The sequence below is a fragment of the Antechinus flavipes genome, chromosome 5 (assembly GCF_016432865.1).
Source record: "Antechinus flavipes isolate AdamAnt ecotype Samford, QLD, Australia chromosome 5, AdamAnt_v2, whole genome shotgun sequence".
NCBI lineage: Eukaryota > Metazoa > Chordata > Mammalia > Dasyuromorphia > Dasyuridae > Antechinus > Antechinus flavipes.
In genome coordinates, this window is record NC_067402.1 from 80,776,848 (window position 1) to 80,909,657 (window position 132,810).

The window sequence follows — 132,810 nt, forward strand, 5'->3', positions numbered from 1 at the left end:
CAACATTCATCATTATTTTTTCCTGTCATCTTAGCCAATCTGACAGGTGTGTAGTGATACCTCAGAGTTGTCTTAATTTGCATTTCTCTGATCAATAGTGATTTGGAACACTCTTTCATGTGAGTGGTAATAGTTTCAATTTCGTCATCTGAAAATTGTCTGTTCATATCCTTTGACCATTTATCAATTGGAGAATGGCTTGATTTTTTATAAATTTGAGTCAGTTCTCTATATATTTTGGAAATAAGGCCTTTATCACAACCTTTAATTATAAAGATGTTTTCCCAGTTTGTTGCTTCCCTACTAATCTTGTTTGCATTCGTTCTGTTTGTACAAAGGCTTTTTAATTTTGATATAATCAAAATTTTCTATTTTGTGATCAGTAATGGTCTTTAGTTCATCTTTGGTCACAAATTTGTTTCTCCTCCACAAGTCTGAGAGATAAACTATCCTATGTTCCTCTAATTTATTTATAATCTCGTTCTTTATGCCTAAATCATGGATCCATTTTGATCTTATCTTGGTGTTAAGTGTGGGTCCATGCCTAATTTCTGCCATACTAATTTCCAGTTATCCCAGCAGTTTTTGTCAAATAATGAATTCTTATCCCAAAAGTTAGAATCTTTGGGTTTGTCAAACATTAGATTGCTCTAGTTGACTATTTTGTCTTGTGAACCTAACCTATTCCACTGATCGACTAATCTATTTCTTAGCCAATACCAAATGGTTTTGGTGACTGCTGCTTTATAATATAGTTTTAGATCAGGTACAGCCAGGCCACCTTCATGTGATTTTTTTTTCATTATTTCCCTTGAGATTCTCCATCTTTTGTTCTTCCATATGAATTTTGTTGTTATTTTTTCTAAATCATTAAAATATTTTCTTGGAAGTCTGATTGGTATACCACTAAATAAATAAATTAGTTTAGGGAGTATTGTCATCTTTATTATATTCGCTCAGCCTATCCAAGAGCACTTAATATTTTTCCAATTATTTAAATCTGACTTTATTCGTGTGGAAAGTTTTTTGTAATTTTGCTCATATAATTCCTGACTTTCCTTTAGTAGATAGATTCCCAAATATTTTATGCTGTCGACAGTTATTTTGAATGGAATTTCTCTTTGTATCTCTTGCTGTTGAATTTTGTTAGTGATGTATAAAAATGCTGAGGATTTATGGGGATTTATTTTGTATCCTGCAACTTTGCTGAAGTAATGAATTATTTCTAATAGCTTTTTAGTAGAATTTCTGGGGTTCTCTAAGTATACCATCATATCATCATCAAAGAGTGATAGTTGGTTTCCTCATTACCTACTCTAATTCCTTTAATCTCTTTCTCGGCTCTTTATTGCCAAGGCTAGTGTTTCTAATACAATATTGAATAATAATGGTGATAGTGGGCAACCTTGCTTCACTCCAGATCTTACTGGGAAAGGTTCCAATTTTTCCCCATTGCATATGATGCTTACTGACGGTTTTAATTATATGCTCCTGACCTTAAGGAAAAGTCCATTTATTCCTATCCTCTCAAGTGTTTTTATTAGGAATGGATGTTGGATTTTATCAAATGCTTTTTCTGCATCTATTGAGATGATCATATGGTTTTTGTTAGTTTGGTTATGAGTAAGAGTTCTTTCAAAGAAAACATTACAATATATGTCCTAGCACCCCAACAGTAGACTCCAAAGGTAGATAAAGGTGCCCTGAAAATGACTCAGCAAGCTCTTGCACCAGAACAACTATGTATAAATAAGCTATAGGATAAGTAGAAATGATCAATGGAGAAAAAGCACTCGAATTAAGAGAGATTGGGAAAGATTTCTTGTAGGTGAGATTCTAGCTAGGATTTAGTGGAAGCAGGAGGAACCTGGAAATAAAGATGAGGGAAAAGAGCATTCCAGACCTGGGAAAATGCCTAGAGAAAATGCCTGGAAATAGTCTGGTATAACTCAATTGAAGAGTTTAAGGTATAAAAAGATTACAAAGAAGGGCAGAGAGCAGAAAGACTGGTTATAAAGGGCTTTGAATATCAAACAGGATTTTCTATTTGAGGTTGGAAACCATAGGGAGCAGGGATGTTCATGAAGTAATTGATGTTTAAGCCCAGGTGTAGGAGTGGATTGAAACACCTGAAAACTCCCAAAGGCTTTTTATTTCCTGTACCCATCTTGGAGAAATCATTTAACATTTCTAGACCTCATCTTCTGTAAAATTGAGGTTGGGTGATTAAGGGGATGTTGACTAAATAGATTGAGTTCCCTTCCAGATCAAAAACTATAACCCCATTGATGTAATCTTAGGTGCTGCCCCAGCCCCAACATCCTGCCTCTGTGTCTGTCTCTATCTCTCTATATCTTCTTCTTTTCTTTCCCTTCCTCTCTTTCTCTCTCTTCCTCTCCCCACCTCGCTGCACTACAGCAAAAGGCCTTTTCCCATGTTTATCCTGTCTGAGATATATCTAATCACAGGGATTTTTTACATACCTATCTTATTTGAGATTATCCAAGCATATCTGAGTTTGCCCAATTTTCCTGTTTTACCCAGTTCTCCTATTCTTTCTTACTCTGCCTTCTCAATATAATTCCTCACCTTACTCTACTGGGCTGCCTCCCTTCCTTAAGGATGAAAGCCTAGAGGTTAACCCCAATAAAAGCCCATGCTTGATATGGAGATAGTTAGTATCCCAACACTACGAACCCTGTATTGTAGGACCCTGAGAAATCTACTTATCTGGTCAAACAGGAAACCAGCCACAGCTGTGTGTGGGAGTCTGCAAGGTGCCAGTTTTTCTCCAGGTCTCTAGAGTCAGGAAGAAGCCTCAAGTTATTATTGAAATTCTGGATAATAATAGACTAGTTTGAAAATGGTGAAGGAAGGAATGTACACTTAGAGATGAGAATTTGTGTTAAGAGATGTTTGAGGGAGACTGGAAAGAATAAAAGAATGCACTGAAAAGCTCAACAATACACCCTTCAGTTCAACAAAGATAACAAAACAAAAAAAAAAAAAAAAAAAAACGTAAAATGATAAAGGTTGGAGGGAAATCAGGAACATTTAATAAGCTATTAGAAAATTATATACTTTTTTAGTTTCTTCTTGGATTTTTTTTTTGGTTTGTATTCTCTTTTGCAACATGGTTAAATGGAAATCTGTTTTATATGACTGTACAAGCATAATCTACGTCAGTGTTTTTCTTCCAAAGAAGGGAAAGGAGAAAGGGAGTTTAGAACTCAAAAATTATTTTAAGCAATGAATGTTAAACATTATTTTTACATGAAATAGAGCAAAATAAAATAAAAGAAATTATTTAAAAGAAAAGAAGAGTTATAAATTGGTCTAGCCATCCTGGAAAGCTGTAATGTTCTTGTTGATCTTCTGGAGGTCTTTGAGCAGCCTTTCTTTCAGCAGACTAATCACCACAAGAATAGCCAGGTGTTAAAGTCCAAAAGTCTTTATTGTCTCCTTCACCTGGTGCTCAGCTAGCTTTCTTAGAGGCCATCAGGAATCTTGGTTTCAGTGGAGAAGCTAAGGAGACCAGGCCAAGCACCACAAGGCCAATAAAAATGGAAATGAATCTCTCTCTCTCTCCTTGGCTCCAAGAGCTTGAGCTCTCGCTTCCAATCCACTTGTCTTCTCTGGCTCTCAATGAATCTGGCTGAGGCTCCCAGTTTATATTCTCTAAACTGAGTATAAATCAATCATTATATCACTAGGAAACCATTATTTGTTGGAAGATTAAATCAATCATACTGAATTTAGGGAACTATTAATCACCATGCTAAACTAGATAACCATTGCCTCATCAATTCTACTGACTTAACACCTTGTTTCAGAGTTTTGGCCCATAACAGAAAGCAATTTAGGACTATGTTCAAAAAATCAATAAGATTATGCAGACCTTTTCACCCAATTATATTGATAGAGTACAACTTCTAGGAGAAATACAGCAGTAATCCTGAGGCCCCCAGACCTTAGGAGTGCTATTGTTCTAACAATCTGTCAACAATCTTAAAGCTAAATGGTGAGTTTCATACCAGACCATTCCTCAGTTCTACACCTAAGCTATAAAATTAGTATATCAGTGACATAAAGAACTAGATTTCTGGTCTTATCCTATAAATGTATCTTCTTGCTCCTAGCCTGTTTCAATTGATGCGACAATTATAATAAACTTTGCCCTTCAATTTGGAGATGAGTTCAAGCCTGCAAATTTTTTTTGAGATACCTCATGACACTGACCTATAACCTCAACCTTTTGGGGTCTTCTTTTGAACCTCAACAATATCGTTCCTAGAACTATCATCCAAAGAGATCAAAGTAAGAGGAAAAGGATACTGAAATATGATTGAATGAGATGAAGTGAGATCTTTCAAGACAGTTGTGAAAATTGAGTAAGGCTGATCATCTACTTCAAAGTGTGAGTAGGCCTGGAGGACTTTGAGCATTTATCCAAGGGTATATTCCTTCCTGCTATTCTCCCATGACATCATTCTCTCCCTATTTCAGTCAAATATAGGCAACTATGTATTTATTGATCAAGTTCAATTTCTTGGATAGTTCCTGCATTTAGGAGATCCTCAGCCAATGAGGATGAGGGATGAAATAGTATTGTGCTGTAAAACATCATGAAAACAATCATTTTCAGAGAAAGCTAAGAAGATTTTATAAACTGGTGTTGGGCAAAGTGAGCAGAACCAGGAGAATAATTTATACTATAATAACATTATAAAAATAAACAATTCTAAAGACTTTAGAACTTTGATCAATGCAATGACCAGCCACAATTCCTAATGATGAAGTATGTTCCCATCTATTAACTGAGAAGTTAAGGATTCAAGATGAGAATGAGAAATGCTTTTTTGGACATAACCAATGTAGGGATTTATTTTACTTCTCTGTATATATATATTTTTTACAAATGTTTGTTTATTTTTTTTCATCTGGGGAATGGGTGAAAGGTAAAAGAGAAGAAGGATAAGGAATCGCAATTTCAAAAAATGAAATGATCATAGATAACCTGGACACTTTTGACAATTCTATATTGAATTTTAAAGGAAAAAAAACCTCTCAATAATAAAGATTTCATACGTAATTTTTTCTTCTACAATATGTACATGAAAATGTTCGTTTTATTTGGCATTTGTTGAGTTCAGAGTAAAAAGAAAAAAATTTAAGGTTTACAATGATGTGGAAGTGATAAATGAAGGACTACAGAGAAAAAGTTGTAACATTAAATCAGGTGAAGAAGAATGATTGAGCTGCCATATGAAAAAAAGGTCTACGGGGAATGTGAATAAGGAGAGACTACTACAATGCATTGAGATATGTTGAGGGAGGCAACATTCAATAAAAAGTGAATGGCATCCTAAGGTCTCACTCCTCTCATGAAGTATCCTACCATCAGAAAAGTGATGATTAAAAATTAAATTCTGTTTCATACAACATATTTGAATTATGGCTCCCTCAAATTCTATTTCAGAAAGAGATTAGTAAAGAAATCATATTGAAATAGCTATAAAGGTAATCCCAAGCATAAGCATCCATACCAATACCATGATAGTTTGATGGCATCAGAGCCATACCCATAGGCTCCAAGGTAAGAACTATAAGATCGAAAAAAAGAAAGAAGATAAAAGCCTGGTCAGCATGCAAATAAAAATATTTTAAAATTATTTAGTACAACAGGATTTCTACTTGCTAACCATTTCACCTAACTCAATCTTGGAGACCCAGATGTGTGTTAACTTGCTGAGAGCACTTAAATCAAGTGACTTTGGTTTTTACTAGACATTTCCTATGCTACTGAGGCTTTGTATATATTAATTCCATAGGTCTTGGAGACAAAACCAACAAGACATGATTTGGAAAAGTCACAAGAAAGGAGAGTGAACAATATTTACACTTTCCCTAAATATTTATGATGGTTTTTCCCTTGTTTTTTTTTTTTTAAGGTTTGTGAGTCATCTCCCTACAATGTGTTCTTAACACCTTAGTAATAATATCACTTAATACTGCTAATACAGAAGTAGTAATAGACTACATAGGATTATAAGCCATTTTTTTCTCTTTATTTGTTTCATGTAAAGATTCTCTAATGGAGGTCTTTAAAAATAAAAGATGGAAAAGAATCATGAGATAAAAAGTAGGTAAGATTGGAATCTGCACCAATTAAGAGAATATCTATTTTGATGAGATCATAAAAGTATAGAAATGTATTCCCCTGCTAGACTATAAACTCCATGAGGTTAGGAGCTATCTTAATTAAACTTTATATCTAACTCAGCCCCAAACATAGTATACTCTGTTCATGGAAGACATTTAATAAGTGTTTGTTGAATCAAATTGCACAGAATGGAGTATAGTAGACAAAACACTGGAAAATGGGATATGGCCTTCCAAGGTAACTACTTTGAAGAGAATAATACTCATTTTAGATTTTTATCAGGAGTTCAAATTGTTCAAACATCAGATATCTTGTTTTATATTATAATTTGTGTCCCACAATTACCTACATAAATAGATGTGTGTGTGTGTGTGTGTGTGTGTGTGTGTGTATGTAAAAGAGTCTACTTAACTGAGAAGAAAAGTATTAGGTTATGTCTATAAGATTTCTGATAGTCATTGAAAGGTTAATTTTAAAAAACAACACACCCATTGCTTGGCAACATTTCAACAAAAGAAAACAATTGTGTTTTTTTTTTCTTTGAAAAATTGATTCAGTCTCCCAATTTCTATCAGTAGATAAATCCACAGGGTGCTAAATAACTAAGCCCTCATACTGAGAAGGTAGTTAAGAAAACTAGGCAAGAATTGTTAACACATGGAAATTAGACTCATTCATTTAACAAATATTAATTAAGTACCTCAATGCTGTGCCTTGAACAGTGTTGGGAGTTTAGAGAATACAAAAAAAAAAAAAAAGGTACAAAATTTTGTCCCTGCTCTTAAGAAAACTAGAATTTAATAGTTTAATCCTACTGCAAACTCAAGAGAAAATCCCTTTAGTTTCCAAAAACAATATTTTGCAAAGTTGTTAAAGAGAGATATTAATCACAAAAGCTGTGATAGCAAATAGATATCAGTTTATCTTGGGATTCCCATCATTGCAATATAAATGGTAGGCAGCCCTGTGATTTTTCAACCTAGCTCATCTATTCCCTACATTTAGATGATGTTAAAACTTTAACAACTATCATTACTAAGGCAGCTTTGTTACAAAGTCTACAAAAAAACTGCAATCAATTTAATGTTGGGCTACTTTACATATAAATTGGAAACAAAATAAGTACAAATGATTCTTCTAGCTATGTTGATGTACAATCAAAAACAACCCTCAAAACGTGAGAGAATCACCGGCATCTGAGAGCAGTAACTAGAAATTTATTTTGTCTATAGCATTAGGAGGGAGGGAGAAGAGACAGTGTTGAACAGAACACAGTTCCAATGGAGAGAAAAAAAGTTGCAGAAAAAGGTCCAGAAAAGGTCCAGAAAGGAGGGTGGCAGTGTGGAGAACAGTCCTTTCCCAAAATGTCCTTTCTGTGTCCCAGATAAAATTTGCAGGAAAAGGAAGGCAGATCCTTGAAGAGGGGCTACAAGTCCTTGGCATTAAAACAGAATAAAAGAGGGAGTTTCATGATGTGGCACAGACTTGCAGAGGATCCCCAAATTTGAGACTAAGAGAAAGTGGCCTCTAAGGCACAAGGTGTGGAATACAAGAAAGAACAATCACATTCTATCACCTTGTGTCAGGGCCCTGGACAACATACCAAAAGCTCCACCCTAGTTAGGGCTTTGATCTTTCACTCCTTCCACTTATTTTTCTCATACGCCTTTCTCAGGCTTACATTAGAGTTCCTTTGTCTTTTGCAGAAATGTTTACAAAAAAGCAAGAAATAACAAGATGCTTGAATTCTTAGCAAAATCTGCCTCCATTTGGCATAATCATAGAGCCACAGGCTAAAAGCAGTTTCACAGGACACTCACACAAAAAAAAAACATTTTTAGCTAAGAAAGTTCAGAAAGGAATTTGAGTCCTAGTCTTTGAAAGATGATCTGCATCCTAATCCCTGGAGCAAACTCCAGGTGAATCCTGGAAAAACTGATGTAGAGAGGTAGAAGATTTTAAAAGATAACATTGCTCCTGGCAAGAGTTATAGCAAATGGCAAAGACACTTCATTGAGAAGAGGATTCCATTTCCCATAAAACTATAGTGCATAGGGCTGTGTGACCAAGACGCAGAACCTGAGTGATGAAATGACTTTTTTAAGTTAAAGCTTTTTATTTTCAAAATATATACATGGATAATTTTCAACATTCACTCTTACAAAATCTTGTGTTCTAAATTTTTTCCCTCCTTTCTCTCTCCCTCTCCCCTAGATGGCAACTAATCCAATATATGATAAACATGTGCAATTCTCCTACACATATTTTCACAATTATGCTGCACAAGGAAAATCAGATCAAAAAGGGAAAAAATGAGAAAGAAAAATAAAAGCAGCAAACAACAATAAAAAGAGTGAAAATGCTCTGTTGTAAACCACACTCAGTTTCTACAGTCTTCTCTTTGGGTGTAGATGGCTTTCTTCATCACTAGTCCATTGGAACTGACCTGAATCATTTCATTGAAGAGAGCCACATCCATCAGAATTGATCATCATATAATCTTGTTGTTGCTGTATATGATGATCTCCTGATTCTGCTCATTTCACTTTGCATCAGTTCACATAAGTCTCTCCGGGCCTCTCTGAAATTATCCTGCTGATCATTGATGAAATGACTTTTAAGAAATGTGAATAAGTGAATGAATGAATTCAAAGCATCTAGGATACAAAACGAAAAAGCAAAATTGCCACTATCCCAAATGTCCCAAAGACATTTATATTCTAACAAGGAAAGACTCTTTCTTTCTCTCTTCTCTCTCTCTCTTTCTATTTCTCTCTCTCTCTCTCTCTCTCTCTCTCTCTCTCTCTCTCTCCCTTTTTTTTCTCTCTTTCTCTCTCTGACTTTATGTCTGTCTTTGTCTCTCTCTGTGTATATACACACACATGTTCATATATATATACATGTTTATGCATATTTATAGATGTACATGTGCAATATACATATATGTTCACAAACACACACATATATAGTCCTTTCACTTAATTAAATCCTGAAATGTGTGTATATACACATATATACATGTACCCACATGCACACAGAAGCAGCTTAGCAAGGGTGGGATGCTTTAGTCATAGAAGTCACAGATGAGTGGAGGTACACAATAATTGATTGGTTTCCCCTTTCCAGGAATGACAGTGATGAGGTTAGTGGCAGTCTGAGAGTTATGGAAATCTCCTTCTGGTTGGCAAAGGTCCTTTGTGAAAGAATTCACTAACTAAAAATACTGAATGGCAAAAGGGAAGTTTATTGTTGGATGAAAAGTCAGCTTTGCTAGGAAGATTGACTTCTGAATGGCAAAGTCCTATTAGGAAAATGGAGGCTGGCACTGAGAAGAGAATGTCTTCAGTGCTGGAAGACAGCTATATCCTACTCCAGACTTCTGCAAGGATCAGGAGTATAGAAATCTGAGGCTCAGGTTCCAGGTTGAAAAGAAAATCAATGCCCCCCAGGCCTAGATACATGGAGTTTCAAGCCACTCAGTATCAGACCCAGATCTTCCAATAGAATTTGAATGGGGATCTGGCTATCAATGGGAGGGTGATTTGCCTCAAAAAGGCCCAGCTAGAGAAATATGTTCTCTCATACACTCTATGGAGCCTGGGAGACCAGGAATCTCCCTTCTTTTACAGCTCAAAAGGGGACGCAATTTTAGAGTGATAATTTTGCAGATTAAAGGGAACACAGTTTCACTTGCCCATCAATAGTTTTGATTTGATTACAATTCTCAGAGTAAAAAGTATAATGAGGGGAGAGTGGAGAGGGAAGAGTAGAAACATAAAGATGGCTAAGGAACATGAGTATTGGCTAGAAATGAAAAGGTTCACCAACCAGAAGTCCAAGGACCTGAGCAGGGCAGTTTTCAATGGAGTTTATCCACGGCCAAGTAAAAGATCATAAACTGCCAAGAGATCAAGTTTAATCAATGTTACTGTGGACCTGGTGGGGATTGCTGGTGCTGAGCAGACTTTTTCTCCTGGATAGAGAGACTTCAGTCCTTGGAATCCAAGTAAAGAGCTTCTTATTTAGCTGATCTTAGAAGCTTCTAGTGAACTGAGTGAAGAAGCTCAAAACAGATGAGATGAATGATAATCATTTAAAATACCATCATACTGGATAAATTCATAGTTAAGTGACTTGTGTCTTATATGTGAATAAAACAGATTCCAACAAATCAAACACTATCTTCCCATTATTTCACATTATCATTTCAGAGATACAACTGACTTCTGATTGCCCTTCAGCCAGCAGGGATTCCTTTTATTTTGACTTTGTTTTTCTACTTTTCTCCATCAAATTGTTGAAGATAAATTATGAAAAATAATAAATTATGCAAATATATATTTGGACAGAGCCAGGTTGGTAAGAATCAGAAAAAAATGCAGCAAGATCAATCACCCTCAAAAAAAAAAAAAAACAAAAAACAAAACACTCCTCTAAACAGACCTTGAAAAGACTTAAGACTGATTCCTGCTCAAAAAAATCCGAGGAGGAAAAAAAAAAAAGTGATTCGTTTTTCTAGCAAAAGTCAGCATATGGAAATACACAGAGATACAGAAAGGTTTGTGAACTCTGCACTCAGGGCCTGACCATTCCAGTGTAGGGAGAGGCTGTGTACCAGATCAATAAGAAGTTCTAGATCCAGGAAAGAGGGGCCTATAACATGGGTAGTTGCCAACTGACGGCTCTGCTCCCTTACTACCCAGTTCTGAGTCATAGATCCAGGGAGGACTCAGTATAGCACCTGTATCCCTACCGTTGGCCTTCTGGTGTGAGGAGCAGTTGCAGGCCACTGACTTTGTTCCAACAAGGAGTAAGTTCAAAAGCAAGATGCAGCTCTGTGACAAAGACCCCAGGAGACAAGTAACATCCCAGTTCCAGTTTCTGGCTCTGTCTAAACCTATAGAGGGATGACCAGATTAAATATCGCAGATCAAAGGAGACCTATGGTTCTGTTGCAGTTATTATGATGAAAAGGATGATCAAGCCACATATCCAGAAAGAGAATGATTCCAAAACTTCTGCAAGCAACGACTAAAGCAAAACACAGCTGTTGTGCAAATTCAGCTAGAATTCCTAGAAGAGGAAAAGCCAGAGTTGAGGGCTTTTTTTTTTTAATTTAAAAATGATATAGGAGTGCTTGAAGTAAAAATGAAAAAACAAAAAAAAAAAAAAAAAAAAAAAAAGAAAAAGAAAAAAGAGCTAAGGAAAAAGGAATTGGAAAGAGAATTAATAGCTTGGCATAAAACCTTGCTCAAGCAATAAGTTACATAAAAATTAGAATGAACCAAATAGGAGTTAGTCAAGATTAATATTATTAACATATACTAGTTACCATTATTTAGTACTTTAAGGTTTGTAAAGCATTTTACAAAAATTTTCTTATTTGATCTTATAATAACCCTTGGGTGTAGATACTATTTATAGTCAGACTTGCCCACAATGCCCAGTTGTCACACAACTTTTTAAGGGTGTATTTGAACATAGAACATAGATCTTTCTGACTTAAGGTCCTATGCTTTTTCCACTTGAATTACCTAGACTCCTAGTGACTACATGAGATAACAAGAAATATTAAAGCAAAGTCAAAAGACTGAAAAAAATAGCAATATTCTTGGCCCCCATGTGCTAATCTTTGGTGCTACATCTACAATGCTAAATGACCACAAAAAACTATCAGTTTCTTTGAAATCTAACCTTGGGGAAATATTTGGGGCAATTATCCCCACGCAAGCTATGATATTGTATGAGGATATGAATCTGCTACAAAATATATATTTTTCATGCTAACATGAAAAAAGCAATACCACAATCCAGTTCAATCTAATCCTAATGCCATGACATGGGAATGCAGACAATAGTCTAGACTTTCAGTGGTCCTCAAACTTTTGTTCTCAATATCTTTATCCTATTAAAAATGATTGAGGATCTGTCCAAAGAGTTTTTGTTTATGTGGTTTATAGTTATAGATATTGATCACATTAAAAATAAAAACTAATTATGAATTTGTAGACTCACTGAAAGGATTTCAGAAATTCCCAGGATGCTCTGGACCAGACTTTGAGAACCACTGGAGAGAAGGAAAGTCTGAGCCACTAGCATTGTGGAATCTTGCTGTGTTCCAGGAAAGATTTCCATATCTAGTAATCTTTAATATATCTCAGATTTGTCTTTTGGCTGATTTAGTACAAAAAGTGGAATAGAATGAAGCAAAAACGTGGCAGGGGAACAGAGGAAGAAGGGGGATTAGATGTGAATGTCCATTTACTTTGACATTGTTTATTTTTAAATGGAGTTGTGAAAATCAAAAGAGAGGAAACACTGCCCTCTCACTATCACCATATTTGTAACAATATACATTATGTTGTGCCAAAATTCCCTTTTTAATGTCATGACCCAGTTTCTCCAATTGTCGTATTTAGTTATTCTGCCTCAGGTTATAACCTTTCCCTTTTACTGTTTGAGATAAAGGTTTTATATCTTTAGGTTATAGACATTCCTTCTTAATGTTTGACAAGATAAAGGTTTATCCATTTTAGACGTCATTAGAATATCAGTAACTTCCCCCACACATTAGGTTATCCCCATCTAGGTGCCTCCCCCACTATGTCATTGTTCTTGTTATCCTATAAAAAAAGCTTGCTGTCCCAATACTCGGGCTAGACTCTTTGAGATGATAGTCTCATCTAGCCCTGGGATCAAACATGGATCCATTGGTCCCAGTATTCTCTCCATTTAATAAACTATTAAATTGCTCTCTAATCTCTGTCTTGCTCAGTTTCTTCGGCATTACAATTATTGTTCTCAAATATCATTCTTCACCCTATACAATAAGAATCATTCCTTTTTTCAGATCCTACTTCTTCATATAACTTCCTAAGGCTTCTCATGTCTCCTTTAGTCCCTAGGGAAAATTAAGAATTCCAATTGGGAAATCTTTTATTTTGGCTTTCTCTTTTCACATCTGGGGTTCAGTCAGAAAAGAAGATTGGATCTGAGTTCTACTACTGCTTTTATTACTAATATCTGTCTTTGTGCCTTCTTTGCATAAGTGGTTCCCCCATGTCTGCAATATAATAACTCTTCACCTTTTCTGCTTAAAATTCCTACCTTCTTTATAAATACAGTTCAAATGCTATCTTCTGCTCTAAGCATTTATTAGTATTTTACTACTATTGGAAATGCCACTATTGAACTACAAAGATTAATATATATTATATATATGTATATATAATTATTATTATAAAAATAATTTTACTAATGTATATTTATTTACTAATTTATATATACCTTGACTACTAATAAAAGTAAATTTATTTGATTAAATTATTGAGTAAAAAAAATAGTAAAATTATTTGAGGGCAAAAACTGCTTTGTTGTTTGTTTTGTACTGTCACAAGTGAAATTTAATAAGAAGATATATGGAGGCAATTCTCTGTATAAGATACATTTATATCAGAGGCAAGCTGTCTATGAATAAATGGATCATTGGTTGCCTCCATTTATGCCAAAGACCCTGAGCAAACATATAGCTCTCCTTTTATAAGTTTTGAAGAGGACAGAACAAAGAACAGAACCCAGTAGATGACATCATTAGATTAGGATCAACGCGACTGGTTACAAAGTAGAGGTACAGGGAACAACATGATTGGAATTTTGGCTTTAAAGGGGGATAACTATAACCTTCCTTGTTTTCTTATGAGACTAAGAGGTGCTTATTATTTGAGTGAAGAAGCAAAGTTTAGAAATAATAGACTAGACCTTTTTGGATAGCAAACCTGATATCCTTGAAGGATAACTTGGTGGTCTAAAGAAACTAGTTTCCTCTTCTTTGTATTCACAGGCATCCCCCAAGATCAGTTAAATTCCTTACAGTAAGAATATATAAGTGATTAAAAGGAGAGTTGGATTTCTAAAATTAACCCATTGCTGGCCAGCTGAATTCTGAACCAAATTCAAAAACAAAATGACTTAGGAAGTTTCAGGTCAAAAACAATTAATTATAAATATTATCAATAAGGAAGTAAAAACAGGTTTTTTAATCCTTTTTGGTAGTCTGATGAAACCTATGAAACCAGCCGAGTCATCTGTATACTCAGGATAACTGTGTCCTTTTAGTCAAAAGTCTCACCCAGTCATTTAGTGCTTTGTTAACCACCAATACTAATTCCCCATACCACAGTGAGAATTTTCTAAAGGATGTACAAGACCCTGCAGTTCCAGCATCAGGAATTTATTTGGCCACATGTGTTCCCTGCCCATGTGCCTCACTATAGAGGTTTTATAAGTTTATGCCTTTCTTTCTAGATTTTGCAATAGGTTTGGAGGAAAAAAAATTTTAGCCATATTACTGCTATGGCTTTTGAATATATACCTTGGCTAAAGAAGGAAATAACTGATTGATTATTAAAGGAAAGCACATTGATGGGGAGTTATAAGATACTCTTCTAAAAAGATATCTATGCAAGAATTAGCATTAGAATTCTGAAAGGAATAGTAACTGATCCTCAAAAAGCTAAACTTACCAGTTTTATTTTGAGTTCTTTCAACAAATATGTATTAAGTACCTACTAAGTGCTAGGTTCTAAGTAAGGCTCTGTGAAGGCTACTTGAGAGAATTACATTGCATGCTCTCAAGGAAGTTACATTCTGCTACTAGAAAGGAATGATACATATGCAAATAAATACAGAACATAGTAAATGTGAAAGTGATTGGGGAGTGAGGCTATAAACTCCTAATCTTTATTTATGGAGAGATCATAACTCATCTGGCTATACAACCTTGGGATTTCTCTGATTTCTCCAACATGTCCAAAGAAATTCCTTTAACCTCATCATTCTGTAAGATCTCATCAGCCTTGGTATTCCATTTCATCCCTACTCTCTACTTCTCTTATAAAAGAGTGGGGGCATCCACCATGAAATCCAAATTTCCATTTAAGAAGAGAGCCCAGCTCAGACATCTCATTTCTCATCTGGCAGAATTACCTTGAGATTTCCCTGACAGACTTGTCAACCATCCTTTCCCGTATCAGCTACCTCATCCCTTTTTTAAAGGTCCTGTTATTTTTTGTCTCCTCCCCCACCTCCCATTAGATTTTTATATCCTAAGTACTTAGCATAGTGCCTGATATGTATTAGGTACTTAGTAAATGTTTATTGACTATTATTATTGGCTATCTGTTTGGTTTGTTCAATTGTTTCAGTCATGGTCAATTCTTCATGACCCTATTTGGAGTTTTCTTGGAAGGATATTGGAGTGGTTTGCCATTTCCTTCTCCACTTCATTTTGTAGATGAACAGCATGAAGTGTCTTGCCCAGGGTTACTCAGCTAATGAGTGCCTGAAGCCAGATTTGAACTCAAGAAGAGGAGACTTTCTAATTCCAAGCCTAGTATTCTATTCACTGATCCACCTTAATGCCTCCCCTTATTGGCTATCAGGGAAGGTTTTATGAAGGATGCAGTACTTGGTTAGGGAGGAGTCAGTTCAATATTATGTGTAAAGAACATCACAGGTGGATTGATAATAAAGGTTTTGCTGTCATCTGGCTGTTTTTCTTCTGGTTGATGTTGGAGAGGAACAAAAGTCCAGCTAATTCAAAGTTTTTGTTAGTTGTATTGTTCTAGTTAATCAAGTGGGCTCTTGTTACTTCATTTCCCTGACACACCTTACCTCTCCCTTACAATAAGAGAGAAGAGACAGGGAGAAGGAGGAAATAGGGAGTAGAAAAACTAATTTTAAAATGTGTTCCTATAAAGAGAAAATCTGATAAATTATCCTTTAAAAAAGATGAATGTGTGTTCTTATAGAAATGTATTTTAAAAAGAAGAAAAAAAGAAAAGCAATTTCCTTTATTCCCTTATAAGAAAAAATTTATTCTTTTCTAGTCTGATGCACATCTCTGCTCAAAAAAGGTTCAATTGCAACCTGTAATTCCTTTCAAGTCTTCCCTACATCAGAAAGCAAGTAAAGAAAATGGGTGACTACAGCTAAGACTGGATTCATTAAAATAGCACCTTATGGCAAAATTTAGACTTAGTCACTCTTCAGCCTATGTAAATTTAGGCTAACAGTCTTAGAAATGAGCTCAGCATTGAAAGAACTTCATCATGAGTAATACATAAATGTTAAATATGAGCAAGAGCTCCTTTCTTTATGATGGCTACTATTTAAAGAGCAACAGTAACTGAACTAAAACCTTTTGAAAAGCACATATCAAGTATGAGCCATACTTTATAATCTAAAAAGTCTGACATCCATAGAAAAAAAGCCAATACTGTATAATATATAACTTGTGTCTAAGTATTTTCTGGATGAGGAAACATCCATCTGCAGGTTGGAAAGAGCCTCTCTTTATGGAAGCAATTGTAGAAAGTGAGAAAAAGTTATCTGGGTCTTCAAAAAAACGTTAAGTTATAAGCCATGTTCATCCACGATGAGGAATAGTAACAAATAAGAGTAGTTAAGACACATCTCCTATCCCCAAGCATTTAGCACAGCTACAAATTGTCTAAGTGATTAAAAGACTGGATCTGGTCTCAGGAAGATCTGAATTAAAATCCATTCTAGACACTTGCTAGCTGGGTGACTGGGCAAATCATTTAACCTGTCTGTCTTGATTTCTTCAACTGTAAAATAAGAAGAATAGTACCTATCTCCCAGGGTAGTGTGAGGGTCAATTGTGATAATACTTTTTTTTGATAGCTTTTTATTTACAAATTATATGGATGGGTAATTTTACAGCATTGACAATTGCCAAACCTTTTGTTCCAATTTTCCCCCTCCTTCCCCCCATCCCCTCCCCTAGATGGCAGAATGATCAATACATGCTAAATATGTTAAAGTATAAATTAAATACAACATAAGTATACATGTCCAAACCATTTGTTTTGCTGTACAAAAAGAATCAGACTCTGAAATAGTATATAATTAGCCTGTAAAGGAAATCAAAAATACAGGTGGACAAAAATATAGGGATTGGGAATTGTATGTAATGGTTCTTTGTCATCTCCCAGAGTTCTTTCGCTGGATATAGCTGGTTCAGTTCATTACTGCTCCATTGGAACTGATTTGGTTCATCTCATTGCTGGAGATGGCCACGTCCATCAGAATTGATCATCATATAGTATTGTTGTTGAAGTATATAATGATCTCCTGGTCCTGCTCATTTCACTCAGCATCAGTTCATGTCTCTCAGGCCATTCTGAAATCATCTTGTTGGTCATTTCTTACCAAACAATAATATTCCATAATATTCATATACCACAATTTATTCAGCCATTCTCCAACTGATGGGCATCCACTCAGTTTCCAGTTTCTAGCACTACAGGGCTGCCACAAACATTATTGCACATACAGGTCCCTTTCCCTTTTTTAAGATCTCTTTGGGATATAAGCCCAGTAGTCAATTGTGATAATATTTGGAAAGCAATTCGCAAAGAGCCTGGCACATAGTAGGTGCTATATAAATGTTATTATAATTATTATAGTTCCTAAGCCATATTACTGCAGTTCTTCAATCATTTTCAGTTATGTCCAACTCTCTGTGATGGCTTTTCTAGGCAAAATTACTGTAGTGGTTTGTCATTTCCTTCTCTAGCTCATTGTACAGATAAGGAAATTGAGACAAACAGTATAAAATTAAACAAGGTCACATAGCTAGTTAATGTCAGAGACCAGATTTGAATTCAGGAAGATGACTGATCACAAGCTGTCCACCTGCCTCATAGTAAGAGTTTAATAAACACTTGTTGACTGACTAAATCTCCTAGGAGTAGCATCATCAAAGAGTTATCATTTAAGAGAAAAGTCACTGGATTTGAGTCAGATTTGGACCAGAATTCAAATCCTGGCTCTGTCACTTACTCTTTGAGATCTTACACAAGAATTCATTTTTTATAGGTTTTAGTTTTCTTACCTGTAAAACGAAAGATTTGGATTAGATAATCACTAAAGTCTGATTTAAAATCCAAATTTATAATCCCATAATCTAAAATCTCATTTCAGAAGGAAGTAACATTTAAAAAGTCTTTAATATCAGTTTCCTCTTTCTTCCCCTCACCTCTCTCTCTCTCTCTTTCCCCCCTCATATATATCCACACATACACGCAAACAATATGTACAGTGGATATATGTGTATACATGTAGTACCAGGCATTGTGCTAAAGATTTTTATAAATATTATCTTATTTGATCCTCACAACAATCCTGGGGGCAGATGACTATATTATTCTCATTTTACAAATGAGGAAACAGGGGCAGAGATTAAGTTACTTGTCCAGGGTCATATAGCTAGTAAGTATCAAATTGGATTTGGATGCAGATCTTTCTAATTCCAAACCTGGTGTTCTCTCATTTGCCACCAGTTGCTCTGTTTAGTTTGAACTTCAACATCATCATCATACTTACTTTTTTTTAGCTTCTTTTTGTATATAGTGTTCCTCCCATTAGATTACAAGCTACTTGAAGGTAAAGCCTGTCTTTTCTTAATTGTATCCCCAACATATAGTATAGCAACTGACATATAGTAGACAATGAATAAATGTTTACCATATTAGATCCATTGCACTATTAAGCTGCCTATATTGTTAAATATTATTAATAATAAATAATCAAATGTGATGATTATGATGGTTGGCTCTTTTCAACAATGAGGTGATTCATATCAATTCCAATAGACTTATGATGTAAAGAGTCATTCACATCCAGAGAAAGAACTATGGATAGTGAATGTGGATTAAGGCATAGTATTTTCACCATTTTTGTATGGTAGTGGTGTTTGGTTTTTTCTTTCCCCTTTTTTTCCCTTTTGATTTGATTTTTCTTGTGCAGCATGATAAATATGGAAATATGTTTAGAAGAATTCACATGTTTAACCTATAGTGGATTGCTTGTAGTTTAGGAAGGGAAGGTGGGGGAAAGGGAGGGGAAAAAAGTTTGGAGCACAAGGTTTTGCAAAGGTGAATATCTTTTCATTTATTAGAAAAATAAAAAACTATTTTAAAAATAAATTAATGATCAATTTTATAATTTTAAATTATACTAAAATTACATATTGTCTTAATATATTATCTATTCTATAAAATATAAGATATTGTTATGATAACTTTTATTTCCTTTTATTTAACTTTATGATGCATTCTTCCTGGGAACATTTGACTACCTAAAGCCTATTCCTTATTAACCTCATCTGGCTAAAACCTGACTCATGGAATGATAATATTAAGGAAAAACTGTTGATATTCACAAGAAAAGAAGGCAAGAGAAAATGAAAGACAAAATATAGCATCTACGAAAAAAATTTTAATCTTCCCAAAGTGATTTATCTACTTCCATTTTGGAAGAATTTCCCCGACACCAAACTTTTGGTGATCTTTCTAACATGTAAATCTCTTCATTTTAATTAGCCCATTGTGACTTCTTTAAAATGAAGCCTTGAAGTTTGTTTTTTCAAAGTCAGTGTCTAAACGTGTTACTTAATCTATTTACTTATTTGTTTGAACTTTGTTTACCTTTAACCAAAGGAAACATGAGATGTGACTTCTAGGGCCTCTTGGGTCATATTGTTATAGGTTAATATATATGTATTTCTTTATCTGGCATGATTTCCTCATAAAGGCTTTGTCAAAAACTCCAAACTTTGTTCAAGGTTATTTTTCTACCTTCTGAATGTGTACTTAAATATAATAAAACCTAGGCTTTTCTGTCAATAAAAAGTTATTTAAAAAAGAAAAAACCTAGGCTTTTGCCTCTATAATTTCTGTGTTGTGATGGATTTATTTGGCAAAAGCAACTTTTCACAGGCAGCTAGATGGTACAATGGATAGCTCAACCAGGCCTAGAGTCAGAAGAGCTGAGTACAGATCTGGCTTCAGATACTAGTGACTCTGAGCAAGTCAATCCTGTTTGCCTCAGTTTCCTCATTTCTGAAATGAGCTAGAGAAGGAATCATGTCTTTTCCAAGAAAACCTCAAAAGGGTCATGACTAAATCAGACATGACTGAAACCATTGAATGTATGTTCACCCACAACCTATCATAATGGAATTCAGTAGGAAATATTTCTGCCATAACAGTATAGATATTGTGTACTTACATATTTATATATGTATACATATATATAATATTATAGAGTATATATATATCCACACATATATGTACATACTATATCCACTGTCCATAGTTGTTTACATGTTTCCTCCCCAACAAGACTCCAAACTCCTTGAGACCAATAGCTGTTTTTTTTTTATGTCTTTGTGTTTAGTACTTGGCATTTAGCACAGTACCTACTACATTAGCACTTAATGTTAGCTGATAGATTTGCTGTTAAGCAAAGAGTTTCTCTCTTATTCAACTCTTAATGTTCTATTGTGTCATAATAGAAGAGATTTGAATCTCGCCTTGAGATAATTGGTATTGTTGACCAAGCTCCGACTCAATGGCTTCATAATTTAGAAAAGAGAGATGGAGAATACTTGCTGGCCTTTGGGCAATTACATTGGTAACCGTGAAGGTAATCGCGTCGGTAGCTCCATCTGCTTATTATTACTGTCTATAATCTGGGACTGACAAGGTCCTTCCACTTTGCTTCCTGAACTATGCCCTGTGATTAAAATTATAACTGGCTTCCTTCTCAGGGCAACAGGAACCTATTTCAGGAGAAAGATCATTGGACTGTGTTTGATCTTAGGGATTTGTAGCAATTAATGACCCTGGCCATTCAAGTCAAGTAGAGCCGGAGGTCAAGGATAAATTGTGGTGGGTCATAAGTGAAACATCACATGGAAAGGAGGTGACTGAGGAGTCTAAAGCTCTGACACTCATGTCTGAGCTCCTTCAATCTACTAATTCAGGCCACGACTGCCCACAGATACTGAGTGCACTTTTGTAGACAATGGAAGAACATAAGGACCTAAACTTAATATGTATCTTTTGTGCCTCTGCTTAACCATCTGTTTGATCATGTACTAAGACTCCAACTGTGCCACCACAACAGAATAAACAGATATAATTCTGATCTAGGGATATGGTACAAATTCATTTCAAAAGGAATATGAGAGCACCAAACAAAATAAACTGACTATAAACATAGAAGTACCAAGCCAGGGGGTCGTCTGTTCTAAAGTGAGTCCAACCCATGCTCTACTTTTTAAAAAATCTTTTTCAAATAACAAAAATTCATCTTTGTTTCCTCCACCTACTTTCTCCCAGTGAAAAAGAAAAAAAGCAAAACCTTTGTACCAAAAATGTATTGTCAAGCAAAAAAAATTCAAAAATATGTCCCAAATGGTACCCTGAATCCATCACTTATCGGTCAGGAGATGGGTAGCATGTTTCATCATAAGTCTTTCTGGATCTATGGCAGGAAGTTCTGTAAAAGTCTTTCAAATTTTATTGTTTTTACAATATTGTATAAATTGTTCTGGTTCTGTTTGCTTCACACTGCATCAGCACTAATGAATTTTTCATTTTAAACTATCCCACTCATTGTTTCTTCTGGAATAATAGCATTCCATCATATTCATATACAATAATTTGTTCAGCCATTCATCAATTGATGGGTCCCCTTCAATTTCCAATTTTTTACTACCAGAAAAAGAGCTGTTATAAACATATTTATACATATGGGTCCTTTTCTTATTTCTTTGAACTCTTTGAAGTATGGAACCAGTAGTGGTAATGTTGGTTCAAAGTATATGAGTGATACAGCTGCCAGTTGTCACCTCTACTGCTCTTCCTATAATATCAAGTTCTTCTGCCCAAATCTGGAACTTCCTCGTGCCCTCATGCATAGCTCTTGGCCCTCTTTCAGGTCCCAGTAAGGAAGGCTCCATCCACATAGTATGTGCCTGTTTACCCCTCATCCTTACCTTCCATACACCTTTCTCCTAAGGCCTTCTGGAACATTGTCTCATTATGCCAACCTGAGATTGGAAAAAATGATTGATATTTTCTCGGATTTTTCTATCAGAATTCAATCTGGTCCATTTTCTAGATTTTTGTGGAGAATTGCTGGAAGAAAGCCTAGGCTAATCTCCCAACTTATTACCTCAATGTAAGAGTAAGTGGGTTCCGGGAAAAATGCATAGCAATAATGGGACCTTGGAGGTGATAACCAAGGACAGAGATTCCATCATAGAGGTATAAACTTTAAGTATAAGAATATCTGGCACCATTTGGAAGAAGCACTCTATCTCCAAATATTAATGCCTTGAGATGAAGCTTCAACTGCCCAAGATTTATACCATAGGAAAAGGATTCTTCAGGTTTTTCCATGCAAGACTCCTTTTTATTCAAGAAATTTTTACACAATTCCATCTCGAATCTGAGCCAAATGTTCGTGCATTGGCAGTGCAAAGTGCACATGTATTTTTAGAACCAAAGCTGCAGTGAAATCACACAGTGAAAAACCAGCAAGACAAAAACACCCTTGATCATTATACTTTGATTCTGAATTTTTGTCATTGCCTTCAGAAACCTTACTGTTGTCAAATTTTTGTGACTTCCCTCATTCAGTTATCCCATATGGGGTTGTGACCTGTGGCTCAAGAAATGTTGTCTTAGGAGACCCCTTCAAAATCCCTGACTACATGACCAGAGTTCCACTATAAGTTAAAAATACTTTTCAGAAGTTAGTATAGTCCTCTGCTGAAATAAGGGGAAGGGGGAGGAAAGAACCTTAAATAAGACTGAAGTTAAATTTCATAGTTAAACCTAAAGTTAAGCTTCTCCATTTAAGAGCCTGGAAATCACAAAATATTCATGCCAAGTATTACCTTATAAATCTCTAGTTCAAAGCATTCATTTTGTTGTTATGAAAACTGAAGCTTAGAGAGATAGGTGATTAGCCCAGCATTATACTGTGGTTTAATCTTCTTCTCCATCCCATAGGTTATAGAAAATTAGACCTGGGAGAAACCTTAGAATTTTGCTGATCCAAGCATTTCATTTTACAAATGAAGAAGCTAGTACCTAGAAAAGTGTCATCATTGGAGCAGCTAGATGGCACAGTGGATAGCACAACCAGTCTCAAAATCAGGAGGACCCAAGTTCAAATATAGCCTCAGAAACAACATTTCCTAGCTGTGTGATTCTGGGCAAATCACTTAACCCCAATTGCCTCAGAAAAAAAAATCTATCATTTGCCCAGATTGATATTACAATAAAATAATGTAATAGTGCCAGTGTCTGAAATAGGAAAGTTGGGGCAACTAGATGGCATAGTGAATAGAATACCAGCCTTGGAGTGAGGAGTAGCTGAATTCAAATCTGCCCTCAGATACTTGACAGTTACCTATGTGACCCTGAACAAATCACTTAACCCTGATTGCCCTGTAAAAATAAATAAAATAGGAAAGCTTTCAGCAGGGGAACTCAAACTATGGCCCACGGGCCAGATACAGCAGCTGAGGACGTTTATCCCCCTCACACAGGGTTATGAAGTTTCTTTATTTAAAGGCCCACAAAACAAAGTTTTTGTTTTTACTATAATCTGGCCCTCCAACAGTCTGAGGGATAGTGAACTGGCCCCCTATTTTAAAAGTTTGAGGACCCTTGGATTGTGAGTCACTATAGTATAGTAATCAGAGTTGTGGATTTAGAGATAGAGGTAACACAAAGACTCAGGCTTTATGCTTCCAAATCTAAAACTCTTCAAAAAATGTTTTTCCTGTTTTATAATTTAAAAAATGTTATATTATGTGAACTTAGTTACTTTTTTTAAATGAATGTTCTATTTATAAAAATACTCAATGGAAAATTTTCTATTTAAAAGAAAGAGTGGGGCAGAATGAGGAACAGCTGTGTTTCGTCAGGGGAAAGAGAGGCATTTTGTAACTAATATGTAGTGAGTGCATACCTTTGAAGAAGAAAATTCCATTTTAAGAAAAGTAGTAAAAAAGAAGTTATTAGCAACCAAAAAGAAAGAAAGAAAAGTAGTAACAACTTTTAGAAGCAGTGGTATAAGTAGAATCAGAATTTCACAAGATCTCAAATTCTATTTATCATGGTTTACTGGTAAACTATTGTGTTCAAGCTGGTGCCAATTATTAGAGGGGTTTTTTCCTCAGAAAGAATCTACACAGGTCAAACAATGCTGATCTACTTGAAAATGACAGCAGCTAAGACTTGGTCTTCCCCTTTTTGTAGCTGATAGGGTTTTTTTTTGCTCTCAATCCTTTCATTCATAGAATTCTAGAACTTCAAAATTAGAAAGGATCTGGGTTATGTTCCCTAATTTTATAGAAGAGATAAGAGAAACTCAGAAAATTTCAACATTTTACCCAAAGTGACACAATCAGGAGTACCACCAGGACACCAGGATCAGGTGTCCTGACTTCCAAAGGTGTTTTCAAAGTAATGTTTTTCACTCTGAGAACCCAATTCTATTAGGGCAAAAGTATAAAAGAAGCACCTGCCCATAGCAAGATATATGACATAAAAATAAGAGTGAAATAAAGGATAATGAGAAAGAAAAGGAGGAAAAGTGAGAAGGAAAGAAAGAGGGGAGAATATAAAGAAGAAAGGAAGAGAGAAAATGGGGAGGGAGGAAGCAAGGATGAAAGAAGGAAGGAAACAAAATAAAGTATATGGAGAGAGAAAGAGAAAAAAAGTGAAAGCAGTGTTTTTGACTAGGCAAATAATCAACATTACGACAGTTTTAAAAAAAATTTTATTAATATAAATCAAATTACTTTTTACATAATGCATATTACATAATACATATACAAATGAAAATAAATTTCAATATTTCCATGAATATATCATATTGCGGATGTCACCTCTTAACAGTGTGGATTGTAAGCAATCTGCACCCTCTTGTTCATAAAATTTTTGTCCATGTCCTCCCATCAATCTTCCACAAAATATCAACCCAATTAGTTTAAGGCCTTATCCTCTAGTCATCTACCTGTTATTCTCTGCCCATCATTCATGACTGACTAACCAGTTCTTTGGTCATCTGTTTCCAGGATGGTATCCTTTCACCCTCCTTCACTGTCTTATTAGGTATTCTATTCTGATCTCCCCAGTAGGATGGTCATTAAATGATGAATATGCTTTAAAAAACAAAAAAGAAAGAATACATCTTTTCTTTGACAGCACTCTGAGAATACTTGCTTTCAAACCATTCTAAATGTCTCAAGAATGGATGCCCTGGATAAAGGCATGTGATGAGATCTCTCTTGGCATCCTGGTTAAGCTTTAAATTTCAAGACTAAAGAGCTATCAGTTCTACTAAAAGCTTGCTGCCCTCTTGTGGTTTATTTTGCCCTATTTCTCCTCACTTTCTAAAACTTGGCTTTACTCTTTATTTTCAAATATTATTTTCCCTCTCCTTGCTATAGGAAGTGGCCAATAAAGTTTATAAAAATCTTGGAATATGGTTAAAATCCATCATGGATGTCACTGTCTACATTACTCGGAAAAGGAGATACCTTACTTCAGAAGACCCATCATTTCACTTAAAAGGATTTCATTACTCTTTCATTCCTTTTGCCAGGCTGAGAATGTGTTCTTTGTTATAAGGCATCTAGTTACATTTAGGAAATAATAACTTTATGTAATAGGAAACAAACAAAGCACAAAATGAAAGCTAAAGTTTTCAGTATGTTTTTTATATTTTAGGAATGATGGAAATGTTTAGATGAGATTGATACAATGACCAGAAATTGAATAAAATATAAAACATGAAAAGGGAAAGGGATTTATACAAATGTAGACTTCCCAGAGGTCTCTTTTTCAGAAATTCAAATCTATGTTAATTATACCAATACATTTATAAGCATATTGAACAAAGTCCCTTTCAGAATTTGAGTCATCATATCATCATATGAAAGGGCTCCAGGAATGTCATTAAATATGTAGCTGAGGGGGAGAAATGACATTGCTCTGTGTATTTAACTTGCTCTCTACCTTTTGATTGCTCATCTACATAGGCAAATTGAAGGAACTTAGTGTTCAAAATTGGAGGACCCCAAGCTATATTTCTCCTTTAATAGTATTTGATTTTTCCAAACATTTATTTCCAACATTTATTTTTGTAAGACTTTGTATTCCAAATTTCTCCCTCCCTTTTGTACCTCTCCAAAATAATAAGCAATCTAACATAGGTTAAATATATGCAATCCATTTAAACATAGTTCCATATTTTTCATGTATAAGAAAAATCAGACCAAAAGGAAAAAAACTGTGAGAAAACAAACAAAAAAAGGTAAAAATGCTATGCTTCAATCCACATTGTCTCCATAATTCTCTCTCTGTATGCAGATGGTATTTTCCATCCCAAATATTAGAATTGTCTTGAATCACCACATTGTTAAGAAGAGTCAATTCCATCATAATTGATCATCACGTGATCTTTTTTTGCATTTAAATACTTTCATTAAAAGATCACTTTCTTAGTACAAGATACTTTGTTAGATTATTTCAGCCAAATTAAGTTTGCATTGATAAATTAGAAAGGAAATTCTTCAGTGAATCAGATGTTTAGGAGTAATTGAAGAGTACATCTGTAAAATGCTTTACAAATGAAGCAAAAGAAATATAAAACATACTGCGTTTCTTTGGTTTATTCTTTAAAGAAAAGGGATTTTTTTGTTTATTTTTTGGTTTTGGTTTTCCACAACATAATGTCAAAGGGAAATAGTTACAACTATTATGGAAATTAAGCTATATATTATATGTCAATTTAGATTCATTAACCTACAACTGGCCTTAAATGTTCCAACTACCACATAATTGGTCAATTAAATTGCTACTTACTTGAATCTGGATAGACCACTCACTTTAGTCTACAGGAGTTTCATAACATAGCACAATCCATATGTATTGGTTTTAAATACAAAGCTCTGTTCTAATGGATTGTCACATAATCTTGTTTTTACTGTGTACAATGTTCTTCTGGTTCTGCTCATATTGCCAAGCAGTAGTTCATGCAAGTTTTCCAGACTTTTCTAAAATCAGCCTGCTCATCATTTCTTTTAGAACAATAATATCCCATTATATTCATATACCATAACTTATTTAGCCATTACCCAACTGATGGCCATCCGTTCAATTTCTAGTTCTTTAACCCTACAAAAAGAGCTGCTACAAACATTTGTACACATGTGGGGCCTTTTCCCTCTTTTATGATCTTTTTGGGATACATATCCAGTAGTGAGACTGATAGATTAAAGGGTAGGCAGTTTTATAGCCCTTTGGGCATAATTCCAAATTGTTCTCCAGAATGGTTGAATTATAACTACACCAACATACTCTCCAACATTTATCACTTTTTTTCCTGTCATTTTAACCAGCCTGAGAAGTGTGTAGTGGTACCTCAGAGTTTTCTTATTTTGTATTTCTCTAACCAATAATGATTTAGAGCATTTTTTCATATGGCTAGAAATGGCTTTAATTTCTTCATCTAAAAATTGTTTATGTCCTCTGGCATTTATCAATTGGGGATTGATTTGTATCCTTATAAATTTGAATCAGTTCTCTATCCAATGCTATTTTATTTAAGCAAATAACTTATCTGGTTAATAAGCTAGTGTTCAGGAATGAAAATTTAGGAAATAAATTGCATCATCAATATAAACTAGGATGAGGTCTCTGACTGAGAAAACAAAGCCTCTTACCAGCTAGAATAACAGAAAGAAGAGCCTAATGGCATTAGCTATTTGGGAGGGCTCCACTTTTGTCATAAAAAGCTTAGCTCTTATCTATGAGCATCTTCTGCTCAGGAAATGGGGAGATTCAGAGCCCAAACTTGATGAGAGAAAACATTTCTTAAAATGTTGGCTAAAATAATACAGTGGTACTCTAGCCAGGGATTTGAGCTGAGCCAAAAACTAAAAGTGGTAGAAACTAAAGTGAAACCGCATAAGCAAGAATCACAATTCTTTCAGAGGACAATGTCTGAACAAAAATATTGGAGCCGTATGCAACAATAACCAACATGTAGCAGAGATTGAAAGATCAGCATGGAGTAGTCTTTTTCCAATAGAGACTATCAGCAGGAACAGTGCAACATCATCACTAGAAGATATGTGTGGCAACATTAGTCACTTATCCATCCATGGGCCGTGGCCACATCAATTCCCTTTCCATATGCCTCTCCACTTGCATTCTCTAAGACTAAACACTCTTCCTGATGATAATGACGAGTATTAGTTTAGTAACAATGTGAACTAGTTTTCTTGAAAAATTTTTATTGTGCTTATTCTTACCATCCCATTTCACCAAATGCTTTTTCTTTGAGTTAATTTTAGAGGGGCTCATGAGCTATCGTTTTAAAAATTTAGGCCCACAGAATACTTTGAATCTGAGGCAGCTATCTACTAGGGCACTCACCAGGGGTGTACTGGTGAATGTTTAAAAAGTGGCTATGATTCTGGGAAAAAATGTATATATGATGCACTTTTAAGTTTAATCTGCATTATTAATATTTTCTCCATTATTTTCTAAAGTTTAGACAGTCAACAAAATAAATAAAGCCAACAACCTATAAAACAATAAATCAAGTCATGATTTATAGTCTTTGCTGTTTTCTGAGATGTAGATGCTCACCTTGAAAACTGAAAAATCAGCTCTCACAAGCCAGCTCAAACAGATGGCTCCAGCACACACCTGAACTCACTGTACAAATTTCAGGATATAATCATTATTTTATTAATTAATATGATATTTTCATGATCATCATTCTAATATTATAGTAATAAAAATGCTACCACCTCTCTCAATTTCTATAAAAATAAAGGAGAAAAGTAATCTCTGAATCTCTAAGTGTAAATAGGGCAACAACAAAAAACTTAATTATCATCAAAATCATCTGGACTTAGGAACAAATAAATAGACAACTACACAAGCATAAGTATGTTTTATTTGTTCTCAATGAAATACATTAATTTCTCAAAAAGATCCACAATCTCATTGAAAATGCTTATTTATTCCTTCCAAAATATTTGTCTGTCCTATGTGTAATTCTCAGCCCTGTCCTCCCATAAATTTGTCACATGTGATTGATCTAATATGCTGGAGATCTTCATGTTCTCTTGACAGTTCAAAGATACCAACAGAGAATGGACCCATCCCTTACTCCTTCCATGTTTGGCCAAACCTTTCTTTTAATAATGTTTGATTTAATACCTTTTGCCTTTGCATCACATTAATTTCTTAAGATACCCCTCTTTTACTTTCTTAACCGACAGTCTTTCTCTTGTGACAAAGATTTTAAAAGAAAAAAAACACAGTTCAACAAAATCCACAAACATATTAGTCATAGACTTTTTTCAATTACACCCTATACAATAGAGTCTTTCCTTTTATGTAATCCTTTGTTTGTAATATGTCATGGCCTATTCACACCCACTACACATGTCTTTCCATTGTTCTTTGGGTGAAGCTCAGTTTAAATTCTTTATAGATTAGAATTCCCAATGACTCACTATGACTTGAACAATAACAGAGGAATATTGATATTAAGATGAATCTTTGGCTTCAGGGAGAAGGTTGGGGTTATTAGAAAGAATTTGGCAACTTCCCAATGTCGTTGCCTTCCTCCTGTTCATTTTTGGCCTTAGTTTACAGAATATTTGTAATATTTTCCATACAGATATATATGTATACATACATATACATATATATGGAGAAAGACAGATCTAAATCTATCTATACACACACACACATAGTTACATAGATCTGTATATATAGATAGATCATATCTATAATGAGAAGTTGTCCAACTACAAAACAAGAAGCCAAGCTTTTATCATCCACCTCAATAAGATTTTATCTATATGTCAACTCCTATGAAATTTTCTCTGATCCCTCATTTCTGAACTGTTATTTTCTCTCACAACTTATATAATATAGTATTTGTAGCTATGTGATCCATTTGATTTCTATTTTGTATTACAGTTATATATATGTCTCTTTCCTCTTTAAGACTAAAATTAAGGGTAAGAATCTTGTTTTATTTATCTTTGTCTCCATCAGTGCCTAGCATGGTTTTCTGCACATATATCATAGCTGATAGCATGCCTTGGACAGTGTGCCAGGGGCTTTGCCAGGGGCAAAGGAAATGTTTGCTTCCCCTTTTTTTTGTGATACTGAAATCATTATTTTCACATACTTCTAAAATAAAACCACTCCCTACTGAGGGGTAAAAGCAAAAGTAGCCCTGGGAGAAGGTGAGGAAACAGATTCACTGGCCAAAGAACATCAGGGAAGGAAGCAAGGAAACAAGCATTTATTAAGCATTTACTATGTGCCAGCCACTATGTTCAGTGCTTTACAAATACTATCTTATTTGATCTTCATAATAACCATGGGAAGTAGATGTTATTATCATCATTTTATAGTTGAAGAAACTGAGGCAGATAGGAGTTAGATGAGTTGTCCAACATAACCTCAAGTACTCAAATCTAGACCAATGTTTGATATACTGTTATCACCTGGGCTACTCTATCCCACTAACATTGTCCATTTTTAAACTGTCTTTCTTGGGTGGGTTGTATCCCTTCCCATTCCTTTCAAGGATATCACCTAGACTTTCTTGGAGATGATCCCTTTACAGGTGCCAAGATTTTTAGTTCTGGGTCTGCTAGTAAATATTTGTTAAATTTAGGGGTTCACAAAATAGCAGTCTATCTTTTCTACTTTGATATTGCTTTTCCTTTTTGCATGTGTATTAGCATTCTATCATAAATGGACTGATTTTTGTTTTAATGTCAAATAATTATTTTTCTGATATCTATTTGCATGTACACAAATTATGGACTACTGATAACTCATATGAAAACAAGTTCATTACTGCTCCCAAATCTAGTGACAAATTTAATGCAATTAGCATTAAATGTTATTTAATATTTGAGTATTATTCTATTGAATATTAGTTCTTAAAGAAGAGCCCAATATGTTAAAAAAAAAAACATAGTAGCAATAAATGTCAAGAAGATATACTCATTTGTGGGATATTTGCCCTCTATTTCAAGAAATTGTATATTTATGTGGAAATCCATGAAACCAAGAAAAATGTAAAGGCATAGAGTTTGAGTGAAGAAATAAAAGTGATTTTTTATGGAAATATATTACAATGTAAATGAAAACAAAAATACTGAAAATTAATGCTAATATTGTGTAATCATAATGATCAAATTAGGCCACAAGTTTCTTCCTACTTTTCCCTCTCTGTTGAGACTATGGAAGTAGAACATGATGTATATCATTGGGTTTTATATGTGCGCCTATTTTGCTTAATTTATTTGATTTGTTGTTGTTTTAAATTCTTGAGTATATATAAGCAGCAGTATTGATCAAGATACCCTAATAAAAGTAATGAATGAGTAGTAATAAATTCAATGAAATGTTTCAGACTTGATTGTATTTATACCCCTTAAAGAGTGAAACCTTGAATAATTCGTACTCTGAGCTATTTATTCACAGATTTTTAAATGCTTAGAGATAAAAAGTCAATTCACATTCAGGATATAAAATAAACCCACACAAATCATCAGCATTTGTATATATTACTGGCAAAGCCCATCAGCAAGAGACAGAGAAATTACATTTAAATTTACTGTAGACAAAATAAAATACTAGGGGATCTACCTGCCAAGACAAACCCAAGTAATATATGAACACAGTTACAAAAAATTTCTCCCACAAATGAAATCAAACTTCCAAAAAATTATTTTATAGAACTAGAATAACAAAATTCATCTGGAAGAACAAAAAGGATAAGAATATCGAGGGAATTAATGAAAAAAATACAAAGGATGGTAGTTTAGCAGTACCAAATCTCAAACTGTATTATTAAGCAGCAGTCATCAAAACCATTTTGGTACTGGCTAAGAAATAGAGTAGTAGATCTTTGGAATAGTTTAGATACACACAACACAATAATCAAGACCTATAGTAATTTAGTATTTGATAAACCCTCAAATTCCAGCTTCTGAAATAAGAACTCACTATTTGACAAAAAATGCTGTGAAAACTGGAAAATAATATGTCAGAAACTTGGCATAGACCTACATTTCACCCCCCCATAGCAAAATAAGGTACATGATTTGGGCATAAAGGATGATACCATAAATAAATTAGGAGAGCAAGGGATAATTTACCTAATAGATCTTTGGAGAGGAAAGGAATTTATGACCAAAGAATTAGAGAACATTATAAAAGGCAAAATGGAGAACTCTGATTACATTAAATTAAAAAGGTCTTGCAAAAAAACCCCAAAAAACCCAACAGAAACAAGATTAAAAGGGAAGGGGGAAAATCTTGACAGCTAGTGTTTCCGATACAGGTCTCATTTCTAAAGTATATAAAGAACTTTGTCAAATTTAAAAGAATATAAGTCATTCATATATACCTATTTTGTATTTAATTTATATTCTAATATATTTAACATGTGTTGATCATCATCCTGACATCTAGAGGAGGAGGTGGGGGGAAGGAGGGGAAAATTTGGAACAAAAGGTTTGGCAATTGTCAATGCTGTAAAATTACCCATGCATATAACTTGTAAATAAAAAGCTATTAATTTTTTTAAAAAGAATATGTCATTCTCCAATTGATAAATGGTCAAAGGATATGAACAATTTTTCAGATGACAAATTTAAAGCCATCTATAATTATATGAAAAAATGCTCTAAATCACTATTAGAGAAATGCAAATGAAAACAACTCTTAGATACCAACTCACAATTCTCAGACTGGCTAAAATGACAAGAAAAAAAATAATGCTAAATGTTGGAAGGAAGGTGAGAAAACTGGGACACTAATGCATTATGGGTGGAGTTGTGAAATAATCCAACTATTCTGGAGAGCAATTTGGAACTATGCCCAAAGAGCTATAAAATTGTGTATACCCTTTGACCCAACAGGGCCATTGCTGGATCAGTATCCCATGGAAATCATAAAGGAGGGAAAAGGACTCATGTGTGCAAAAATGTTTGTAGTAGCTTTTTCTGTGGTAGTAAAGAATTGGAAAATGAGTAGATGCCCATCAATGACTGAACTGGACAAGTTGTGGTATATGAAGTTAATTGAATATTACTTTTCTATAAAAAATAATGAACAAGCTGATTTTAGAAAGGCCTAAAAAGATTTACACAAACTGATGCTGAGCAAAACAAGTAGAACCAGGAATATATTGTATAATATATGATCAACTATGAAAGACTTGGTTCTTCTCGGTAGTACTTCAGTGATCCAAAGCAATCTCAATAGACTTTGAACAGAAAATGCCATCTGCATCCAGAAAAAGAACTAAGGAAGACTGCACGTAAATCAACACATGCTAAATTCATTTCTTTTTTCTATTTTTTTTCTCTCCCCCATAGTTTTTCCTGTTTGATTGAATTTTTCTCTCCCAATAGGATTCATAAAGTAATGTGTGTTAAAAAAAAATAAATTTATTAGAAAAAAAGTTAATTCACAGCTTGTATAGGAAGTACATAAAGAAACCAAACTTTATACTTTACTTTAGGAGGTATGAATTTCCTCTATCAACTAGATCAGCAACACCTCTAATTGTCTTTAAAAAGTAAATGAGCCAGCTCTGCAGACACAGTCACTGAGGGAATTAGTTATTCCTGATAGTTGAGAAGAGAGCTAGTTATTAAGGAAGAACGCTGCTTTTGAAAATTTCCCTTGTGCCTCTTGGGAGAGGAAAGGGAGAAATGAAGGGAGAAAGGAGAAGAAAGGGTATACAATAAACTGGGTGAAGACCTCTTATATAAGGATGTGACTTCTACCTTTCCTCTGATAATGGCTTGAGACTTCAAAGTAACAAGTTGAACTATAGCTAAAAGCTTCAGGTGTTCAATTATCTTAGACTATTAAACAATTTCCCTCCTATCTCTCTCCCTCATCCCTTTTCATTAGCATTTAAGTACCTAAAACAGTAATGTGTATTCTGGGATCCATATTTAGTCTCTGGATAAATTAGTCTCTCAGCCAATGGGAGAAAAGATCAGAGGGTGGAGTAGGATAGGGAGGCTTCTTAGGGTCTAAATAATCTTGTGTTTGCAATTTACACTTTGCACTCTACTGATACCTTGTCTGTTGGGAGTTGCCCTTTCTTCCAAGTTCATAATAAACCCTTTGATTTTCTTACTCTGATAGTGTCTGATTTTAATTTGGGTTCAATGTCCCACACAGTGTGGGTGCTCATTACAGGATAATTCCTGTTCATGAGGAGTAGCTCCCATACTGAATCCTTGGGCAGATGTCCTTTGGAGAGTTCTCCAGTGGTCCTTGGACTCTGCTGAAGAGCTCCCACTCTGGTTAAACTCCTGAAAAAAGACAGAGAAAGCAAAAATGGAAGGGTGAGAAGAGAAGAGATTCTCAGCCAAGAAATGGTGAGCCTACCAGAATGATTGGGGATTAGAAGGATTTAGGTGGTTACAGTCGATTTAGATTTTAAAAGCTCCTATTTCCCTTTGATATTGTGAAAATCCTAAGCACTTCTAGTCTGTAAGAATTATCTTATTTTACTTTGGTAAGACTGTATTAGTCTTTCATTAAAGAGAACAAGAAACTGTGAATTTTGGGAAAGGATAATCTAGCTGGCTTTCCTATCTAGTGTCCCAGGAAGATAGATCTTTAGAAAGAATTGGGATGAAGTATCAAAATGTATAGGTGTCCTAGGCTCAGAAGAATTACCCATCTCCTGATGGGCTGAGTGTAAATTCAAAGGAGCCTTCACAGATATCTGGCTGTCTGGCTAAGGTTTTGGCTCCAGAGCTCCTCTCCTGGCTTCCACTTCAAAGTAGAGCCAAGAAAAAGAGTTCTTATGTATATGTGTGTGCCTGTATGCTTGTGTGCCTGTTTCCTGTATTTTGTCTTCTGTGTTTCTGTCAGCCAAATTACAAAGGAAAAGATCTAGCTATTTGGAATTTAAAAGTGCTTGTTTTGTCCATAATTGGACTTAAGCAAATAGCATTTAGCTAGAGAGAGGAAAGACTACTTATGAGATTGGTAAAGTTTTAACTCACACCAAAAAGGAAAAAAAAAGTGACCTTTCTGTGTACCTAGAACTGGCCAATTTAGATCTGCAGAAATAGTTAAATCAACTGCTAAAACACTTTGGCAAGATTCTGGGGTTTTGAGAGTAATCATAAAGCTGCTTGGCACTGTCTATCTAACAGTTAACTTGAGTTAGTCTATTGTAATTTTTTTTTTAAACTGAGACAATTGGGATTAAGTGATTTGCCCAGGGTCACACAGCTAGTGTCTGAGATTAGATTTGCACTCAGGTCCTCCTGACTTCAGGGCTGGTGCTCTATCTACTGCACTACCTAGCTGCCCCAATATATTGTATTGTATTGTAGAGCTAATTTACATGACTAAAAGACTTCAGAGGGCCAGAAGTTGAGGTTTACAGAAAAGCTGCAGAAGGGGAAAACTGCCCTTTCTGGGATTTTCCAAGTTTCTCAGGTTTGTGAAAATCTATCCTGGCTAGGCGGGTATCCCTCGCTGATCTGATTCTTCTGGGGTTTGCGCTGGTACCCCAACATCTTCCACATGGCTCCCAGCATTTCTGGCATGGAGGTTGGGCTAATCACTGGACACAGACCTGCAGCAAGATATCTGGGTCCAAATTTTCTTACCCTCTCTCCTCCAGGGTCCTAAACTCTGCCAATTTCTTAAAGCCCTATAGATAGACTGGAAAGGACAGTTTTCTGCCACCTTAAATTTTGGAGCTCTGTGTGTTTTTAAATTGAAATTCTAATTCTGAAATTCCATGAAATAATTACTATTAACTAATGCATGCTAAAACTGAACTTGTTTATTCTGGTATAATATTTTAGAAATGTGTGCATTAATCTTAAAGTATTGTTACTAGAAATTTAAAATCTGTATTTGACTTGATTATAAATTTAAATTTTTGATTCTCTGGTAACTTACCTAGAGGTCACATGTTTGTATCTCCTAATTAGATGAAATATATTTAACCTACTATGTTACTTTCTAAATTGTATGTTGGGGAATTTGCAAAGATTGTATGAGCTGTGCTTTAACACATCAGCCTAGCTGGATGTGTGGTATAAATTTTGTGAAAATTGTTCCAAAGCTATTTAGAATATTAATCTTAAATTTTGTCATGCTTTCTCCCTTTAACAAAGAAGTAAAAGCAAGAAAATTTGGGATATAGGGATATGTGTAATTGCAGAACAAATTATATCTGAAAGGTATATAATAAGTCTAAAGATAAATAAGTTATTGAGGAGGTATCTCTCTAGAGGAAAACAGAGCCTGGCTTCAAAATATTTAGGTTAGGTCTTAATGAAATGATACCAGTGGGGAAAACTCAGATACAGTGGATGGGTGAAGCTTTTCCCTGGGCTCTGTTGCTTTAAGATGGGTTAGTAGAATAACACTGGAATAAGTTGCGGCTAACTATGCATTGGTAGAGACTCGATTCTGATAAAAAAAATTTACTTCTAAGGTTTTATAGGAAATAATGGGGAAGGACTGTAAATTGAGTGGCAATTCCATAAATCTGGGCATCTTCCTTTATCAGGGAAAGTGAAAATGAATCAGATTCCTAAGAAAATGTGATGTTAAAGACTATATTGCCTTGGATCAAATGTTTGCCTATTGCTTTGTTAAAAAATTAGAACTGTTCTCAGAAGTGATCTGGGACTTTCCCCATATGAGATTGGTTTATTTCATTTGGAAGGTAAAAGGAAAAGACCCTCTATTAAAATAAAGGATAAATTTTTAAGGAATTATATACTGACAGCGTCCTTATCCTTTTTAACTCTCTGGAAGCAAAGACTGCTGGCTCAGACAATACCTTTGGAGTTTGCAGTTCCAAGAAACTGGATACTTGTTTAAGCCTTGGAAAAAGCAGAGTGGGAAGGACCTTACGCAGATGCTCCAGATGACTGAACTTACAGTTTGGAGGCAGAGAACACCACACTTAAAGGACCTATGAAGGAACCTCAAGAATGGACGGTTAAGGACAATTTATAACCTCTAAAATTGACTTTGCAATATTTGGTGGAAATTTTAGAAAAAATTTAACAATATTGATGTTGTACCTGTTTTTTATATTCCCAGAAAAGTTTATAGGAACTCCTAGATTGGAGGAAGTTGAATTAACATTTTTTAGGATGAAGAATTCTGATAGGATTTTTTAATGTGAAATTAGGACATTCTATACTCTATGTGAGTTTTAATTGGTTATATTGTCATTTAAACCTGTTCTCATTGTTTAGAGAGATTCTGAGAAGAGCTTTCCCCTTATGAGATTGGTTTATTTCGTTAATATCTGAACATGTTTTGATAATAGATTGGTTTATTGAGCATCTTTAAAGTGATTTGCATAATGTTGAATTTAAAACCCATCTACTTAGATATGAAGATAAACTGTGAACTTTCTAGAATACATTTCTTACTCTTATCAATGTAAAATTATAGTCAATACTTATTTAGGATATGTGGTCCCTGAGAGTTAAATTCACCTGAAGCTTTGATTAATGAGACTTGATATTTGAGATATAATCTCTTGGGACTGCAGCTGATACTTGAGTTTTGAATTCAGGTATGATTGTCTACTGGATCATCAAACCGGTAATCCACTATCTGAAAGGAATATGCCACAAGTTACTCAAGAATGTGTTACAGATGGAGGTTAGTATCTGGGCAAGAGTTGGGAGGACAACCTTGACTTCCATTTAAGATGGGATCCTTCTGACATTTTCCCAGTGGTGTTCCTTTGAATAAGAAATCATCTGATTTTTCCTGAGTCTGGCTATAAGGTGGAATTGTTATTGCATACAATTAGCTAAGGATGCTTTGTCCTGTCACGTCACACACACACATGTATGTCTCATGTATGTATGTCCCAGGCACCAGTTTTTGATTCTAATCGTGTCCCAACTTTTTCCTCTTACAGCAAATTTCGATCATCAAGGCAAGTGTTCAGTAAAAGCTGTGAGCACATTTCAAATATGTAAGATCTTGCAATTTCCTATTTGAAAATGTGGTCATTATATCCTAAATATATATTTGGCCTAGTCATCTATCTGTTGCTAGATGCATATATCTGTGTTTCTTAGCATTTTTATTGTTGCTGACTTTCATAATAGGCATTTTTATTTGCGAAAGGTTACCTACTTTAATTACTGGGGACATAAATGGTTGAGGTGATGGCCCCCAATGGGAGTTGGGGATATAGAACCCCAATTTGTATGCTGAATGGGCTCATTGGACTCTGAGTCAAAATAATTATTAATCAGACTACAAAATCACTGGATTTATTAGCAGACCAAGCCACTCAGACTACAGAAGCAGTACTCCAGTAGAAAAAAGGCAAACTAGAGCCAGAGGGTTTGGAGACTGAGAACAAGATGGTTGAGGAAATGTATCAAGAATGGTATGAGAGATGTTCAAAGGATAATAAATAAAGAGAAGGAATTGAATGGTATTAACTGAGTAAAGACCTTTTCATAAGGATATGTCTTCAATTTATGCCCTAATTGTGACTTGAGATTTTGCAATAAAAAGTTGAACAATAGCTAAAAGCTGCAGGTATTTGTCTTATGAACAAACATTTCCTTCCTGTCTCTTCACCCCCCCCCCCTTTCATTAGCATTTAAATACCTAATACAGTAAAGTGTGTTCTGGGGGGATTTAGTCTCTGGACAAATCAGAACCCTCCAGCCAATGGGTGGGGTGGAGTGGGGGATTCTGATTAGGGTCCATATAATCCTTTGTTCCTGCAGTTTGTACTTTGCACTGCTCTACTGACACTGTCTATTGGGAGTTGTCCTTTCTCTCGAGATAGCAATAAACCCCTTTTTGCTTTTCTTACTCTGACAGTCTCTGATTTTGAGTTCACTATCCCACACATAGGGTAGGAGAGATTTCCCCTGCTCCCCTCTCATCAGTCATGGCAATTTGGCTTTTTACAGTGCAGACCAAAAGGAGACGTTGCTCCTAAGTGAGACTCAAGTCTGGGAGATACCTGTAAAATACAGAAGGAAGCCCAGGGAAATAAATGGAGCAATGTCTTCAGCAATGATAATGTTTCCAGCAGAAAGCAGCTAGGAAACAGCAATAAGACATTTGGAGTCCTAAGGTATTAGGGGGCATCCTGGCCATCGGGATTTTCTCTGTACCTCTCTAACATACGAACACATTCTTACCACTAACTCAACATTTGTGGAAGAATGCACTCTGGGTTTATGGAAAGGATGTTTTGTAGTTACTATTTCTTACTCTGCCATTTCAATAAACATCTTTTAAACTATTTCCATTATATGACTACTAAAGGTAAACTTCTGAGGGCTTGTAAATTATAGCTTTAGGAGTGGAGATCCAGAGAGTACCCTGAAATCTAGGATAGTTACTCCCCAAGGATACTGTGACGCTGAGTGAGTGGGACAATCCAGAGAATTTAACAGTTATAAGTTAGGTTGCAGAGGAAGGGAGGATATATTGAAAAATTAAAGTGATGTCAAAAGACATCAATAAAAGAGAATTTTTTTTTAGCTTGAACCACACGTCCTGAATCCAAGAAAGTCTAGTTTCATTAATATCCAGGCTAGATATGGAATACAGTGTTCTATTAGTAGCACCACATTTTAGAGAAGGACTAACAAACTACATTGTGTCCAAAGGAGAATAACCTTGTATCATGAATGATATGGATACCATATTACATGATTTATGAAAAAGAAACTAGGATGTTTAGAGAGGAGAAAACTTTAAAGATGCTTGGCAGGTATCTTCAAATATTTGAAAACATACAAAGTGCCGGACTAAAACCAATAGGTTCATGATGCAGTATAGTAAGGTAGATTTTTAACTCAAAGGAATAAAGAACTTTTATTCTAATATTTTGAGGAATATAACAATGAAATTCTTATAAAGTGAGGAACTAGTCTGGTCATCACTGAAAATGTTTAGGGAGAAGATAGAAAGCCATGGCAGGGTTGCAGAAAGCATTTTTGGATTCAGGGAAAAAAGACTAGATGATTGCAAAATTCCATTCCAAATAGAAAGATTCTTTTGCTACATTTTATCAAGAGTGGAACTAATAATGACAACTCCCATATGAATTGTCTATGGAGTCGATTGTTATCTATTTTTCTTGCTGAATTTATTCTGCATAGATCTTTAAAGAGACATATGTACTTTTTTCACAGTCCATGAAAGAAAGAAATGCTTCTAAATGTTCACTTTTTCATGTAACTTTGAAGAGTTGTTAGCCAAGATTTGTCGGATATAATAGAAAGAGCAATGGCTGAGAATCAGGATTCTACATGGCTGATCATATCAGCTTAAGTAAGTCTTCTTGGGTATGGGTAGACTTTATCTCTCAAGTGAAAAAAAATTAAACTACATAATAATGTCCTTTCTTCCAGTTTTCATATTGGAAAAAGTCTATTACTCTCAGATTTCTTCTACTTTAAATTTTCTTTAATACAAGACTGGATAAATGCTGCTAAAATGGTAACCAAAAATGAGGCAGGACTTTTTTGGGGGGAAAAAAAACATACTAGCAAAGAAAATTTCAACAGTAGAACTGCTTTTAATTTGGATAGACATAGATATTTTTGTGTGAATAAGAAATAGTCCATTAAAATTCATTTCATGGTAGATGATTTAAAAACCAGTGATAAATCTGATGATCATATTTTAGAACTATTCTGAAAAATATATATACAAAGATTCTTCATAAACAACACGCTGAGAGTGACTATAATATGTATTTCCTTTTAAGTTCAATAGATATGAAAGTGTCATTTCTTTTTCTGTTCAAAAATATTGATTTTAGTAGAAATGCTGAAGTCAATAGTAAAATGAATTATATACAAAATATATATATATACGTATATAAATTCTATTTACAGAAATATACATGCATATAGATGTATTAGCTATTAAAGTATATACCTCTTAGTAACACCTAATGCATTTTAATCATTGAATAAAAATTCTCTGGGTAATGCTCATCATTTATGAATCCCTTGTTTTTCCATTTCCCCCCCATTTCTAGAGGACATCCTGCAAAAGCAAACGCAGTTTCTTCTGTTCCTCCTTCTTGGGTGATGCCCATTTCTTCTTTAGGTACTGGATTTCAATCATCCCAGATGTTCTGGCCAGTGCCAGACCAAGGAATCTGTTTGTCTTTTCTGGATCACCCATGACTGTTGCAGCTATGAGCCTAAAATGAGAAAGCATTTATTTACAGCCAGATCAATTATAAGGAGACACACAATACTCTTATTATTATTGTTGACTGACATTACATTTCTGCCAAATTGGATTACTTTATGTTCCCCTTTGTCTCCTGTCTCCATTCACAAGTATAAGTCATATTTGGAATAGATACCCCTTATCACTTCTGTTTTTTCTTTACTTCATAGGATCACAGATTTGGCACTAAAGGGACCTTGGAGGTCAACTCTCCTGAGTCTACATATCAGGAAACTTAGGCCACAAGAAGTGGAGTATTTCAAAAGCCAGAAATCAAACAACGTTCATCTTATTCCAAATTCAGTCCAGACTTCTTTCCATTATAACTTCACATAAAACCTTGAAAAACTTACTTTTAAAAAAAATTGAGTGATAAGATTTAAAAGTAGATAATGCAAGTTCAGACATAATGTATTACTATAAAACAAAACATTTATAGAAGATGTTTCTTTCATTACTCATGCAAGAATAAAAATAGTTTCACTGATGAACTTTTGTTTCATGTGAATTTGCATTATGCAAACTGGTTTCTGTGTTCTCCAAATCAAAAGGCATGCTTGCATATTAAAAAGAAAAATAATATTAAAACAAACAAATCCACCAAACAAAGTATTTTCTGGCACAGGAGTCACTAGTTTGAAAACTTGAAAATTTCAAGAGAAGGTATACTATTTCTGCACAGCTCTGATATTCCTTTTTCTTCCTCCCAGCGCTGATAGAAAAAGGCGATCTTCTTTTCCTCTCTAATCTGTCTAGGTATGGAGAGAACACAGCAATTCCCTTCATTCTTCTAGGTCCCCAAAATATAAAGAGTAAACCAAAGATATCTAACTTGCCCAGCATTAGCCTAAACTAGAAATGAATTTGTTTACAATGAAAATGTGCTTCCAGATCTGCAGTTTTCTGTTATCATCTCCTTGGTGAAGTTTGTCCAGTTGCTAAAGCTTTCTCTCTTCTTAACTTGGCACAAATTATCTTAAAGACATGTATATTGCGTGTCCCTATACATAATGTCAAAAGGCAAAGGTAGTTTTGAATCTGCAAGTTTTTTGATGCCTTGGATACTGGAAGCTAATAAACCCTTGCTGAATTGAACTGAATAGGATAGATTAATTCTTTGCTCTGAAGGAGGAGTTATCATCTAGATTAAAGCTATCCTCAGGCACTGAAGGATTAATTCTCAACAAAGTAGAGAACAAAAATATTTATAATATTGTGATCTGATGTTTCCCTCACCTTCAAGTAGTATTTAGGAAAATATATTAGATCTGGAAATCCAAGTTCAAAAATCAGCTCTATCACTTAGCTGTATAACCTTGGACATGCTACTTTCCTTTTTGGGACTTTGATTTCCTCCTCTGCAAAATGAGGTTAATCTTTATGGACTCGAAGATCCCTTTCAGTTCCAAATCCAATCCAAATCCCATGATGCTGTGGGTGACATGAATATGATGCAAACCAAATGCTATAGCTTTCCAGCAAGGATACTTAGGTACAGCTGGGAGGATGTCAATGTTTAAAGTACAGAATGGAACTGCATAAGGTATAAGTAGTATTAGAAAAAGCACAGGGGAAGTAAAGAAGAAGACATGTATGAATAAAGCTGAACAATCCAGATTGGCCAATGTTGCCTGACTTTCATATTTCCCAGAGTGACTGTTTCCAACCTCTTTTTTTCTCAAGCCACCTTTGCCATCACCTTCACTTTCTTCCCCTTTATGCACCTACTTTATTTATAAAGGGAGTCTATTCAACATAAGCAAGCTTCTATGTAATTCCCAAGTTTCTCCTCCTTGCTGATCCCAATAGAAGAAGAGACCCTTTGCCTTGGATCCCTTTCCTTCTTTTCTAGGAGATTCTGTCTTTAACCATTTTTTCCTTTCTCACATCCCCAACCTTATATATTGATCCCTTCCCTGAGAAACATGTCCAGATCCCCCCCATATTTAATAAATGTTCTTTTAACCATTTCACTCCATCTTGAGCTACCACATTTTCTTGGATCTCTTTCTCCCCATTCATATGACCATGTCACTTACCCTCCCCCTTCAGGTTTTCATCATCTCTCACTGGAATATTATAAGTCTCCTAACTGATTTCTCTACTTTAATTCTTTCCTTTCTCCAATCCATCTTCCATATGGACATTATATTAGTATCCCTAAAACATGGGTCTGCCTAAGCCACTTCACTAAAGATTTTTAATGACTCTTCTCTTAGAGCCTTTAGGATAAAATATATCTCTTCAGCTTTTCACTTAAAGTTCTGTAATCTAGCTCCAACTTGTCTTTCCAGTCATTTCACATTTCTCCTTCACTTATTTTGTGTTCACAGCCCAAATTTGCCTTTCTATTCCATCTCCTATTTCCAGACTACTCCTCCTTTCTTCTAATTAGCATACACTACCTCTGACCCTCTGCCTTTGAGAAATCTAAGCTTTTTTTAGGGCTCACCTCAGCACCCCTTTTCTATAAAGCTCTTTCTGACTCCCCTCATTGTCAGTGTTCATTCAATCTTCACATCTTATATTTCCTTATTTGTTCACATCTTGTGTCCTCACTCCAGACTCACAAAAATGCAAATCCCTTGAGGAGACAAGGAAGATTGTGGTTTTTTCTTTGAAGGCTCAAGGCCCAGGAAATAGTCTTGCAAGGAGAAGACAATTATATTTGATAGAATCCACTGAATTGGAGTGTAAATGCACACAGGACACTAATAGAAAACCAGGCAGGAAAGGTAATTTGGAGCTAGAAGGTGGAAAAATTGGAATGTCAGACCAAAAGATCACTGCACAGTGAGGAGCCCTGCTACAAAGACAGACATAGGAAGACATTCATAAAATTTGGAGGACTTGATAGTTGTCAGGAAAATTCAATCTATTCCCAATGTAATACACCTAGTGATTAGTGTGAGGAAGGTAAAGAGTATAAATGAGGTAACTAGAAAGAAGTTGGCTTTAAGATATAAGAATGTCCGTCAGGCATCCTGGTGCAGATGGATCAAGAAAATTGGAAAAGATAAATAGAAGCATAGTCATTATTTATGACAAATAGTAGGGTAAAAGGTAGTTCTAGGCAATCATTTCTAATAATTACATAAAACAGGTACATTATGGGTGACCTGTTATTCAATTACTGATATCAATTGCAGATAAAAATTAATCATTACAAATATGGGAACATTAGTTAATGGCTGATTAACACTGAGTCTTCATGGCAGAAAGGCTGAGACCATTTATATTGTGATGCAGTAAGGGTAATAAAATATACTATTTATGGATCAAAATGGGAAATATTAAAATAATATTTTAAATGGATATTAAACTACTAATATTAAACCTATAATCCATGAAGTCATAATTAAAAATATAAAAACAAAAATACTATTTAGCTATCATATGCTATCTGAATTAAAATGGTTCTTTAGTAGCCATAGTGTCAACCTCTCTGAATATGCCAAATATATTTGATATATTTTTAAAAGTTACAAAAAAAAGAGATATTCTCCAATTACCACTGTTAACTGATCACCTATCAAACATCCTAAAGACTAAGAGTTCTTCCTTTTTTTTTTTTTAAGGGAAAAATCTTCAATATTTATTGAAGTGAAGAGATGAATAAGGATTGCGATAGCAAATATAGGCAAGAAAGACTGCAATAGCAATATGGGCAGTTGCAACAGGAAGCCAGCAAACAAAGAGAGATCTGAGCTGAGCAAACCGTCCCAATGGCAATACCAAAAGTCTCTCTTTCCCCTTCCTTTTCCACTCCCCTGCCTCCACCCACCAAAATCGTCATTTCCTATACAACATATCAGGACTTGCACAAAGAGTGAGCGGGGGCCATTCTTTCTCCAAGCTTATATATTAATAGAGTATGGTCCAATTACTATTTAGCCTCATGTGCTTGGGACCTCAGTGCATCAAGAGTTCTTCCTTTATGCCTAAACCAAATCCCTTCTTCAATTTAAATAATGTTCCTCTGTTCTACTGTTTTTGAAACCAAGAACAGATATTCTGACTATGTTATATAATATTTCTTCTAAATAATTGAACACTTATTATTCCCTGAAAATAAAAATATAATCTTTAGTGAAAGATATGGAATTGTTAATTAATAAAAACCAATCATTATTACTAAAAACATAACCAAGAGAACATCAACAATCACAGACCCATAGACTTGCTTTCCCATCTATATAAAATGTTTATAAGAATAATCTACAAACAAAAAAAATATATTTCTGCTAATTTGTATCTCCAACTTCATAAATCTGTTCTATACCTGAATGATATGTGATCCCAAAAGTATATGCCCAGTTTTTACTGCTTTATCTTTAGTTTGTACAGAATCTCAAAAGCCGTAAGAAGTCATAACAAAAAAACTGAAAAGTGCTGGAGAATTAGAATGGAATCCTTTCTCACTCCTAGGAGAAATAAGGGAGGGAATAAAGAATACACTTCTCCCAAAGATGCATCAGGAGAATGGAGTCCCTTTTCTTCAGCAGGGTGGCAAGAAGGGTGAAAGAGTTTTTTTTTAGAATAGCAAGATGAGAGGAAGGAAGGAAGGAAGGGGTAAAAATTGACTTCTATAGTTAAGAATTCAATGTATATTTTCTGATAGGAAAAAATGGAAGCTTATAAAATAATCTAACAATATTAAATAGTTTGTTCTGGCCAAGTGGGAACCTAGACATTATCTATTATACTGTTTCTGTAAGAAACTATAGTCTGATTTCCAAACAACTTATTTGAAAATAAACTTTTGGGGAATTTACAAATTGAGGAGTAAATATATAGATATATAGATATGCACATCTCTGTACACTATATTCTGGATTTGATTCTTTACATTTCCACAATTAAGAAGTACCAAAACTATAACAAATATAATTTTTTGCTTTTCAAATCTCTATCTGGTATCATTGAACATTTTAGGGGCCTTGGACATTTTTCCTTTGTGTTTCTTATTTCCTCTACAAATTAAAAACCCAGTATGCTATTTTAACAATATGTCATTTAGTCATGGATTGTTTATGAAGTTCGCAAATACAAATGGGTGAAGAATACAAAAAAATTATTCATTTTTATTTATATAATATTTAGATAGGGGTGTCCTTGTATTTCATTGGAAATTATTAAAATGCCACTACATCTCTAACCTCATTTTCTCATTCAGTATTTCATGATTTCTATCAAAGTGTTTTAAATCCCATCTGAAACTATCATTTATCTCCATATGACTCACCATAAATGGTAAAGTATATCAGATTTGATAAGTCTTGGAAGCCATCTGTCACATCTTAAATATATATATTCTAAAAAGGCAGCAGATCTCTCTGCCATTCATGTCAATCAGTTCTATAAATAGCTACTTCAGTATTCCTGAGCCAGGAATCACCAACTTATGCTAGGATCTCTCCATCTTCGGATCCTTACCAGATAATTACTATCGCCACCTGTGCATACAAATTAGCATTCTATGAATACACAACATTTTCTTGCATAGATTCCCTACTCTACTCTTCCCGTTGTGCAAAAAACTGATTCTTTGTTCCAAATGTTTAGGGACCTTTTTTGCATTTTCTTTTTCTAGTTTTTCTACCTGTCAATGTGGTAGAAGTCAAGATTCTCTTGTGTTTCCTCAGATTCTTTCATTTTTGTCTTTTACCTTGAAATACCTTTGTCCATTTTATAAGGGAACCTTTAATTTTTCCTTCTTTTCGATAAGAAAGACTAATGTACAATTTTTAAATACATAGCACTTACTTCATATTTGCTGTTGCTCTTATTGTTTACTTGTTGCCAATTAACATGTAAAACTGTTTTGGAAATTTGCCTGCTCACCTCCCTAGAAGGTTCCTAAGAGGCTTAAGTTACTTCTAATAGTTTTCCTAGACTTTCTCCAAACTGAGGCAAGGTTGATTAACTATCTTTGAGCAGCAATTAGTAACCTCCTGCCAATGACTCAATACAAATAACAAAATATACATGGGGTATCTTGTAATGTATAGCTTCCAATTATGTAAGCTATAACCCATCTTCCTCTTCTCTCTTAATAATATATTAAAAGTTTCCCTCTGTCTTCATATTTCTCTGCTGTTACACTTTTGAGTAGCAATTAATTTTCTTAGTAGCCCACAATATTAAAAAGATTATCTTGCAAATTATTTTGATTATAATTAGTTAATAAATATAAAAATTTTGCCTTTCAAGTTAGCTTACTTGACAAATAATGATGCTCTGAAAATAATGCTGAATTTGGAGCCAGAGGATGTAGGTCTGAATCCAAACTCTACTACTTACTACCTTGATGATGTTAGTAAGATGTCACTTAAGTTCTCTAGGCCTCTTTTCTTTATCTGTAAAAAGAGGATGTTCAACCAGATGACCTTTTAGAGCCTGTCATCTTATTACTGACTCCTTTACAGAAGTAGGAAAAAACCATCATTCTAGAATAATCATTGGTTTAGTAATAATCCTATAAAAAGCTTAAAAGTAAGAGAACTATAAGAATAGATTGAAATTAAGTGGCAATTAAAGCATCACAAAATATGGCATGTAAATGAAATAACAGATACACTAAAGCTATTCAGAGGTTGCAAGAATACTTATATAGCATAAATACATTTTATCTTTCAAAAGGAATACCCAGAGAAGTTTGCTCTATCCCTACCACTAAATCCTACATCCACTGTAGTAACAGTGCTTATAAATTCCTCAAAAGGTGAGATTTAATTTATGTTCTTTCATTGATTTTGCTCTTAGATGTACTGGTTTCAATTCTTAGGTATTGAGCATAAGTCTAATATCCAAATAACCTGGAATTTAACCAAATATTAACAATAATTAATTTTTTAAAGAGGTAGAAGAGTTATAGGATGTGATATATAATAATAGGCAGTGTTTCAGAACCTATAACATTCTGATGTGGCCTAAGTGATCTCATATCAATTGAGATAGAGAAGGAAAAATCATAAGATCACAGATTGACCATCAATCATCTTATGCAAAGAAATACTTCTAACAATCCCATTATAAATTTTGTCTGGCTTACTTATCTGGGGAGATGAGTTGTTTGGCTACAGGTCCCAGATCATTTTCTAATAGGTCCCAAATGTAAATATTAGAAATAGCATCTTGGACCAAAAACACAGCAGGTCTTGTCTGAGTCCATTTTAAGGCAATAACTGCCTGACCATTTGTGGTGTCATTCCACTGACAAATTGGATATTCAGAATTTAGTTGATGCAATCTAATGCTTCCATCTGAACAGCCAGCCTGTAATACAGAAAGAAAAAAAAGATAAATAATTAGGTTAACCAAAGATAAATAAACCACATTTTGGTTTTGGATACAAAAGACCAGCCGACTATTATTACAGTCACAAATTTGTTCTACCCGTTTACTACTTATATAACCCAAAATCCACTAACTTATTAACTCTCACACTTCCAAAATGAACTAAACTTAGTTTAAATCAAGGAATTATGATTCTTTTGACCAATATAACATAAATTAAATGCCCTTTGAAAAAATATATAATTGATTTCATAATTTTATTTCCAAAAAGTTATTTCCCAAGGGAGAATATATACAATAACTAAAACCAAATCTTCAAACATTTCTAACATTTAGAAAAGAAAATATAATTATTTGGAAAAGGTAAGCTATTGAGTATTGACAAAATTTTTAAATTCAACAATTGTTTGATTACTATAATTCTCAGACAATTTAAGCAGATCTGTGATCTCATGTATCACCTAATAGCTAAGGTTGAATGAAAAGTATTTTGACACTACTCTGATTTTCATCTCAAAAAAAAAAAATCTCATTGCTTTTTTTTTTTAGGATTTTTTGGAATAATTTGTGATTGTTTGTTTTTTTTTTTTAATTTATAACCTTCACAGAATATAGCTTGGCACATGCATTGAGAGGTAATTATGAATGATATTAGCCAACTTGTTCAAGAAAAAGAAACAAAATAGTCTTTAATTTTTTCCTATTGAATCAAAGTTGTTCTAACCCCAATAACAATAACAAATTTGGAATTTAATCAAAAGATAATAATATTATTATTCATTTATATTTTTGATTATTTAAACAGGAACAGGAGTATTAGAAGATCATTATTATTATTACTTTTCTGATTGTTCTCATGATCTTTGTAATTCTCTAAATTTTAGGTTACAGATTTTGAGGGGCACACAAAACAAGGTGCTGAATAAGGAAAGCTTTACTTAATGAGATAGTTATTTGTTTTATCTCCAAGGGTAAAAACTATTATTAATATACCAATGCAACATTTGGAGGTATTATACATTATGCTGGGATCAAGAAATTTACTAGTCACCCAATCTTAATATTTCTTAGACCACAATTCTTATAACTGGATAGCAAAATTGGAGAAAGGGATTAAAACTAGTTGGAGGAATACAGAAAAGCATGAGCTGCTATTTATTATAAGCTATTTTAAACTACAAATGTAATTAAGACATTACAAGTAATAAAAAAGAAAGGAAGAAGGGCCAATCAAAAGGCAATTTTACTGTTTTGCAAGAGATAATCAAGGGAAAATTTCACAGAATATAACGTTGTACATTTAATTATATAGTGTACTTCAAAACTACAAGGATCTATGACTTCATTTGCCAATGTAAACCTCTATCATTCCAAGTCTTGGAAGGTAATTTTTATGAATTTAATTTAATTTAAGAATTTTAAGAGTCTGGGAGCCAGCCAATGACAGCACCCTTTGACTGATACTCATATGGCTTACAGTCATTCAGCACATACTCCAGGCCTTTGGTAGCTTAGTAAAGTCCTGCCAAAGCTGACCTCTGGTCTATCACAGCCTTCAAGAACTTTCTCCCTCTCACAATAAACACAGATCTTCGCCTTTTTAACTTAAAAATTACTAATTTTAAAAAAATTCACCATTCTCCTGACATATCCAAATTATTAACATCCTATTTGCTCAAAGAACAAGCATAATGTTTGCATGTGCAATATTTTACAGATAAATCTTTGCAAGGATCATGCTCCTCAAACAGAATAGATCAAGTATGAATAATATATTAAAAAAACCCAAAAACTTTCATACCAAAAACATTGGATCTCCAAATGGTGAAAAGTCAATCACAGTAACTTTCACTGGTCTTTCTTCACGTTGTTGGGGTTTGAAAAGCTTTGGAGACACTTTCGAATCATGTCTTGCCCCATGACTTATAACACCCTATTAATATGAAGAAATTGATGATAGATATCTAAAGTAGACAGAAGTGGTTAGATAAATATTCCAATCATTCAATCAAAAAACATTTATTAGAACCTATTACACATCAGGCACTGTATTAAGCACTGGTGATTTAAAAAAATTAAAATGATTCCCAATCTGAAGACTTACATTTTAACAAGGAAGACAATATATACATATATAAACATATATAAGGCCATATAACACAAATACAAAGTAATTTTATTGGGGTGTGGAGAGGCACTTAAAGAGCTGAGAGAAGAATAAGAAAGGCCTCCTGCAGCAAATGAGGTTTAAGGGAAGTCTTCAAGAAGTACAAGAGGATTCTAAGAGGGGAACATGAGTTGGAAGTGCACCAATGATCAATGCAGAGGTTATAGATAAAATGAGAAACAGGCTTGAGAGAATCATGTATAAAAAGGCTGGAAAGGTCAAGTGGGGTCCAGGTTTGGAGAACTTTAAATGCCAGAAAGTGGAATTTTTTATTCCAGAAGTAAAAAGAGAGTTCACTGGAGTTTGTGGTATATTATATAGTCAGTCGTGCACTCTCTTATCTAAGACCTCTTACTTGATTTCATCAGTCCCCAGTGATCATGTATTCAAATGAATTCTAGATCTATATATTCTATTCTGGGAAAGTTAGCACATTAAGTTTATAAGGAAAAATAATTTACTGACTCACACCGAAAACATAAAACGATTTTTAAAGATATTTTGGGAAAATCCTGGGAAATGAAAGGAATTAGTTATAGAAGGAAATTTTAACTATTACTTACCATATCTGTGCCAATAATGAAACGATTAGGATCTGAAGGCAAAAACTTAACAATAAGTGTCTGCATGGGCTTCAAACTTGTGTTAACTTTAGGGGGAAAGCTAAAAAAAATACAATAGAAAAGCAATTTGAGTTTGTCTTTAAAAATCTTAAGGAGATATATATATATACATATATATATATATATGTATGTATGTATATAGCATTAATACTGCATTAAATATTTGACATAGGCATTTATTTCATAGTTAGATTACACAAGAGGAAACTGCTTATTTTCCATTTTGGAAATTAGCCTATTTGTTTTCTGATATAATACTGGAGGAAGAGTTAAAAGGAGTTCAAATCAAAGTAAAACTATGTGATAATGACCTTTCACATATCAATCAACTGTTCCTAACTCAATTTTTCTAGCTATAAAATGAAAAACATTATCTGCCTTTAAAATGAATAGTATAAGAGTAAAACAAATGATGAGTAAAAGTGGTTGGCGGTGCCCTAACAGCTCACTTAACTGAAATGCTTCCCATATAAGGTTGATGCCTTGATCTTGCCTGCTAATGGACACAGTATGGGAAGAAGTCACATATGTGGCTTCTTGTTTAATACATAGCAGGAATTGGAGATGTTCTCTTTTAAAGGAAGACTAGAAATTAACTATGGTTCTATTTCTAATGAGAAAAAGTCAAAAGGCACTAGGCAAAAGGAAAAAAATATAATGTGAAATATAAACAGCATTCTAGGTCAAGAATAATTAGTTGAATATTTCTCTGTACGAATCATCCAAACTCATAGGATGGAATAAAACAGTAATAAAAATTCAGACATTTTCTTTGATGATAATTTATAAATCTAAATACAATCCATATCATTTTTTAAAAATTGGAAATAATAAAAGAAGTAGGCCCAATGTACTTGGTCTCTTTCTTTTTTGTCTTTATATTCCCAGCACCTGAGACACTGTCTAGCACATAGTGAGTACTCAATAAATGGTTGATAAAATAAAGAATGAATGAATGAATGAATGAACTCTAATCCTAAATCCAAAGGGCAATTTGGATCTAAATCCTATTGTGTCACTAACTAGCTGAATGATCTCTAGTAAGTTCCTTCACATCACTGAGACTTAGTTTCTTCACTTGTGAAGTCAAGAAGGTTGGACTAGACATGAAAGAACACTTGTTCTGGAGTCAAAAGATGTGGGTTCAAACTCTCCTAGTTTGAAAATTTTACTAGTGTGTTGTCTTAGACAAATCACCAAATGATTTTGGTAGCTAATGCTGGGTATACTACAAATTTATGTGCTTTCATCTTAACTTTCAATAAATTAAGGAAATCATTCTACTACTCCCTATTCAATTCACTATCCCATTCTCTATAATAGCTGTTCCAAACATTCTCATTTGCTTTTTACAATTGTTTACATGTAAAAACAATTCTTATTTTTATTATTTATTTATTATATTTATCATTTATCATTTATTATTTTATTTATTTTATTATTTATTTTAGAAAATTGTTGGTTCCAAGTTTTCTCCCTTCCTTTCCTCCCCTCTCTGAGAAGACAAGAGATATGATATAGCTCACACCCGTGCATTCATGTAAAATATATTTCCTTAATAGGCATAAGCAAAAGAACACAGATAAAAAAAAAGATAAAGTTTTTTTAAAAGTTTGCTTTGATCTGCATTCAGAATCTTTTTTTTTTTTTCAGTTTCAGTTCTTTCTCTGGACAAATCAGAACCGGATGGATTTACAAGCACAGTCTACCAAACATTTAAAGAACAATTGATTCCAATACTATATAAACTACTTGAAAAAATAGGCAAAGGATCTTATGAAATCCTTTCTATGACACAAATATGGTTTTTATATTTAAGCCAAAGACAATCAAAATAAAAAACTGGAGATCAACTTCTCTAATGAATATTAATTTTAAAAAATTTTAATAAAATATTAGCAAGGAAACTACAGTAATACACTACAAAGATCAACACTATGACCAAGCTGGATTTACTCCAGGAATTTAGAGCTGGTTCAATATTAGAGGCATTAAAAGCATAACTGGACATAATAACAAAACAAAAAAATCTCATAATTATTACAATAGATGCAAGAAAAGTTTTTTACAAAATGCCATACCCATTCCTTTTTTCAAAGAAAAAAAAACAGCACAAGGTATAGAAATAAATGGAGCTTTCTTAAAAATAATATATAGTATCTATTTAAAAACCAACAGCAAGAATTCTCTATAATAAGGATGTTAGAGGGTTTTCCAATAAGATAAGGGATACAATAAGTATATGATATTGGTGTCTTCCAAACTATGGGATTTGATAATCATAGAACTAATTTCTGGATGAAAATACTGGCACAATAAAGATATCACAATTAATTTCTATTTTCAAAATGTTAAGTGATACAGTTAGAAGATAAAAAATATAAAATAGATGTCACATACAAGATAAAGTTCTTATGAAATTTGCTCAATTTTTGAGTTAGCTGAATATGGCAAGAAGGATTTATACATGCAGAAGAAAGAATTTTTATTTCTGGATTAGTTCCCAGGCTAATAAAAGTTTCACATAAATATTACATTCTGCTTCTAGAAACTGAATTGTTTAAAGAATGATTTAACTTCAGTATCATATATTATCTAAATAGGGGCCAGATAGCATGGCAGAGTGCTGGATATCAAGTCAGGAAGATTGGAATTCAAATCTCTCTTTTGATACTATGTTACCACAAGCAAATCAAGTAGTTTCTCTAATCTTCAGGCACTTTTCTAAAACTCATTTATTAAATTACAGACAGGCTGCAATTTTCATTGGTAGAAATAGTTCCCTCACTAACAAAATTAGATACTTAACCTGTCATAGGTTATTTTATTTTGTTTTTTTTTATTATTAAAACTTTTTAGTTTTAAAACATATGCATAGATAATTTTCAACATTCACCCCTGCAAAATCTTGTGTTTCAAATTTTTTCCCTCTCTTTCCCCCACTTCCTCCCTCAGATGGCAAGTAATCAATATATGTTAAACATGTGCAATTCTTTTATATATATTTCCACAATTATCATTGACACAGCTTGTTTTAAACAGATTTAAAATATAAATAAAATAACAATGATCTACAAAAGTTAAAGCATCTCTATCCTATAGCAGGGATTTTTGACCTGAAGTCTGAACTTTGGTTGTAGTTTTTAAATATTTTGATAATTCTTTCAATATAATTTGTCTCTTTTGCCTATGTACATGTATCATTTTATACACATAAAAGCATTATTCTGGAAGGGTAGAATAGGCATCACTAGCCTGCCAAAAAGGTTCATGGCACACAAAAAGATTACGAACCCCTTAGATACAAAATCATCAATTCTTCAGAAATTTCCTTAAAAACATATGCTTCTCACCAATGGTTCTTTTCATAATACAAAGATTATAATGGTTTCCAAAGTTCATCGTGCATATATTTCTAAATGCAAAATTTTATTTCTACCTTACTTTTAAGGAATTCTAATAAGATAACAGGTATTATTTTTAGCACATTAAACATGATATAGATGATTTACCTGCTATTCAACTGAATTGTAGAACTGTGCACCAGCTTTATCTTCCCTCCCGGTATTAAACCTAAAAAATCGACCAAAATCAAGTTATTCTATTTGTATAGGTAGTAACTAAAGAACTTTTAAAAATAAAATAAGTCACTTGTTACTACGGCAATCACACTGATTAATGTTTTCAGGAACCTTGGATAAAGTTCATCTGGGTCTGGTAATTTGACTATGGATCATCAAAGCGAACTAGATAATCTTTTCACTATTTCCTTATCTATCTTGGGTATCAACTTCCTGACTTTTTTTTTTTTTTTTGCTTTCTCCTTTCCAATCCAAAGCTCCTCCTCTATGGCAAAAAAAAAAAAAAAAAAAGAAGCAAATTAAAATAAGTGCCTCCTCTCTGTTGCCAATGATTCTTGCTTTATCTATCCTAAGCACTCACCTGATGCTTCCTTTTATTTTCCTCTTTTCCCCAATATGACCAACAACCACCAAGGGAAAAATAAAAACAAAAACCCTTATTGTTGCCATTAGTTTCTCTGCCAACTCATTCTAGGGTTTTGCATTACTATTCACTTCTGAACTTCTTGTCTTCAGTGGTTAGCAGTAATGGAAAAAAAAAATTGATTTCTCTAATGTCTTCAGCCCCAAGATCAAGACTCTGTAATATTTATCAGTACAATTATTCCTTTAACATTGTTGGGGGGATTGGAAGGTGGGGGTGCAGTGTCTCTGTGATTTGGGAAAATCTGTGTAAATTTTTTTGGCCTTCCTTTGTACCACAGAAGAAGCATGAATTATTATAGTATTAAAAGATAAAATATGTTGATATGATATATTATATGTGTATATGTATATTACACATTTTTGACTTTCCAAACTTTTTTCTGCATCATCTTGCTGACCTTTGCATGTTGTCTGTAACTTCTATAAAACTCCCCAAAAATTCCATTTTGAATTCTTAACCAACTCACAATATACCATACTAGGGCAAGTTGAGATGAGGAAGGCATTACTGTATTTTCTAGATACCTTCTAGTAGATGTAAGTCTTTACTATTAAACTACATCTTCTTGTTGATAATTAGATATTTCATGAAGAAACAATAAAAGTAAAGCCAGAGTCTAGGAAATTTTGACTATAAATATTATCCTTGGTTGGAAATACACCTACATGTTCCATTATTTCAGATTCATATTAGAACTATAAGTCACAAAGTAAAAAATGAGCTAAAAATGGAGACCAAATAGTACTGGTCAAATCATTTTGAGATAACATAATAGCATTTAGCTTTTAATATGATTTAGTTTACTATTGTTTCCTTCGTTTAGATTTCCAGTTAAGATTCTAGAACTCTAGAAGCATTGAGATTTAATTCAAACTCTATATTCAGTAGAACTCTAGCTAACTACATTTAATTAGAGCACTCAAATAAATGGTATATTCACTATGGTGATATTGGAGAGAAAAAGCTACTGTTGTTTGGAATTTTACAAATTTTGCGAGAACTTATCTTTGATCTAACATATTAAATGACCTTGAGTTTTTCTTTAGAGAAACTAAAAACAGTATCATGAAAATTTGTTAGAAAATAAAGTTCTAACTAGAAAATAAAGTTCTGAAACTCCTACTTTGTAGTTATAAGCATGGGATTCTTTTTCATCTTTAAGGAAAAAAGGTAGTTTCCTGTTCTATCAGAAAGTTTAGATCTCGGAGTGGATGCCCATCAATTGGAGAATGGCTAAATAAATTGTGATATATGAATATTATGGAATATTATTGTTCTGTAAGAAATGACCAGCAGGATGATTTCAGAAAGGCCTGGAGTGACTTACATGAACTGATGCTAAGTGAAATGAGCAGGACCAGGAGATCATTATATATTTCAACAACAATACTAGATGATGATGAATTCTGATGGACCTGGCCATCTTCAGTAATGAGATGAACTAAACAGTTCCAATGGAGCAGGAATGACTTGAACCAGCTACACCCAGCGAAAGAACTCTGGGAGATAACTAAGAACCATTACATAGAATTCCCAATCCCTCTATTTTTGTCTACCTGAATTTTTGATTTCTTTCACAGGCTAAATGTAAACTATTTCAAAGTCCAATTCTTTTTGTACAGCAAAATAACTGTTTGGACATATATACTTATTTTGTATTAAATTTATACTTTAACATATTTAACATGTATTGGTCAACCTGCCATTTAGGGGAGGGGGTGGGAGGGAAGAAGGGGAAAAACTAGAACAAAAGGTTTGACAATTGTCAATGCTATAAAATTATCCATGCATATAACTTCTAAATAAAAAGCTATAATAAAAAAAAAGAAAGTATAGATATCCTCTTAGGAAAACACTACTAAATAGGGACGAATTATAGCAATAAATAACAACAGGGACAAAAAGGATTATTGCTGTTAACTAAAAAGTATATTTATAATAATAACTGGCATTTTATAAAGTGCTTTACAATTTGCATAGGTCTTTACATGTATTATTTACAATTTGATCCTCATAACAACTCTGTGAAGTTGACATTATTAACAACCTCATTTTTTAGGTGAAGAAACTGAAAAAGGTCAAATGCCTTGCCTACGCTCACACAGATCAGGAAATGGCTGATGTGGGATTTTGAACTCATTCCTAGGTCAGATTAGCTCAACCAAAGTGTTATTCATACACTACTAGTAACTCAACAAAATACAATAAAATACTTATAAACTTTTTAATTAGCTACTTCTACTACATTATAATGACATGTTCCCTAAAAACACATTATTTCAAAGTAAGTTAAAACTTTTTTCATTTCTCATGTAAGTTTTTTAAAAGCATCCATGATCATAATTGTTCTTTTATATTTTGTAGTTACCTAGATCACTTTGGGAACCTGCAAAATCCACTTTTGATAGTTCAACCACCACCTAAAATTAGAAAATTCATGATCAATAACAATTATAAAACAAACTAAGCAAAACTTGACTACACCAAGTTGCTTTGGCTAAATTTAACAGTGACAAAAATACTGTAAGAAAAACTAAAATTATTAAGACTCCATATAACATTCTTAACTTGAATTAACATATGCAAAATACTTTACAAATCTAAAAATGTTATATAAACACCAGCTATGAATATTATTACTTATTCTGCTTTATTATTGTCTTCACTCTCTAAATTTGCTCCCTCTATAAGCTCATTCACTTCTTTGGCTTCAAATATCATTTCTATGCAGACAATCCCTAATTCCTGATTTCTAGAGAACTTCGATTTTAGGATGAATACTTCCAAATGAAGATGCCAAAAAAACCTCAAACTCAAAATCAATCAACTTCCTTCTAGTTCATCAGCCATATTTTACTATTTCTATTACTGGTCTCATAGTATTCATAATCACCAAGTGCCAAAACTTCAGAATTCAAAGATAGAAACTATATTAGTATATTTTATCACTGACTCAAATGATTTTTTGATCATCTAGTCTGCTCCTTACAATTTCAAGACACGATGTTTTAAAATAACAAAATGAAATAGTAGTAAAGTAACAAAACGAAATAGTAGTAATAGTAGAATAAGTAGCAGTAGCAGCAGGAGGAAGAGGAGAAGGAAAAAGAGGAGTAAACAATATTTGCCAAGGAAATGCCTAGAGAATTTTGTATAAAATGTTTAAGAAAGAAGACCTAACACAACCAAGTTATGTTTTTAAGTTGTGGACTTCTTAAGAAAAAAAATGAGAGAGGAAACAGAGACAGAAAGAAGGTAAGTGCTTATTTTAATGATGTGAAATATTTCTTCATTATTTCTGTTTGAAGGCAAATATTAATTTCTTTACTAACCCATATATTAAGAATTCCATTTTCATCCAATGAAGCAATGTGGAATGACAAACCAGATATTTCTAAATGAAACAAAAAAAGGAACATGAACACCAATTATTTAGAAATATAAATGTATTTAATACATTTATTTGGAATTGCAATTCACAAACCTTCTTGATTAGAGAAAGGTGAGAGCACAAAATTTTGTTTTTTGTAGACAGATGTTGAAACAGGTTCTATTGACTGAACAGGACTTCTGTGGTTTACTGCAGTAAGAACACCATCTATAGTTTAAAAACAAAACAAAAATTATTACACTTTTTTGAACTTTCACATTTGTACTCACATTATAATATAAAAATGGAAAATAATTTGTTTCTAAAATCTGGAAACAAGGTCAAATTTTACATCATAAAAACCTTACAAAGATTATATTTGATGCTTTGGAAGTACTTTCCTCCTTTCCTAGTCTTGATATTCATAATTTTTAACCAATTCAATTTTATACTGCCTGCCATTAGTACCCCTCCCATCCTTGTCATATTCACAGTCATGTATAATCTCCAATCTTGAATTATCTCCATCAACCACCACACTACTCCTGTTCATATGCTGCTAAACTGTCCTGACATAAATCCTACAATCAAGTTTATTATATCCATTGCAAATATAATTTATCTAATTTCAACTTGATCTTCATTGCAAAAAAAAAGAATCTTTTTATTCTTCTCTAATTATCTGTATCTATATGCAATGGCTTTTCCAAATCCTTTCTTTTCTATATTCTCACTCTGACTATCCCTGACTTTGATCCATTTCCTTAACTGACAAATCTAATGACAATTCTTTTCTAAGTTCTTAACTTTTTTGTCCTCTACACTGTGGTTGACAATATGGACCACATTCTTCTTTTGGAAACTGTTTTTTCTCTGAGTACTTTTGATACTATTTATTCTCTCCTGACTTCTCTGGTTGTTCATTCTGTCTCTTTTGCTCGATCATCATCAAGGTTCCACTCATGAGTGTGAGTATAGCACAATGCTTTATCTTGGATTAACTCTTCGTTTCTTGTCAGAAATCTTGTCAACTCCCACCAGTTCAATTATTCTCTCTACGCAGATTATTCTCAGGTCTATTCATACAACCTTAGTCTCTCAACTTCAGAGTCACTTCTCCAGTGGTCAATTAAACACTTTCAAGTGAAAGTCCCACAGGCACGTCAAATTTAACATACTCAGAACTCATTATTTTGCCCTCAAAATCCACACATATTCTTAACTTCCATATTTTCCTCTAATAGCTCAAGTCCTTTTTTAAAAATGTATTTTTTTAACATTCTTTTAGAATTGCTTTCCAGATTCTCTACCCCCTCTCATTACTGCACCATCCATTGAGAAGGCAAGCAAAATGAGATCAGTTATACATGTGAAATCATGCAAACATTTCCATATTAGCCATACTGTAAAAAGAGAGAGAGAAAAATATATACTTGAATATGCAATCAGACTTCATCGTTCTCTCTCTGGAGGTGGATTGTATTTTTTCATCATGTAACTGCAGTCCTCTTACTGAACTCCTGCAATAGAGGCCCAATTGCTTTACCAAATCAAGTTTCTCACTATTCCAATCAATTCTCCATACAACTGCAAATAATGATATTCTTAAAAGATGGATCTGAATATGTCATATCCTGCTGTTCTAAAAACTTGAGGGGTTACCTGTTGCCTGTAGGATAAAATATAAACTCCTTTCTTTGTAATTTAAAGCCTTTCACACTCCAGTTAACCTTTCCTGTCTTATTACATATCAATCACACTTAACAATTCAGTCAAACTTGGTTATTTAGTATTCCTCATACATGACATTGTGCCTGCTATTTTGATGGCTTTTCACAGGTTGTTGTCTATGCCAGAAATGCATTCTCTCTTCAACGCTAGTTCTTTAAATATCCAGTGTTCCTCTGATCTTAACTCAAGTACCCTTTCCTACATGGGGCCTTTTCTCCTGAAATTACTTCTTTTTTTTAATGGGGCATTTATTTATATACACAGAAGAGGTTTCCCCAACAAAATGTAAGTTACTTGAGGTCAGAGACTATTTGTTTTTGTCTTTGAAACCTCAGCATATAAGAGTCAGAGTGAAGACTATCTAGCATTAATATAGCATGTTAAGGTTTGTAAAGCATGTTATCTAAATTGATCTTCACAATACTCCTCTGAAGGTGCTTGGAGACTGAGGTTGAGACAGGTTACTTGAGCTGCTCAGGGTTTCAAAGATAATGAAAATCTAAAGCAGGATTTTTAACTCTGCTTTCCTTGGTTCCAAGTCCACCACTCTAGCCACTGGCCCACTTAGCTATAAGTGAATGCTTGCCTACTATTAATTTCATTTTAGCAAAATATTATTTCATTCAATTCCACTGGATTAATGATTTCTGACATTTTCCCTCTATCAGACTAATTATACCATTATTTTCACTAGTGTTGTTTAAAATTGTGTTGACCAAATAAATTTAATACTTAATCTTTGTAAACTTTTGAGAGACATGAAAATTTTAGTAAAGTATCCAAGCACAAGGGCACTTGAGACAATTTTTTATTTTATTCAAGAAACATTCATTAAATGCCTACTATAGGCAAGATACTCTGATAGGGCCTGAAGAAACAAAAATATATGTGACACAGAAACAAGACTGTCAGGAAGCTTCCAAGGCAGCTTGCATTTTAAATGGTTTAAAGAGTTGTTGTGATGAATGTCCACAGAGCTAAAAAAAAAAAAAATAGGATTGCCATACAAGCCAATTTGTATTATGTAACATAAATTTGTAGTGGGTCTAGTCTACAATGTTCTATCATTTCCTTCAAAAGTTTTTAGCTGCTCAAAAACTGAGAAGAGGGTGAGATTTACTAGGTGTTCAAAATTATAAGGTCAAAAAGAATAAAAGATCAAGGAGACAAGAATTCAAATACGGAAAACAAAGTAATACTGAAATGGTTGGTCATTAAGTCAAAGCAGAGTAGAAAAGAAAGCGAAGCCAAAATAACATCGAGTAAGCGGAACAATATAGAAAAATCAAGTAATTTTAAAGGTCACAATGAGGGCAAAAAATAGGCATAGGAATAAAGATCTGCAAGAAGTAGTACAGGAGGTTGTGATCTGAAAGAATTTCAGATTTCATTATCTTGGATTTACAGAAGTTTCAGTGAAGTCAAAAGTTAATCATGCTAGCTGGCAACTGAAGCAGAGTGGAATTATTTGGTTACAGGAAATGAGTTCAGGGAACTCAACTATCCTCCCTTTAGAAAGATGATGAATAACTGAGCATACTGACAGAGAGTGGGTGAAGGAGATAAGTGTTCTAGACAAAAATTTAAACAAACCACTATATTTGAATAGTATAAACACAGTATAATCATAGAACTTATAGTTTTAAGATTTTTTTAAAAATTAGGTTGACATACAAATTTATCAAACTATAGCAAGACTTTTGAGACATACAGTATAGACTAGAGGATTAACTTTAATATAATCTATTCTAGTTGTGAATTTGTAATAACTCAGGTTTCTCTTGAAACTCGAGTGAAATAGATTCATTAGAAAATAGATTGATCTAATTAATTAATGTGAAATACTAAAAGTATTTAGTTTTACCTATAGCATAGTTCTGTAGTTTAAATCCAATGTGCAGTGATATAGGAAGCTTCTATTATGTAACCACCAAATTTATCAAGCATCTGAATATCCTACATTTATCTAAACATACACATTTGCCAAAAACAGGAAGAAAAAAAATCTCACACATTACTATACTCCCAGTGAAGTAAAGAACTGTGATTTTGTACTGTATTTAAATTATTACATGTTTCAAGAGATTATATTTTTACAAAGAATCACACTTTAAACATAAGATTCATTTTATAATTTAATTTCCTGTATTGACTTGGCTACAACAGCAGTTGCAAATAAACAATATTACTGCAACATTAAAACTCAGTCTATAATCCTGAATTATTAATGATGTTGATAATCAAGAAACAGAGACATATTAATTTCATGCTTCATTAAAAACAGAGAGAGGAATAACCACTAAAATTCAGGAAGGAAAAATTGGCAAAAATAATTAAAAATGGATAACTTTTATCCTCAAATGAAAGCAACTCAATAAGAATCATTTATGATAATTAACTAATTATCACTTAATGAGCAGAAAAGAATAAAATGCATTATTCACTTCCAGACATCAATTCTACTGCATAAAGACTATAAAAAACATTTTTCGCCTGGAGAAAGAAAATAGAAATTTTAGAAGAGTAAGTGGTCATCACTTTACAATGTAATTTTGAGTCCACTTTCTTGCCCATAAAGTTGAAGCCTAAGGAAGAAAGTCTTCAGTGACTGATCTTTTGGGAAAGAAGTATGAAATGTTCTCTTCCTACATAAAACCTGAAACAGTGACAATCCAGTCTTTGATGTGTCAGTTGAATATTGGACAAAAAATAAAATACAGGAAATGGCCATTTTCAAACAACTTTAAAATAACTGGAATTCTTTTCTAAACTGGAAGAAAGAATCAAATGACAAAAGCACAAGCTGAGAACAGATAAATCAGATTTCCTCCTTCTATAGCCACTGTGCTTTACCATCATAATAAATGGTCACAATGATATTCTAGAGTACCTTCACATGCCTAAGTGACTCAAAACTATTAATGTTGAATTTATTCAGTTGATATGTATGGCAGAAAGAAAAGATAAGCATATAGCTTTGGGGCTACATGCCCCATGTCATGTAGCTATGACATGTAGCAAGAGTGATGGATAGCTCATGCACTTCACTGGTTATCAGTCAACAAAACATTAAGCACTTACTGTGTGTCAGGCATTGTACCAACTCCTGAAGATTCAAGAACAAAAGTCCCTCCCTCTCTACAAACTTAAATTCTAATAGCAGAGACAACATGAATATGTATAAATATAGATTATAGATTATAGATAAACATAGATAATATATGTACTTGTGTTATCTAGAGTTTATATTTCTATAATTATATACATCTGTACTATACATACACATATATATATATATATATATGTACATGTTATACACATAATATACCTAAAATAAATGCAAGTTGGTTTGGGAAAGGAGACTATCCCTATCCTCCTGAATGAGCTCTCCTCTCTTGGTTTATTTATCAATCACTGTAATTCAGATTCTTTTGCTAAGTTATTATCCATGTGTTAACCACATTCTTGAAATATTTTCCAAACTCCCACATATGCTAGCAGGAGAGTCTCCAGAGGGAAGCTACTGCATTTTCCTCAGAATTTTAAGGGTATTGCTAAGGAAATGGGAGGTTTTTTTTTTTTAAGTACTATAGCTAACATGTCACCAAAGGCATATCTATTTAATGATATTAAAATCAATATTCAGCTAGACTATTTTTTTTAAAAAGACATTTTCACAACCTGATGATACTTTCCCAGCTTTATTACACATTATATACTTCATTATATACTTCATGAACTCTTCAGCCCAGACACAGTGTCCATATTCCTGGTTACACACTATGCTACTAGAAGTACTCACACATAAAATCACACAGATAGTGAAATAAATGTGTTTGGTAACATTTTATATTATTTTTTTGTATTCAATTTCTTAAAAACTGATGGTCCACATAGGCTATATATAAAAATACATACCCTTATATTAGCCATATAAATAGCCATTTAAAATATATATAACATATTTATATACAATATAATAAGATATATATAATAGAAATTTTGGCCATATAAATATAGCTATATAAATCAAAGCATTCTGTATAAAATGAAACTTACTATAAACAATTAAAAATGTGGAATTTTCAGTAGCTCCAATTGTGTGCATTAGCAACTCAAGAAAATAATAATAGGAAAAATGACTCATTTTGTACCTTTTTCAAAACTCTAAAGAGAACTTAATATACATTAACTAGCTACTTCCTATCAAAATCATGCTTACTTATATAAAAGATTCCCTCTATCAGTCAATAGTCAGTCAAGGTGGGGCAGTGCACAGAGTGCCAGGCCTGGTGTCTGGAAGAGTTCTCTTCCTGAGTTCAAATCCAGCCGCAGATACTTATGACTACATCACCCTAGATAAGTCACTTAACCCTGATTGCCTTAGTTTCTCATCTGTAAAATGAGCTGAAGAAGGAAACATCAAGCCATTCCAATATCTTTGCCAAGGAAACCCAAAGAGCTTACAAAAAGAAACAAATGAACAATAAATATTATGTATCACATCCAGCACTGGCTTAAATGCTGGGCATACAGAAAGAATCAAAAGATATTTCTAATCCCAAGGAATTCACAATTTAATGAAGCAGATAATAAGCAAGCAATATGTACAAACAAGCTACATATACATATAGGAAAAATAAAAAATAATTTCCAAAGGAAAGGGATGAATTCCAGAGCTTCCAAGTCAAAGAGAAGAAAGGAACAATTCTAATACTGTGGAGACAGAGTCAAGACACAAGAATTAGCAGCTTTTACATTAAAAGATCAGAGGACTTGGAATATGATATTACAGATCAGCAAAGGAGCTAGGAATACAATCAAAGATCACTTACTAAGTAAAACTTCATAAGAGAAAATGTACATGAATGAAATAGAGGACTTTTAAGCATTCTCAAGCATTCCTGATGGAAAGTTCAAATAAAGAATCATGAGAAGCATAAAAATGTAAACAGGAAAGAGAAATCATAAGGGATTTGATAAGGTCAAACTATTTACATTCCTACTTAGGAAAATTATGCTTGAAACTCCTAACAACTACTTTCTCATTGTTAAGACAGAAGGAATATACATAAACAGAGGCCATAGGTATGAGTTGAATATGAATATGAAGAGATAGTATCTAAAAAAATAAAATTAAGGGATAAGAAAGAGTAATGCACTGGGAGAAAGGGGAAAGAGAGGTATAATAAGTAAATTATCTAACATAAAAAAGGTACAAAACACAGAATTAATTAAGAGGGATTAAGGAAAGGTTTCCTATGGAAGATAGAATTTTAGTTGGGATTTAAAGACAGCCAAGGAAGGCAGTGGGTGGAGGTAAGGAAGGAAAACATTTCAGGCATGGAGAACAGTCAGAGAAAATGATCAGAGCCAAGGAATGAAAGGTCTTGTTCATGGAATAGCCAGGAAGCTTGTCACTGATCAAAGAGCATGTGGTGTTATGTAAGATGTAACAAAACTTTCTACTGTCTCCAGGAACAAATAGAAAATGTTCTAGTTAGCATTCAAACTAACTATATTAGAAAGCCACTGGGTTTACTGAATAAGATTTCTATGACATGATCAGATCTGTGTTTTAGGAAAATCTCACTGAAAACTGAGTGGGAATAGTATGTGTTATAGATGTGTACTGCTCTCCCTTCTCCTTATTTTCTATATATTCACTATGTATAGAGACAATATTTAAGACTAGTAAATTTATGCACAGAAATTAATCTTGACTGTAAGCTTAAAAGTTTTTGAGGAAGGAAAATAACAAATTATTTTATTTTGGATTAGGAAACATTTTTAACACATATACACAATTTAATAACTGTTTAATAAATATTTTAATATATATTTGATATGTTCATTATAATTATATATTAATAGTGAATTTCTAATTCTATTATCTAATATGTTAATGTTTAATATTATATTGTAAATACTAATCATATAATAAAAGAAAAGAAAAATTACCCAGTTGAAACTGTCATTAGGCCACTACAGCTAAGAATTTTTTATTTTAGAAAATTTCACTGATTATAAAAATGACACAGAATAAAAGGAGATTGAGCATTTCAATCATGGTATCCCCTACATTTTTTTTCCATTATCTCATCTATCCCTAGTTCTCTACCCTATCAACTCTTATTTTACATGTTGTTTGTGACTTGTTAAACAAACAAAACAAAACCTATCCCATCTATTTAAAACAAAAGTACCTATTATAGTGATCACCCCAGGGAGTGTCTATATTTTTTGTCATAATGGAATGTGATTGTGCCAAACATTACTAAGATGAATGGTTCACTTCAAGCCTAGAAATAGGTGTCAAAGATTTTAATTGCAATTCTATTTGTGATCATTCTTTTTTACCTAACAATAACTCAATACTCATACAGTATCGAATTACCTTTTTTAGACATTGTTAATCCCCAGCTGGACACCGTAACATCACTTTATCAAGGGGAAAGATGATGAAACTTAAAGTTGATCATCTTTAATTTATTTATATAATATCAAAATAACAATTTTAATTAATCTTTTAGTTTTTTAGCCAATAAATTTTGTTTTTTTTTTAATTATTCAAATAAGTTACCCGGCAAGTGACTAAATAATTAGCTAAGAATTGTTATTTTATTCCCCAATTTTTAAGTGGCCAAAAGATATGAACAGGCAGTTTTCGAATGAAGAAATCAAAGCTATCTATAGTTACATGAAAAATAGCCCTAAATCACTAATGATTAAAGAAATACAAATTAAAGGAATTCTGAAGTACCACTTTCCATCTATTACACTGGCTAATATGACAGGAAAGGAAACTATTAAATGCTAGAAAGGATGTGGGAAAATTAGGATATTAATAAATTGTGAGGAGAGCTCTGAACGGATCTAACCATTCTGAAGAACAGTTTGGAACTGTGTCCAAAGGACTACAAACTAGTGTATCCTTTGATCCAGCAATACAGTATGTCTGTATCCCAAAGAAATTGTAAAAGACAGAGAAGAGGGGGCAGGGGAGGATGTATCTATACAAAAATATTTATAGTAATGGCAAGAAAATGGAAATTGAGGGGATGTCCCTCAATTGAAGAATGGCTGAACAACTTGTGGTATATAAGTGTGAAGAACACTATTGTACTATAAGAAATGGTGACCAGACTGACTTCAGAAAAACTTGGACTTATACAACCTTAAGGAAAATGAATTGAGCAGAACCAGAATAACATTGTATACAGTAACAGCAATACTGTACAAAGATCAACTATGAATGATTTTTTACAATATAATGATTCAAAGACAATTTCAAGGAACTCATAATGAAAAATGTTACCTACGTCCAAAGAAAGATCTGAATAGTGTCTGAATGTAAATTCAAGCATACTATATCCCTTTCTTCTGTGTGAGTGTGTGTGTGGGGGTGTTTCTTTAGATCTGTGTCTTCATTCACAACATAACTAATATGATAATATGTTTTGCATTATTGTACACATATAAACTATACCAAATTGCCTACTATCTCAGGAAAGGCAGAAATAAAAGAGTATGAGAGAAAATGTTGAACTTAAAATATATTTTAATGACTATTAAAAAATTATCTTTGCATTTAATTGGGAGAAATATAAAATATTATTTTTTTAAAACCAATTAATTAATATTTTTCAAACTCCTAGAAATAAACGGTCTACAATCATTGTCTTTACTTCCTCACTTTTTAAGACGTATTTTGTAAGCAGATTTGACTGAGATTGTAAGCAGATATATTACGTATATATATATCCCATAGTAATAGCGTAATAGTATAATAACACATTATGATAAAATATGCTATATGTATTGTGTATATACATATATGTGCATTTATTTGTGTATATTTATATATATATAAAATTTCTTGAAAAGAAAATAGATACTACTAACCAGTAGAAAATGTCGCTGTCCTAAATGTCCAAACACAATCTTTTAATTTCACATAGTGATGCATCCTGGAGTCCTCTCGTAGATCCCATAAAACTACTGAGCCATGGATTGTTCCAGCAAATAATAAAATTGCTTTAAAAGGGCTAAAACAGCAGCACATGACCTTTAAAGAAAGCCAAGAAAAACTCCATTAATTGAACTATTCTAAGACCACAATTACAAAGCAAAAATAATTCCTTGGTTTTTTGCTAAGCTGTAGAAACTTCTGCATCAGTCTCTTCCTACTCAATTGTCTTACTTCATTTCCCCTTTCCCACTCCCACTATTTTATTTATATTAACTATCTATATTATAGAATATATTTTCAATCCTTGACAATTAATTACTAAAGAAATTATTCTTCTTTACACCCTTAGGCAGGAGCTCGAAAGTAGAAGGGAAAGAAGGAACAAAATAATTTTTAAATTTCCCTTTTCTCAATCCAGATTGTTAAACAGTAAGCCTTTTAAAACCTGATGCTCTAATAATTTTCAAATTTCCCTTTTCTCAATCCAAATTGTTAAACAGTAAGCCTTTTAAAACCTGATGCTCCCCCACTTTTCTAGTCTTCTTACACCCTCATACTCTGCAAACTAGTGATACTGTCCTTCTTACTATTCTATGGCAATAAAATTATAGTCAGTTTAAAAATGTTCTTCTAAAGCTCAAAGCTTAAACCTTTCAAATAATCTTCCTTGACCTGAGGAACTCCTTTCAGACAATTACTTCTAGTAATAAAAGAAAGAAGGTTTTCCTGAATCAAATCTCTGGGTAGGGGGACCATCATTTTACTTCACTAACAAGCTGATGAAGCAAACAACTAATGGGATATTGAAAACATTTTTTAATATCTTAGGGCCTATCAAAAAATAGAAACTTTTTCTTTTCTTTCCCCTTTTAAAAAGTTCTCTGATGCTTTTTATTCCCAAATGTTTTTTCCCTTTCTGCTCCCCTTTTCTATCAAGTCAATGAATTACAAAGCCCTCCATTCCCATCCTTTTAACCAATAATACATAGTTCCCATACTAAAAAGATCAACCCTTGACAATACCTTTGATTCACAGATTAAAACTTTCTGAGGGCTAGAAGGCTGCCAAATATCCCATACACAGAGAATGTATCTTTTATCCAGTATATCAGAGAATGGCTTTTCAGGTAACTCATGAACAGAAACTAAAGTCTGTCTCTGAATTTGAGAAATATGTAAAGAGGACACTTTTCGATCTAGAGAAAAAATGAAGAAAGATTTTATTCAAGTAAAAAGCAAGTTGATAAAATAAAATCCTAATTTAATCAAAGCTAATTTAAAAACAAAACCCAAATACTGAAAAGTTCAATATTTATGATATTAATTGTGACTGAGAATGGCTAAATAAACCACTTTTTTTCCCACTATGTTCAATCCAAATCAATTTGATAACCATGTATTAAGCCAATTACTATACTCATGGTAATGTGGTAGTCACTGGGAATAAAAAAGAGCAAACCAAAACAATACTTACACATAAGGTGCTTATTACATTAGTTCAGGAAATAAAAAATTTTGATAAGTGACATCACTATTTAACGGAATTTTCATTTCAGTGAAATATTTGTTCAAAACAATTATATTAATTAACCAAGTTTCTTACTTACCAAAAATACACAGATTAAATCATTTTGGAAGGTACTGTGTTTTCACTGAATCCTAAAGTGTATCAAAACTGGAAGAGATCTTAGGTAATACAAAAGATCAGATGTCAGATGTGAAATCTAATCTTATGTGTGCTCTGAATTATCTCTCTAGTAATGACAATTCATTTCACAAACTTGGTTTCAGTTTCCTAATTTGAAAAATGAGAGGACTATTTCAGATAATCCTCCATCTAATAGTTCTACAAAATTCCCTTTGGAATGAAGGATGTCTTATAGCATTTCTTCTGTTTATGAATATCAATTCTGTATAATAATAATAATATAATTTGTATTTATATTTTGCGTCATGTCTAAAGGACTTTAAAATGTTTTATCTAATCTAATTAATAGTGTACCTTAACCTATATGATTAGCATATTTATAAATAAGTTTTACTTATTTTGTAGTAGTAATCTAACACACTGCTAGTATCTGTGGCAGGTCTAGGATTCAAAAATGTATACAGAAGGCTATAGAAAACCAATGGCTCAAGCACTTTCAATGGAATCTAGAGTTTAATGCCATGCTGGTGCCCAATTCTATCTCCAAAAAGACATTCCTAATTAAGAGAATCATAACATCTCAAGTGATATAAAAGAATTTAAAGAGATAATAATCTACTATTTTCCCATAGAATGTCTGCATTCATTGTCCCATGTAACTTTCCTAAAAGGTAGACATAAACTGCTTGAAAATTACTGGCTTTGAGCGAATTGTTAATTAAGCTCTGGGACAATTGTGATTGTTAAGAAAAATCTTCCTCACACTGAGCAAAAATCTACCTTTCATCAATTGTTATTAGTTCTGCCTTCTGGAGCTATCCAAGCTAAACTGAATATTTCTTTCCACATAACAGCCTTTCAAATACTTGAAGCCAGCTATCAAATGTCCTCCTCTGGTACATTCAAGTCGGTTCTTCAGTGTCAATGTCTGGAGTTCCTAAACTACTAACTGATTATATCAATTAAGATTTTTAGATGAAGAACATACAATAAATTCTTACTTTATTTAGGGTTTTTTTTTTTTTTTTTTTTTGGCTAAAGTCTTACTTTGTAGGAACGATAGGTTAGTGTTCATCTGGGCACAGCTTTCACTAATATTAAGGGCATTTTCTTGAGACCTGAGATTCCAATTAGGTTCAGTTGCAGCACGATCTTCCTCAAGTAATACAGCAATCACCTGTCCAACGCACACAAAAAAAATGCTTTAAATGTGGAATTTTCACATTATGTTGATTTTTCCTTGAAAAAAAATTTTGCTTTTTTTGGTTAAAATCATATTTCAACAATTAAATCAATCCAATAGTTTAAAAAGTTAATTTTCTACTTTTTCTGGAGAGTAGTTGAAGTTGATTTCAAATGACTACAATATTATAACAACTTCTATGGGCTAATTAAATTGTTTTGTTACAGAATTTCCTGTACAAAGCCATTTGCTTTGTACACTCTAATGTACTTGATTTGTACTGTCATATATTATTACAGTGATCAATCTATATAACTTATCTTCTTATTTTATTGTTAGCTCCATAAGGGCAGGAATCATCTTACACTGATTGAATACTGTAACCAATGCTCAGTACAGAGTTCTACATGTAACATATAGTATTTGTTGAATTTTATTGAATTGCTGAAAATAACATTTCTAGCTTGAAAAAGCTAGGGAAGAAACGGGATCCTGTATGCTCTGAATAGGAAGGTGAAAAGAAATGTATTTTGTACTCTCTGTAATTCATATATAATATGAAAAGTGCTATACTTTCTCATAAATATTTTAGAGGTATTTAATCACATAAAAAGATATCATTTAAAGAGAATAGTTGAGATGTAGTAATAAGATATTAATGAATGGTCATTCCACATAGAACATGTGTCTCCATGATCATATGAGAATCACTGAAAAATCATATGAGATCACTGAGAAATGCCTATTTTCTCTTCAGATCGCTTCAGATCTTGAAGAAATAATAAGTTAGACTATGAACACCAAGTAATTAGATACATCTTAATTTGTGTATTTACCATTCCCTAAAATGGTGGTCAAAATATAGTAGATAATTTACCAGCTCTTGGTATCCTAGGCAACTCTCTTAAAAGCATAAGTTGCAGAGTAGTTGCTGGTCTACATGCTAGAGGAGCCTTTCCTCACTGAGTGTTCATTCAGTCATTTCTAATTCTTTGTGACTCCATGGACCATAGCACACCAGGCCCTACTATCCTATAGTATCTCCCAAAATCTGTCCAAGTTCATGGTCAATGCTTCCATGACACCATCTATCCATCCTTTCCTCTGCTGTCCCCTCTTCCTTTTGCCTTCCTTTTTCCCAACGTCAGGATCTTTACCATTGAGTTTATTCTTCTCATGTGGCCAAGGTATTTAAGCTTCAGTTTCAATATCTGTCCTCCTGAGTATTCTGAACTGATTTCCTTAATTATTGATTGATTAGATTCCCTTGCTGTCCAAGAAATTCTGGAGAAGTCCAGTATCACAATTCAAAAGCATGGAGTTTATGGAATCCAGTTTTCTTTATTAATCCAACTCTCACGACCACACAATACTATTGGTAAAACTAGAGCTTTGACTATCTGGAAGTCGGTCAGCAAGGTGATGTCTCTACTTTTTAGCATGTTGTTCATATTTCCCACAATGTTCCTTCCAAGGAAGTATCTTTTAATCTCATGGCTGCTGTCACCATCTGCAGTAATCTTTGAGCCCAAGAATATAAAATCTGACACTACTTCCTTTTCTTCTTCCTCTGTTTGTCAAGAAGTGATGCAACCAGTTATTGCAGTCGCATCACTAACTAAACTAAAACAAAACTAAAAATTAAAAAATTATTTGTTTACATATTAAATTTCAAGTCAGCTTTTTTTAAGGCAATGGGATTAAGTAACTTGCCTAGAGACAAATAGCTAGTAAGTGTTAAGTGTCTGGGGCCAAATTTGAACTCAGGTCCTTCTGTCAAGTCAATTTTACACTCTTCTTTTACCCCCATTTGATCTACCATTACAATGATATCATCTGCATCACTTAGACTGGAAACCTTAATTCCAATTTCTGATTCATCCAGTATAGCATTTTTCATGATGTGTTCTGCATACAAGTTAAATAAATAAGATAACAATTATATGACTTTTTTTGCATTCATTTAAAAAAAAATTGAGCTCCAAATTATTTCCCTCCCTCTCCTTTATATCCCACTCTCTAAGATGGTAAGCAATTTGATATAGGTTATACATGTACAATCATGCAAAATATTTTTCCATATTAATCATGTTGTGGAAGAAGACACAAAACAAAAGAAAAAATAACCACAAGAAAAATTAAGTAAAAAGTAGTATGTTTCAATCTGCATTCAGACTCTGAATGTAAATTAAATAAATAAGGTGACAATTATACAGCCTTATTGTATGCCTTTCCCAATCTTAAACTGATCAGCTGTTTTACATTTGGTTCTCACTTTTGTTTCTTGACCCATATATAGGTTCATCAATAGACAAGTAAAATGATCTAATACTCCCATCTCTTTAAAAAAAACTTGTTAGATTCTCTTATGATCCACACAGTCAAAGATTTATATGTAGTCAAGGAAACAGAAGCAGATTTTTTTTCTGCAACTCTCTTGCTTTCTTTACAATCCGTCCTCTCTAGTTCCTCTGCCTCTTCAAAAATCAGCCTAAACTTCGGATAATTTACATATTGCTGAAGCCCAGCTTATAGAATCTTAAGAATAATCTTGCTGGCATGTGAAGTAAGTGCAATTGTTTGGTAATTTGAACATTCCTTAACATTTCTCTTCACTAAGACTGGGGTATTAAGTGATGATCAATTGTGATGTCCTTGTTTCTTCTCAACAATGTAGTGATTCGAGGCAATTACAATAGATTTGGGATGGAAAATGTCATCAATATCCAGAGAGAGAACTATGGAGGCTGAATGTAGATCAAAGCATAGTATTTTCACCTTTTTTTTTTCTTTTTTGTTCTCATGGTATTTTTTTCCCTTTTGGTCTGATTTTTGTTGTACAACATGATAAATATGGAAATATGTTTAAAAGAGTTGCCCATATTTAACCAACATCAAATCTTGGGGAGGGGGCAAAGTAAAGGAGAAGAAAAATTTGGAACACAAACTCTTTCAAAAATGAATGTTGGGGATAGCTAGATAGCACAAGAAATCAGCAGGAGGCTGATTTCAGAAAAGTGTGGAAAGACTTACATGAAGTGATGTTGAATGAAGTGAGCAGAACTAGGAGGACATTGTACACAGTAAGAGCAAGAATATGAGATAATCAACTAAGACTTGGGATGGAAAATGCTATCCACATTCAGAGAGAGAATTATTGAGACTGAACATGCATTGGAGTATAGTATTTTTGACATTTTTTGGTTGTTTGCTTTTCCTTTCTCTTGTTTTTTTCCCCTTTTGATATCATTTTTCTTGTATAACATGACAATATGAAAATATGTTTTAAAGGGCTAAACATGTTTAACATATAGCAGATTGCTTGGGGAAGGGGCAGATAAGGGAAAGAAGGAAAAAATTTTGAACACAAAATTTCACAGGATTGACAAAATAGCTATTTTATGGGGGGGGGGGGGGAGGGGGAGGAGAGAGGGAAGGAGGAAGAGAGGGAGCAAGACTGTGTTTGCTATGACCAGAGAGTTACCTCTGCCCTACTTCATTTGGCATTCCAACACCAAATTTGCTTGTTCTTCCAATTATCTTTTGATTTCCTACATTAGCATTTCCAACCCTATAAACATGACATTTTTTCAGGGATGTTATTTCTAGAAAATATTACAGGTCCTTCATAGACCTGATCAACTTTGGCTTCTTCCACATGATTGGAGCAAAGACACAATACTGTTAATGCTAAACAGTTTGCCTTGGATTCAAAGACATATCACTTCTCACCAAGTGGTGCCCTCTAAAAATTATATCACAGGTAGAAAGAGCTAAAATAAATAAAAGTGAATAGGCAGAGGGGAATCAGATTATGAAGGCCTTGAAAGTTGAGCAGAGAACTGAGGTGGCTGAAAATAGGACCCTACTATAAATTCTTATGCTAGGAAGTATTATAACTAAAACATTCTGCTTTATTGCTGCACCACAAGAACCTAAGAATTTTTGGTTACACCAGGACCTGTTTAGCTTTTGGGGGAGGTCAGGTAAAAAAAGAAACTGAGGCTTGGATGAACAAAAGAGGTCAGATGAGTTATTGTAGGATATGGAAAGATAAAGGTATAGTTGATGCAGTAAAAACAAAAAAAGATCATGTTGGAAATAAAGTGTTATTTTCTTATTTTTGCGTCATTCCTATGTTTATTTACTTCAAATGGTGCACTATGCTATATGTATACCTCTCTAACATTTTTGCCTATGTTAACTTCAGAATATACAAGACAAATAACCATAGATTGCATCTTGGCCATTTTACTATTTTGTAAATTAAATACAAAATATAAAGAGTAATTTGAACAGCATCATACACACACACACACACACACACACACACACACACACACATATTTAATGTATACCATTCCAATAATCATTTTTACTATGGCTTGTCTTGAGCAACACAGACAGCCCAGGTATTTAACCACTCCCCATATGTTATAGGTATAAGCATTTGTAGAACATTGACTATACCTGACAAGCAGCTCGGAGAAAATTAGCTAACCTTGGTGTATCAATCTTTGTTACATATGTACCATCAGACATATCTCTGCTGTTTTTAGTACCTGAAAAAAAGATATTGGGTTACACAGCATATGGTAATATAAAATGAAAAGAACAGAATCTGTAAATTCTCTAACGACATACTATGAATGTTTTCCTCAGTTTCTGCAAATGTATTTTTTTAATCAGACCTGTGATTTCATTGGTATAGGGAACTCCCAAGAGGAAAGTCCCTCATCAATACAGATCAGAAATCCCACCTTTAAGGTAACTGAATTGCTCAGGATCCTAAATAAAGCCCAGATATCTAAGGTGTGGGACTTGAAGAAAAGTCTTTGTGACTTTGATGCTAGTTATCTATTCACTATCCACTATTGCCTCTACATATAGTCTCCCTATGCTAATTCTTGCAAAAATGCCTTTAATTATACCAGTAATCATCATCATCATCATCATCATCCCCCCACCAAGGTCCTCTTCTATTGTCCCATATAAATAAGATAACCCCGTGGCAGGCATGGCTGACTATTCATCTGACATCTAATGATATTTTCTAGCTAAATTCAAAGAAGCTCATGACTAATTCACTGGGAAAACTTGTTTGGCGACAGAAACTTGTCAAACCATATGCTAAGGTACAGAGGAGTTGTACTGTACACCAGTAAATGGAATATGAACACATATATCAAATTTCTGATCTTTGAAATACTCAGTACTATAATAATTATTGTTATATAAATGGCATTTACATAGCATTTACTAAGTCTATTATTGTATTTGATCATCATGAAAGACTTATGTGAGTTAATGCAGGTATGATTTACCCAATGGTACAATAAAAGAATTAAGGCAAAGAAAAGTGAAGTGACCCATCTGCTATCATACAGCTACTAAATGGAAAAATCATGAATACCAGATCTCTTGGTTCCAAATCAGATGCTACTTTGTAAGAATGAAAATTTAATTTTTATAAATTTAATTTTATTTTAAATGTTCCAAGGAAGCTTATTATTTAAAAGATGGCTAGTGTGATTCCTTTTATAAAATAAAGAGTCACTACTAATTTATCGAGTTTATAAATTCACTTGTTTATATATTAGTTTTCAGAAAGTAAGGCTCATTTTTATAAAAAAGGATAGTAATAATTCTTTCCTTCAGAAGGATATGTTGAGGAAGTAACAATGACTAAGCAATTTCAATTATAACTTCATAAGAATCAGTACTTCATGTAATGCCAGGAACTCTACAAGCCTTTGATAGCTATCGATTCATCTTATTTTAAAATAAGACTGAAAATGAAGTAATTGATGCAAAGGAATATAGATGTACTAAGTTTATAACTAGGCTATGTTCCAAAAGCTCATTTTTAAGTTGGCTTGTGGAAGCCAACATAACAGAGTATGAAAGGTACTGAGCTATTTTAGTCCCATTTCCTTGACACATTAGCCGTATGACCTTGGACAGGTCACAGCTTCACAAAGCTTCAAAATCTCTATCTACTCAATGGATATAATACCAGGTCTGATACTTTATGTATTACATCACTTTATGTGAATATGTAATGATAAAATGAGATAACATATGGCCAAATTCTTTTTAAAATCACATAAATTTAAGAGACATCTACAGACATACAAACAAGAAATTAGTGATTTTTCATATTCTCCCCACTTCCTTGCCTTCTATATATAATATACTCTCCAAAATTGGCATTTTATTGAATTTCATTTTAAATGCATTAGAGAAGGCATCTACTAAGCTTGGAATAACTGCTCTTCCTTATTACTTCTTGAATCCCAAACCAGTTTTTAAATTCCAAGGTAAATGCTACCTTTCTTCATGAAGCAGGTTCTGATTCTCCTGATGGATAGCCACTACCTCCCCCATCAGACCTCACATTTGCACTCTGTTTTACAAGTACTGCACTTATCTTTTAATGTTATATATTTCTATCATGCAATTATGTATCTTATCCCCAATTCCAACAGTCTTTTAAGCTCTGTAAGGGCAAGAATTATATTTGAGTTAAACATTGCATCTTCTCCAGTAGCTAGGGGGTACTCTAAACTTCAGGAATCTGTAATTCTAACAGTGTGCATTCTCTTTCTATCAATGCATATCAGGGCCCTATGCTGCTTCTCAGCTGGTCTTTTGAAGCTATAATAACCAAAAAAATTTGTTATCCTGCAGGCCAATTTGGAAATGAGTCCTCCAGACTAAGCTAAGCCAATTCTCAAATAAAAAGATATAATCTGTCATAGAACCCATTTTTGGATCCTCTTCCGCTCTACATATTTGGCAATGCTTAACAATATAGTAGAAGCTTAACAAATATTTGCGGCAGGGAAGGAGAGAACAACTACATTTTCTCACAGAAACAATGTTATAAATAATTTCCAGATAGCTCAAAAAAATCTATGTAACATATTTTTTTCTCAATAATATTTTATTTTTCCAATTACATGTAAAGATAGTTTTCAACATACATTTTTTAAAGAATTTTGAGCTCCAAATTTTTTCTCCCTTACCTCCCCCCTCCCCAAGACAGCAAGCCATCTGATATAGGTTATACATATTATGCTACTCATAGTTACATACATTCTTCAAGGATCTGTGATTTTATCAATCTGGGTCCTCCCAAAATCTGCTATAATCTATCAACTATTCAAAAGTTGCTATCACTAAAAAATATCTGATCTTACAATCAACCTGATGATTGTTTCTAAACTTAACACAGCAAGCATATGGTCCACTATCAAGTTCACACCTGAAGACTTTGCAGACTGTTAGCAGCTGCCAAGAATTGTTTTCTCACTTGCTTTCAGAGTCAATTACCTCTATACATAAATAGGCATAAGAGAAAGATCTGAGTGAAAGACTCAAATCATATCATATCTAAAATAGTATTAAACAGTAGCTCTGATCCCAGTCCTCTTAGCCTTAAATTCATCACAAAGAGGCTAATTTCCTATGAAATTCTTAAAGAAGGTTCTGGGATGACTATAGACATATATGTGCACATAACATATTCCTCATGAAAGGCCTACCCTCTTCTTCTATTAAAAAGGTTGACAAGAGATAATGGTTATTTACTGGCTTTAACCCAGTACATAAAGTACTTCCTACATAAACCCTGAACATGTAGATCCCAAAATGTCTCAGTGGGTATATACCAATTTTTAAAAAATGATTCTCCAGATAAAAAGTAAATCTTGTGACTCTTTATTCACTTTAAGTACATTATATGTGTCTCTTTCACCATGAAGGATCATGTCTCATTGACAGGGCCATAGTCATCGGAAGAACTTAATAGTTGAAAAGACTATTACAAATGCATAGAAATACATCCTTAGACTATATTTTGAATGACTATGAGTACATTACTTAACTATAGCCCTGATATTTTATATAATTAAGATTTCAAAGTTAAAATGAGTACACTAAAAGGAGAAACATGATTTATTCCTTTAAAACAATAAGGAATATTTTCCATACTAGATAACTATTTGAAAGATATATATTAGGAAAGGTACATTGAAAAATAAAATATGAATTAACTCAAAGCTTTTACATAATTAAAAAATTGCTTACCTCCTGATACAATAGTACTTTCACCAGGATGCTGGGTCCATACTTCATGGGTTTCTATTTCATCAGTTTGAATATCTCTTTCAACATTATCTTCATTATATTGAACATATGCCTTAAATACAAAGATATGCTGCAGTTATTATTTTAATGATTACAGCAACTCTTATAATTAACATGATTCTTCCTCCATATAAGGCCTTCTTCACTTCAACAGAGAGCTTTTGTGATTGTTGCCCCGAAAGACATACATGGCCTAGTTTCCAATGTTCTGGCAATGATGAATCTTCCTAACTTAACTAAGTTGGTCATCAAATATGAAACACACAGACCATTATTAGAAGCTTTACAACAAAGTAGAAATCTCTAAAGTTATGCTATATTATGACTTGAGGGATACTCACATGGCACAATCTCAAGGCCCTTCACCATCCTGGGTGTCCTTCCAATAAGGACAATCAATTTTTTTTCTAATTCTAGCTAAGCAATGTTACCCCTAAAATATGGCCACAGAGCAGGATACAATATTCCATCTATAATCTGGCCAGGGCAGAGTAAAATGGCATTGTTGTATCCATAATCCAGGACAACCTTTATTTTTAATGTAGTCTAACACTGTCTTGACTACCATTACATTCTGGTGACTTCATTTGTGATCTATTAAAATGCTTGGATATTTTTCAAAAACACTGCTCTTTAAAGCATACCTGATCCATTCTGTATTTGTAAAGCTGATTTTTAGAACACAACTGTAAAACTGTATATTTGTCTCTATCAAATTTCATCTAGACTAGGGCAGACAAAAGAATCAGGGTTGCCAGGGTTACTTCGCATACCAAAATAAGGCATCCAATGAAGACTTTAGAGGGAGAGGTTGATTTCTGCAAAGCTGATATATAGAGCTTCCTATCGTGCTTAAGAAGCTAATTGTTTTGTTGGGTTTTTTTAAAGTAGTGGAGCTACAGATGTAGATATACACAACCTCTAACATTGGGGAATATGTAATATAATTAGGCAAAGTACCTACTAATCATGATGAGGGGGAAAAGACCAAATAAATCCATCTGCCTTCTATACCTAAAAATTTTGCTTTACTCAATTATCAATTATATTACTCAAGATTGTTTTATAACTTTAAAATAAAAATTATATTCTCAAGACTATCTAGAACTTATTGCATCATTTCTTTAGTAACTATTTTACATAAAGCAAAATATGCCAATTTATCTTATTCTACAAAGCATGTCCCTTAACAAAACTCATTTTGGTATCAAAAAACAAGATTCAGTTTAGAAGGCTTTCTCAAGATCAAACACTGGGATAATCATTGTTGATATGTTGCAATTCATATATTTATTTCAATTCCCAGGAAATGTGAATGGCTTTGTTTTTGTACTATCGGTCTCTTGCACAGAGTGATACACCTTATTAAATTATCATTAAATAATAGCCATTTTTTGACCAAAATCCTACCCTGATACTTTGTGATGGCATGAAGGTAATAGTGATTTTTCATATATTACAGCAACGGAGCAGGAAAACCTAACAAATAAGGAAGGCCCCACTGTGGTGCCTGGAATGGACTTGCATAAAGCATCTCTCACCCAAAGATACAGCTGATACAAGTGTTCAAAATCAGAAGGTCAACTATAGTAGTTCACTAAGAACCACCTAGTAACGTCTGTGGGGGGAACAGTACACAGTGGGGGAAGTACCCACGTGGATGAAATAATAGCCCTTTTAAAGTTTAAAGACATATTAGAGATGATGGATGATACAAGAAAAAGGAAAGCCATAATTTTTGCTTTCAAAAAGCATGTAATCTTTCAACTGATCAAAGATGGACAGAAGCAGCTACACCCAAAGAAAGAACACTGGGAAATGAATATAAACTGCTTGCATTTTTGTTTATCTTTCTGGGCTATTTTTACCTTTTGAATCCAATTCTTCCTGTACAATAAGAGAACTGTTCGGTTCTGCAAACATATATTGTATCTAGGATATACTGTAACCTATTCAACATGTAAAGGACTGGTTGCCATCTGGGGGAGGGGGTGGAGAGAGGAAGGGGAAAAATCAAAACAGAAGTGAATGAAAGGGATAATGCTGTAAAAAATTACCCTGGCATGTGTTCTGTCAATAAAAAGTTATTAAAAAAGAAAAAAAAAGAAAAAAAAAGCATGTAATCTAACTGAGGAAATGGAAATACACATGAGATAACTGAGAATTAGGAGAATAATTATAAAGAAATTTGTGGTAAGCCACAGAATGTTAGAGAAATACTGCCTCAGAAGAAGTGATAAGGGAATTGTCAGGGCAGGCTTCCATGAAAGGGGCAGGATTTAAAGGATAGGGATAACTGAGATAGATAAAAAGGAAAGGGAAGGCATCTAAGGGAGGGTGGAATAAACGTATCACATATGGTGTACAGTGAAGAAGGAGCACTGCTTCAAACTAAGGATAAGTGCCAGTAGTGGGAAATATGATTAGATAGGTGGAGGGAGCCCAGAGTGTTGATGCCCTTGAATTATACTGTGAGTACACAGTTATTAAGTATAAAGCATTTTGAGATCCTTATGATAAGATGTGCACTATGATATACACATAGAGTGTAACATGGCAAAAAAGAGCAATGGGTTGAAAGTAAGATTCAGTTTTGAATCCAAGTCCTACCACCTACTTATATATTCTCAGCTCTCTAGATCTCAGTTTCTTTATCTGTAAAATGGGGGAGTTAAGAGTAGAAAACCTCTAAACCTTTAAGTTGATTCTATGAAATAAATTTTTAATTATTATTATTCTGCGTACTGTTATTATTCTAGCTTACCTGAAAGCCCAGAAGAGTATACTGAAGTCCAACTGCTGTGTTTTACCTTAAATGGACTCCAGAAGAAGAAAAAAATAGTACAACAAAGGAGGTAACAGAACTGCCTTAATCTCACTTAATAATAAAATGCTAAGAAAGGTTAATCAATGACTGAGAACTCTCTCACTCAGTATTTCTAAACAATAGAACCATTCTAGGGAAGAATCAGAAAAAAGTCTTCCATGAAAACAGGCACCCAAAGATCTTAGGTAAAGGAGGAAGTGAACTCTAGATATGAGAGAAAGCCTGTATAAATTCAAAAAAGGAAGGCATCAAAGGCCAATTTGAGGTAACAGGAAATAAGCTAACTATGGCTGGAATGCAGAATGAATGAAATTAATCTTAAAAGCTCAAAGTAGGAGAGTGAATTCAAAGCTATGTTTATGTTTAATACTAGAGTTAGTAGGGAATAACTGAAGATCCTTGGGTAGAAGTGACATGGTGAGACCTGAGTTTTAGAAAGATTACATTGGCAGCCATATGGACAATGAACTGAAGAAGGGAGAGACCAAAAAGTGGAAAACCGATTAGGAGGTTACTACACTAGTCCAGATAAGAGATGATAAAGGTCTGAAATAAGGTATTAAACACAATGTGAACAAAGAGAAAGGGTTAGATATGTAAAATGTCATGTCAAGATTCAACAAAAACAGATACATCATGATGTTTTTAAGATGATGAAATACATCATGCTTAAAGGTTTACAAAGAACTTTCTTCACAACAACCTTTAAAAGTAAAAGACACAAGCATTATTATCCCCATTTTATGGGTGAAGAACCTTGGGCTCAGAGTTTCAGTCTGATGATAAATCCAAAGTCCCCAGTGGTTTATATGAGAATGATACCCAGTTTTCTCCAGAAAGAACTGTAACACTGTTGCTTCTTAAGACTAATGGTTCATTGAAAAGCATTTGATTTCTAAACAATAAATGTTTGTGGAAAATATGTCAGTAGTTTTTTATTCAATCTATTATGGACCTATCATTCATAAAGTTATTTAAACTCTTCTTGAACCTATTTACTGACATTAAGATTTGTATGTGTGATATTAAAAAAAAATTCTTCTTTTTAATTTTTTCAATTCTACAATTCTTCAAGCTTTGAAAAAAACATCCTCTATTCCTTCTTTCTGATGTTATAATGAGGTAAATTTATTTTTAATTCATCTTTTATTTTAATTTTGTCTATTAATTTCAGGAGTCATGAACTTTTTAAAAAGCACATGTTGTGATAGCAAAGAATTGATAACACAGGAAATACTATTTCCAAAATTCCAGCTTTATTCCACTGATTAAGAAATGGCTAAATAGACTGTGGCATAGAAAAGTAGCAATTATTATTATAAAGTAAGAAATGACAAATAAGGAATTAAGAAAAAGATGAAAGATATGAAATTATACAAGGTAAAAAAATAGTATCAGGAGTTATATAGATATAATAACTACAATAATACTTCCTCTTCATCTCACCTCACAGAATCTTTCATATTCTTCAGGAAGCAGCGATTGAGTAGTGATTGAACTACATATTTATTTCGTGTGTGTGTGTGTGTGTGTGTGTCTACCTTTTTTGTAGGTATATGATGTCTCAAGAGCAAGGATTTTTCTTTTATTTTGTTTTTGTTTTTGTCTTTGAATCCCTAGCACAGTGCCTGACATGGTGTTTAATTAATTAAGCTAGTTTGGTTGCTTATTTGAGAACACTAAAAGGAAAAAAAAAATTCAAAGAAACTAAAAACCATTATACCCATCCCATGAAACAAACTTTCCTCTTTGAGCTAAAAAACAAAACAAAAAAAAAAAATAGAGGGGAAGAATGTTGCAAATATTATTATACATGATTAATGCTGTGGTAGTCTTTGAAAATCTCTTTGTTACAATGGGGGGGAGGAGGGAATGGAGAGGATTCATCCAAAAATTACTGTAAAATTCAGAAATAAAATTCAGGAATAAAGCTTATTTTTAAAAAATTATTCACTCACCTGCTTGGTATTTCTTTTACCAAAGTTTCTTATGTACATATCATATTCATTTACTGGTGGCAGATCCAAGAGAGAAAAACTAAATGAAAAATCCAAGTCAATCAGTCGAAGTAACTTTGCGCTGCGTGTCCTTTTAAGATGAATAGACAACAGAATACAAAATTAAGAAGCATACTATAAGCATTTATGATTCTGTAATATTTTACCTTATAATTTCTACATCTCAACTATTTACCAGACATAGAACTACCCTAACATCTCAAATGAAGCTCTTCATTATTTTATTCATTTCTTATCACCTTCCTACTGAATGTTCCACAGTTGCTATTCCAAATCTTTTATCATACTTCTCACTCCCATTCTGAGTTTCTTACTCTCAGGAGTAAGATGAGGAGATGAGATCATCTAAAGAAAAATTTCTCAGTTTCTTCCACCTTCATCTAAAAAATTCTGTGGACCTTCTCTTGTTACTTTCTCCTTTCTTCCTCAGAAGAATTGTTTCTTCTTCCCAAGGCTAAACTTTCCATTCATTTCTTCATCACATCTTTTGCAACCTTGGGACATTGATTCCACCAAAAATCCATCTTCTTTTTGTATCTTCACTCTCCTCATTTGCTTTTCACCCTTTGCCTAGACATATAATGAGATCTTCTCTATCTTTAAAAAAAAAAAAAAAAAAAAAAAGCGGGGGAGACTTTCCTTGATACTTATGCCCTTATAGGTTACTGCCTCATTTTTCAATTTTCCTTTCACTATTAAACTTTCTAAGAGCCATCCATGCTGCTCCCTCAGCATTCAGTAATTCCTTAACCCCTTTTGGCCTGATATCTGATCAATCCTTCTAATGGACCTGCTTTCCAAGTTACCTATGACTTCTAATCAGCAAATACAAGGCCTTTATTATCGGTAGGTCACAGTCTTCTTGATCTCTCAGCAATGTTTGACACTGTTAACTACCTCTTCCTTGAAACTCTCGCCTCTTTTAGCTCTCTTCTATATTATCCAAGTTATACCACCTCATAGGTAGAATTTTACAACACAAGGCATCTTAAATATCATAATACAGCCTTTCCTGTTTTAGTTGAATAAACTGAAGCCCAAAGATGTTAAAATAAAAACCTTACCAAAATTTATATTACTGGTTAGTGACATGGATGGAATTGAAAGAACCTAGTTCTTTCATTCTACCCCATGCAACCTCTGATTACTTTGCATAAATGCAGACATTTTCCAAGGTTTAATCCTTAAGTCTTTCTTTCTCATACTCCCTTCCATTCTATGATTTCAACCTCTATAATGGTGACTCCCAAATGTATCCCCAACCTCTCCCTAAATGGCCATGTCCCTATTTCCAACAACCTGGTAGACAGTTATACTTATGTATACTTCCAAGCACTTAGTACAGTAGGTGCTTAATGTTTTCTGACTAAAATCAAAATCATTTTGCTGCTACCTCCTCGAAACATCCCTCCACCAAAAAGAAACCAGTTTTTCTTCCTGATTTCCTGATTTCCATTATTTTACTGTAGTGAACATTTTCCCAGTTACCCAAGCTCATAACCTGTGAATCATCTTTGGGTCCTTAACCTCTTCTTTCCTTCATTTACTAATTGTTCCTTGGAAATGTTTCTTGCTTTCCATTCCCATGGCTACCATGCTAATATAGATCCTTACTTAATCTGGAATTACTTCAATAGTCTCTTAGCTAGCCTGCCTACTTCTAGCCTTTCTTCTTCAATCCATGCTGCATTCCTCTCCTTATGAGAACCCACGAAACCACAGAAATGACCTATTAGTGGGCAGCTGGTTTTGATATCTACTAGATAATGCTTTGAGATCACCTGAGAAATCCTAAACTACTGGGTGTGGACTTGGAGTGAGTACAAAGTTTCATTAATGTATCACAATATTAATTTTATTTTTGTGTTTAACTTGGCATTAAAGTAGCTGAATAATTCCACTATAGAAATATCTCTATATATACTATTATATATCTCATAAGTACCCTCTATTGTATTTTCTATTTTATATAAAATGAAATTTTAAAATAAATATTTAATAAGTACTATTAACAATAAAAGGAATAATATGAAGAAAACTCAGAATTTCACAATGCTTGCCACTTACATATAATCCCAAATGTATTTCTCCTTCATAAAGAAAATACTTTATGAGTTTCCCAATTCTTCTAAAAGGAAGGTATATACACCCATTCCAATTTGTTCTCACTTCATAAGGCCTATATTAGTTGCTTACATATATGTGTGTGTATGTATATTGTATGTTTACTTGTGTGTGTGTGTTTCTGACTTTGAATCATCATGAGCAAGAGTCAGAAAAGTCAATTGAATCAAGATTGCATCCTTGTTGAGAATCCTTTCAACACTATAAAATATCTTTCCTACTCTGACTAAATAAAAGTCCCTATGCTAATATTAGATGATAGACAAATGTCTCATTTAATTTCCATCTCACATCTGATGTACCATCCTGAGTCAGAGCTGGCCACAGCCACAACACTTAAAATCTACACTAAATTTCTAACTCAAATGCTACAGATATTTATTTAAGCATTTGTTTTCTATTTACTTACATGATCAAGTTTAATGGAATACCTTGGTTAAAAAAAGTTCATTTTGTAAGACTCACTATCATAATGGGAGCCATACTATTATTATATCCTCACATTTGTCAAATCATATTTTCCTATAAAGACTAACAATACTTTTAAGGGATGGTATTATGAAGAGACTCAGATGATAAGAAAAATCACTCATCTTAGAGTCTACTTGGCTCATGGAATTGAAATGTTTTAAAGAAACTATTAAAATCATGACATGATTCACAATCTCATTTTGAACCCCTCATAAAAACCAGGTAATTTTCAGTTTATTCATGTTTTGCTGAATATTCACCTTCGAAAGGCACCCTCCTCCAAGAGATTCTTTGAAAAAGACTATGCTCTAATTTGACATATTATTATTTACATTTAGAAAAAAAAAAATAATTTTGGAACAGCAACAGCATGATTTTTTATAAAATGTAAACTACATATCAAGTTATTAGTACTAAGTGGTAAGTATTAAAAAATATTTTAAAATTTTGGTAAAAATCAATAATGGCATAAATTTATTGAGGCCATTCACCGTTGTTTAAGGGCATGATTCCGACAACTTTGTCGCTGTGAAGCTGCAGCAAAGTCCATAAATATTCCACAGAGAGAGCCTCTAGAAGGGGATTCTTTTGCTTCTGTATGAAAAAGTAAATTGTTTTAGTGAAGATTTTTATCAAAAATGAAAATGAGTTTGGCATAGAATAGACCATTAACACCTCTAATCATTATACTTAATAGGGCATTAGTTTAAAATTAACAAAAACAAATTTTAATAAAAGATCATTTGTCATAAACAATTACAATTTTTACAGTTTTAATCTTTAACTTGAGATATTTACTTAATTAATAATTATTTGTTTAGAGCTATTTTAATAGCTCTGCAAGAAAAAAAGGGAAATATAAATTACAGTCCCTACTGGAGTTTACAATCAAAATGAGGAATCAAATCACACATAATTTAAATAACTAGGGAACATAAAAAAGCACAATATGAAAAATACTATTCATGTTGAAATGCCTGTTTTGTTTTTTTTACAACTCTCACAATGCTTCAATAAATGACTAAAGTCTAGGCATCCTCAAATTTGAATGTTTAATACATGTTCATATCAAATAATTTGTGTAATCTAATAGACTACTTTCATACTGAATTGTTTTAAATAACACCGTTTCATAGTATATAATTAGTTTTGAAAGCAGAGGGGAAAACATAATTCTTCTGGAAGAGCTTCTTAGGTTTTAAACATATAATTCAAACTACAAATAATATATGGTAACAAACTTAAATGTAGTAAATCAATACTGCAAAATAAAAACTTATAGTATATAATTATTTGTTATGATACTATGGGACTTAGAGAAAAATACACAACAGTTCTCAGAAATTTAGAAGTATGGTATGGGAGTTTTACAAAGAAGCCACTGGAATTTGATTTGATAATGACATGGTACTTTCTAGAGGCCATGAACTTTGGATGATTTTAGACAACAAAGAGTACTTTGAATAAATTAGGGCCAAAAGAAATAAACATTAGACAACAGAATCTCCAATAAAACCATCTTTTCTTTAAAAGAAATCCATTAACAGCATTCCAAAATTAAGGAATTCACAAATTTCTTTTATAATATGTCATATCCTAATTTAACCACCTCTGTGGGCTCCTTCCCATACCTATTTTGTTCTTGCAGGATACTATCTTGCCATACAATATTGTGTTATTACTCAATTCTTATGGAACTAGGATCTAATTATATATGGGCAACATTTCATCAGACTCAACAAAAGATACTAACAGCCATCAGATAAGTCATGGAAAGCAGTCTATGTGCTGATCACTGTTTGGTGTCAGTTGCTAGACAAATATGTACAAATGAGATAATATATGTGAAATCCCTTGTAGAATTTAAAATATTATGTAAATGTCAGTTGTTAACATTATTACTATTAATACACAAATCATGTATTAACCTCATGGTTAATACTTGGCTTAAGGAAATTGAAATCTGTTCTAAAGAAAACTGCTAAGTAAATCATGTTTATACATACAGTTGACTCATAACTAAGAAAGACAAAGCCAGAATTAGAGCCTCAGATATTAAGTAAGGGACTAGACATCTGTAATCTTAATTTCATTATTTATCTTCTTTAAGCAAAGATATGCTAGCAAAATATATGGGCAGAACCAAGTAGAAATGAGGGGAAAGAGGTCAGTAAGTCCAAGTGAAAAATAAAAAACAAACAACTTTCAAAAAACATTTTCAGTTAAGTTAAAATTTTAAGATAGCTTATAGTCTGTGAATAACTGAGACAAGCTTATAAAACTTAAAAGAGATTGCTGCTCTGTAAACTACTATATATTGCTACTTTTATACTTCCTACAGGATAGAAACAATACAGAAGGTAGAATTCAAACAGAAAATTATATTGCCAGAATTCCTGGTACGCTAGCATCCTTTAATTTTCTACAATATTATCCTACAACTTGTTTGGGATAGTATTCAAAATTTTGAGTAGTATGGGCTATAATTTTTCTTAATAAAATCAATGGGGAAAATAGAATTCATTTAGAAATCTCTTTATAACAAACTTTGTTGAAATGTATCTAACTCCATAAACTAGGCAATTCCTAACTATGTTAAAGAACCTTGATCTCCAGCTCTCCTACAACATTTCTGAATTCCCTGTACTATTATGACCAGGTTAGTTCTTGGTTATCTCAACAGAGTCAATAATGAAAGTGGGTAAAAGGGAATCAAAGTGAGTGCCACAGTCAAATAAAATTAGTAAAATAAAAATTTGATATTAATTGTAACTAAAATACCACACTAATTTCTTATACAAAAAAGGACAAAATGGTCTAGTGTAATTACCCTGCAATTCTTGGCTTCTGACTCCCAAGTGTTCTCCATTGACTTGGCTGGACTCGGGGATAGTCTCATTCTGAATAATCAATTTATTGAGAACTTAGTAAGTACTCAATTATGCTAGACAATATCATCATGTATCCATAAAAATGTATCATCATGAATCCATAATAATGTATCATCATGAATCCATAAAAATCATTTTCACCAATAAGAAATTGATTTTAAGATGTGAATTGAGTGATTATATTATTACCCAAACAGTTTTTAAAAAATCATTTGCATTTACTTGTATACCTGTTCTTGGTTCTTTTTCAAATTCTGATTGAAATTGCTTTTGAATTTGTTTTGAAGGTAATGTGCCAATTCTTTCATTTTCTGCATGAATGGCTCTTTGGATTTCTTGTATCTCCATTTTCCTAGCTAGAGGAATTTCTTCATCTCTTTCCTTTCTCTGATCTTCAGTATAACCACCATTACCATTGTCATCATCATCATCATCGTCATCATCATCGTCATCATTATCTTTTCCATTACCATCACCATCACAATTATCAAAATCATCTTCATAGTCCTTCAAAAAAAAAGATTTTTACTGATTTTAGGTTAAGTTTTAAGGTTAGTTAACCCTAATTAAAGTTCAAACAACTTCAGAGATTGTTTTTAAAATTCAGGAATATTTCAATTCAAATGACAGAATCATTAAGGAGAAACTTTATTATGTTGGGGACCTTAAAATTAAATAAAATTTGTTAGAAACATCTCAAAAATGTTTTAAATAAAACAAAATAATACTGTGGGTTGCTTTTAATAAAATTTTCCCACAAGACTTTAGTTTTTAATTGATTTAGAAGTCTAAATTTAGAGCCAAAAACTATTTAAAAAGAAAATTTATATTTCAGGTTTGCACCATATTTTCATAAACTTCCTACGTTATGTTATATTTTCAATTATGCTAGGAACATCATATAATATATATTGAAAATATCCCAGTGTAATAGAAATTAACTATTAAATGTTGCCAGATTCTTAAGTATCATAAAAGGAACAACTTAAAATGAAAGAAATTTTAGTCTTTTGATTATTTCTTACTATTAGATTTTGTTAAAAAATATGGTAAAGTATTCATATATCCAAATAGTTCAAATATAGGATATTAGAGGTGGTAATAAGAAATGTAATATAAATAATAAAATTATTGCTAAGAATCCAAGATTCGGGCTAAGAAAAAAGTCAAGTACTTCAAAATCATCTTCATAATTTGCAGTATAGTCATCAGCACCATCATTTTCTAAATCAATGTCTTCCTTTTCAATATCCTAGAAAAGTAAAAACAAAACATAGAATAAACCAAAATGGATAAAAACTATTCACCTCGTTTGAATATATTGAATGGGTTGAATTAATTTTGGTATTTATTTATTTTGACTAATGAATATTTTTGAATAATTTTATAAATTAAAATCCAAGTAAGAAAGTATCAAACATTTATGAATTAATAGTATTGTTGCATCAACATAAACAGGAAAATTACGGTATTTTTTTTTTTTTTGCTGAGGCAATTAGGGTTAAATGACTTCCCCAGGGTCACACAGCTAGGAAGTGTTTAGTGTCTGAGGTCACATTTGAACTCAAATGTGGATCAAAGAGTTTATTCTTGTCTTGCTCTTAATGTAATTGGTTAGTAGGAATAAATAAAGCATTATTCTTTTATGTTCTTTTTTTCCTCAATTTTGCTGAAATATAAATTCTTTTGTGTAGACTTTCTTTGCTAGGATCAAGAATAAACTAGTAAAATCAAATTGTTGTGTTTGTCCTTCATTTTAGAAAAGGAGCAATGATAATTCATGGGTGATGTACTGACTTGTACATATATTGGATTTAAATGAGGCAGACTTGTGCAAAGTCATCAGCCCCACTCTCTCTTCCAGAGTCACTAAAGATTGATGATTAGCCGTGGCCCAGGACACAAGCAGATCTCCACATCTTCAACAGCTGACCAAGCATTCCACAGTGTCTGCTTCGGCCACCTTTGTGGCCATTGGAACAAATTGTTCTCATCGGCCCATTCCACCAAGGGAAAGCTGTTTACAGTAGATATCCTCTAATTCACCAATAGATGTGGAGCGTATATGTTTCCCATCTGCCTGGCTGGGCCCCCAGAATGATTTTATATGGGACCAAGCTTATTTGACAGAATATAGACGCTAAGAGCCAAAAGAAACTTACTGCAGATCTCACCTCGGCGTAAAGTGTTAAGTTCCACATTTTTGGAAGAATATTATAAGCTGGAGTGCACTGAGGATAACTAACAGGCCTCAAACCTGTCGGTAAGTTAGGGGATGTCGAACCAAAGCATGTGAAAATGTCTCCTAATGGAAAGATAAGATGAGAACACTTTTTCCCCAAAGGTCAAAAAGATGACTGCAGTAGGTGCTGTGGAACCCTAGTGATGCCATTTTGGTCCTCTTCAAGAAAAAAGTGCATTAAATACACCAATCAATCCTGCCACTGGACTTCAGTGACCCTGGAGGAGTGAGGTTGATGACTTTGCACAATTTTGCATTACTTAAATCTAATTAATTTTTGAGTCAAAATGTTATCCTCATGATGTCACTGGTGCTTTTTGAGAATGAAAGCCAAATAACAGCAACAAGCAGGTAATATGACAATAAATTTTTCTGAGTCTCAGTTTCCTTGTCAGAGCAGATGATACCAGTAACATCTCTCTCCCAGGGAAACTGTAAAAGTCAAGGAAGACTCTGTATGAAAGCACTTGGCAAACATTAAATAATTATAGAAATTATTATTGTCATTATTATCATGATTGTTTAAAAGTATATTTTCTTTCTTACCTCAGTGTCCTCACTTGACTGTCTTCGAGCAGATTTCCATACTGACAGTCCTTCATCACCAGATTGCTAAAAGATACATAAACAAAAATTGCAAGTTAAGAAAAAAGTCTTTAAAAAGTAGACTTATATGTTATCTATAATATAGGATCCTAAAAATACAACTACCAGGGAAAGATAATGCGGAACGTTGGAGGGGTTGTGGGAAAACAGGGACACTGATACATTGTTGGTAAAATTGTGAACACATCCAGCCATTCTGGAGAGCAATTTGGAACTATGCTCAAAAAGTTATCAAACTGTGCATACCCTTTCATCCAGCAGTGTTACTACTAGGCTTATACCCCAAAGAGATACTAAAGAAGGGAAAGGGACCTGTACGTGCAAAAATGTTTGTGGCAGCCCTGTTTGTAGTGTCTAGAAACTGGAAAATGAATGGATGCCCATCAATTGGAGAATGGTTGAGTAAATTGTGGTATATGAACATTATGGAATATTATTGTTCTGTAAGAAATGACCAGCAGGATGAATACAGAGAGGACTGGCGAGACTTACATGAACTGATGCTAAGTGAAATGAGCAGAACCAGGAGATCGTTATATATCTCAACGACGATACTGTTTGAGGATGTATTCTGATGGAAGTGGATCTCTTCGATAAAGAGAGCCTTAATTGATCAAAGATGGACAGAAGCAGCTACACCCAAAGAAAGAACACTGGGAAATGAATGTAAACTATTTACATTTTTGCTTTTCTTCCCAGATTATTTATACCTTCTGAATCCAATTCTCCCTGTGCAACAAGAGAACTGTTCAGTTCTGCTCACATATATTGTATCTAGGATATACTGTAACCTATTTAACATGTAAAGGACTGCTTGCCATCTCGGGGAGGGGATAGAGGGAGGGAGGGGAAAAATCGGAACAGAAGTGAGTGCAAGGGATAATGCTGTAAAAAATTATCCTGGCATGGGTTCTGTCAATAAAAAGTTATTTAAAAAAAAAAAAAAAAAAAAAAAAAGGAATGTTTGTGGCAGGCCTGTTTATAGTGGCCAGAAACTGGAAACTGAGTGGATGCCCCTCGAATGTAGAATGGCTGAATTGTGGTATATGAATGTTATGGAATATTATTGTTTTGTAAGAAATGACCAGCAGGATGAATAGAGAGGACTGGAGAGACTTATATGAACTGATGCTGAGTGAAATGAGCAGGACTAGGAGATCATTATATACTTCACAACAATACTATATAATGATCAATTCTGATGGACGTGGCCCTCTTCAACAATGAGATGAACCAAATCAGTTCCAATAGAGCAGTAATGAACTGAACCAGCTACATTCAGCAAAAGATCTCTGGGAAATGACTATGAACCACTATACAAAATTCGCAATCCCTCCATTTATGTCTACCTGCATTTTTGATTTCCTTCACAGACTAATTGTACGATATTTCAAAGTCCGATTATTTTTGTACAGCAAAATAACTATATGGACATATATATATGTATATATTGTATTTAACTTATACTTCAACATATTTAACATGTATTGGTCAACTTGCCATCTGGGGAAAGGGGTGGGGGAAGGAGGGGAAAAATTGGAACAAAAGGTCTTGCAATTGTCAATGCTGAAAAATTTACCCATGCATATATCTTGTAAATAAAAAGCTATAATAAAAAAAAAAATACAACTAAGAGACATCTCATTTTTTGAAAAGAAAGTCTCTAGGCAAGCCACTATCTAAAACTATTTCTATATTGTTTGAATAATAAGATCCTTAATTATATAGGATGAAAAGAATTCTCTGGAGTGGACTTGAAATATACTATAGGTGAGTTCTGCCCTCATGTTCAGAAAATCATACGGATTCATTTTGACAAAGATAGGTCATGTTAAAGTTTTAGTTGTGCTGATATTCAAGAAACATTAATTACAGTCCTTAACATGTGGTGACTAGGAAAGACTCAAGTATTTACAAAGTATGAATTAATCACATCTATAACTTTTTACATCACAAAAGCACTATAAATTTTGCCTGTTGGCCTTGCTAACCTGACATCCTAAAAGAGCTAATGGATAAACAATTTACTGCTGGGAAATGCTGTTCTCTTACATCCTATTTATATGTTAGCAGACAAACAAAATGCTTATTTTGCTTAAATGTATTTCTTTGTCATAAGCTGAAAATGTCCATACTAAAAGAAATATGACAGTATGACAAAAAGGCATGAAATAAGGAGTCAAATTGTCTAAATTAAAAATGAACATTTTTCCAGAGATGTAGAGTATTATCTTTACATTTGAAGTGTGAATTTCTCACTTTTTCTCATAACATGACCACATAGCAAAAGATAAATAACTTTAATTATGTGCATATGACACAATTTCTAGTTCAATCATGACATTCTGTTAGGCTACAAGGATTTAGTTTATACACCCCTGATTTTATTTTATAACAAAATGTATGTGACCTATTAATTTCCAAAGTAAATTATTTTACCTTTCTTTTTGTGTCTTTGTTTTCCTTTCCACCAGTCTTTCCTAAATTCTCTACACGCCTACAAACCAAATATAACAAAGTTTTAAATACTAAATAAGACTATATTTTTCACATGACAAAAAGAATAAGTATCTTTATAGGCAAAATATTAATAAGATTTCTCCAAACTAAAAATTACAACACTGTCATTTTAAGTATTTATTGTTAAATTTATAATCTTTGAGAGGCTAAAATTTTTAGCAAATGCCTGAACTCTCTTATTTAATCTCCCATCCCAATTTAGAAATAATGTGAGACCTAGATTTCTATTAATCAATATGAGTTCCATTTTAAAATTAACCCTATTTCTTACTTGGTTTTGTATTGTTAAATAGATAATTATTTACTGACCCCCCCAAAAAAGCTATCAACAATTTGATATTTAATGTTTGTGTTTCAAAAAAGAGAGCTTTTAAAAAAGCATACAATTCTGAGCAAAAGGGTTTTCATATCTTTTAATGTTCTTAAGCAATGTCTTAAACTTTTTTGTGATGGAGCCCTTTTGGCAGACTGATTAAACCCAGAATAATGTTTGGCTTGTTTTAAAAAGAAATCATAATCAAAGGAAATGTTACATTTCAGCTACAAATAAGTAAAAACAAAGATGCAATTATTTTCTCATCTAAGTTCACAGACACCCTGAAATCTATCCATAGGCCTGCTGGCAGTCTGTGGATCACAAGTCAAGAAACCCTGCTTTAAAAGCAAGATTCAGCAACGTTTCAGAAGTGTGCTGTCAAGTTGCTAACATCAATTCTTCTTCATAAAGGGAAGGGTATTAACAAAGCTTGTGCCCTTCCTCATGCCATCTATATTTAGATTCACCAAGATGTAGAATCTTTTTTTAATTATAAAAGTTCCCAGGAAGTTATGCTCATAATTCATTCACAAATTACTGCAAATTTTATCACTAACATTTTAACAAATAGTGAACAATCTTAAGTGTATTTTTTTTATTTTTTGCTCTAAATAAAATTAGAGCCAACATATAGAGCTTGTAAGCAAACTCTAAAAGAACTATGAGATACGTATCTGAAATCAAATTATTCATCTTTCTTACTGGCTGCCAGATATATGTTCTCTTTTGAAATTTATTCCTCCACTTCTGTGTTCACTAGTCTGTGAAACAAAGAAATAGTGAATTTCATTATTTTTCTTAATTATCATAAAACAGAAAACCATAAAATCATAAAACAGAAAAAATGCTTATAATTACATAATTTTAGATATTTTACTTTTAGTGTTTCAAAATGATCCAAAATTTTCTACTGCTGATATATTCATGTCCTTTACAAAGAGGAATTTGGTAGACATTTACTTTTTTTGTATTCTGATGAAATGATTATACTGAGAAGCTCCTTTGGTCTGGATCACAGAGTCAATAATACATACATTAGATTTATACTTCATTTAAGTCAATTGTCCCAACTCCAAGGCCTACTTTCCATCTACTAAGCTATTCAGAGTATGTCCTATACAGAGACAAGTTAAGAAGTATCTCTGATGAAAACAAGAAGTAGTAATTGAGGCCAAGTGGGAAATAAGGTTGGATGGATACAGTGGGTCCAGATTTGGGAATCAAATAGATTAGTTTGGACTTCATATAATAACAGGGTTTTTTTAGGAGAAGAGTAGAGAATTGCTTTAGCAGCATTAGGAATCATAAATTGAAAAAGGATGTATAGGAGTCAAAAAGACTAGCTATGAGACAGTTATAACTTTCCACATTGGAGGTAATAAGAGTCTATCTTAGGATATAATAGAAAAGAAGTTAGTAAATGAAAAAAGGCACTTCAAAGTAAAAATGACAGGACAGAATGACTAGATGTGGAAAATAAAAGAAAGGAATAAGTGTTTCTAAGTGACTTTTCTGGGCTACAGGTCTGTAAAGTGGAGCTAAAAATTACTCCTTCCTATGAAATAATATGTGAAAATGTCTTAAATTCATGGAAAAAGAAGCAATATATTATAAATGTAAATTATTATGACGAAAGTAGCAACAAAAGAAAAAAGCCTTGGTTTCTAATTCACTAAAGAGCCATGTAATGAATAAATAAAATATTATTGATTTCTTTGAAATTCAATAACAAGTCTAGAATTGTATTTAGCAACCATACCATTTAAATAAATAAATAATGTATAACATAATCAGACCCTTTACAGTCAAGAGAAATTTTATACAAAGTGATAATAAAGCCACAACAACTTTTTTGTTCAACATTATTTCCAGAGAAGTTCCAGAGTACTTCAAAGCATTTTTCAATAATGCTATCAACATATAAATGACAGGTGATGGCTTTATTTCTACTACATCTAGGTTTTGTCATCTTTCAATATTAATCAAACAATTCTAATTTCAACAAAGTTTGTTTGCAATATTTGGAACGATAAATCGCTACATTCACTTCACTGGAATCAAATATGATTCTACCCTGCTATGTTGAGGTCAAGTAGGATACAAAAGCTAAAGGACTAAATAATAAAATTTAGTTTCTAATTTAAAAGAAAATTTTACCTTAGAATCTCTTTTCTTTCTATGCTCTTCTTTAGATACTTTTTCTTTCTTGTCTGCAAAATATTTTGGTCTTTCATCCTCAAAAATAACTCCTTCTTTATGCCGTTTGTCTTTATGTTTTTCTTCCATATCCCTATCATTGATTGAAGTGCTTTTTTCTTTTGATGTTTTTTCTTTTTTTTCCCTAGAGTTGCTTTTTTCTCTGTCCTTATGTTTCTTCTCTTGTTCTTGTTTCTTGTGCTTTTTTTCTCCATCTTCTTTATGCAGATAATATCTGAGAGTAAATTCTTTATTTTCACCATACTGAAATATTTAAAGTAATTAAATTAATTGTTTCAGACTGTAAAAAATTAAGTCCTTAACTATACAAAATACATAATTTACCTGTCATGAGAAGAAAAATGAATATATTTATATGCCAACAACTTTAGGAACAACAATCTCTGAATTGCATATATTTTATGTAAAGATGAATGGATAACCTTAGCTAAAGAACATCTAGGTGACTTGGATAAAGTGCTGGGCCTGGAATCAGTAAGACTCATTTGGCCTGAGACACTTTCTTGCTGTGTGATCCTGGGCAAGTCATTTAAGCTTGTTTGCCTCAGTTTCCTTATCTGTCAAATAAGTTGGAGAACTAAATGGCAAATCATTCCAGTATTTTTGTGAAGAAAAACCTAAATAGAGCTTACAAAGCTTATAAAGAGCCAGACACAGCTGAAAAACAATTAAACCTTAGCTAGGTGGCCATGAGAACCTTCTTTATCAAATCTACAGACCTTAATATAAACTGAAACCAAATTATTGCTTCTCACTTTAACCTATGATATCACAGAAGAGAAGGCAAACTTTGGACAGCAATCATTCCACTGACCTTAAAACAATAGTATTAACTATAAAAACATCTTCAAGTATGTCAGTTGTATGTCAGCAAAAGAGAAATGAAGGAAGAGGAGGACTAGAAAGAAGGATGACAACGCAAACTCTGACTCACCATCATACCTCATTCTAAGAGAATGAGAGGTTGAAAGCAGTATATGAAGTTTTATAGGAAAGGAGGGTAGAATACTTCTGACTAGGCGTGATCAAGGGATAATGTTATGTTCTAATTACCTCTAGTTAGGTTACCTTATTTCTCTTCCTTGAGCTGTTATCCAATTTTCCAAAATTAGAAATAATACTTTCCTAAAATAGCCTCTTGTTTGTCATCCTGCCAAGCAGGGCTTTATGCTGAAATCGCTCTAGTCCTTCTGATTTATAGTGAACACTCTCATTCATCTTCCAAGAATGTTATTTAAAATAACTTCCTCTAAAATTATTTCAGTGGTTTTCTCTGAAATATTTGCTTTTAATTCTTCAATTTTTTTCTCATCACATTTTATCACAGTTGTTTTATTACTATGTGATTTATTATTGTTACAGGTTTGACCACAGGTATATTTGTCCCTAATTTCCTATTGTTGCTTAGGGAAAATATAAATACCAAGGAAAAAACCCAGTATATTTATTTTCTTATAAAATCTAAGACTGCCTGTCCTCAGAAAAAAATTTTTGGTGTTCTCCTAAAAACCTTTCCCCCTCACTGAAGGGAAGTATTCTAACAGTCTGTAATCTTTTTTATTTTTGACAACTTTCCTAATTCATTCTCTTTACCCGATACCTCAAACTCAGGAGTAAGATATGACAACATCAAAAAATTATGGAACTGAGGATCATCTTGTGAGAAAATTACTTAATCTAAGTTTATCTGAAAAACAAAAAATAACAGAATTTAAAAGATTTCCTGTCTCAAAACAGGTATTATTCACTGCCCTTCACCAGCACAGCAATTACCTGTGTGTTCTCATTGATTCATTCAACATGTAAGTAGTCCTATATGATAATCTGCCCTCTACTGACTTGATCTAATAGATTAATCAGGCAAAGGCCACCATTATAATAGGCAAGATAGGTGGTAGCTTCTCCAGTATTTCTTCAAACTTTTTAGGCGGTAGCTTCTCCAGTATTTCTTCAAACTTTTCTCTTCAGTTAAAGACTTCCATCAATGTCTGACAGGTCATAAGGAGCCTAAAAATGATATTGCTGCTGACAACCTATCGTTTATAGCTCAGACAGTTCCCTGACTCTCTGCTTTTTAGTGAGACTGCTAGTCATCAAGATTATACTTCTTTTCTAGCAGTCTCATTGGTGTAAAAAAAAGAGATGTAAAAAGACCATGTTAAAAACTCATCAAACAAAATCGAACAAAATTCCTGAATTCCATATTCACATAGTCTACCCTGATAAAGTCCTTTTTTGGCTATGTTTTTCTAATCACTGTGAATCTAATACTCAAATGTCACTAAGGCAAAGGAGAAAATACTGTATACATTTATTATTCGTGTTCCAAATACTAACTATATACTAAAATATAGATAATCTAGAGTTAATGTCATTTATCTCATGGCCTTGTCCTGACCTGTTTACATCTTATATTTCACAAAGTTCAAAAAATCTTATTTAGTTATGATTATTAAAGTTCCCTCTAATTTGGAAACATTGTAGAATTTAGTTCCTACTTTTTTACCTTCTTTTCTCGATACTTCTTTTCTTTGTCATCATCTCTTCTTTCAGGATCATCTTTTGGTTCTTTGTCTTTCTCTTTTCCTTTAATACCTGTTAAAATGATTTTTTCTTATTTATACTCCAAATACAGAAATTCTAACACCAAAAAATGGTTCTATTAGGCTTTTGCAACTTTTTCCTATTTATTTATTTTCTATTTAGTAAGGAAAGAATTGTAAATGCACATATGTCCTAACACATCCCATTACTGAGGTCAAGAGCTATGGCTACACAAAATGTTTGTGGCAGCCCTGTTTGTAGTGGCTAGAAACTGGAAATTGAATGGATGCCCATCAATTGGAGAATGGCTGGGTAAAATGTGGTATATGAATGTTATGGAATATTATTGTTCTGTAAGAAATGGCCAGCAGGATGAATACAGAGAGGCTTGGAGAGACTTACATGAACTGATGCTAAGTGAAATGAGCAGACCCAGGAGATCATTATATACTTTGACAACGATATTGTATGAGGATGTATTCTGATGGAAGTGGATTTTTTTGACAAAGAGACCTAACTCAGTTTCAATTGATAAATGATGGACAGAAGCAGCTACACCCAAAGAAAGAACACTGGGAAACGAATGTGAATTATTTGCATTTTTGTTTTTCTTCCCGGGTTATCTTTACCTTCTGAATCCAATTCTCCCTGTGCAACAAGAGAACTATTCGGTTCTGCAAACATATATATTGTATCTAGGATATACTACAACATATCTAACATATATAGGATTGCTTGCCATCTAGGGGAGGGGTGGAGGGAGGGAGGGGAAAAATCGTAACAGAAGCGAGTGCAAGGGATAATGTTGTAAAAAAAATTACCCTGGCATGGATTCTGTCAATATAAAGTTATTATTAAATAAAATTAAATTTAAAAAAAAGAGCTATGGCTACAGCTAAATGTTTACTGCATTTTGGAAGGAAGGAAGAAAGAAAGGAAAGAAGGGAAGGAAAGAGGAAGGGAGGGAGGGAGGAAGGAAGGAAGGAAGAAAGGGAAAAAGGAAGGAAGGAGAGAGAGGAAGAAAGGGAGGGAGGAAGGAAGGTGGAGGAAGAAGAGAAGGAAAAAGGGAGGAAGGGAAGGAGGGAGAAAATGAAGGGAATGGAGGGAGGAAGGGCAGGAAGAAAAGATTAGAGGAAGGGAAGGAAAAGAGAGAGGAAGAAAAAAAGAAAGGAAGGAGAAAAACAATTGTTTTGAGGGGGAAGATTATTTCTTATTATAAGGGTTTAATATTTATTATATTTTAAATGTTATATCTTACCTTATATGCAGTTCTTATGAATTGAGTAAATTATATGTAAAAAGTTATTTTTTAAAATAACGCTGATAATTTCTCACATATGTAGCAAAAATAATCTTCATAGAAAATATTTGGGCCCCCTGGACAATTTTTTACACCATAACATTATATTCATAATTATAAAAACTACAATAAATATGGGAAAAATATAGAAAACAAAAAAATGGAAAATACAGTATCTATTATATGTTGATTACAAACAAGCAACTGAGTCAAAAGAAGAAAAAAAAATACAGGTTTCTTTCCAAGAATACATATTCATTATACATATTAAAATAATGCAAGATTCCTTTACAAATGTCACCACAGAGGTAAGTATGCTGAATAATAATTACTAACATAAAACATGAAGAAACAGGTTGAGAGAAATATTCACTACTGTCAAGGAAGTTGACTCTTGTCTCTCCCTCAAACTGCTACTCTCATCCTATATTTAGCCAGTGACCAAGTCAATTCCACTTTCCCAACATCTCTTACAACCAAATTCTCTTTGATATCTGATTGGACTATTGTATAAATTTCCTATTAATGTCCCTACCTCCAGTCTGTCCTCTCTTCAATCCATCCATCATACAACTGCTAAAATCATCTTTGTAAGACCCATTGCTAGAACTCAATTATACATAAAATAAGACTAAATAGTCTCTAAGCTTCTTTCTTTCTCTAAACCTATGGTCCTATGTCTTGAGCAGAGTCCAGAAAAAAGAGGGATTTCCCTTTACATCAAAGGTACCTAATCTTTTTAGTGTCATGGCCCACTGGAAGTCTGTTGAAGCCTATTGACCATATCCTAGAATAATATTTTTTAAACACATAAATGTATAAGGTTACAAAAGAAATCAAATGTTAATAAAAATACATGTGTAATTTTTTTCCCCATTTAAGTTTACAAGTTAAAAACCCCTCTTATAAATGGTAACATCCTCAAGGTATGCTTGTTTATGAATTATATCAGGCAGACTACCTACATCAAGCCCTTTACCCCAAAAATCTTCCTCAGTGAGATTCATGATTATGTAAAAGAGAGAGAAAATTCACACACAGAAAAATGAATAAATAATACCAATTATCCCAATTATGACATGCATTTGGATAAATTCATCCATTGAATTAATTAATCTACAAGAGGTAAGCAAGGCAAATGGACAATGAGTTGAAGTCAAACAATTAGAAGAAAAAAGGTAGAACCTGCATTATGGAGATAAAGGCAAATCAAAGTATACTATTCATCTTTTTTTGTTTGCTTTTTCTTTCTCATAGCTTTTTCTTCCCTTTTGTTCTGATTTTCATGACAATTATGGAAACATTTAAAATGACCACCCATATAATTTATATCAGATTGCTTACTATCTTGGGGACGGGGAGGTAAGTGAGAAAAATTTGTAACTCAAAATCTTACAAAAATAAATGCTAAAAATTATCTACATGTAATTGGAAAAAAAAACAAAATGTTATTAAGTGGAGGAAAAAAGAAAAGAAAAGAAAGAAAGCTATCAACTGTACAAATACCTCCACAATATAAGGAATAAGCTTAGTGTTTCAAATATAAAAACTTGATTTGAAACACTAAGCTATTCCTTAGAGACTTGGCTGAGAAACTGACAAAAATATATAAGACCATGATGCACTTTCTAAATGATGTGAGTAAATTTAAGAATAACAAATTTCTGACAATCATATGAAAAACTATTCTAAATCCCTATAACAAGAAAAATTTATAAACTCTGACATTTTACCTCATATCCATATTAGACTGGAAAAGATGACAAACAATAAATAGATATAAACTATAGAAGAGGTAGGAAGGTGGGCTGATGAAACTGTAAATTAGTTCAACTTATTCTGGAGAACAATTTAGAACTAAAAAAAAGCCACTAACATATGTCTTTTAACTGAAAAATACCAACCCCAAAATAGAACAGGGATTTTAATAAAGATAAGTACTGAGAAATTGTTGGATATGGCACTTAACAAAGTCCCCCACTATAAGCTATCTTAAAGTCCTTACCATCTTTGGGAGGGGGAGAAAGAGGAAGGAGCGAGAGAATTTTGAACTGAAAATTTTGAAAAATAAATGTTCTTTTTACATGTAATTGGGAACAATAGTATATCATTCAAAGAAGACATATTTAAATATTTAAAATAGGAAGAAGATAGTACAAGCAAATTGCTAAAGAAGATGTAGGAAAAAAAAAATCAAGAGACAAAAGTATAAGGAAAGGAAATAGAGTCTCTTTATTGGAGATTGCAGCAAAGATAGATACCAAACAGGGGAGAATAGGAAGTTTAATGCAAGTGGCTTCTATTTTTCTCAGAAAAGTATGAAACAAGGTGTTATGCTGAGATGACAAGGTGAAAAATAATGTTACAAGTTTGGAGTGTAAAACAAAGGTCTGAAACAGTTGCTAGGGGGGTGTGATAATAAAAAGAAAAGAGAAAGGGGATTATTTTGCAGTGAGAGTTAAAGGAAGATTAGAAAAGCCAAATTTGTAGTGGATTTAGACCACATGGTTGTGTGGCTCCCTCCACCAACATTTAGAAGCCATTGAGTAAGGAAAGAGAATGCATATGGTGGTATTAAGAGTATGAGATTTGATAGGACAAGATGATAATGGATTCAAACATGGTAGACAGTATGTATCTAAATCAGCTGATTATAAATTCAGGACTGGGGGAGAAAAGAAAGTAGAAGTCAGAGTAATGGTAAACTGGGAGAGCACTGACAGATTACCAATCCTAATATGTGCCCAAAAGATAGTATATCTTTAATAAATAAATGATCAGAAAAGGAAAAAAAAAAACTTCTACCATGATATGATACTGCAAGTAAGAAATAATAGACAAGGCAACAACCTACAAAACTTGAAATATTAAATAACACAAAAGAAAGCTTTTAGCATGTTCAAGTTGATCCTCTATAATAAACTGAGAATTTAGAGGGAACACAAATTTGTAGATTTAGAACTAAAAGAAAACTAAATCAAACCTTAGGACAATGAATCCTCACAAGTAAAGAAACAGAGATTAAGGGACTTTCCCAAAGGATATTCAAGGTTGTATTTTTGTAGCTAAAATTTAAGCCCATATCTTCTGACTTTAAATTCGGCTTTTTCCAATGTACCACACAATTCCAAACATAGATAAGAATTGCATAGATGAGAAGGTATGAGTAACTATAATCAATTTATTATACAGTCAGAATTTATTAAGTGGTTACTATATGATAAGACAACATGAACCACTGGAGGAAGGATCCATTGTGAAGTAGTACAGGCAGTACTGAGGAAACTAAATTTTCAATGAAATAATGAACTTAATCTTTTTTTATTAAGAGACCAGAAACTACTAAAGGTTTTGAACATATAATTTTCCACCAAAAGAAATTATTTGAAACAGTCACAAAAAAAGTCTAGAATTTTCTATAAATGCTTTCTTTTTTTAACTTTGAAATGTTATATAACATTTTACTATAAAGAAAATTATAATATTCATACTTCATTATAAAGGAAAGCAGTAAACTGTATATTTAACAATAACAATTTGCACAGACAACTGGTTTGGTTTTGAGAGACAGGTAAGAATAAAAAAAACTTTTTCACCCTCCCCCCATGGGGGGGAATAAAATACAAAATTGATATTGGATAGAAAAAAGCTCCCAATAAAGTAATATGGATGGTAAAGCATCCAGAAAAGAACCCACATGAAAACATTTTGCCGAATGTATGTCTCAGTAAAGTGGGCAGATCTATACTTCTTTCCACAGTAGAACTGAGTTGTCCTGAGAATCTTCTATTATAGTCATTAACATTTTGATGTAATTCTGAGACATCTTTAGTCTAATTATTTTCACCAAATACCGGTAAGAATAAGGTAACCATTTGCCTGCAAACTGCTTGGACTATTAATGGTCCCAAACCATAAACCATATTGCCAGAATACAAAAAGGCAAGTACCATCAAAAAAAAAAAAAAAATCCACCATGTCAACAAGAAGAGAAACCCTACATAAAAAGATTGGACAGGTCATATTAGTGTATAACTGCAGCTAAACAGCAGCAAGTACATACTGTTCTGTTCAAAGTTATTCCTGGAGCACCCATACAAGCTCTTGATTATCAGGATGAATGTTTTGTTTTGCCAATTCTTAAAAATATATACACATATACGCACACATTCACATACATATGTATGTTTGTAGATATATATTTATACATGTACACACATATATAAATATAGCTATGTAGATGTAAATATAGATGTTTGTATGTGTATACGTAGATAGATAGATAGATAGATTCTCAGAATAGCAATGAAAGCAAAAGTGATCACAACTGCCACAAGGGCTTGGTCACTTATTCCTTTTGTAACTGAAACATAGAGTTTCAAAGTCTGCATTCCAAATTAATGTTGGGTCATTCCAATTCCACCACTGCAAAGTAATAGCCACCTGCCTTCCTTATACTTGATGCCCCAGAGAATCAAGGAAAAAGCTCAGGAAAGGAAATAGTCAGGACCCCCACTAGGGAAGATGAGCAGGAATATGGAAACAAGGAACTCCATCACTAGTCCACTGTGGGCCTGGTCCCAGGGGCACTCACCTAGTTAAGCCTTACTATAAATTCTTTCAATAAAATCTAAACACTCAAAAAAATGAAATTAAAACAAAATCTACATAAAGGAAAATCTTCCAAAAAGCAAGAGGGTTTTTTTTTTTTTTAAGAAATATATTTGAGATCATTTTTGTAGTTAACATTAGCAATGCCTGAGTATAACTTTTGTACATTCTGGTATAAAAATAAGGGGCAGTTTTTAAAATCACATCTAATTCCAGCTGATCAATTCTAAGTAAGTGTGATGAACTGGGAGAAACAGCCAAAATTTGCCCAATAAAACAAGTCAACCTACCTGAAAAAACCTTCCTGTCCAATTTTTCCACATCTTTATCTCGCATTTCAAATCCCTTAATATGATGTGGACTAACAGTTTGCTTTATATCTTCTTTCTTAATTTTTTTCTCTTTCTCTTTTTCTTTATCCTTGCTTCGGTGATATTTTTCCTTCTCAGCATCCTGTTCACGATGTTTCTCTTTATTTTTTTCTCTCTCTCGTTCTTTTGTTTCTTTTCTCTTTTCTTTTTGTTTATCTCTGTCTCTATCACCATAAAATCCTTTCCCAGATTCTTTGCTTTTTAGTGTTTCTTTTTCTTGATCTTTGTGTTTATACTCTTTGTATTCAAACAATTCACTCATTTCTGAATCTCTATGTGCTTTCTTTTCTCTGTGTTTCTTTTCTTCTTTTTGAGTATCTGACTGTGATGCCTAGAGTGAATAAAGAGGGAAAAAAATGATACTTTCTTATACTAGAAAAGAGCCTTTGCCCTTGAAGAGTCCAAAGTATTTTTGATATTGGGTAAGAATCATTACTCTCCTTCAAAAGAAAAAAACCAAGCTCACCCATGAACATACACTAGAATATATTCATCCAAATGAACTTTTTTCTTTTTTTTCCCTCCCCATAGCTTTTTATTTACAAGTTATATGTATGGGTAATTTTACAGCATTGACAATTGCCAAACCTTTTGTTCCAATTTTTCCCCTCCTTCCTCCCACCTCCTCCCCTAGATGGCAGGATGACCAGTAGATGTTAAATATATTAAAGTATAAATTAGATACACAATAAGTATACATATGTCCAAACCGTTCAAATGAACTTTTTTCTAACCTCAGCAAGATAAAGGTATAAGATGATCATTTCAATTTTCAACTATATTTTTTCATATATAATATGATAGGTATTAAATAATCCTGCCCACTATAAACATTAATATAATACAAATAATCTATCTTGCCTAATTTTCTTATATATTTCTCTTTCAAAACCTATTTCTGCCTGCCCATCTCCCACTGTACCAAAGCTTAGAACCCCTTTTTGCCACTCCTCTTAAAATGTTCATCTCCATGGAGCAGCTAGATGGTGCAGTGGATAGAATACCACAAATGAAATAAGAAGGAGTTGAGTTCAAATCCTGCCTCAGTCATATAATACTTACTTAACCCGAGTTGCCTTAAAAAAAAAAAAAAAAAAAAGTTTATCTCCTTATTGCAACCTTTGGGCTTTTATTAATGGTGGCTTCAACAGATTCTGTTATCATAACAAAAAACTGATCCCTGCTCTGGTTCTGGACATTGATCTCCAATTTGTGTTTCACAAAATATAAACAAATGATGTAGCCATAAGACCTTTATAAGCAAGTTACTACACAATTGATAGAAACCTGCTAATAGCTCTGGGTATCCTGGTTACAGAATCTTAAGGAGAAGCCTTGAAAGTGCTCTATTACTATTTGGTCATTTCAGTCATTTCCAATTCCTCATGAGCCCATTTGATGTTTTCTTGGCAAAGATACTATAGTTTACCATTTTCTTCTCTGGTTTAATGTGCAGATAAGGAAACTGAGGCAAACAGGATCAAGTGACTTGCTTAGGGTCACTTAGCAGTGGCTAATAAGTGAATTCAAGTTTTCCTGACTGTTGTTCTATCCACTGTACTTTTTCCCTATATGATTTGCCATGTCCTACTAACTCCAACTATTCTCAAAAACACTGAAACTAGAGGAATGTCTGATACATTTTACCATTATAACAAATCTCAATAAGTCTGATGGGAGCATGAATATAGAGCAAAAATTTACCCAATAATTGGGGATCTGAAAGTTCCTACCATGACCCCTGTAGCAGACCCATTCTGAGCCCCATGCTTTTTACCCTATTTCTATAATTACATGTTGTCATCCAAGAGAGAAATTCATTTCAATACATAAGTATATAGAGACATAAAAAGTATATGCTATATTATCTCAAAAATCTTTTTTAAATAGCATAAAATAATAAAAAATAAAATTTAAAATAGTATATTCATAATGGAATACATATCAATGAGTAAATAACGTTATCAGTAAAAATAATTCAGAAATTAAATGAACCTTCCTTCAAATCTTTGAAACATTACCCGAAGGTATTTCTTGAGGTCTTCAGTTCTCCAAGTGTCATCTTTGGTTCTTCTCTGAAAAGAAAAATAAGGTAAAATTGTACAAAGAAATTCAGAATAAGCCATTTTGACAATGTTTCCTTTTTGCATATTTTCTTCTATTTCATTTCTATTTTTAGAAATTAATATTGTCTTATTCAAAGAAGAACATATAGGATATATGTTAATCATCAAAAAAATTAATCAAACCTTGCTGTCCTGGAGAATAATTTGGAACTATGTCTAAATGGCTATAAAACTGTGATATCTTTTGACCCAGCAAAATCACTTAGATCTGTATCCCAAAAGAGACTTTAAAAAGACTCACATGAACAGATATAAAGTAAAGTGAGCAAAACCAGGAGAACACTGTATACGGTAACAGCTAATACTGTATGATTATTGACTATGAATGATTTAACTATTCTCAGCAATACAATGATCCTATTAGTTCCAAAGCACGTGATAACAAATACTGTGCACAGACAGAGAAACAACTGATGGAGTCTAAAAGCAAAGCAAATCATGCTTTAAAAAATATATTTTTAATAGTATTTTATTTTTCCAAACATATGCAAAGATAGCTTTCAACATTCACCTTTGTAAAACTTGTGTCTCTTCCTCCTCTTCCTCTCCAAGAGAGCAAGAATTCAATATCGGTTAAACATGTGTTCTTCTAAACATATTTTCTTATTTGTCATAAAGCACTATTATTTTTTTTTTATTTTCTTGGGGGGGAGTCTATGTTTTCTTTGACTAATACAAAAATGTGTTTTGCATTGACTGCATATGTTATAATCTATATCAAACTGCTTGCCTTCTCAAGGATGAAGGAGAAGGAACAAGAGAATTTGGAACTCAACTTTTTTTTAGTAACTAGCATTTTATTTTTTCCACTTACACTTTATATAGTTTTCAACATTCATTTTTTACATGATTTTAAGTTACAAATTTTTCTCCTTCCTCAAGACAGATAACACAAGTGCAGTCATGTTAAGCATATTTCTACATTAATAATGTGATGAAAGAAGAAAAAGAACAAAAGGGAACAGCCACAAAAAACAAAAACAGAAAAAGTGGAAATAATATAAATCTGCATTCAGACTCCATAGTTCTTTCTCTGGATATGGGCAGCATTTTTAAGCAAGTATCTCTGGAAATTGAATTGGATCACTGTATCACTGAATAGAGCTAAATCAATCCTGGTTGATCATTATGTAATGTTGCTGTTACAATATTAAATGTTCTAGTCCCAATCACTTCACTCAGCATCACTTCATCACTCTGAAAGCATCAAAAGTCTTTCCAGGTTTTCCTGAAATCAGCCTGCTCATCATTTCTCACAGCCCAATAGTATTCCATTACATACTGGATCAAAGAGTATGCACAATTTAATTGCCTTTTGCACATAGTTCCAAATTGTTCTACAGAATGGTTAGATCAGTTCAATTCCACAAACAATACATTAGGGAACTCAATTTTTTTAAAATGAATGTTTAAAATTGTTTTTGCATATAATTGGGAATATATATATATATATATATATATATAATCTTAGTACCTACTAAGTCCAAGCCACTGAACTCTATTGATATAGCAAGTTTGCTATTAAACATCTCACATTATCATTATCAACAGTTAAACTGATATTTTAGATCATAAAAAACTATTAGATTCTTAACACCTCCTGTTCCTCTTTCTGCCACTCTGCCACCATCACTGAGAAATCAAACATAGGACTGAGACCCAATTTCTATTATCTAGTTTATGTATCACCATAGCCATTATCCAGTGGCTAAATTTCCGGTTACCCTCAAACATATTCAATGTCTCTAAAGATTTTGAGTATATATTTCATCGGGGGGCTGGGGGAGGGGGGAGAAGAGAGAGAGAGAGACAGAGAGAGAGAAAGCGAGAGAGAGAATGTGTGTGTGTGTGTGTGTGTGTGTGTGTGTGTGTGTGTGTAAGAGAGAGAAAGGGTATATACCTATACCTAAAAGACGTCTATAAGTCTAAATAATAAAAGTATATTATATAAACTATTAATGATAAGTATAAATAATACAAATATATTATATAAACTATTAATATACTATAAGTATATCATGTGTGTGTTTGTTTGGGTGTAAAATGTGATATTAGACTGTAAATTTGAGAGCAAGAAAGGTCTTCCATTTTATATTTGTATCTCCAGCACCAGGCTTGGTCGATACTTTTCATTCATTCTCGCTTCCCCAAAAATACTCCAATAAAATCCATTCTCCATAGTACTGTCAATGTGATTTTTTTCTATATTCCAAACATAACTATGTCACTCTCTTATTCAATAAATTCTAGTGATTTCCTATCTCTTCCAAGAGCAAATATAAACTCCTGTCTTTGTTACCCCTGTCTTCATCATCCCCAACTCATGCTTCCAGCTTTATCATACATTCCTCCCCTTGCACCCAGTATAGTTAATCATAATGACCTTCTTAACTTTTTCTTAAGTAATACTTGATGTCCTTTTTACACACCTTTCACACCTCAACTCAATTACCCAGTTGCTGATGCCTTTCACAGCTGAAAATGCCAATATATAGATGCTAATATGCATATATATACATATATATATATATATATATATATATATATATATATATACACATACACACGTTTTACTTACTAAAACATGAGAATAAGCCTAGATACTACTTCCTTGATGTGTGACCCTAGGCAAATCACTTGACCCCAATTGCCTCAGCAAAAAAAAAAAAAAAAAGAATAAACTTAGAGATACAGAAATATCACAAATGCAACTGATTAAATAGATTGTTATCTGTGCTTTTCGGAAAGAGAGTGATTAGGGAGAAACAAGAACTAAACACCATATCTTAAAGAGCATAAATTTCTATAAGGAATACCATATTCTAATACCTAGAAAATAATCTAGAGAAAACAAAAATATACAAAATCTTAATTTATATAAGAGAATTAATACAAATTTATAACACCACCATTCCCCATGAGCAAAGGATATATAAGCAGTTTTCAAAGGAACAGATGCAAACTATAAATGACCACATGAAAACATATACTAAAACATAAATAGTGGGAAGCTAGATGGCACAGTGGATAGAGCACCAGCCCTGAAAGTCAGGAGGACCTGAATTCAAATTTGACTTCAGATATTTAACACTTCCTAGCTGTGTGACCTGGGCAAGTCACTTAACTCCAATTGCCCTAGTTCCCTCCCCCCCAAAAAAAAAATCATAAATAGCAAAAGAAATGCAAATTAGAACCTCATATCACACTGACTGACAAAGATAACCAAAGATGGGGATACTAATAGATATTGGAAAGGTTATGGAAAGATTGCACAAAATAATTTTTAGTAGAGCCATGAACTGGTCCAGTTGATCTTCATTTCAATTTGGAATTAGTCAAAGAAAGTGACTAACAGATTAAGACCCTTTTGACAGAACAATACCACTAATGGACATAAAATGCCCCCCTGCTGTGTAGTATACAGCGCGAGGGCCGACTGTGATACTACAGGGCCAGCCGTTGCTACTGTGATGCGGCTGTTCCTGTAGTATCACAGTCGGTAACCGGACTGTATACTAATGCTGGCAACCGCTCTACATATGTATACCAGCACCCGCTCTCCTTCTCTGCGGGCAGCGGTGTGCTACCTAAACCTACTGATATAAGTTTTCCCAGATTTTTGGGTTAAAATTAGGGGCCTCGGCTTATATTCGGGTCGGCTTATACTCGAGTATATACGGTAAATAATGGGCCTCAACTCAGGAAGACCTCCAAGATTTACTATTAGTTGTCTGACTTGGGCAAATCACTTAACCTCAATCTTCCCAGGTTTCCTCATCTGAACAACAGACATAAGCACCTACATTTTAGGGACAAAAGTGCCTACTTCCTATGGATACTATGAAAATGAGATTAGAAAAGTGCACTGTGACTGGCACATAGTCAACATTTAATGTTGCTTGTTACCTTCCCCTTTCATAGGAGTAAAGAATAGAAACAAAGTAGGCTCCCTTCATTTGGAAGCTGGAAAAAACCACAGTATATGAATACAATGGGATACTCTTATATGGCAACAAATTATAAATATAAGAATTTGAGAAAAGAGAGGATTTGATGCAACAAAGTACAGTGACTACAATAAAAAAAAATGAAGGACTCACTCAAAGGAAATTGATCTCATAAGTAATGGAGAAAACCAATGAAGATTATGGAGAAAATTAATAATACTTTGATATGCTTTATGATTTGCAAAGTTCTTCACATGTTATCTCCTTTAAATCCTCATCACTCTGTAAAGTAGGTACTATGGATATTACTGTCTATATTTTACAGATGAGAAAACTTTTTGACTGACTCATAGTCACAACAGCCCATATTACAAAACAAAATCTTAAGTCAGGACTCTTCTGTTTTTTAATTCTGCACCAAGTAGCCTCATATATAACCAAGCTAATCTTATCTAAAACATCATATGTGAGGCACCTAAATTTAAGATGTCCTAGATTGTGCATATAAACAAGCTAATTCTCAAACTGAAAACTTTGGTAAGCCACTACTACTGCAGTCATCACGATGACCCTCTTGCAATCTGGCATCTAAATTCATTCCTCAATGGAAATTGATCTCTCCACAATAACCAATAATCTCTCTCTTTTTTTTTTTTTAAATAACTTTTTATTGATAGAACCCATGCCAGGGTAATTTTTTACAGAATTATCCCTTGCATTCACTTCTGAATAACCAATAATCTCAACTGCTCTTAAATGCCTCCACACACTCCCGCTCTGCTCCTGTCCCCAACTGTACCCTTATTAAACCTATTGTCTGCATTTGACACTCCAAGCCCCGCTTCTCTGGATAGAACTGACAATCCTGGCCTTCCTTTTCCTGCTGGAGGCTCTCTTCCCCTGAACTGTCCTGATACTCCAGGCCTGCCTTCTCCTGGAAGATGAGGATATCTCCTCTCTGGATCATTCTGACACTCCTTTTTCAAACTTCTCTTTCTTACCTGTCTGGCTCATCCTTGGGACTGGCTCATTATTTTTATCAGAAGCTGTTCTCCAAGTTTCTGTCCAGAGACCATTTCTCTTTTCCCTCTAAATTTTGTTTCTCTTTAGCTTTTAAAAGCCCATACAAATTCACATGAATTACCTCTATATAAATTTATAGCTTGATAGAAGCTTCTACATTTTCTAGTCAGTAGGAGTATAGAATAGAACTCTGAAGGCAGAGTATTATGACAAAGTTTGATCAGTTTGAGTGCTAATAAGCCATTTACAAGTTTAGATAGAAATATGACCATTCTTTTTATCACTCTAACCTCAGCTAAATCACTGAATGAATCAACCATAACTACAGCATGAATCTAACAACCAAACAAATAAATGAATACCTGGATAAATAAATAGATTGGGAAAAATAAATTAATAAAAATTGAAATATAAAAAAAAAAGAGAGCTCTATACAACCTCTCCCCAATCTCTCTTCCTGACTTCACTGGATATTCCCCTATCTTGTAGAACCAAAATGGTCTTTGCTCTTGGTTCCTTATATACTTCCCTAATATTCCTTACTGTTACACTTGCAATCTTGCATGTCTGATACTCCTCACTTTGGCATTACAGAATCCCTCTTTCCTACAAGAAACAGTTCAAGCACAACCTTCTACATGAAATACTACCTCAATTACACACACACACACACACACACACACACACACACACACTCTGTCCTGCCTCTTAAACTACCCTGTATTTAAATACTTTGTGTTTGCTTGAATTTATTCTTCCTATTTACTGGGTATACTTATATGTTTTTGCCTTCCTTCTTACAATGTAAACTCCTTAATAGGTAAGAAGGATTTTTTAAAATTTTTTTTAATATTATATATTTTTTTCAATTTTGAGTTCCAAATTCTTTCCCATTCTCTATCCCTTCCCCCTACTCACTAATAAAGCAAGCAATATGTGAATTACATGTGTAATCACATAAAACATATTTCTATATTAGCCAAGTCGCCAAAAAAGAAAATAGAAGGAAGTAAGAAAACCATAATTCAATTTGCACTTAGGATCATTTTTTCCCATCTTATTTTGTGTCTCTGGAAGATAGCACAGACGTTTACAAGATAGTGGCTACTAAATAAAGGCTTGAAGATTGATAATGATTTCTCGGTATTTGTTATCTAGTAGAGTGTGGATGACCAAGGAGATGGAGGATAATGCTTGAAATCTGAAACCTGGGTTTGAATTCTGTCCCTGGCACTGTCATGATCACGAGCAAAATCATTTTGTTTCTCTAAGAGTGTTTTCCCAAGGGTAAAATGGAGTTCATAATACTTTTGGTGACTATCTCCCAGGAATGTACACGTGCTGATTCAAGTAAAGCTCGTTGCAAACCTTTACGTGTACCACCTCAATGCGTGCTGCTTAAGCTCAAGAATCTGACTTCCAACAAAATACCAAGTCTTTTGGAAAATGCACGAGAATAAGCTTTGGATTGATCTTTATTAAACTACAAACAGAGGCGCAGAAAACGAACTAGTCCCACTCCTTCAAAACAACAACTCCGAGATCTCCAGCAGCTAACACAGAACCAAGCTGAGTTACTGTTATATTATGAGGCAGACCAAATGACTTTGAAGCAAAGCGGGGGGAAGGGGGCACGGGAGAGGAGGGAGGAGGAAATTTCCGCGTAGGAAATGAGTAACTCCATCCAGATTCTTCTCCAAGTCCTCTCAGCATCCAATCCACTTTTAAAGCAGCTTCTCTTGGGATGAAATTGCCAGCATGTGAGGGGCAGAGGCGGATATTTTTTTAACCGTTTTCCTCGGAGCAAAGGACAGAAGAAAGGCCAAGGCCAGGAGACAGAAGAACCGCCGAGGCCCCAGTGGCCCTCGGAAGGAGGCCCTGAAGGTCTCTCCTCGGCGCGCCCCCGACCCATCCCTGCACTGACCTTTCCTGACTCCATCTTTCTCCTCAGACCTACACCTCGTTTTCTCCCCCGTCCCGGGAGGACAATAAATTCCGTGGCTTGGGCCCAGAAGAGGAGAAACTCCAAAAAAGACAGAGAGCTAGGCCCGTAGTGGATGCCCTCGGCCGCTCAGCTGCACCCAGGCGCCTGCGCTGAGGCCATTCTGAGGGGCCTCGGCGCGCGTCCCCTTTCTCCCTAGCAACGGCCAGGCAGAAGCAGGAGACGGCCGAGCAAGCGATCGATCTAGTTCACCCTCCCACACTTACCCCCATCCCAATCCAGCCCCTCACCTCCCGCTACTCAGTCTAGAGGGGTCGATTCCCTCTGCTCAGAGGGTTTGATTGGCTGAAGGGGCTGTGGCCTCTTTGTGAGGTTTTTTCAGAGTTTGCAAAGCCTTTGGGGTTAGGCGTTTCTCTTCACTCCACTCAGTAAAACGCACTCCAGACACGGGAAATATTGCGGGAAAGAAACTAAGAACAATTTTTTTTTAGATTTAGATTAGAGGAATAATAGGGATCTGGTACTAGTTCTAGTCATTAATCTCCCAGCAATCAGTTTTTGGAAGTCAGTTTATCTTGTATGAAACTCCTTGCACAATTCCCTTTTCACCTCGAAATGCCAGAAACTAGTGCTCTTAAGTAACTGTGGAAGGTTGGGCAAAGAACTAGGGGGCCGAAAACTGACCTGTGCTCTAGTCCTGAGTCGGCCACTCCTTAGACCAACTTTACTATCTTTTAATGTGTGAACTTTGGGAAGCCTCTAAACTCTTTGAATTTGTTTCCACATCTTACAAAGGGGAATTTTAAGAACAATGGTCTATCACTCACACATTATTGTGAAGATGAAATAGATAAAGGAAAGAATGTCTGTAAGAGCCTCTAAACCAGAATCTTGTAGAAATGTTTCTTCTTGATCATGACAATTTTTCCCGAGGTTCCTTAGGGAAGCAAAATATTTGGGAAAAAAATATATCATGTAGCTAATTCACTAATAAAATTCACATGAAATGAAAGTATATTTTCTATGACTACGTTTTTATTAGTATTAGTTACATATATTATATTAATTATATTAGTTAGTATGTAATTAGTATTAATACTGCCCAAAATGTACTTGTTGAAGTATTTCAGTTGTCCTTAAAATAAAATAACTTCATAAATATAATCTGAATATTCTTAATATGAGCTATTATCATTGTTTTAAATAATTACTACAATTTATAGATTTTTAAAATAATGCTAAACTACAGCCCTTCTAACTTTCCCAATAATGGATATTATTTAGCTACAGTTTTGGAAAATTCATTTTGAATTTATATATGCACACAAACATATCACCTAAGTAAGCTGACCTTTCTTAAATATTTTCACAAAGGGAAGAATCTCAAATCATGACTTGGCTAATAAGATGGATTCATTCGCTAATGATTCAGACGATTTGAAAACTAGGAGGGAGGATAATCAATATGCAGTGAAACCTGCCTGCTGGCATCAGGTCAAGGGAACCAAGGGAATCATTGTTTTGGCAATGTCAATGACATTTTCAAGGGAAATATATAAAGAATGCTACATCTTCTCTGTATTTAGTGACCTGGACTGGATCCTCTTAAATTAAAGGCAAGAGAACTGTTATCTCATACAAAGGGTCCTAGCCAAGAAGCTAAATAAGCTGAAATTTTATATACTTATTTGCTGTCCAAGCTGGAAAAGTTCCTTCCCCTTCTGCATCTCAATTTTCTCCATGTATAATTTTAAAAGATTAGACAAGATGATTTTTGAAATGTCTTCTAACCTAATAGAAAAGAGGGGGAAGGGATTGAATAGAGGGAAGAAACCTTAGACTTAGATTTAGGTCATTCTCTTCTGTTTTCAAGATCCTGTTAGAAGATTCAAAGAAATTAAGTCATTTCCTCAAGTTCACATAATGTAATTAAATACATCTACTAAATGGTAGAAACAAGTCAGATATTGACTCAGACATTCAGGACTTCTTATACTATAGCTAATGCCTCTTAGAAATTTGAATCCAAATGAGCCACTTCATCAGGATTTCCTGTTTCAAGTTTATCTAAATAACTATGCTCCAGTGGAAAAAGCCTGGATCTTAAGTGAGAAGGCTTGAGTCCAAATTCTACTAATTACTACTAACTATAGGTAACTCAACAATAGAATCACTCAATCAATAAGCATTGTTTAAATGTCTATTTGCCAGGTACTGTGAATTAGAGATTTAAAGAAAAAAATAAGGACAAGTTCTTATTAGTAAGGAGTTTACATTCTACTAGGGGAAACAAAACATAGTATATAATTGCATACCAAAAAAATAAATTTAGAATATTAAGGGGAGAGCCAACAGCTGGGGAGTTCAAGAAAGACCAGAAAGAATATAGTACTTGGTACTGCAACATATCCAACATATATAGGACTGCTTGCCATCTAAGGGAGGGGGTGGAGGGAGGGAGGGGGAAAATCCGAGCAGAAATGAGTGCAAGGGATAATGTTGTAAAAAAATTACCCTGGCATGGATTCTGTCAATATAAAGTAATTATTACATAAAAATTTAAAAAATAAAAAAAAATTTTAAAAAAAAAAGAATATAGTACTTGGGTTAACAAAAAAAGATTTTAAGAAAGAAAATGGATTTCAGGAATTAGGGACAGTTAGTGCAAAGGCACCAAGATCAAAGATGGAATGTTATGTGTAAAAACAGTTGGGAAAAAAAAAAAAAGGCCATTTGGGCAAACTAAAATACAGAAAGAGGAGCAATGTATAAATGATATTGGAAAAATAGATTGAAGTCAAATTCTGAAGTGAAATGTCAAAAAGTCTAGTTCATTTTTTTTTATCCTAGAGGCAATAAAATGCAAAGAGGGAGTTGCAGCCAATATAGCAGTCTGAACATGAGGAAGACTACCAACCTTCTACAATACTTCCTCCAATGAAAACTTTGAAGTAGCCATCAGAACAATCCAGAGAGAAATTATAACATCTTCCCACACCAGAATTATACAGCAACTTAATCTGAAGCTCATGAGCAGTAGGAAACAATCCTTCCAGCAAGGTAAGCTCCAGTCAGCACTACCACTGATTGGACAAGGAATATAGCCAGCAAGGCTCTGAATCCAAAAGCAGCAAAAGAGATTTACCCCTGATAAAGACCCAAGGTAATCTTGGAAGCCCCAAATTATGGGTAGCAATCAGCACAATACCATTCTCCAGTAGCACACAGATCAAGATAGTGCAAATTCGGGGTTTCTGAAGCTCCTAACATTTTATCCTGAGATACTAGAAAGGGCTCTGAACTTCAATATATGAGAGAGAGAAAACCCCAAGAAGCAGAGGTCGGTACAAGAACCCATCAAACTCAGGGCAAGACCAGGTTTGGCCTACCACCCCATTCAAGAGCAAAGCAGAAGGCAAAGACTAAATTTAGCAAAAGCTCAAATTCAAAAACTAAAAGCTAGAAAGATAAGCAAATCAAAAGAAAATGCCTCCCAACATAATTTAAAAATGTAAATCTATACATATGTATGTATGTAAGTGTAATGCATGTGTATGTGTGTATGCGTAATATATGATAAATTTAATTCCAAAACAATTGTTAACCAGAGACTTAGAGGAGAAAAACCGGATTTTCCACAAGGACTTATGTGAATATCTAGAAGAAATCAAGAAAGAGCTAAAAGAAATTAAAAAAAAAAAGTTTAGGAAAGAATTAATAGAATAAGTAGTTCATGAGAAGTGGTTTAGAAATGGAAGCCCTGAAAACTAGAATAGACCAAGTAGAAATCAATGATTCCATGAGACAGAAAGAAAAAATGAAGACAAAATCAAAAGATTGGAGAAAAAAGTCGAAAAAAGTAAAATAATTGATATAAAAGTAAACTGTCCTAGAAGATATGTTAAGGAGAAATAATTTAGGAATCACAGAATTCATGAAAACTATGATTTAAAAAATCCTAGACACTATATTTCAAGAAATCACAAATGTAAAATAGTTAGGTCTGTAAGAGCCAGAGAACAAATTAAGAATAGAAAAAAACTATCACTTTGTGAAAGGAACTCAACATGAAAAATACCAGGAATGTAAGAGCCAAAATCCAGAGCTCCTCATCAAAGAAATAATCCTTCAAATACCCAGAAAGAAAAATTTAACTACAAAGGAAATAGAATTGAGATCATACAGAAATAGCATCTTCTGCCTTAAACCAGAGCAGATCCTGTAACACAAAAAAAGGGGGATAATAAAAAATACACTATAACTATAAGAAAAGTAAGAGAGAATTAAGGAAAAACCCTCTGGAAATTTGAAAGGGAAGGAACCTTTACAGTTATTGTCTCTATTGAATTTAAATTAATTTAAATGAAAATAGTTGCTGTCAGTTTAGTAGGTTGTATTGATATTTGATGTTAAATTTTTAATAGAATATTTTTTTAAAAAGAAAAAAATAGTACTAGTTAGTGGAATTTCTTGTTGGGGTTAAGTTAAATCTGTTTGCAAGGAAGGTGTGATGCTGTGAATAAATCAAAATTAGCATAGTTAGTGATGGGGTATTCACTCTTTCTCAGAGATGTACATTATGAGGAACAGACTGTTAAAAGGAGAAAGGAGGAAGGAATATTGTCACATACTGCGGATTAGATAGGGTTTGTGGGGAAGAGCCTTCATTAGAGAAACCCTTCCACTTGGGATTATATACTTTTCTAGGAGATTAATATTAAAATTATGAACAGATATGGATAATGTTATCTTTTAGACAAATGGCTGTTCATTCAAAGGTTTGGGGGAGGAGGGTTGTTTGATTCCTTTTAATAAAACATCATCCTGTTCTTAATAGTATGAACACATAATCTTAGGATTCTTGAATGGTACTATGTGCCAAGAAAGTGAGGAAAAAAAATCTCCAAAAGCATACCTGTGCTCTTCATATCAGGAGGGAGCAGCTGAGAGAATAATTACATTTTGGAGGCTCATCCTAGATGTACATTTAAGTATATATCTTCTTTATTTATAATCTCTATATTTTCTATAATGTAATAGTTGAATCTAGACAGTTCTCTGACTCCTCTATACACTTCAAGACAAAGAACAAATACCTTCAAAATTAGAGCAGTGAACTACCACCCTGAAGTAGTTCCTTATAGTGCAGCAACCTGAAACAGGAAAAGACCATAAATTTTATGGAGGGGCACACTTACTTTCACTCTGGTGTCACTGATTGGTTTCTTTTCTTTGATGTCACAGGCAAGGGAATGCTTGGGGATTGGCCAGCAAAATTCTCAGCGGAACATGGAAGTTTCCATTATAGAAGATTCTAGAATTTCTATGAGAAGATCAGGGTGTGTTTGAGGAAGCAACAAGGTGGGATGTAATCTAGAGGAAAACTGGCTTGTCATTTAAAAAAAAAAAAAAAAAAAAAAAAAAGTTGTTCACTCAACTGAAGAGATTTCTTGAACAGGTGTCAAAATTGTAGCTACTGTTAATCTCTTATTCTTTTCTTATAAAAATACAGTAGCATTTTAGAGTTTGTATGTGTGTGTCCTTTCTACTTATTTCAATATTATTGTAGATGAATATTTGCATTTAAAATACTCTTGTGTAAAACTGTCCCTTACTACCCATTTCCCCAGGATTCAGCACACCACATTGTTCAAATGCCAGAGGTATGCTGCTCAAAAAGATTATTTTATGGAGAAATCACACGGACCAAATATTCACAAAGTGGTCAGAAAAAATGATACAAAGACACTCTCAAGATTTGTCTTAAGAACTTTAGAATTGATTGTATGACAGGGAGGACGCTGGCACAAGACCACCCAGCATAGTATACCCCAACTGCATTCTGTGAAGCAGGATTGAATTAGCTCAGAAAGGCAAGATGCCCAAAGTTAGAGAAGTCACTCCAAATGCTCATAGGGATTATTTGTGTCCAACCTGTGGCAGAGCATTTCCAGCTCATAATGGTCTCAGCCACAGTAGGATGCACTGTAACTTGACTCTAATATAGTGATATCATTTTTGTCCTCTTCGAGAATGAAGGACAACAACAAACTAATGTTTGGGCACCTAGATAACACAGTGGATAGAATGCGAGGCATAGAGTCAAGAAGATTCATCTTCCTGAGTTCAAATCTGACCTCAGACACTAGATGTGGGACCATGGCAAGTCACTTAACCTTTTTGCCTCAATTTCCTCATCTGTAAAATGAGCTGAAGAAAGAAATAGCAAACTACTGCAGTATCTTTGCCAAGATAATCAGACATGACTGAAACAAACAACATGTATAACTATAAATTTTGCCTCCTAAATTCACTAGACATGTGCTTTATCAAGGAATAACAAAGATTAAGAACTTGATTCTTTGTGACTATTTCACATTAAATTCAGAAGATCCAGTTTTCAGAGAGAATCAGGTAAACTGAATTGGGGTAGGTATCTGTAGTTTTGTACCAGAGAACAGTATTTGTTTCAAGCAACAAGAGTATTTTATTTAGGCAAGGGTAGAAATCTTTATAGTAATAACAGGACACAAATTCAGGGGAAAGTAAGAATAAACATTTAGGAAATAGGATTATTTTCTGCAGAGAGGAAGGGACTGAGGAGTGACAGAAGGATACTTTGTGTATCTTTCCTTCACATATCAATAGACAAAAAGTTTCAATGAGAGTAAGTCTTTAGGAAGATAATGCTACCAGGAGTGATTTGTATTAAACAAAGTCACTTGTACTTTGGTTTACTTTGTATCCAGAGAATAAAGGTTAAATACTTTATTACACAAGGTACATGTCAATTTGCAGAGCAGATTTTCTGATAAACCATTAGCAATTCAATTCAATGAATTTTGTAACTATCATATCTAAAGTACTAATAGGCCAGACATTAAATATTTTTAAATGACATCATCCCTGTGTTTAAGGACTTCACAGTTTAGGTACTGAAGGAAAGGAAGGATATTTCAGTAAATAGAGATGGGCTAATTTATTCTAGACCTAAGGGATAACTTTTGGAAAGGCATACAAATGGGAAAGGTTAGTATGACCAATGGGGAACATTTCAATTTGGCTAGACTGTACACTGTCATGAAATAATGATTAAAATGGGAAGATTTGAATTAGAGGTTTCAGCCATGGAATTATAGTGAGAAGTATGGTAGGAGAACAAAACAACAGCAGCAGCAGCAACAACAACAACCCAAACCTGCAAATGCAAAGATATTAGAGATGTAGAATCAATAGAACTTTACAAATTCTTGGAAGTAAAAGATGAGTAAAATTAAGTCAAGAATGATTTTTAAAACCCAGTTTTTTGGGCCAGAACTCTGAACTTGAAACAAAGGATTCTTACAAGGTACTAAGACAGTGGAACTGATAGAGACAATGGTTAAATCTAGTTTAGCATTGATTTAATCTTACAACAAATAATGGTTTCCTAGTGATATTATGATGGGTTTATACTCAATGTACAGCATATAAGGTAGGAGCCTTAGGCAGGATTCATTAGAGAAGCTAGCAGAGGCAAAGGACTGGTGGCAGGAGCTCAAGCTCTCAGAACCAAGGGGAGAGATAGGCCTCTAAGAAAGCTAACCAGGCCCCAGGAAAGGAGACGAGACTTGGAAAGAGAAAATAAAGTATTTGGACTTTTAATATCTGGCTATACTTGTGGTGATTACTGAACTGAAATGAAGGCTGCTCCCAGAGACCTCCAGGAAACCAAACCAAAAAGAACATCACAACCCAGTAGATTGCTTTCTCTTTTATGCCTACTTCTATGGAAAATTCTTAACTAGACAATGGATAAAGGTGGTCATAAAAGACGAAACAATTTGCTTAACTTAAAATTTAAAAGAACTTGCATGAACAAAATCAACATAGGTAAAAGAAGAGAAGTGGCTAACTGAGAATAGATATTTGTAGCATCTGTTTCTGATTAAGGTATTATATACAAGATATAGAGGAAATTGAAACAAAATCATTAATGAGTATTTAGATAGCATTTTGAAGTTTCTTTATTTCTCATTTTTATCTCATTGTTGTCTCAAAAGCACTTGGTGAATTCAGTAGGTGCTATTATTATTCTCATTTTACAAATGAAAAAGATGAGAGATGTATCTCAGTTAATATAGCTAGCAAGCATCTGAAGCCAAGTTTTGAACTTACATCATGCTATATACAAATCTAGCATGCAATTGAAATGCAGTTAAGAGATCTGAACTGGAGATACAGATTTAAGAATCACTGGCATGAAAATACAATTAAAGCCACCTGATGAGGACATAGGAAAGGAAAAGTCCTAAGAAAGATCTTGGGGGAAATCATACTTCAGAGTAAGAAAAGAAAGTGAAAACTGAGAAAAAACAGTAAAGGGTAAATGAGAGAGGAATAAAAATGAGAAAGTAATAACAAGGAAGTAATGTTCATAAATTGACAAATGTTATCCCAAAAAATCAAGGAGGATGAGACCTGAGAAAAGTATAATGGATTTGGCAATCAGAAAATCACAGGTGACCTGGAGAGAATAATTTCAGTAAAGGTCTCTATGAAAACTAAATCAAAGGGGATTGAATATTGAATGACTTGGTTAGGAAGTAGAACAATTTAGTTTAGCAGTGATTTTTTATTTATTTATTTTTCCCACTACTTTTAAAACAATTTTTAATATTTCTTGGGGAGGAAGGGACTTTTTTTTTTTTACAAGACCCAGGTGTCACACAGCTAGTAAATAATAAATGTCTGAGGCCCAATTTGAACTCAGGTCCTCCTAATTTCAGGACCAGTACTCAATCTAGTATGCAATCTATCTGGCCTTATTGGATAGTTTGTTTTTTTTTTTTTTAAGTTTCATTTGATAAATGATCAAAAGATATGATCTATATAGCCCAACCGGCTACACATTCATGAATATTCTTTGACAATGACACTATTAGGCATGCATACCGAAAGAGATTTTAACAAGGGGGAAAGAAAAGGAAAAAGACTTATATGTACAAAAATATTTGTAGCAGCTCTCTTCTTAATGCAAAGAAATGGAAATGGGCGGGGGGGATAATCCCTATTAATTGGGGAGTGACTAAATAAATTGTAGTGCATAATTGTCATGGAATATTGTTGTTCTATGGGAAGTGTTAAGCAGAATGCTCTTGGAAAAAATAAACCTGGAAAGTTCTCCATGAACTCAAGCAAAGTGAAATATACTGTATACAAAGTAATAGCAATGTTCTGGGATGATTAGTTGTAAATGACTTTGCTATTCTCAATAGTACTATTGTGCCACAGTTTCCCTTTAATTGTCCTGCCTCAGTTTCCCTAATCGTCCTGCCTGTTTCCCTAAATTTTCTTGCCTCAGTTTCTCTAAATTATTGTGCCTCAGTTCTTTGAATTGTTCTGCCTCAATCCCCTTGGTTGCAATCCCCCCTCCTGACCATTAGGACTGATATAATTTAGGGCTGGCTACTCTAAGATTATAAATTGTAAATGTGTAATCTCAAGATAAGGGGGAGTTTAGACTTTCTGGTTCTTAAGTCCTCCTAAGTTATCAAGAATTCATGGTCCTGCCCAACTTTATGCCAATAAATTTGACAACTTAAATGAAATAGAAGAATACCTCCAAAAATATAGCTTGCCCAAACTAACAGAGGAAGAAGTAAATATCCTAAACAGTCCCATCTCAGAAAAAGAAACGAACAAACTATCAACCAACTCCCTAAGAAAAAATCCCCAGGACCAGATGGATTTACATGTGAATTCTACCAAACATTTAAAGAACAATTAACTCCAATGCTAAATAAACTATTTGAAAAAATAGGGATTGAAGGAGTCCTACCAAATTCCTTTTATGACACAGACATGGTACTGATACCTAAACTAGGTAGGTTGAAAACAGAGAAAGAAAATTATAGACCAATCTCTCTAATGAATATTGATGCTAAAATCTTAAATAAAATATTAGCAAAAAGATTACAGAAAATCATCCCCAGGATAATACACTATGACCAAGTAGGATTTATACCAGGAATGCAGGGCTGGTTCAATATTAGGAAAACTATTAGCATAATTGACTATATCAATAACCAACCAAACAAAAACCATATGATCATCTCAATAGATGCAGAAAAAGCATTTGATAAAATTCATCATCCATTCCTAATAAAAACACTTGAGAGCATAGGAATAAATGGACTTTTCCTTAAAATAGTCAGGAGCATATATTTAAAACTATCAGTAAGCATCATATGCAATGGGGAAAAACTGGAATCTTTCCCAGTAAGATCTGGAGTGAAGCAAGGTTGCCCACTATCACCATTATTATTTAATATCGTATTAGAAACACTAGCCTCTGCAATAAGAGTCGAGAAAGATATTAAAGGAATTAGAGTAGGCAATGAGGAAACCAAACTATCACTCTTTGCAGATTATATGATGGTATACCTAGAGAACCCCAGAGATTCTACTAAAAAGCTATTAGAAATAATTCACAATTTTAGCAAAGTAGCTGGATACAAAATAAATCCCCATAAATCCTCAGCATTTTTATACATCACCAACAAAATCCAACAGCAAGAGATACAAAGAGAAATTCCATTCAGAATAACTGTTGATAGCATAAAATATTTGGGAATCTATCTACCAAAGGAAAGTCAGGAATTATATGAACAAAATTACAAAAAAGTTTCCACACAAATAAAGTCAGACTTAAATAATTGGAAAAATATTAAGTGCTCTTGGATAGGCCAAGCAAATATAATAAAGATGACAATACTCCCTAAACTAATCTATTTATTTAGTGCTATACCAATCAGACTTCCAAGAAAATATTTTAATGATCTAAAAAAAATAACAACAAAATTCATATGGAACAATAAAAAGTCGAGAATCTCAAGGGAATTAATGAAAAAAAAAATCAAATGAAGGTGGCCTAGCTGTACCTGATCTAAAATTATATTATAAAGCAGCAGTCACCAAAACCATTTGGTATTGGCTAAGAAATAGATTAGTTGATCAGTGGAAAAGGTTAGGTTCACAAGACAGAATAGTCAACTATAGCTATCTAGTGTTTGACAAACCCAAAGATCCTAACTTTTGGGATAAGAATTCATTATTTGATAAAAACTGCTGGGATAACTGGAAATTAGTATGGCAGAAATCAGGCATGGACCCACACTTAATACCATATACCAAGATAAAATCGAAATGGGTCCATGACCTAGGCATAAAGAACGAGATTATAAATAAATTGGAGGAACATAGGACAGTTTATCTCTCAGACTTGTGGAGGAGAAAGAAGTTTGTGACCAAAGATGAACTAGAGACTATTACCCATCACAAAATAGAAAATTTTGATTATATCAAATTAAAAAGCCTTTATACAAACAAAACTAATGCAAACAAGATTAGAAGGGAAGCAACAAACTAGGAAAACATCTTCACAGTTAAAGGTTCTGATAAAGGCCTCATTTCCAAAATATATAGAGAACTGACTCAAATTTACAAGAAATCAAGCCATTCTCCAATTGATAAATGGTCAAAGGATATGAACAGACAATTTTCAGATGATGAAATTGAAACTATTACCACTCATATGAAAGAGTGTTCCAAATCATTATTGATCAGAGAAATGCAAATTAAGACAACTCTGAGATACCACTACACACCTGTCAGATTGGCTAAGATGACAGGAAAAAATAATGATGAATGTTGGAGGGGATGTGGGAAAATGGGACACTGATGCATTGTTGGTGGAGTTGTGAACGAATCCAACCATTCTGGAGAGCAATCTGGAATTATGCCCAAAAAGTTATCAAATTGTGCATACCCTTTGATCCAACAGTGTTTCTATTGGGCTTATACCCCAAAGAGATACTAAAAAAAGGAAAGGGACCTGTATGTGCCAAAATGTTTGTAGCAGCCCTGTTTGTAGTGGCTAGAAACTGGAAATTGAATGGATGCCCATCAAGTGGAGAATGGCTGGGTAAATTGTGGTATATGAATGTTATGGAATATTATTGTTCTGTAAGAAATGACCAGCAGGATGAATACAGAGAGGCTTGGAGAGACTTACATGAACTGATGCTAAGTGAAATGAGCAGAACCAGGAGATCACTTTACACTTCAACAACGATATTGTATGAGGATGTATTCTGATGGAAGTGGATTTCTTTGACAAAGACTCAGTTTCAATTGATAAATGATGGAAAGAAGCAGCTACACCCAAAGAAAGAACACTAGGAAACGAATGTGAACTATTTGCATTTTTGTTTTTCTTTCCAAGTTGTTTTTACCTTCTGAATCCAATTCTCCCTGTGCAACAAGAGAACTGCTCGATTCTGCAAACATATATTGTATCTAGGATATACGGCAACATATCTAACATATATAGGACTGCTTGCCATCTAGGGGAGGGGGTGGAGGGAGGGAGGGGAAAAATCGTAACAGAAGCGAGTGCAAGGGATAATGTTGTAAAAAAAAATTACCCTGGCATGGATTCTGTCAATATAAAGTTATTATAAAATAAAATAAAATATTAAAAAAAAAAAAAAAAGAATTCATGGTCCTATTCCCCATCCTGTCAGAACCAAATTGATGCTCCTTCCTTAGAAATTCTCTCCTCCTTGCCCCCTTCCTATTTACCAATGCCTGGACTCCATCCCCTGCCTTGCTACCCTGATCTTAGAGCCATGTATATAAAAATCATTGGAACCTCACATTTGCTGCTGCTGCCAAATGCTTTGAGACATCAGCCCTGGGACCAAAATGGATCCTTTGGTCCCAGGAAATCTCTCCCTCAGAAATCCATTAAAAACTCTCTAATCTCTATCTTGCCTTAGTTTCTCTGGCATTACAGTACAATGATCCACAAGTACTCTGAAGGACTCATGAAAATATAGAGAAAAGAAACTGTCTGAATAAAATTAAACTTCTCTCTCTCTCTTCTCTCTCTCTCTCTCTCTCTCTCTCTCTCTCTCTCTCTCTCTCTCTCTCTCCCCCCTTCTCCCCCCAGTCTTCTCTCAACTTTATTTTTCTTGAGGGTTTTTTTAAATTAGAGTAAGAGATCTATGTTTTCTTTTACAACATGACTCTTATAGAAATGTTTTGCATAATAAAAATTTTTTGTGTTCCACATTCAACTTTTTCTTCCTTTCCCTCTCCTCTCTCCAAAATAATATACAATCTAATATAGATTATACACGTGCAATCATGTAAAATAGTCATTTGTTGAAGAAAATTCATAAAGGAAGCAAAGGAAAGAAAGAAGGAAGGAAGGAAGGAAGGAAGGAAGGAAGGAAGGAAGGAAGGAAGGAAGGAAGGAAGGAAGGAAGGAAGGAAGGAAGGAAGGAAGGAAGGAAGAAAGGAAGGAAGGAAAAAAATAGAAAATAGTATGCTTACATCTATATTCAAAGCCATCAGATTTTGGGGGGTAGATGAATAGTATTTTTCATCATTGGATCATTGTATTGCTAAAAATAGCTAAGTCATTCAGAATCATAAATAGTACAATATTGCTGTTATGTTCTCCTGGTTCTGCTCACTTCATTTTGCATCAGTTCACATAAATCTTTCCAGAAATCATCCTGCTTGTCATTTCTTATACCACAATGCTATTTCACTATAATCATATAGCACAACTTGTTTAGCTATTCCCTGTAATGTTCTCGTTAGCTTTCAGAGGTCTTGGAACCAGCCCACTTTTCAGCAGAGTAATCACCATGAGAATAGCCAGGGATAAAGTCCAAATTCTTTATTATCTCCTTCACAGTCTATTTCCTTCACCTGGGGCCTGGCTAGTTTTCTGGAGGGCCTTCAGACGGAGTTTTTTGGAGGGCCTTGGTCTCAGTGGAGAAATGAAGAACAGGCCAGCCATCACAATAGTGGGAGATGGAATGGATCTCTTCCAGTCCTTGTTGGATCTTATATACTCTTTTATAAGTGTACCGTCATAGGTGTCAACCTTGTAGAATAGATGTCAACTTGTAGAACTATACTAAGTATTAAGTACATGTAAACTAGAGAATCATTATCTTAATTCCACTGAGTTAACACCTTGTTGTATGATTAAATCAATCATCCTGAACTAGAGTTCCCACCCTTTACAATTCCCCACTTGATGGGCATCCACTCAATTTCCAATTCTTTGCCACCACAAAAAGAGCTGCTTTATTTTTTAATAAATAGCTTATTTTCCCCTTTATTCTAAATATCTTTAGGATATAGATCTGGTATGATATTGTTTAACCAAAGGGTAGTGATTTAGAAGAGGAAAAAATGATCAAGGAGATAGCATAAAATCAAGGTAAATTACTTTTAGGATGACTTGAATATGCTTTAAGCAATAGGATACAATGAAAGAAAGTTATTAAATGCTTCCTATGTGCAAGATAATTTGAGGAAAATCAAAAAGGTTAAATTAAACATGGTCTTTGAACTCAAGGGTCTGATCAGAGCAATGAATTAGGGTAAGATATCAAAGCTATCACATGAAAAATGCATTAAAGAGTTTCCACAGTGCTATGAGAGGTCAGAAGAGGAAAGTCAGTTTTTATTGGAGTGATTAAGGAAGGTTTCTTGAGGAAGGAAGCCTTGAATTAAGCCTCAAAAAATGGTATGACAGATTTTTTTAATTAGTTAATTTATTTTAAAAAAATTCAAAAGAGAAAAAAATATATATATATAGGGGAAAAGGGGTGGGGGGGAAGATTACCATGTATACAGTAGAACATGAAAGGATTCAGAATATATAAGACAATACATTTCCATTTAAAGAAAGGCTATAAAATATTGTGTTCAGAGCAGTCTTTTCTTTGTTTTATTGTACGTTTTCTTTTGTTCTCTACTGTGCCTTTTTTACTTTATTCTTTTTTCTTCTTTCCTTCCTCCCCATCCCCAAAAAGGTTCCAATTAAAATCAGATAAACACATATATACATTATATATATGAGATACATGTAATTCATATATATATATATGTATGTATATATATATATATACATACACATACTTATACATAGATATTTATAATCATACATATAGTCATATATACATTATATATATCTATGTAAGGCTGTATTATACTTATTTGACCTGTTTCTCTGAAGGTAGATAACATCATCCTTCATAAGTCTAAGTTTTTTATATTTTTCTAAATCTACCAACTCATTTCATATACCAAAGCAATATTCCAACCTTACGCTATCTAGTTATTTTAAATCATTTAAAACACTATAATATGGCTGACATAATATATTTTCCTTATTTTTTCTTTTGATTAAATCTATTTTGGCTAACTTTGAGATCAATGATTGCTATCCTTACTTTTTTTTCTAATAAATTCTACTCCTAATCATTATTATGCTTGTGTGTCTCTTAATTCCTATCCCTGCTGACTCTGCTTTACTTCTACTCTCTACCTTGCCTTGCTATTGACTTACCACTACCTTTCCCCCAACCATCCTTCCCTTATCTTCTATCCTTTTCTCTCCTTTATTCCATTCCCATTAATTTACCTACCTTGTCCCACTACTGTTGATTAATATACCCTTTTATATTCCCTATCATATTTCTTCCCCTCTAATTTCTTTATAATTTTAGAAGTCTTTTATACCTTTTTAGATAAGTGTGTTTGTTCCCTCTTTAACCCATTCATGATGTGAGTAGGATTCCAGAATTACCAGCCCTTTCCCCCCAATTAATTCCTTTGTATCAGTTCTTTCACTTATACTCATTTGTATAACATAATTATTCTTTTTCCTTTTCCTACATGTTTTTTCTTTTTTAGAATCACATCATACCCAGGTCTACCCCAATCTGGAGTCCCTCAAAATTAATCTTTGATGTTTACCTGGGTTTTTTTTGGTTCTTATTTTTCTGAAGTGTGGGTTGGGAGGGGTACAAAATAAATCTACTTTGGTTAGGGCACAGAAAACATGGCAGGAAGTAACCTAAATTTAGACAGCTGTGGTAATGCTGTTTTGAGGGACCTTTAATGCTAAAAAACACATGTAGTCTTTTTATTTTTATTTTTTACCAGACTAGTAATTTCACAGTGGTGTCAATGGGTACATAAGGATCCCTGTGCGCCATATACTGACTTAATTTTAAAATGTGATATTATTTACTTTCACATATTTTTATTTTGTTAAATATCTCTCATTTACATTTTAATTTGATTTAGTGTACTCAGGAATATTATGAGCATTTGAGGCCAGCTATGTTTGATACTGTTTGGTGCAGGGACTTCAAGGTAAAAGATCAATTCAAGACAGTCATATATATATATATATATATATATATATATATATATATATTATATATATATATATATATATATATACTTTGAGTTGTCTGGATATAGAAAATATAGTTTGAAAATGTTGCTTCTGCATGGGACTGTGGGTAAGAGGAGAGCAAGTATTGATAATCTTCTTGTAAATACTTATGTGACAGAGAACATGCAACTGGTCACAGGGAACTGTAATGGGCCAGAACTCTGGAGAAAGGTGTTAACTCAGTGGAATTGATAAGACTGGTTATTTAGTTTAGCATGGTGATCAATAGTTCTCTAGTTCAATATGATTGAATTTATCTTACAACAAATAATGGTTCCCTAGTGATATGATTAGTTTATACTCAGTATGATGAATTGATTTAATTCATATTAACATATTAACATATTTAGAGTATATAAACTGAGGAAAAACTCAGCCACAGAACAGAAGACTTGACTAGCTTCATGGTGACTCTCCTGCCTCCTGCACTTTTTCACTGAGAGCAAGGCCCATCTGAAGGTCCCCCAGAAAGCTAGCTTGGCCCCAAGTGAAGGAGATAATGAAGACTTTGGACTTTATCCCTGACTATTCTCATGGTGATTATTCTGCTGAAAACAATGCTGGTCCCAAGGCCCTCCAGAAAGCTAGCCAGAACATTACAGGGAACTATGACCAAATAAGGTGAACATCAATAGGAGATGTAATTAAGGGTGGGGACTCATATGGGGGAATTAGATAGCAATCTCTGTAGTACCCAACCAATGGAGAATCTGGAGAGGGACTTGCATTTTGGGACAGGATAGTTAAGCTTTGGCATTTTAAAGGGTATGTCTCTTTGGGACAATCATTCTTACAAGATTGTGAATAAAAATCTTGTCCTGGCTTCATCAGTGAATCTGCAGAATTCTTGGTAAGATACTTATCTTACATTGGGCCCTGAGAA

General features: G+C 33.5%; 1 protein-coding gene and 1 long non-coding RNA gene across 5 annotated transcripts; one reads left to right on the top strand and one right to left on the bottom strand.

Moving 5' to 3' along the window:
* Positions 1 to 32,885: 32,885 nt before the first annotated feature.
* On the top strand, positions 32,886 to 54,959 carry LOC127563949 (uncharacterized). 2 transcript variants are annotated; one of them, XR_007954157.1, is made up of 3 exons: positions 32,886 to 34,511; positions 36,928 to 37,791; positions 53,107 to 54,959. It is a non-coding gene; the product is annotated as an uncharacterized LOC127563949 (long non-coding RNA). The 2 variants fall into 2 exon arrangements; XR_007954156.1 differs by lacking the exon at positions 53,107 to 54,959 and having other exon boundaries at positions 37,703 to 38,181.
* On the bottom strand, positions 40,677 to 120,698 carry DYNC2I1 (dynein 2 intermediate chain 1). 3 transcript variants are annotated; one of them, XM_052000134.1, is made up of 25 exons: positions 120,528 to 120,698; positions 108,596 to 108,649; positions 106,494 to 106,905; positions 100,255 to 100,343; positions 97,689 to 97,991; positions 96,234 to 96,292; positions 95,135 to 95,192; positions 92,636 to 92,701; positions 91,022 to 91,099; positions 90,078 to 90,354; positions 87,448 to 87,550; positions 84,302 to 84,431; positions 79,457 to 79,568; positions 75,836 to 75,927; positions 71,230 to 71,359; positions 69,558 to 69,730; positions 68,468 to 68,630; positions 58,946 to 59,059; positions 58,794 to 58,855; positions 57,830 to 57,881; positions 54,966 to 55,026; positions 51,394 to 51,493; positions 50,465 to 50,596; positions 48,419 to 48,642; positions 40,677 to 41,332 (listed from the first exon to the last, which is right to left on the bottom strand). In XM_052000134.1, the coding sequence occupies exons 3-25, from the start codon at positions 106,834 to 106,836 to the stop codon at positions 41,161 to 41,163; spliced, it is 3,093 nt and encodes a 1,030-aa protein (XP_051856094.1). In that variant the 5' UTR covers positions 106,837 to 106,905; positions 108,596 to 108,649; positions 120,528 to 120,698; the 3' UTR covers positions 40,677 to 41,160. The 3 variants fall into 3 exon arrangements, with proteins under 3 accessions (XP_051856094.1, XP_051856093.1, XP_051856095.1); XM_052000133.1 differs by lacking the exon at positions 120,528 to 120,698 and adding an exon at positions 115,595 to 115,854; XM_052000135.1 differs by lacking the exons at positions 91,022 to 91,099; positions 92,636 to 92,701; positions 95,135 to 95,192; ... (4 more) ...; positions 108,596 to 108,649; positions 120,528 to 120,698 and adding an exon at positions 89,787 to 89,856 and having other exon boundaries at positions 90,078 to 90,248.
* Between the last annotated feature and the right edge of the window lie 12,112 nt (positions 120,699 to 132,810).

Bases quoted from the DNA above. Each gene is read 5' to 3' on its own strand.
- DYNC2I1 (XM_052000133.1), bottom strand. The intron at 79,569-84,301 runs GTGAGTGAATAA...TTTGTATTTAAG, and splicing joins GTAAAAGAAATACCAAGCAG to GCATATGTTCAATATAATGA. The intron at 51,494-54,965 runs GTAAATCATCTA...TATTTTTTTTAG, and splicing joins ACAATTCAGTTGAATAGCAG to CTTTCCCCCTAAAGTTAACA.